This window comes from Durio zibethinus, chromosome 11, assembly GCF_047325235.1.
Source record: "Durio zibethinus cultivar Kanyao isolate XHJ-2024 chromosome 11, ASM4732523v1, whole genome shotgun sequence".
NCBI lineage: Eukaryota > Viridiplantae > Streptophyta > Magnoliopsida > Malvales > Malvaceae > Durio > Durio zibethinus.
In genome coordinates, this window is record NC_143172.1 from 3,968,187 (window position 1) to 4,107,539 (window position 139,353).

The window sequence follows — 139,353 nt, forward strand, 5'->3', positions numbered from 1 at the left end:
TAATATATTATATAATAAAATTTCATTTATTATATTAAATTAATAAGTTATTTAATAATTTTTAATAAATAATCAAAATTTCTTTTCTTTTGGCCAAAAAAAAAAAAAAGTCAAGTGTTTCCTTAAGAGTGAAAAATACATACCTATTTATAAGTGTTTCCTTCCCTGCATTGATTTTTCATGTAAGATCTAAAAAACTACAAACAAAAAGTTTCTTTTACAGCCTATTTATTGTCCATTTTGAGCGATTAAAAGTTATATTTACAATAATATTTTTAAAACATTATAAGAGATTTTTAATATATGTTATGTGTACTTTTCAATATATTAATATTAAATTATGATTAAAATATTGTTAAAAGATATTTAATCATAAAGTAGTCATCTAAAAAAAATAAAAATAAAATATAACCAAATATTTATTAAATTTTTTCATAAATATAAACAAATGAAACACACCTTTGTTTTTATTTAGTTCATTTATTAAATAAATATTAAAATATTATTTAAAATTATTTATTAAACTTAATAAATAAATATAAACGAATAGAAACCGAATATATTTACAAACAATTTATCAATCATTTACACCCTTAAACCTAAGCCATTTTGTCATTTCAGATATCTGTTGAAGGTCTTTGTCTGAAGCAAGCAGAGAATGATCAGGTCGAGGTTCGGGGACCTCCTGTTTCGAAAGCCTTTAGGTTTTGGTTGCCTTCAAATTTTGTTTTGCTAAATGTTTTTCAACTAACGAAACTTTGATGTTTTGTCCACTGATTCAGGTAGTTGGGCAGTACAACTTCAGTAGTATATATTTTGGCAGTTCCATAGGAGTTTTTTTGTTTCTCCCGTGTATTTGATTTCTACCAATATGAAATCTGTTATGTACTGCTGCTAGCTAAAGCTTGAGCCTTGAGGGTTTTTGACACAAGGAGTTAATTATGGAAACTCTCAAGTAATCTCTCTCTCTCTACATCATGGAACATCTCATTGCATAAACGCACAAATGAATCCTTACATATTTCCATGTCTTGATAAGGTGCTTTAAATTCATGGCCACAAATAATAATAATAAAGTGTGCTTTTTGTTTGGCTCTAGTATCTTATATTGGCAACTTACGGTTGTCATAAATCATAACTTAGCCTTTCAAGGTACAAGTGGAAATGCCTTTTATTTGGTAAATCCTTGTTGCATATCCTGATAACAATATATAATAAGCTTATCCATCAGTGGATCCAAACATTGTTGCGAAGGATCAGTCTTGATGCCATTAAGTATATTTAAAGGAACCAGTATCTGAACATTGTTAGTGATATTCTATATTAACCTATTACCATAAGTGCTGGTTTAACCTACAGTCAGAATTCTGTTATGACATTGTTTTGGAAACTTCTTATACTTCTGTTCATCCTATTTTTTATGACTTCGAAAAATGTAAGGTTAAATGGACAAGATTATTTATTTGATTGTTGATTTCTACTATCAGTAAATTCTACATTTTTTTCGATATGGCGATTTTATCTGATGATTGATATTCCATGTTATCGGTATGTTGGTTTTCAATTTTTCTCTCCATCACCGTTGAATTGAAGAGATAGAAAAGGGCATAGTAAATTCAACAAATAAAAAAAAAAAAAAAAGACATGGTAATCATGTGACATGCACATGTAATGCATGATAATTCATGGGTAGAGTTTTATTTTTGGCATTTTTATAATTTTTTTTTCTTTCAATCTAATTATTACTACTCTGAATAACAAGTGGATCGATAAGCTTTCTACTTTGATGAACTTTAGTTTTTTTTTTTTTTTTTCAATAAGATTGTTGCGAACGTAACAATTTAATTAAACTATAAAATATTTTTGAAAGAATTTTTATAATTAATTTAATATATATAATTGAACTTGTGATAAAATAGAGTAAATAAAATATTATTTTTAAATAATAATTTAATAATTCTTAACAAATTGATAATCAATAATCACCAATAACCTCTATGAAAAATAAGTTCCAATTGAGGCTGAAGCGAAGTGAGCCTTCAATTGAAAGAAAGCTACGTGCCCAATTGGGACTGTGGGGAATTGATACTTCAATTGAAGGTTACGTGGTAACTGAATACGAAAGTAAATGTTAATTTGGAGTGAGGTTATCTGCTGAGTAAGCAAGTAAACAGGTGTTATATTCTTATTGGAGAACTCTAAGCAAAGGTGTTTGTTATGTTATGCCCCTCGATAAATTTGATTGTTTTGCTTTTTACTCTCAATAGTAACACACTTCCCAAAGCATTCCCTTTTACCTATATGAAAAAAAATTCCATTTCTTCTTTGACATTCGTCCAAAAAATTATTATTTTATCTTTGATAAAAAATAAATCACACACTCAATTATATAAAATAATTATTATAATTAAAATATAAATAAATAATCTCAAATTTTAAATAAAATAAAAAAACTAATTTTTATACTTTCAACCAAAAAAGATTAGAAAAAAATAAAAAAAAAACTAAAAATAAAATTTTAAGGTTTCATAAAAAAATTAAAAAGAATCCATCTAAAAACTACAAAAGAGTATAATTTCCCGTGGTTAAAGAACACCAATTAAATTTTATGATAGAAAAAATAGCAAAATCACCACAATAAATATTTTTTATTTCAAAATCAAAAATGAAAAAATGAAAGTTGAAGAGGAATTTTTTGGTAGGTTTAAGGAATTTTAGGTTCTATTTGTTTAGTAGAAAATAATTTTTGAAAAATTATTTTATTATTTTTAGGTGTTTATTTGGTAAAAAATTGATTGATTTTATGAAAAACAACCTATTGGTCAATGAAAAATAAGCTAATTTTTCTGTAGATTATCTTACCCTTTTAAAAAGGGAAAAGATAATTTTAAAAAAAATGTTTATAAACAGAACTACTTATCAATATATTTGAGTATAATTTTACTCAAGTCGAACTTTGTATATGATTTTTTAAGTTTAAATTTAATTTGACTCAATTTAAAATATTATTATATTAATAAATAATAATTTTAATATTAACATTAAAATTTTTTTAAATTTCAATTTTGCATTAATTAAAAATAAATATTTTAATATTTCAATAATAAATAGTATTATATTATATTTTAATAATAAATAATAACATATATAATAATATTTTTAATATTTTAGTAATTAATGTTGAATAATATAATAATATTATTTTCTTAATATGAAAAGTTTAATAATTTTTTATTATTTTTAGTTTAAAATATATAATTTTATATTTTATTTATTAAGGTATTTATATTACTATTTTAATAATAAATATAAATAAAAAAGATTGTTGTTATGATTTAATAATAGATATTTTTAATATAAAATATAAATATTTTAATAATAAATATTACTATTTTAACAATAATAAAAATAGTATATTTAAGAAAATAATACTATTTTAAATATTTTAAAATATTAATATAAAGAATAATAAATATTTTCATTTTAAGTAATTTTTATATTAACATAATATTTTAATATTATATGTTATTATTAAAATATAATTATTCTTGAATATTAGTAATTTTAATAATAAATAATATAATATACTTTAATAATAAATAATTTTGAATAGTTTAATAGTTATATTAATATTTAAAAAAAAAAACAAACTTTTCAAAAAATAACCAAACAACAGAAAATATTTTTCATCAATTCATTCAAATAACATAAAATCTCTACTTTTTCAAAAAATGTAAATATTTTTCAAAAAAAAATATTTTCCGAAAGTCGATTTTCACAATACAAACAGAGGCTTAGATTAGCTCTAAAACACATAATTTTGGTATTTAAGAAAAAGAATTGGCTCATTTTAACATAAAACTGAAAGTCAAGTTCATTCGGATATTGAGTTATTGTTTATCATTGATAGCTTAAGGATTTAAATCTAAATTTTATAAAGAAAAATTGATCAATTATGCCCTAATATTCTTTTGTGTCTATTAATTTGAATTTAAAGGTATAATTTAATTTATAAAATTGCTTGAAAATATTAATTAAAGATTAATAAAATGATAAATTAAAACTATTAATTGAATAAGTGAAATAACCTCATGCAATTATAATAAAAATAGAATATAGTTATTTTCAAATAATTAAAAGAATATAACAAAAAATTTTATTAAATAAATATTAACTTCAAATAATTAACAAAAAATGAAAATAGATAAAAAAAATATTATTAATTAATTATTACATTTTTACTAAAAATTTTTAGATTCAAATCATAAAATCAACTAGATACATGCACTTTCTGTTAAAAAAATTAAGTGATTTATATTTTAAAAATAAAAAATTTTTACCCGGATAGCTGGACATTTTTACTAGTACTAACATAAAAGGCTGTTTAGTTCTTTTGCTGGAATCAAATTCTTTAACCCCGTACGTGTAAAAAATCTCTTTAACCCCTTTATTAATTGTCCTTTTCCCGGTACGTTAAAAAAATTGTCCATTTTTTTTTATGAGAGGGATACTTAGGACAACAGAACTAGGTTATTTAACAATTTAGTATAGTTTCAACTTTTAATCATATTGGCAATAAATAAGATCCTATGAAATTTTATAGTATCATCTCATTCAATGATTATCCTTATGAAATAGGGTTAAATTGGTTAACTATTGTTACCATTCATTTTCATAATAATGAAGTTATTCTTATATATGAATTTAGGAAAGTGTTACTCATTTATTGATATTCGGTATAAATTTTGCTTATATATGAATTTAAGAAAGTGTTACCCAATGCCTAACAATAATGGGTAACTGATATTTAAGAAAAACTATATAATTAATAAATTATTCTTAATTAAGTAAAACTTAAGTGTTAATTGCAAAAATTTTAAATAATATTTTATATATTCTTATACATAATTTTATAACCCACTCCGATAACATTAAATGACTTCAAAATAATTTGAGGGTTAACATAAAATTTTAATAAAAAATTTGAAATAATTATGTAAAGGATCCAATTGGATGTTTATAAAATTGTTTAAAGATATAAAAATATTATTTACAAAAAAATTTTACATTTAATATATTATTTTACTAAATTAAAAAATAAAACATTAATTATAATTTTTTAAATATGATTTGAATAAATGTTACTATCCATTAATTGACATTTCATCTTTTTAATAGTATGTTAAATGTTCAAAGAAATACACATGCATTTCATACTCTTAATTATCGGTAAAATTTTGACAAATTAACCATTATTCAATTGTTCATAAAACCATCGCTCTAATTTAAAATTTATAAACGGTCAAAAAATTATTTATGTGAGTATTTTCTTTAGATTCAATGAAATGAAATGAAGATTTACAACAGGATAAATGAGACGGAGAATACAGAGTCAGGGATGGGACAGCGATCTAATAACAAGTAGTGGGGGCAAAAAGGGTGACAAAAAACGAGCGTAGTGAGAGACAATACATCATTCAAAATTAGAGGAAACGAGCGAGCTAATTAACTTGAGTTGGGTTGAGGATGATGACTCAGTTGAGTTTGGTGGGATAGTGAAGAGGATAATTATAGTGTGAAGGTTTTAGTCGGGTTTTGCTAGGGAAAAATGATTTTCAGAAGCTTTTGGAGACAAATCGCAAATATATTTTTGGGTATTTTTGTCATTTAGACAAGTGAGGATTGGGGGTGGAATCAGTCTGCCACGTCATAAAAATCTTTTCCTTTAATTTTCTCTTCAAGTCCATTTATATCAGGCTCTAAAACAGATAAAAATGGATCGTATACCATACAAGAAAGGCCCAATCTGAAAAATTGTGGGCTGTAACCATACCTCAACCTTTAAAAATATCATATATACAACCAGTAAATGAAAACTTGGTTAAAATAATATGTTGATTGGCCTCCATTTGCTAATAGATAACTTAAGGTAGGAATAAAATTCATTTCGGTGAAATTAAAAAAATAAAAAATAAAAATAATTATTGTAATAATAAAATAAAATTAATAATAAATATATATATTTAAATAAACTTTTTAAAATAGAATTGTGAACCTCTCACATTATTAGGGTAAGGAGAAATTTAAGGGGCAAGTTGCTGCGATTAAAAAAAATTTTATATTTTTTATTGCAATGATCAATTTTGAAATGAAGTTCCCGTGTTGAGTTTAAGTCTTGGAGGGTTCAATTATGCGAATAAGTTATAAAATGTCGTGTGTTTTCTTGGAAAATGGATGAATAATACGTAACAATTTTTTATTAATATAAAAAAGATTTTCATAATTAGGTTAAAGTAATTTAAGTTATTAATAGAGCTATAAAGATACAATACTCTACTTTAATTTTTTGTCTTTAGCTATTCATGTTGGGATCAAGTCAATAATCAAATATAACGCATTTATATGTAGTCAAATAAGATAAACATCTGTGATTTGAACAAATGTTAGTATAAGATTTAAAAAAATAATAAAATTATAAAATTATATATGTAATAGACAGAAGTAAGATAAATAAAAAATAAATGGTTATGCTTTAAACAAATGTTAATCTATTGTTATCTTAAAAAATAAATTTGTTAGTTGCAGGCCTAAGACGGGGGGAAGGTAATAAAAAATTGCAGTATTAGAGAACTCACTCTATTTATCTGGGAGTCAAATATAAATATTTATGTCATAAATTAATAATATAAAAACTAGATTATAATTGTTCTATTCCAATGACTTTAAAACACATATCACATAATCTAATGATTTATTGCTTAGACAAATAATATGAGTATAAATAATATATTAATATTCATAAATTATTCGAGTTTGATTCGAATAAAATTTAAATTCGATTCGATTATTATTGAATCGAATTTAACTTCGAATAACTCGACTCATCAATCAAATCAAATTTAAATATTTTTATATTCGATTCAAATAGCTCGTAAGTCTAATCAAAATATTATATTTAAATATATTTTTATTATTTAATTAATAAAATATTTTAAACTTAAATTCGAACACAAATAATCAAATTTTTATCGAATATAATAATCGAACTTATTTTTATATATTAATTAAATTTAATTAAACGAATTTAAATAATTTAATTTTTATCTCAAATCATATTTAAGTTAAAAAAATAAAATTTAAACAAATTCAAATCGAATTTTAAATTTTAAATTTTAAATTAAATTTAAACTCAAATTTAATATTATATAAATTTAAATACGATTGATTATATCGATAATAACCTTGATAATCGAAATGAATTGTGAGGCGGTCATGATACATTATGGGACGCGTGCAACTATTTTTCTACTAATTAAATAAAAAACCAAGCATTCTAACCTCAAAACTTAAAATCCATCTTTATTTTTTTTCTTAAAAAACCAAATAATTTTTTTCATCCTCTTGTAAATATTTTGGTACGTGACGTGGAATGCACATGGTTATGCATATATTTTGTAAGCCATTTTAAGAACTTTATTATTATTATTATTATTATTATTTTTCAATCTAATTATAACTATTTTGAATAATAAATGGATAATATGATTGATGCAGGTAATAATTTAGTTAAACTATTAATCGTTTTTTAATGAATTTTATAATTAATTGAATTTGCGATAAAAGATAGTAAATAAAAAATTATTTATAAAATAATAATTTAATTAATCTTAACAAATCAATAATCAATAACTTATTATTAAAAGTAAGTTTCAATTGGATTGTAACAACGATACCACGTGGCCTCTCAGTGCGAAAACTTCCAATTATTTTATATTTGTACTTTTAGAATAATATATAGGGAATGTGGGCAGCCTCAAATGTCAAAAGCCCAAAAGATTCAGGAAGGAATCAGCTGCCTAACTTCATAGAGTAAAGCCTGTAGCCCATATGGCCCACATATGTGAGTTAAATTTATGAATTTATTTCTTTCCTTTTTCAAGTCCCCTCCAATACACAACTTTTGGGTTTGCAAACAACATCCTTATGAATTTGGAGTTTTGGTTTGATTTATGCAATTATTTTTAGATAATATTTAATAATTTTGAAATTTTATTTCAAAAGTTTTAATATTTTATTCAAAAAGTATCCAAAAAAAAAAAAAAAATCACATCCTTGCATCGATTCTCACCTCTACTTTTGCTAAACAGAAATGAACTTCAATGTGATGATGCAAATTGCACAAAAACAAACCATGAAAATGTATTTAGTTCAATAAAAGATCTTTGGGACCCCTTCGGCTAAGGCCTACAACAATCGACCACCTTCACGTGAGCACCTTCTGTTGTCTCTCATGTGTGCACTTATGCTCATCATCATTTCACCCCCTTCTCTTGCTTTCTAGTCTTCTTTTCATCTTTTAATTTCTTCTACAATTTCATCACACTTACAGCTTTATTTTTTGCGATGCTATCATATGCTAAAGCAAAAGCTAAAGTAAAAAATATCTCAAAGAAGTATTCACGTGAATAAAATAGAAACTATATGTAACCTACCAATTTTCTGGTTCCTCTCCATCAGTATTAATTCATAAACATAGATGTAGCCAGCCAGCCAGCCAAGGCCATCCTTTGTTTAGAAAAGAAATTATAAAAGAAAAAAGAGTTACATAAAATGCAATGTTTCACATGACAAAAGGGATAGGAAACTTTGATCTTTTGGTAAATCATGTGCCCTACAGTTGTAGCTTAATTTAGAAGCTTCATCATTCACTTTGTATCCAAAACCAGCATTGGCTTTGGATTTTTATGTTTTTTCATCTTCGATTTGATTGATATGTTTTCTCAACTTCCATTAGTGTTTAACTTATTGAAATCAAAAAGGTTGTAATGTCCGTAACTTTCTTGTGAGATACCATTGATGATAGCTTAATTATAAGCCACCAAAGTCTGACCCCATAGTTCCTATTATTTCATGGACATTGGAACTGTAATTCATGGCAAAGCTAAGCAATGATCAAACTAATTTAGTGGATTAAGGGTCCCTCTCAAAACCAAGTTAGAAAGGTGAGATGAGATTGTTTGTTGATAATAATCCTCATCTCCTCCATCGGAATTTACAAAAACTATTATCACCAACTTAATAAGAAAATCAATGTTTCTATATGAATTCAAAATTTATTTAAGTTAGTTTATATTTTTAATAAATAACATTCAATAAGTTTGAAATTTAAATTTTAACATATATAATCTTTTATTTTATTCCTAAATTATAACCTTACAAAAAGTATCGATTAGTTTTCATTATTTTTTTACTCTTTTCATTTCATTACCATCAAACTAATTCTTTCTTTATATTTGTTGACGAGATAAAGACTTTATTTTCTATAATTTTTAGATTATAGGGCTTTTCCTAATCTCTCTTGCAGATTATAAAATTAAATGTTGATTGAATCTAAACGATTACTAAATATGGCATGGCCTCATTGATCAATCATTAAAACAATCGAGGGTTTTCTCTTCCTTTCATATTATATGAAGATACATATTAACTCTAATTGATGAAATAATAATTAAATTTTCAATAGTAAAGCTACATGCATGTGATATGCTTTTATTTTTGGGTACAAATGTTAGACAATGTAGGATATATGTAGCTTAAAAATGAAATATTACATGCAACCAAAATTAAATGCTAGATCAATGACATTATTATATAAGTTATAACAATGCATGTTAGAAATAAATAAGAGCAATACATAGATTCTATATGTTATCCTTTACAAGATAAGGGAATTGGACATTGATGCAAGAAGCAGAGCACATGAAGGACATGGACCCTTGAAATAACTGTTCGTTGCTGGCCAAGTTGTCCACGAATCGAATTACTCAAGGGCAGTTGATTTTCTTTGTCTAAGAACAGAGCTGGCATGATCCTAGAATGTGCCTTGGATCAGTGGGTTGCACCCAGGCAAAAAATAAGAAACTCAATTTCAAACAAACCCTTTGTTTTTACTTGATTTTGCTTCTAAACCTGACTTTTTTCAAGTCTAGAATTACTAGAAATTACATTTTCAGTCAAATTTTCATCAAAGAACATCAATTTACATATAAGCAAACGGAGCAAACAGAAGAGGAACAGGCAAGTGGCATCCCACCAGCTGATGGTGAAGGTGAGGCCCCACATTCTGAAGAGCGGGGGGGGGGGGGGGGGGGGTGGGCAAGCAGTTAGGTCGGCAGTTGTTGTGAACGCTTGTGACTTTACAAAGACATCAGATTGTAACAATAAAAAAAAATAAATTCCAACGTATTTATAGACAGAGGAATCGACCGGTAGATGGGCTGAGTCTGGTGTGGTGCGACTGCCTATCTTGAACACGCAAGCTTTTTTACACTCAATGTGGACTCTTTATTGAAGGGGTGGTTTGGCTTTGGTTTCTGCTTTTGAGGGTAAGTTTATAGATACATATCTCACGCCCAACACATGACATGACCAGCTTTAAAGCCAAGTAAAGGACATGAAAATATAAATGTCGAAGCAACCCAACCATATATGTTTGGTTTAATTTCTCAGCTTCACCCTCTATCTCTTTCCACGTTCCACCTTACACCATTCATGTAGTTAATTCTCTACCTAAATCTTTTCCATTTTTTCTCTATTCTCTTCCCTTTTTTTGGAGTTTATAATTTTCCATTAAAGAAGTTTATTGCTTCGGCTTAGATTGACATGTTGAGTTTCTGAGTTGATGATCAAAATTCTGAAATTATAAAAAAGAGAATGATTAAAAGTAAAAGTAAATAATATTTTCTACATTTACATTATGTACTCAAATTACAAGTTAGATATAAGAAATCAAAAATAGAGTAAAAAAAATAAAAAAAAATGCATTATATAATACTTAGAAGACTTTGTTTATGATTAGAAGATGAGAGATCTATAAAATAAAATAATAATATAGTCGAGCTAATGTGATATTATATATGTTAGATTGATTTGATGTGTCAGATCAATTTAAAAATAAATTTTTTTTTAATTATTTGTTAATAATTTTTAATGAAATAAAATATCACTATAGTTTTTGGATTCAAAAATACTTTGAATTTAACCAATGAGTGGGTATTTTGAATAAAAAAAGAAGAAGAAGTTTGCTGTGAACAAATCAGAGAATTCGATTTATTGAGAATATGTGTATTTAATAACATTAACAACAGTTTCCTGCCACGGACCCATGGTTCTCTCCTTCCAACCAAACGGTATATAAATTTTGTACGTACTACTATTATTGTTATGACTTCAAAAAGGTTACAATTTTTGGTTGGCCCATTGAAGACAATATATCATGGCCCATTTCATAACACAATATTAAAGACTAATTTCATTCTTGGTGAAATTAATTAAAATGTTTAACTAATTGATTTTATTCCATAACGAACAAAAATCTGATTGAACATCATAATATTAATTGTCATTAAATAAAAGCATTAGGGATTTAGATAAACAATTTGCATATTAAGATTTATAGAATTTTTATTTTTTATTTTTACATAAAAATAGTGATTTTTATGCTTCGAACTTAAGATTTTTATGCAAATTTCATCCTAATTACTTAAATTATTATCAAGTAGATAAATTTGAAATTTAAACTTTAATCTATAACTCAAGTCAGGCACCTATAATCGATTTTCTTGTTTTCATATGGTGATATTTTTGGTACAACAAAATTTTGATTAAGTAATTTTATTTTTATGTTTAAAGTACTATTTCTCTAATAAAATTTAATATTTTAAGGTTAAAATATTTCTCCTTTCATTTTTTTTTTATTTTTAATGTATTTTAAAAGGAAAAATAGAAAAAAGGAATGATGTATACAAGAAAAGACATTAATTTAAATTTACGTAAATTGATAGTAAAATTTATAAGAGACTAAGGCAGAATTTTTTCGGTTAAAATGTCATTTTCTAGTGATTAGTATATAATTTAGAAAAATAATAAGTAATATCATTAATTAACTAATTAATTAGTCGGAGAGGCTGACCATCGGCAACATGCACTAGCAAAGCTGAAAACCCAATTAATTACCAAAATACCTGTCTTATTTTCCTGAATTGCCTATTATACCCCAGGACTCCAAAACTTTCTGACTACACCAATTATTGTGGCCAAATTTACAGTAATGACATAAATGCTAACAGACTTTGATGAAAATGTAATATCTAAAATTATTTTGTATGATCCCATTTATGTAATTTTAATGCAAAAAAAAAAAAAGAAAAGGACCATGTAAAATTATTTTTTTGAAATGCATATGTTTCACCTTTATTTGAACGTTTCTTCAAATAGACTTGGAAGAAAAGGATGTTGAAATATATTTTTATTACATATATGAATTTTAGGGAATGTTAGGGGACTAAGGGCCCTATATCTTTATCTTTGAAAAATAATTAAATTACTGGTTCAAAAAAAGGGATTATTGAGTAAAGAAAATAATATAATCCCCCAAATTGAAGCTCTTAGTGGGGCTTAAAATTATGGGTATAAATTATATATTAATACTCGTAAGTTATTCGGATTCGATTCGAAAAAAAAATTGAATTTAGTTCGATTATTATCGAGTCCAGCTGAATTCGAGTATTTTTATATTCGATTCGAATAACTCGAGAGCCTAATCGAACTTTTATATTTAAATATATTTTTATTATTTTAATTAATAAAATATTTCAAATTCGAGTTCGAATATAAATAATCAAACTTTTATTGAGTATACGAATTAAACTTATTTTTACATATTAATCGAACTTAATCGAGCGAACTCGAGTTGCTCGAATTCGATCACAAATCGAGTTTGAGCTTGAAACATAAAATTCGATTGAGTTCGAACCGAATATCGAGTTACGAGTTGTGAGTTGAACTTGAGCTCGAACTTTTCATTGTATCGACTCAACTCGACTTGATTACACCCTTACTTAAAACACACAAAAAAAAAATCCACGAAAATTATATAACCTAATATTCAATAATTCAAAATATTGAAATCAATTTTCGATTTTGAGCTCAAATCAACATTAAATTTCATGATTTCCCTCTTTGTGATTAGTTATAATCCCTTTCTTTATTATCGATTTTTTTAATATCTATTTTTATAATTAGTATTTTTAATCATTTAACTTAAAAAATTATCTTAGTTATTATCAATAAAATTTTTAAATTTCATGAACAAGTCAATAAGATGATATATATTTAAAATATATTAAAATAATTAATTAAAAAAATAAAGTATATGTATAAATATTTGAATTTCACTTATAAAATTAAAAGATTAAGAATATATAAAAACAAACTCTAAAAAATTTAAAAAATTAATAAAATTATACTCACATTAGCAATATCCATTAAAGAAAAGTACAAAACAAATATATTGTAATTTCTTGAATTTCCAATATAGAACTTCCTTTTCATCTATCAGTTTCCGTATTTTTTTGTATTTTAACCGTATTCCAACTTTTTTGGCTATAAGGCCTCAGTAATTAATATTTTTTATTTTTTCTTACAAGCACGTGAAATAATGAAAGTACTACTCGAATTTTATATCGTCGTTTAACATGTAATTTATAATTTTAAATTTGGTCCTGTTAAAAAAGTATTTTCTACCCGTTTGACCCCCGACGTTACGCTAGAATATTTGCCAAAAGAAAACTGGCAAGGGGCATTAATGTCACATGGTGACCTCTACTTACTGTTCCCTTGACCCAAAACAAATAAATAATTGTCCTCACCAAATACTAAGCCTCGATTAAATTAATTAATCACAAAGAAGCTTCTTCTTCAAAGTTTTGAATTTTTTATTTTCCATTTCTTTCTTTTTTTTTTTTAATTTAAAATATGTGCAGTCTCTTTCACCATAGACTGTTACAACTTACAATTAGAAAGCAGAGAGAGAAGAAAGATCTGCTCTCTTTCAACGCTTGCGTGTTTCTTGAGTTCTTGACTCGGTTCTGCTCGCATTGAACCAGCTTGCTGCTGTTTAGCTGAAACTCTGCGTGTAGACTGGTGCAATAGGCTTGGTTTTCCCATGCGGGTTTGCGTTTTGATTGAAATTAAGGCATTGGATCCAGCGATCGAATAAATGGCAGTTTTCCGGTGAGCGTCGCCGGAGCTCCGGTGAGAGTCCGGGAATTCCGGTGGATTTTGCTGCGGAGATGTTTAAGTCGGCGAGATGGAGGGGCGACAAGAACAGGATCAAAGCTGTCTTCAAGTTGCAGTTCCATGCTACTCAAGTACTCTCATTCTTTCAAATTCTTCTTTGTTTTACAAAAAATCATATTAATTCAATATTTTCTTGCAATTCTATTTATTTATCTTTGTTTGTTAGCTTCATTTCTCAGAAAATGCAGCTCAAACGGAAAAAAGAGTTTGATTCAATTGTTCTCTAACGCTGCTTGAGCTATTTTGTTTGGGTTATATTTTTTTTTCAAAAAAATTAATTATTAATAATTACTTTATTTTTGTAAGAAAATTTATCAAATACATATTAATTATTTTCTATGTGATTGAATAATTTAAAAAATGATTTATTTTCTTTGTAATTTAGGTGACGCAGTTAAATGTGCAAGCATTGATGATATCAATAATTCCTGGCGATGAAGGAAAATCGACAACAAAATTAGAAAAGGCGACGGTTCAGGACGGTAACTGTCGATGGGAAAATCCAGTCTACGAGACTGTTAAATTTTTTCGGGACCCAAAAACTGGGAAGATCAATGAAAGAATCTATCATTTTATTTTATCATCAGTACGATTTTTCCTTTTTGATGAATTTATATTATTGGTGTTTTTGTGATGTAAATTGTATGTAATATTTTATATGTCTGTTGTAGGGATTGGGAAAAGGAGGTTTGATTGGGGAAGCTTCAACTGATTTTGCTGCTTATGCTGAGGCAATTAAAACTTCCACCATTTCTCTTCCATTGAAGAATTCAAACTCTAAAGCAATTTTGCATGTTAGTTTACTCTCTCTGTTTCTCTCTCATATTTATATGTGTCACGGATTACTTCTGGTAGGCTTTTTCTAAAATCTTTCCTCATATTTTAATGTTGATTGATGTTTAAAAATTGAATTCAAGTTGTTGGTTTTGAACAGGTCTCAATACAGAGGTTGCAGGAAAATGATGATCAAAGGTAAAAGCTTGTCACTTTCTATTGAATTCTCAGAGCTATTGGAGTTTGTTTCTGGAATCTGGAGTGTTTGTTTGCGAGCTTGACTTTGATAATTTTTGCAGAGAGTTGGAAAAAATTGAAGTTGCAAATATTAAATCGCAAGATAGGAGCTTGAACGCCCGCTTGAGCAATGGTGATACGGTTGAAAGCACTAAGAATGATCCCATTGAAGTAAGTCTCCTATCCCATTTAGTGATGCCGTTGATTTTGGGTTTCTTTTTGCTGTTGTTATTTAGACCATTTTCTTCTCCTCAACTTTTTGTCTCTTGATATGCGCTTGGTATCAAAGCTATTTGAAAATGGGTTTGCTTGTTTTACTTATTTGTTTATTTATTATCTTTTCAACAGGATGTGCCTTGCAGCAAAACTACCCACAATGTTGAATTGCGTGGGAACCATAGGGGATCTAATGGATCTGATATTACCGTTTCAAGTTCTGATAGTAGCTCTGGACTTAATACTCCACTAGAACTTGGAATGAGGAATGGCAACATCAATCTGGATCCTCCTTATCTGTCATCTATGAATAACGCCTCAGTTACTCCTAAACCAACACCAATTGCCTCAACAACAATCTATGAGGAGTGGTCGGCAGGTTCTGATCAGGGAATGAGTACTGATGACTCTAACAGTTCTCACGACACGTTTCCACGAGAAAACTCCCAACTTGGTTCAGATAAAGAGATTGAAAAGCTCAAGAATGAGCTCCTTGCTTTGTCCAGGCAAGTGGATGTGTCAGATTTGGAGTTGCAGACTCTCAGAAAGCAAATTATAAAGGAGAGCAAAAGGGGACAGGATCTCTCACGGGAAGTTGTTATTTTGAAAGAAGAGAGAGATACGCTCAAATTAGAGTGTGAGAAACTGAAGGCCTTTCAGAAGCGAATGGATGATGCAAAAGTTAAAAGCAGGCTGCAGTTTGAGAGTGGGGACCCCTGGTTTCTTGTTGAAGAAATCAGACAAGAGCTAAATTACGAGAAGGACCTAAATTCCAATCTTCGGTTACAACTACAGAAGACACAGGAATCAAATGCTGAGTTAATCCTAGCTGTACAAGACCTTGAAGAAATGTTGGATGCAAAGAATACGAAGGTAACCAATCCTCCCAACAAATCAGGATCCCATGGCGATGCTGAAGAATTGAGTGGAGCCATCTCAAGAAGTGACACAGATGAGGATGAAGAGCAGAGGGCATTGGAACAGCTTGTTAAAGAACACAGAGACACCAAGGAAACCTCTCTCCTGGAACGAAAAATCATGGACCTCTACAGTGAGATAGAGATCTATAAGAGAGATAAAGATGAGCTTGAGGTACATATGGAGCAGCTAGCACTTGATTATGAGATACTGAAGCAGGAAAATCACGACATGTCATACAAATTGGAGCAAAGCCAGCTGCAAGAACAACTGAAGATGCAGTATGAGTGCCCATCTTCTTTTGCTAACATAAATGAACTTGAGACCCAAATTGAGTTCTTGGAAAGCGAACTCGACAAGCAATCAAAAGAATTCTCTCACTCTTTAGCCACCATAAATGAACTAGAAACCCACGTCAAAAGCTTGGAGAAAGAGTTAGAGAAACAGGCACAACTATTTGAAATGGATCTAGAATCTATTACACGAGTCAAAATTGAACAGGAGCAAAGAGCTATCCGAGCTGAGGAAGCCTTGCGAATGACAAGATGGAAGAATGCAAATACAGCTGAAAGGCTACAGGAAGAATTTAAAAGGCTTTCCGTGCAGATGGCCTCTATGTTTGATGCAAATGAGAAGGTGGCTACAAAAGCTCTGACTGAAGCTAGTGAACTACGCTTGCTGAAAAATCAGCTGGAGGAACTGCTCAAAAAAGCTAAAGAAGAGTTCCAATCAGCTAGAGAGGATTACGAGGCAAAACTCTGTAACCTTTCCAATCTAGTAAATTTAAAATCAAATCAGATAGAACAGATGTTGAAGGAAATAGATGATATATCTAAGCAGCTTGAACATCAAAAGAAGCATGAGGAAGAAGTTAGTGGGGCTTTTTCCCAGGAGATCTGCAGCCTAAAAGCTGAGATTGACAAGCTGACTATGGAAAAGGAATGCCTCCGTGAACAAGCTGAAGAGGCAGAAAAATTCAGACTTGAGTTGGAACAGACAAAAGCATTTGCTAAAGAAACTGAAGTGCAGGTGCAAAGAGGAAATTTAGAAAGAAATGAGCTGGTGAGTGCAATTGCTTTGATGAAAAAGGAATCAGCTAAGTCACTGGAGGAATTGCAAAGAATGAGGCATTTGAGGGATGAAAAAGAAGCTGCAGTTGAATCCTTCCAATCAGAGTTGAACACCCTCAAAAGTCAGTGCAATAAATTGAAACATTCTTTGTTCGAGGATGAAGTAGAGAAAGAAAAACTCAGGAAGCAAGTAGTTCAATTAAAGGGTGACCTTAAGAAGAAGGAAGATGCACTTACTGGCATGGAAAAGAAGCTGAAAGAGAGCAACGGAAGAGCAGCAGTTTCTGACGGAACAAGAACACCATTAAGAAACAATAAATCTGCCACGGTTCCTCGCATTCCTAAAGAGGTTGCAAGCCTGAGGGAGAAAATAAAGTTGCTCGAGGTAAATTTACACACATCCAAGTTCTATATAAAATCAAGTTCCTCTTTGAAACTGTTTGTTGCAAATGGTCTACAATTTCTGCTTTTCCAGTAACAGCAATATGGAGATTCATTATCATGCAGCAATTTTCATCCACAAAGGGAAATTTGTATTCATAATGATTTTTTTTCTCATGGCAGGGACAAATAAAGTTAAAGGAAACTGCCTTAGAAATATCCACAAAAGTCTTTTTGGAAAAGGAAAAGGATCTTCAGAAGAAAATTGATGAGTTAGAAAGCAGAGTAGAAGAACTCAATGAGCACAGCACCAGTTTCTGCGCGTACCAACTTCAAAATGTGAGAGATATTATAACTTGATAAAAAAGAAAAAAAAAACAAAATTTAAGGGAAACTCTGTTGTATTAATGAACAATATTTTGTAGTGTCATTGCTGAAGTTATGCATTCTTCATGGCATCTAGAACTAATGATCTTGCTATATTATTAATTTATGACCGTATTCTTTGACCCTAACCATTGTTTGGTTATGGCTAGAATGGCTTAATGGAGTGTTACTTACAACTGTATTTCTTGCTTTGACTTATATTTTCTTTAAAATGGATAAAAAATGCAGATATTTAAAGAATCCAAGGAGGTTATATCAGATGGCGTGATATCCGATGGGAAAGCATGCATATCCAAAGAGAATGGAAATACGGTGCCCTCTGTGGAAAGGTAAGACTTGAAGAAATAGAACTTTAGTTTCTGAGTCAGTTTTTCAAACTTTGCTAATTTTCTTCTTGGTAATAGTTGGTTGAGGAGAATAAAAATACTAAGAAGATTGTTGAAGAAACCGAAGAAAAGGGTAGGTAACTAATAATTACTTCCATTGATTTCTTATCTACAGCACTGATGACAATATGTCAGCGAAAGAAGAGAAAGCCTCTATTGTCAATAAAGACGGTAACCAGGGAGAATTGATAGCTGAACTGGCATCATTGAAGGAAAGAAACAAATCTATGGAAAACGAATTGAAGGATATGCAAGAGCGATATTCCGAGATAAGCCTCAAATTCGCAGAGGTCGAAGGTGAACGTCAACAACTTGTGATGACTGTGCGTAACCTCAAGAATGCCAAGAAGAGCTGAAGGCATTGAAATTCTTCATATACAAAAATAGAATGTAAAGATGAAGTAACAGCTGGGTGTGCCCATACGGAAAATTTAGGTGTGACAGTTCCCTTTTAGAGTGAAAATAAATTAAGTTGTACAAAATTTTAGTACGGATATCACCTCACCAGGTAGTTTCCAAATGTAGGTAAGTTTTTTCTTTTATTATTCATGTTTGATTCTTGTCCTCCCCATAATTTTTCTTTTTTATTGTCGTGGTGACATTTTCCAGTAATATAATTATTTCATTTTTTGATAAAATTGTTGATAGAATTTAAGATTTGTTGTCTTAATTCAAGAACACGTTCACATCATTGGGTTTTTTTTGTATTTATCTTTCATTAGCCAGTACTTGTCTTTAAAATCTGGAAAGAGGTCTGCCAGACCCTGAATTGTTCTCAACCGAATTCTTTTTTGTCTTTGATATTGTGCCAACAGCTCAAATTGCGATGCCTGTCCTAGCAACCCGGTTTCAGTTTTTTGGATTTGTGGGAATTTTGAGTTTTTCGAGTAAGATCCTGGTGGTGGGTGATCATTTTTTTTATCATCTTCTGCAAATCACAAGTTTTCTGACAATGGGCAAATCTTTCAGATCTGAGTTTGGTTTCATTTCAGTTTGATTGGTTGTTGAATGTTGGGCCTCGGAGTATCCAAGCTGGGACAGGGAATTTTCGCAGATCAACATAACCAACACTTGGACAAAAAAGGTGGGCTCGTCCGGTCCAGGAAAGCAATGTCGGGGCAATTTCAGATTTCAGTTTCAGTTGTTGAAAAATAAAAAGTGGAAATATATAATGCATGTACTATGTACTGTATTTTGATAAGATAGGAGAACAATGATCTGATCTTTTTCATGCCATGGACAACAATAATAACTTGGACAAATTCTGACACTCACTCTATGTTATAAACATTGCTTTGGGAAAACTATGGAGGTTTTGTCTTTGTATACAACTCTTTAATTTTGTGTTTTTCTGTAGTTTTGGCATTCCCTGTATATAACTGAAGAATTGGGAACTGAAGTCAATTCAGGCAGTCAGAAATGGATTTTAGATTGGGTAGAGAAGAGAGCTGCTGACAATTCCTTACTAATGGTTTTTGAACCTGATACTTTTCAAACACTTGTTCACAATCTATGATGAATTAGTCCATAAACAGTGACCAAAGCCATGAGAAGACAATGATCTACATGTGGCTCAACTTCCAAGGTTAATACATCCTCTCCTAATAGAACCCCTGAAGATGACAGTTTCCTCTTTGCCTACACAAAAATCAAATTCAGAGCAAGCAAAACTTTGAGTAATAATAGAATTTAAAAAAAGAATTTCAGGCCCAAAAAGACTCACCTCAGCAGCCACTTTTCCATTGTCATCTGTTATTTTAAAAGCTGATTTACCAGCTTCCAAGCCTTTTATTCTATAGTAGCTGCTTGCTTGGCCAATATTATCAAAACAAATCATGATTACTTGACAGGATAAATCTCCTTTAAGAATATTTCTCAAGTTTTTTCTTACTTGAAACTGCAGCTTCTCATCAGTATTCAGATTTATATCATTACATCTATCGCCCACCCATCTTCTGAAAAACCATTGTTTCTGCAAAATGAATTGTAACTATTTAGAACATATATGGGCTCCAATATTTCATCATAAGTTTCGAACAAACTTTCAAATACCTTTCTTAATATGGTGAAGAGAACTTTGCCTTGAAGATCCATGAGGTAAACTTCATTGCTGCATTTTTTATCATAATTATCAATTCGATAAACAATCTCACCATTTTCATTATAAACAGTGCATCCATTTCCTTGCATCACAAGGGATTTCATCCATACGGTGAATGTTTCTCTCCTTGAAGTGACATAAGAAGAAGAAGAAGAAGAAGAAGAGGAAGGAGGAGCAGTAGCAGCTGCAATATGATGAACCTTGATCATTTTGAGAAATAAAATAATTTTCTTTTCCATGCCAAAAAAGCACTATCTAGCTCTTTTTAAAAGATCGAAGGAACTCTAGTCAACGTGTTTAATAATACCATAGGAAAAAGTGCAAGAATGTGAAGCCCGAAGAATGAGAAAAAGGGCACTCAAATAATTGAATCGGCAGGTTCTATTAGTCCTTTAAACTTACCACGTTCATGTATAGGAAGAGATTCCCTTTCCCCTTTTTAACCGTTTTTGACTGCCTCTATAACTATTAGATAAGCACTACGATAAAACAAGAATAATAAGAAGAAACAAATCCTAGAATACAGTTTAATATTGGGTAAATTTCATCCAGGTCCTTAGATTTTAACCTTAATTCAGCTCAAGTCCAAAATTATGAATTCATCTTGCCGTTAACCCACCGTTATTATGACCGTTAAAGACACCCATTTGACCAAAAACATCAAACGATTCTACCCTTCAGCAGCAATTAGCGTTGGGTTTCTATTTTTTAGAGAAATTCATTATGGAAAAAAAAAAAAAAAGGGAAATGTGAGAAATAAGTTGAAAATGAGAATATATATCTCTCTGTATGTTCTAAATATTGCATATAATGAATAAAGTAAATCTACAATTTATACAATACAAAACAACTTTCTTACCAACATATTGCTTGATTTGATTTGGAGATCATAATAATTAAGGCATTTTTTATGGTTGGAGCTTGATCTATATAGATATCAACAAATTGTACATATATATATAACTTGTTTTCTAAATTGTAGAAGACTAGTAATAAAATAAAAAAATTAATTGAAGAAAAAACCCGAAAAAACAAAATATTAAAGATGTTGTTCACACTAGTCAAAAAGCTTAATAAATCTAATATATATTATATAACAATATACATAAATAAGTTTGCCACATAAGCACTGCCACAATTCTACCTAAGTTCAAGGCTGGAGAGCCTGATTACTACACTACATCCTACATCTACACATAATATAATATAGAGGCAACTGTATTTTTTTTTACATAAAAGATCACAATTTAAAAAAAAAAAAAAATTACAGATGTTAAAATTTAAATTTTATTAAATTTTATTTCTTAAGAAAAACTGCATAATTCACATTTTTTCCTCACATTTTCACTTTATTGATCAATAAAATAGTCTAAATTCCTCTATCATAGACATCAGATGAGCATATAAATGTATACGGCTAGCTTTATCTGATCAGTGAATGAAAAATGAATTAGTTGTTTTTTGAATTTCTTTGCCTTAATTTTAATCCCTCCCAAGGCAACGACCAAAGCCAAGACATTTCTCATCGTATGAGGGGAAAATGTGAATTATTTTAACCAAAAAAAAAAAAAAGAAAAAAAATTAGAAACCAAATTCAGATGACAGTGTTTTGATATGAATACAATGAAGTATGTCATCAGCTTGTTCAGAGTGATTGTGCTTGATCATGTCTTAATAATTATTGATATATTTCTTGTATTGCACATTTTTTTTAATCTGTTGCATCAACCATGCATTATTTCCCCTTGATTCTTGGATATATTCTTGAAGATCATCAGTGATCCATTATATCTTGTTCTTTTTATATATTTATATACCTTATTATAATCTGAAATGTGAAATTTTAATAATTCTTCTTGATATTTTGTGTCAAAAACTTGTTATAATCTGAAGGTCCATGTTCTAATTTATCATTCTTTTCTATACCTTCTCTTCCTATCTAATTATTTTCTTCTGTCAATTACAATGACATAACTAGCATTGGTTTTCCATCACAAGGAAATACCAATCCTGAAAAAAAAAAAAAAAATATATATATATATATATATATATATATAGAGAGAGAGAGAGAGAGAGATAAACTGAAATAAAAAAAATGAAATTATATGTAATAACTACACTTCTATAGATATGGAAGAAGCCTTGTATATATGCTAGCTTCACTTGCTTAGCTGCTTTCTCATGCTGGGAATTATCTACAATCTCCTATTTATCAATCCATAGACGGTAACGAGAGCAACGATTAGGGAATGATCAATATAGGGCTCTACCTCCAGAGTTAATACATCAACTCCCAACACCGTACCAGATGATAATTGCTTTTGCTTCACCTGCAATATTAACCCTTGAGAAGAAATATTAAAACTAATATAATAATTACTTATAACACAGTAATTTATATAGTTCTTGGTGTTTACCTCTGCTACAGTATCTCCATCTAAGTCTACTATCTTAAATCCCTTTTTCTTGTGACCTAAGCTAACTATCCCGTACTTGTTCAAGCCCACAGTAACTTGACAAGCCGAATCTCTCCGCAGAATGCTGCAGTATTTTTTAACTTGAAAGCATGGCTTTTCCTTCTTTGTGCCAGTAAAGCTCCCTTTATATCCATTCCAACATCCAAAAATTTGTAGTTTCTGCAAAAACAGCCAAAGGAGGAAAAACCCAATTTCAGTTAAGAGTCTTCTCTCTAAAAATTTAACTATGATCTAGTACCCTTTTTAGTATTGTAAGCAGAATTTTGCCGCGCAGGCCCATCAGATGAACTTCACTGCTACCTTTGCTGTCATATTTTTCGACACGGTACAAAATGTCCCCTTTTGAATCAAAGACAGTGCAACCATTGGTGTGGCATACAAGAGATTTCATCCATATATTGAATGTTTCTCTTCCTGCAGAACTCATATTGCAGGAGTCAGAAACTGGTGCTTCAGCGGCAGGATGAACCTTAGCCATCGAAATTTGAAGCGAAAGTCAGAAAGTTGAGGTAATTTGAAAATGAGAAAGGCCGGCCAGAGGCTATTTATATGCTCCTAGGAACCGAGCTATTACTTAAATTATTACAAAAAAACAATGCAACGTAACGGTCATGGAGTTCCATAAAATAATTGGAAAAGAAAATATTAAGCTTCTCAGTCAACTTTAATATTGATCTTTTATGTAGTTAAGGCTCCAAAAGAGTACGTTTCTAAAACCATGTCAACATGTGGAAGGCCAGAAAGAGAATATATTTCTGCAGAGCTGATTAAATGCACGTTTTTCTGAACAAAATAGAGTAGTTTAATCACTCAGGAAAGATCAACTCTTTTGAGCCTATCTCTATATAAAAATTCTACTTGTAGTTCTAAAATTTTTCAGTATATTATTGATTAATATATTGGATTAGAGTTTGTTGATGTCATGAAGAAAAGGGACAGGAAAATATTTTTGTTTCAAGTTTCTATCTTTGGTCATATCCTTATCCGTTCAATGATGTTGCTTTATGCTTTTCTAATATTTCTGATGAGATGCAAGCAACCAAACTCTAAGATTATCTTTATATATAAACAAATAATAATAATAATAAACAATCAACTAATCTTCTACAAATGTTTTACCAAACAAATTACTGATTCATATTCCACTATAACATGGCAAGGTACTGTCATGTTGTTTTGAAATTCCTTGTGGGATTTCAGGAAAAAACAGAAGTTTATAAATAAATAATTATAGGTTGAGTTTGGAGATTAATTTTTTTTTTTAGTATTAGTAATTGGTTGATTGTTTAAGTTAAAGTTGTAGAATTTGAGTTTAGTCACCATTGACCATTGTGCAAGTTAAAGATGGATTTTATAAAACTCAAAAGCAATACTTTTATAATTTTTGAAGATCTATCATAATTAGTGAGCTTATCAAGTAACTCAGATTAACGAATTAAGTCAACCGACATAATTAAATAAAATATCATCACATTATTAAATTCAAGGGAAAATATATAAATAAAAGAATAAAATAAATTGTATTCTCTACTCTCTAATACAATAACGCTATCAACTAAAGACGTTCCATTATTTTATGTATAAAAATCTTTAAAACTTTATCCTAAATTATAGTAATTTAAAATTACACATTCCATTAAAAAATCCAGCTTCCTTTTCCATTTTTTTTTTCAACTTACGAGTAATTGTTTCTATAGGCTTTTATTTTTTCGTCTCAAAATAGCTAACTTCAATATTATACGAGTTTCACCTAGAGGTGTAAATAATATATTAGTATTCGTAAGTCACTCGAGTTCGATTCGAAAAATTTTTTTATTCGGTTCGATTATTATCGAGTCGAGTTTGAGCTCGAGTAGCTCGACTTATCAATCGAATCGAATTCAAGTATTCTTATATTCGACTCGAGTAACTCGCGAGCTTAATCAAATTTTTATATTTAAATATATTTATATTATTTTATTAATAAAATATTTCGAATTCGAGTTCGAACTCAAGCATAAATAATCGAACTTTTGTCGAATATACGAATCAAACTTATTTTTATATATTAATCGAACTTAATCGAGCGAGCTTGAGTAGCTCAAATTCGATCACGAATCGAACTCAAGCTTAAAAAATAAAATTCGATCGAGTTTGAGTCGAATATCGAGTCGCGAATTGTGAATCGAGTTCAAGCTAGAGCTTCTCACTGTATTGACTCGACTCGATTACACCTCTAGTCCTACCTCATTGCCTGAAATGTCTAATGCATGAAGCAGCTAAACCACAACAAATGGGCCTACTTAACCAGAAAGTTTCTTCAATTGGGCTTTAGCCCATTAATCATTAAGATGGCTACATCAGCAGTTCGGTACCTTTCTTACCTATCAACTAAACTTAGCCCAAAGTCTAATAATTGGCTCAATTTTATAGGATTTGATTAATTTAACGAATTTGCCTTTTGTATACCGTCCGCTGGAATTTAAACACATTAAAGATATTATTATATTTATCCATTGGGCATTAATTTAAATGGCATGCATGCTATTGAGATTCTGAAATTTGTGGATTGAAGAGGATTTAAACACGTAATTGATATTTTCGAATAATTTCATTGACGAAATTTTTTAAAATAATCTTTTAACATTAATTCATTTTATGTGTGGGATTGGAGTTTTAGATTTAAGGTTTTCATAAACCCTAAAATGTAAAAATAAATCAAAGGTTAGATCAATTCTTATTAGGTACAAGATATCCCCGAATAATTTCTCAAAAATAGCCTTTAAAACATATTTTGCCTGTGAATTTCAATATATTCTGCTTCTTCTTCTTTTTTTTTTTAATTCTTTTGTGCTGATGAGAAGCTTTGTCATGTCATGTATTCCAACAAGAATGTCACCTAAGGGAAATGGTTGATAGTGACAATCACATTGTTCTCTTTATTTAATGCTTCTCTAAATAAATTGGGTTTCTTTATTGGCAGACCAAAAGTAAACTTCATTTGGTGTCAAAGTAGATGGAAAAAAAGCATAACAATTTTATAAAAAAAATAATAAAAACATCACACTGATTTATTTCTTAATATTTCCCAACTAGAAATTGATGTAGATGAATTTTATTGGCATATAGTTTTATTAGATTTTTTTATACAAAAAAAATCATAATACGAAGATATGAAAAAGATATTATAAATAATAAATAATATTTTTTAATTTTTAAATTTATTGAATATTACTTGATTGCACGAATCAATTGAATTAAATTTCATATTAAAATCTTATTTAACTTTTATATTAACATAAAGTGACAGATTACAATTGAGTCAAAGCATTTTTCCCCCTTCTTTTTTTTAGTATTCATTAGCTTGAAAAAATGAAATCTTTAAAAAGTTGATGATCAATTTAATGCTTCTTTTCTGAAACAATCAAACAAATGTTAGTGGAATTTCTAGCAATCCAATGGATTCCAGGCAATATAGCATCATTTAAAATTTGTTTCCCGAAATTTTGAACCGCATATTTATATGATCAATTTCTATAAGCTGATGCCAAACATTTTGTCTGGAACTGAACTTTTGCAGCCTGGCTGACTAGGAAATTTAAACTAAGTTGGTTTATGATGATGAAATTCAATTTTATATTATGATTTGAATGTTTTCTATTGACAAGTTGTGAGCTTTCGAATAATCATTTTAAATGTAATTGCGATGTATGATTAATGCTAACATATTCAAGTTTTCTAGTTGCTACCGCAAGCTTAGTGGCCAAATAAGACTGCTCTAAGCGTCATCTCTGCACTTAGAGAAAGAAAATGGGGAAGCATGGGTTTTAGATTTATTAATGGTGAACAATATTGTCATTGCATTCACCATACCGGCAAATGGGATTTTGCTATGCATTTCCCTGAAATGTAGGGACAAAATCTTGAGCTACTAAAATTTATTCTTTCACATACAAACATACAAGGACAAGATTTGATCTCTTTGAGTGTGGTCTATTCTGATGAGAAACTATTTCCAAATTGTTCATGGAATGAAACGCAAATCCTTGTTAGGCTGTGATTATCAAACTTCAGGCAAGGAAGAAAGGGCTTGACTCTCCAGAGTCCAAACTATCTTAACGCATGCGTGATACAAAATGTTACCTTCAGCCTCAGGTGAGACATTCAAATGTGACAGTCATTGATTTCCTACGGTTTTACAATTACTTCCATTTGTGAAGATGTTTGGACCGGAACCGTGTCGATCAAATCGCCTACAGTTGAGTGACAATAAATGCAAATATTAATGTAAATTGACTTGCAATTCACCACCATGGAAACAATCCAATGCTGCGGGGTTTTTTCCAATTTTCTGGCAGTTGACCTGAAAAGCTCTTTCCTCCTTTAATGAAATTGGTTTTAACTTTGAATTGCAGTGATTAAGTCCAAACAGTAAAATACTATTAGTATATGACAATACTTGTATGAATTTTTCAAAACGAAACCGAGCAGAAAAACAATGTGGATTCATGCAAATCCAAAGCTAATATAAATAATTGAGTACGTATAATTATATGCAGACACTGCAAACCTTAATTTCTATAGACATACAGAAAAAGGAACTAAATTTTGTCATTTCTTTTCAACTTTCTTTTCTTCTTTAGCTGGTCCAACAGTAACAATGTCTACTTTCCCTATTTTCTTCAGTTTTTTGGCTATTACAACCGTGTCCATCTCTCCAATGATAGTCAGCTTTTGCTCCTTTAAGTCCGCCGCAATTGAATCAACGCCTGTTCATCAAATTAATTCCCGATTACACTGACCAACTAGTAGAAATTAGGTACCTGTAGTACTAGTATCATATTGCAAGCCATGTTTCAGGAATAAAATTAGAACAAAAATAGTCTGCTGATTACCATAAATGTCGGCAACAGCCTCTATGGCTTTTTTCTTTGTCTTCTCATCATTCATGGTCATGATTTTCAACACTACCTTCTGCAATGCGGGATTAAAAATTAGTATTATATGTCCTAGAAAAAAAAAATAATTACATTTCTGATGAGGATAAGGAAGGAAATGAAAGTACCTGAGTCATGTAGGATATTGATCAGGAATTCAGGATACAAGAAATGGATGCAACAGAAATAAGTTACAAGAGCTAGACCAGAACTCAGTTGAATAAGCCTTAAGAGGGGGAGGGTCCAGGGAAGTTGCATATTTTTATGTACAGCTACGACAATGGCTTAGATCAGCAAGAGCTATATATTATCAAAGTTGTTGCCCACTATGAATAATGAGCGCCTATTTTCTTTTGTTTTTTATGGATCCCATTCATTCAGTGATGAATGAATTAAAAACTTGCCACTTTTTCACGCACTGGCTTACGTTCAAAATCTGAGTTTACAAGCAACATCATTTTTTTTTTATTTTATAATTACTGCAGTGATATTCATTTTCTACTCTATTTTGTTGCTGCTGAACTATTGTATGCTAATATCAAACTAATTATTGGAAATAATTCTCGTTAATTTATTGGCTCCTGCAGGTACCCTAAATCATTTTCTTATAGCACTTCAATCATCATTTTCTGGACAAATTCTCTTTGCTAGCTGTAACCTTATTTGCGGTCCAACCGACAACAATTGGAGTCATGATTGGAAGATTAGGTTACCCCATGAAACACTCAACTCCTAACAAAAAAAATCAGAGAATTAACAAGATTGCACTAATAAAACAAGTATTCTGCTGTCTTTTGCCGACTCTTTGGAGTCAGGGGCCAAATAATACACTAATTTAATACATTGAGCTCCAGAAGTTTTCAGACTGAATCGAGAAATAGTAGAAGAAGAATGAAGTGTTTTTGCATTAATCTGAGTGGAAATGTTTATTCGTAGCAATTTTATTGAGATTTATCAGACTGTATTATATCTCTGCTGTGGACCCTGCAGACATTTCCTTTCCTCCCTTCTTACATTATAAAAGCTGGGCCACCCTGTGTCTTTCAATTGTTGACACATGACAGCATTAATCTTTCATCCACCTTAGCCTCGTCTATCCTTCAAGACCAACCTTTTGGCAACCAAATGCACTATGTCTTGAAGAGGCCTAGCTTCTTCATTTGCAACGATTAATACTAGTAAATAGTGTTTGAGGTATTTACGGTGATTTTAGATTCGACAAAAATGACATCGTACAAAAATTATAAAAAAATACAATAGTATAATTTAAAATTTTAATAAAAATTATATTTAAATTTTAAAAAATATTTACAATAATTTTCACATCTCCCCGTTTACTTTCTGCCGTCTGGTATTGTCTACTGGAAGCCAATTATTATGATTGTAGCGGTCAATCTGTTACTCAGACCGTCCCTAGAAAATACCAATGCTTTTTACGGAGAGATGGGTTCTGGTCTCAGACTCTAAGTTATCTCCTGACGCAACTCTTTTGGCCATTAGCTAACCACGTATATCTCACCATTCTTTACTGCTCAAGAAATTTACTTGGAGCTTGTTCACTTGCCTTTCTCTTTGCCTTCATCAACAAGAAAATAGTGTAGTACTAAAAACAATAATTGGTGAGAGAAGCAGGCGTTATCAACCGGAGAATTGAAGCTGCATTTTTTTAAAAAATTTTCAACAGTTTGGTGAAACAAGAATAAATGGAAGGATTCTGATGTAAAAGCTGCAATTCAGTGAAGAATTCATGTTGCACGGATCTGGGCTGGCTAGACATTTCTTGGAGATACCTCTTTGGCGACCTCCATTGAAAAGAAAACCTGTAACAACTGCAACTCTTCTCGTCTTAACTGTTTTTCTGGTGGCCGCCTTTACATCTTCCTTATGGATTGACACTGTAAGTACTGAAATTCCCACAATTACTTGAATCTTGCACTAACATCTTTCTATTGGCCGGATTGGCTGAAAACCAATTTTCAGAATCTTTATGGTAGATAGTGCAATTTTTAATTCATGTTTAGTTTAGTTGAGCCCTTTTTTTTTTTTTTTTGCAGTCTAGGTTTTTTATTGAGAATTTAACAAACAAGACCATAATAACATCAGAAAAGCCGAAAATTCCCATAAAGAAAATTGAAATCCCACTCATCTGCACCAGCGAAAACCAGACACAAACCTGTCCAACAAATTACCCCAAGACATTCCAAACAGAAGACCTTGACCCTTCATCCAACCCTGTTTGCCCTGATTTTTTTAGATGGATCCACGAAGATTTACTTCCCTGGAAAAGCTCAGGAATCACCAGGGACATGGTGGAAAGAGCTAATAGAACAGCAACATTTCGCCTGATAATCATTGGGGGCAAAGCCTACGTCGAAAACTACAGAAAAGCCATTCAGACAAGAGATGTTTTCACCATCTGGGGCATTCTGCAACTCCTCAGGAAGTACCCTGGAAGGCTACCAGACCTGGAAATCATGTTTGACACTGAAGATAGGCCGGTAATCAAATCAAGCGACTACCATGGACCGAATGCAACGGGCCCACCACCATTATTTCGGTACTGTGGAGATAAAGAAACGCTGGATATGGTTTTTCCTGATTGGTCCTTCTGGGGATGGTAATGCCTTCTTTTACAAATCGTCTCTGTCGTTTTTGCTGTTCATTTTACCCTGTTTTCTGTTTGAAATTTTTGTTGCTACATCCATGGTGAAATACAGAATTCACACTCGTCAGCTTTAGATGTAGCCAAACGGTATAAAAGGCTGGCCTTACAGTTTTGGCAGCATTTTGATTAATGGGTCCCCTGTTTCAATGACAAGTGACCTACCATTTTTAGGCATCTGATAAGACACTATTCGGAATGTTTTCGAAATTAACTAGCACTTAGCTGAGCCTGATTGATACTGCCTTTTCTTTTAAATTTAACACTATTATACCTAACTCAGCATATTGTACATGACACATCAATTACACACTCAATACATCATAACACCACACTTAATAAAATTTTCATCTCAGTTTAAATTAAACAAAAAAGTTCTCGGCTATATTTTATGCAATTGATTTGGCTTTGTTTAAGTAACACCTTAATTTGTTAATTAAAAAATTAACAAAATGGATACCTTTTGTATTACCATCAAGGAATTTGTCTATACTATTTTTTTTCCAGATTTTATAGGATTTTTTTATATTTTAGATTGTCAAAATTAAATCTTGATCACTTGAATTAAAAATTAAATATTTTACCAACATATACTTTGATAGATTTTGTAGAATTGAAAGGCAATAAAAGCTCCCAATTTTCATAAATCTCATCTGCCTATCAGAATTCGTAATCTAAAAACTGGAATTTTCATGTTTACAGTTCGGTGTCCATTTGGAAGACAAAATTTTGTTTCAGTAACCAAAGGGTCCATGTTTTTTGTTTTTAGGGCTGAGATAAACATAAAACCATGGGTCAGCATATTGAAAGATATTAAACAAGGAAATAATCAGACCAAATGGATAGACAGGGAACCATACGCCTACTGGAAAGGAAACCCGTTTGTGGCTGACAACAGGCAGGACCTTCTTAAGTGCAATGTCTCTGATCAACAAGACTGGAATGCCCGCCTTTTTATCCAGGTAGAAAATGCTACTCTAATTGTTTGGCTCAACTTTATTAACCAGAGTGATGAGAAAGTTCATGTAATTTTCAGCATAAACCCTTTATCTTTTATTCAAGCAATTGTAAATTAAGAGGCCTAATTTGCAGGATTGGATCCTTGAAGGCCAGCAAGGTTTTAAACAATCGAATATAGCAGATCAATGCACATATAGGTATAATTCTGGAGCCAGAACAATATTGTTGTAAACTTTTAGTTATCAATTTGTAGGTTTGGGTGTTTAGCAAATTCATGATTTTTGTAGGTACAAGATCTACGTTGAAGGGTATGCATGGTCTGTTAGTGAGAAATACATTCTGGCCTGTGATTCTGTTACATTGATTGTACAGCCTCAGTTCTATGATTTCTTCATGAGAAGCATGCAGCCTGTGGAGCACTACTGGCCTGTAAGGAACGATGACAAGTGCAAATCCCTTAAGTTTGCCGTGGATTGGGGCAACAATCACAAAAAGAAGGTACCCATCTATATGTTAAATTATAGTCTTTATTTTTTTTAGATTATTTGCATTAATTCAACCTGAAAATGTAACTTCACAACAGAAAACCCAAAACCTAGACGTAGGTAAAATCTGACTATCAGAATAAAAAAGTTCAACTTTGAATTCTAAGTACTGAAGTAGGAGCTTAAAGAAGCTATAACATCAGTTGAAAGAACGATTTTGATCTTAAAGTTTGAAATGGTAGATTAATTTCAAACATTGGTATACATTCATATGGATTTGGCAGGCACAGGAAATTGGAAAAGCAGCCAGTAGCTTCATGCAAGAGCAGCTGAAAATGGACTACATTTATGATTATATGTACCATTTGTTAAATGAGTATGGTAAATTGTTGAAATTTGAGCCAAGAATACCTGAAGGAGCAGTGGAGTTGTGCTCAGAGGTTATGGCCTGTCATGCAGAAGGACTTGAAGGGCGAAAGAAGAAGTTCATGATGGAATCCTTGGTGAAAGGTCCTTCTATCACAAATCCATGCACCATCCCTCCTCCTTATGAACCTAAAGCTCTCGCAGCATTTGTTAGGAGAAAAATCAACTCAATAATGCAAGTGAAGAAATGGGAGAAAGGTTATTGGGAAAGTCTCAACAAGCAGTAGTGGATGCTTTTTTCTTTTTTTTTTAGTTTCTTCATGCTATATCTAGACGACTCTATTTAGGTTAATGCCCAATTCTAAGACAAACATGGGCCAAATTGGAGAGTACATACACATTTCAAAACTAATAAATGTATCCTTTCTTGTTTCCAATTTAATTCATGAGAAATGGATAAGGGAACAGCAAATCTCTTTATCTATATATAAGAGAGTATTTACTTCTGGATTTTTTTATTGGAGGTAACATTGGGTGAATTTGTAGGGTCAATTGAAGCTGAGACTGAGCCGAAACCCATCAATTAAAAAGGGGCCTTTTCTAGGGCAGGAAAGCGGTCCTCTTGAATAGTTGATAAATGAAAGGTCTTGGGCAAAAGGCAAAGGCTAGATAGGAGCTATTGGCCCATCAAAATTAAGAAAGTGAGGACCACAAGTCCACAACCGGGAAACTACAAGGCTCCACTCCCAACTTCCCAACTGTTACTCTTATCTTTTAGTACAAACTTTTGAATTTTCATGCCAACTTCAATAGTTTTCAGCATCACATCCAGGAGCCATTATCACAATTTTCTTACTCTGAATTTAATTTTGTTTAATTCCCACCTATGGCCTTAACTATTGAATATTCAAAACTTTTGAGCACCTTTGCTTCTACAATCAGTGAATTTCAGCAAAAAGAAAAGTAGGATTTTGAATTGGAAACTTCATGGTTCCAATACCTCTCTGTCACCAAATCCACCGAATCAAGACCTCATTGGTCATTGTCAGATTAATCAGTTTCTGTACGTATCTGGTAATTGGTATTTACTTGAAGTTTTGATGCAATCCGGTAAAAGCCCAAATTGCCCTATAAGACTGGCTTGGATACATTCAAAAGCAATTCAAGCACAAGGATTCTTTTGTTCACCAAATTAGAGCCGAACAGTTGATAGTTCATCAATGCATTTGGATTAGGATGTGGTTAGTTCATCACCACCAATTCAACAAAGCCTAATAGAATTTGGGACCACTGCCAGGAATAGGATGTTGATAGTTCATCACTGCATTGTTCCAAAAGCGTAAACACGCCATCAAAGGGATTTCTCAGGGTCAAGAATGGAAGACAACGAATTGATCTGTTATCTGTCAGAATCGACAAAATAATAAAAATAAAACTCCCCAAGTGAATGCAATGATCCCCCCATCCCCAGGCCTCAGGGGCCCGGGCTATTGCTTCGTTGCTGTCACCGAAAAGCAAAAGCCCGGAATTTCTACAGGGTACAGACAGATGAATGTCGTTGTTTTACAATGAACATGAAACAAAGACCCTTCTTCCAATGGGGCTCCAATTATCAAATCAAACCAAGCTAGTAATTGAGAATTTCTTTTGTAAATGACGAAAAAATGGGAAAATTTTTTCTTTGTGGTCCATGTTCCATAATCTAAGCTTTTGCCTGGTTTTCTCCCCTCTTATATGTTTCAAATTTCAATTAGCGCTACGTTTTCCTATGGTGAATCAATTTATAATTGGTCTTTGGCCATGTCTTTGTATGGGAATGTAAAGCAGATTCAAAATTAGAAAATCAGACAAGCTCCGGTTGTTGAAAAATATGATAAAATTGAGCCAAATCAAATTGATATAATCATAAATTTAAATATTTGATTTAAATTTAATTAAATTTTAATTTTTAAATTTTAATTTAATTTAAAATAAAAATCTATTTATTTAAATTTATTCAATTAAATTTATTTAATAAAAATAAATTTAATCCTCATATTTGATTTTATATTCAAATTAAAATTTAAACTCAAATTACTATATGTAAAAATAAAATAATAAATTTTAATTAAAATAATATATATTAAAATTTAACTATTTAAGATAAATATTAAAATATTTAATTTTAAATTATTTGAATTTAAATTTAATTTAATAATAATTAAATTAAATTCAAATTTTATTTAAAATAAATCTGAATAATTTATAAACATTTACACCTTTAGTCGAGAATCTTTTAACTCCCACGTTAAGGGTAGAAGAACTGACAAAAGCTGCCACTCTCAAATTCAAACACAACAAAATTTATGACTACGTTTCGTGTCTGTTAGGACCAGTTTGCGTATCCCATTTTTGTGTTCTTATAGAAATTTGGTCCAAATTATTTGGACAGAATCTTTTGAAGCTGAGAATTCAACTAGAAAAAGTCTTTACTAAAATTTTGAATTTTACTTAAAAAAATGAATTAACCCAATCAAGTAAATTTTTTTTTTTTTTAATTTTGAGGATACAGAAATGAACTAGACCTTCAATTAAAATCAAGACAAGATTACATAAACTAGTCGGGAGAGTAGATAGGCATATCCTCCAGGCTCCAATAATAATTAACAATAGAATCCAGCCTAGCTAGAGAATAACCCAATGTAATTAGCCTCCCTAGTCCCTCTCAACATTTACCATGCCCAACAAAATGTCGGATGCCATAGCCATAACCAAAATCTTGCTTTCCTAGAGATTTTGTTCAATTTTGCTTACTTTTGCTTGGGTTTTTAGTTTCATTACCATATAGTAATAAGCGGGAACATGCTAGTTTCGAATAAACCAGGTATACCTTTTGACAATGCAACATTAACATTTCTTTTATCACAGGAACATCGTGAATGTGATAAAAGATTGTTTGGGTTCGAAATTTTAGACTTACATGTCTTGACAATGGTTGTCATATCACCATATGAAGTAATAAAAGGTCATTAACTCATTTTTATAGGATTGACAAATGCATAAGGTTATCAGTCCACGATCATTAGAAAAAAGTAACATTAGGTTTGTGGCAGTGTTAGATGTTAATTTCTTTGCTAACACTCAATTGTGTCGGTGGGACAAAGTGCCACTAATCACAGTCCTAGTCATGAACAAGTCTTGATACCTAGATTTTGTATTTCGTAGCGTAACATGGATTCAAGAACCAATTATAACACAAACTTGAGCTAGAGATTATGAAAAAAAATAATTAAATCCAAAATTTTAATTTGCTTTTTTTTTTTTATAAAAGATATCGAGATATAAAAATTAAAATATTAAAAATATTAAAATTTTAATTTTAAATTTGTTGAATACTATTTTTTTTAAAATAATTATATAAACCAACTAAATTAAATTTTGAATTCTTTTTTTTTTGTTATTTATAATTTCAACAAATTCAAAAACTGTATAAACGTTAACTTAGCCAAAAGGCCATACCCAAAAGATTATTTTAAGATTCAAATTGATGGAAACAATTTTACAAGTAGCTACCAAAATTTACTAAGAAGAAAGAACCCCACCAAATCACGAGGGGGTCTTGCTTTTAAAGCGTTTAACCAAACTTTGAAAGTTCTTGCTCTCGAATCCACTTAGATGGTGAAGTGGATTAGACAGACTGCTTATCTAATCCCAGAGTGTCAAGCCAGTGGAAAACAGATTAGGCTTAATAATCTAAATTTTTTGCTGCTTTTTGAGTTTCTCAATTATGCACCACTTTATTATTGTCGGAAGCATCAATGGAAATAGAAATGCTTTGATCCGTAAATTTAAGTTCTTTATTCTTAAAAGAGTCTCAAACAGAATCTGAGATTATATTTATAATTATTTTGTTTATAAGACTTATTTTTCGAACTTTTCGAATGTGTTGATTTTTTAAATTTAAATAAGATTCAGAGATATTAATTTTAACGTAATGAATTATTTTTTGAAAATTTTAATTAGTAAAATCATTTATATTTATAGCAATATTTACTGTTATAATTCACTAACTATACCAAAAGTATAATTTTAGGAAAATGGCGAAAAAAAAAAAGTAGCAAGTATTTAACAACTTGACCTATAGAAGTCCACGATTACGTGTTAGCATGAAAAGTCCATTAACTTGAGCTTGAATCATTCACATAATACCAAAAAAAAAAAAAAAGTGCAATTCTGATGAGGTGCCGGCCTGCTAGGGGAAACTAATTAAAGGCAGAAACCTAACAAAGAGTACTTAAAAAATAATAATAATAAAGCGTTCATTTTTCTCTTTCTTTTCTATCCTTGTTTTTACGTTATAAATTCATGCCGAAAGTTTGGTAAATGGAAAAACATTGAGGGCCCTTGCCGTATAAGCACATGCAAGGTTGAGAGATTTTGATTGGCAAGCGAGAAAGCCTGGGAGGAACAGGGCGGGACCCCAATTCCATTCAATAAAGCAAAACATAAAAAACCTCTATCAGTTTCTACAATCCAGGCTCCACAGAATTTGTCTTATGCTTCACATTTGGCTGATTTTTTTATAATGAGATAATTATCTGAATTTATTATTTTTTTACTATTTAAAAAAAATATTCTCTTATATTAATATGTTATATTTAAATTTTTATTTTTAAAATATATATTCTTTAAAACAAATTCTGATTGATAAAAAAAAATTTACTTTTTTTTTACTTTGATAAAAAAAAAATCTGGGTTAAAGGGCAGCACATGACTGTGAAATCTGAAATTGAAAATCATGAGGCTCCCCCATTTCCCCCACCTTTCCCTTTAAAACTACTCAACCTTTTAGAGTCTTTAGCTTGGAAGCATTGTTGTGAGGACCCTTCAAGCTTAAACAACCTCCATGTCTTGTTTCACCCTTTTGGATTCATACAAAAGGGATTAAGCATGCCATGCCAAACCAGAAAAAGGCAACTTCGGTCTCCATAATAATTTAAAAAAAAAAATTCCTAAACTTAATAATTTTAAATGGTCCACATACATCAAAACGTGTCACTTTAATCATGTGCATTTATCATTTTTATGTTTGCTCAATCCATGAGACCATTCCATTCCATATATATACATTTATTTAGTTCTGGTCATATTTTAATCATTTATTCATACAAATCCTTGTTGGATTTTGGTCATTGCTTTTCATTCTTACTTTTAAAGATAAATTAAGATGGGAGTGGTTGTGTGTCCGTGTCTTTGAATTTGTTCCACAGCCTACATCGCTTGCCTGTTGAATCTCATGGCTGACAACTGTAAAAATCCGTGATATGTTTTGGCTTTTGAAGCTTTATCAAAAGAGAAGCTTTTAAGTTCAACTAAACCAAAAAAAAAAAATAAAATCAGAAGGATGGCTACTTAGATACGAAGTTTTTGTCAAAATTTAGGTAAATAAAACCCTTGATTGCCTTTCTTTTATTGTACAATAATTTCATTATCTATAAAAATTAAAAAAATATTTTTTACAAAAATCAAATCTTTGATTAATAAATAAAAAAATCTCATATTTTCTAATATATTTATTAACAATTGATATATAACCAAACTTAACTTTTTTTTCCTAATTACAAGTAACTAGATACTAGAGATAAAAGATTTTTCAACACTGATGCTTTTGTCCAAAACTCAAGGGCATTTTAGTCTTTGGGGTAAGAAGGCAGACCGCGTTATTTTGAGTCTCAACTAGTCAACCTTGATTTGTAATCACAGCTGTCTTTGCTTCCTAGACGTTTAAGATATCGTGATATTAATTCTTGACGATAAATAAAAGTAGTATCATACCGTGAGATGATAGTTAGGAGTGAGGTGATTTTGTTGTTGGGCTAGGAACGCCACGCGCACATGCACATGATCGCTGGCGCAATTTCCGGAGGGGCCCTTGGGCCTTTGCTTTTGCTTAATCATTATCCATTGTCACAGATGGCCGGGGGATTTAATAAAAGCACGAAGCCTAACGTGGGAGATTTTGTATTTTGTATTTGTATTTATTTATAAAAACACTTTTTCCACAAAGATTTTGGTAACATATTGTATAATGCAAATAAATTAATAATAGATTCCCAATTTGAAATTTGCTTGATAAAAAGAGAAGAGTTTGTCCTAGAATTTAACATTTTAATATTTCAATGTAATTATTTGATTAATTTGTCAGTTCAAGAGGATTACCTTAAACGATAAAAAATTAATCAAAATTTCTTAATTTAAGTTTTAATTTGTGTAAACTCAAATGTAGATAAATAATTTAAGAGGAAGATGGATTGGATTAATTTTAAATTATTTCAAAATTAAATTTTAATAAATGTAAGTGACAAATAAATATAAAATATATAATTTAAGCACAATATACATAAATAAAAAATAAAATAAAAAGTTTAAACACCGTAATTTATAAAAGTTTAATTCTTCTTCAAAGCACTTTCATTCTTTATTTTTGGCTTCTTTTGTTAAAAAAAATAAAATTCAATCCATTAAATTTTTTAATTTTATAATATCTTAATAAAATATTTTCCACTCTCACAAACAAACTTTATAAATCTAACCCAACCTTATAAACTTTCTAATATATCTAATATTTTATAATATATATTCGATAATCATACTTTATCTGATAATTATATACCTTATAAAATTGTATATTTTGTCATGTACATTTTTCCAATTCCAATTGGGGACGACAAATATTACCAAGGTACATCATGAGATTATACAAACATAAAATCAAACGGCTCAAAATACTCCACGTAATTTGTCAAAACTGGCACGTCTATTCAAGAAGTGTCAACGGTGATTTGGGTTGTTGCCCACGGTTTTAAACTGCTGCAGCATACACATTAGAAGACCCTTACCGAGATTTAAGATCATTATCTCACGATATTTATACACTCAAATCAATTTTGCCCCTCTCAATGCAATCATTAGCAGTAATTCACTGGCAGTAACGAAATTAGTAAAACCTAATTATAAAAAAGTCCCCAAAGAATAAATTAATTTACAAAACTGCCATTTCACTTGTAATTAAACAAGGATAGAAAAACAACGTTCTCTGTTATCTCCATTTCCCTATTTTCACTACTAAACCAAAAAGAAAAAAAACAATCTTTGTCTTTTTTACTCTAGGCTTCATAATTTTTTTACTTCTTTGTTTTCTCTACTCTTTTTTTTTTTTTTTGGGTTTTTGCAAGTGATTTGCTTTATTGGGTAATTGCAAAAACTTGGATTTAAACCCAGTAGTTTTGTATTACTAGCAACTTTATCTCTTCATATTATTTTTGTTTTTGCTTTCTTTCATTTTTGTACTTTCAGTTGACAATTACAAAGGAACCCCATTTCAGCAGATTAGTGTACCAAAGCTTTGCACTTTGCCTTAGTTTCAGTCTCTAGATAAACCCCATATCTGCGCCTTAGTTGGCTTCTTTCTTTCTTTCTTTCTTTTTTTTTTTTACTCTCTATCTTCTTCATTTTTGGGTTGATGAATTCTATTTGCGGGTGATAAAAGAGAGTAGAAAATTACAGGGGAAAAAAATGAGATCATACATTTATTTCTTGCTTCGGTTTCTTGCCTATGGAGTATCTTTTGTGAATTGTGTTTCTTTCCCTACTAATGAAGGTAATGAGCCTTTTTTTGTCTTTACCTTTTTGGTCTTTTTTGCAGATCTTGATTGGTTTCTGGGAAAATGTGGGTAGGGACAAGGGCTTTAAACTAGCAATCGTGTTACATGGTGTTTTAGTTCAGTTGTTTTAGATTTATGCTCTTGATTTAGCGGATACTTATAATTCTAGTTTCAATAGTATCAATGTTTCTTACTGAGTTGGGAACTTTGGTTTTGTGCAGTTTGGGCTCTTACAACATTTAAGGAAGCTATATATGAAGACCCGCATCTGGTTTTGTCAAACTGGAATGCTTTAGATGCTGATCCATGTGAGTGGTCTGGGATTATTTGTAATGTGGAGAGACAACATGTTATAAAGATGTAAGCATGATCCAACAACTTTTCCGAGTTCTCTAATCAGTTTTCATTCCATTAAATGGTAGATATCTGCAAAATTGATGCATTTACAGAGTAGTCATGTCTCTCCATGTGTTGCAGAAACATATCTGGTTCATCTTTGAAGGGATTTCTTGCACCGGAAATGGGCCAAATTACCTACTTGCAAGAACTGTATGTTCTCGTATTCTTAATTGTTCAAAATGATGGTCTTGGTTCAACTTTTATCCTCTTAGCATGCAACAGTTGACGCATGGTTTCATGTGTTTTGTAGAACTTTACGGGAGAACAATTTAATAGGGATAATACCTAAAGAACTGGGCATGTTGAAATTCCTCAAAGTTTTGGATTTGGGGATGAATCAACTGATGGGTCCTATTCCTTCAGAGCTAGGGAATTTAACCAGTGTGATGAAGATGTAACCCAAACTCTTTGTTTCCTGAATTGAGGAAGTGATTTTTTTTTTTTGTTATTTATGCCTTTTTTCTTATTTTGCTTTCTTTTGTTATCACAGAAACCTTCAGTCAAATGGGTTGACCGGGAGCTTGCCTGCTGAGTTTGGCAATTTAAAATATCTTCAGGAACTTCGCCTTGATAGAAATAAACTTCAAGGAACTGTTCCTGCTGATAGCAATTCAGCTTTTACAGCTCAGATACATGGAATGTAAGTAGAATATTGTGACAATGGAATTAAATTCTATTAAGCTCTGGAGAACAAATCTATTTGACGAACTTCTCATTAGGAAATATGCCCTGTATATCTTCTTAATGAATACCTCTAGTTTCTATACATACAATGCTGGTAGAAAACAGTAATATATTTGTAAGTTTTAAGCTTCATCTGATAGCAAATTTAGTTTGAATGCTGTCTTGGATACGATGATTATGATGGAAAGGGGATAGTCAACAAACAAGCTGGTAGCAGTTGCTACCCCGTAATGCATGAGAGTTGACTATACTTACGTGCAGAGGATGAATAACCTTTTTTTAACCCATAAAGCTGGTATTTTATTTGGGAGTAAAATATCTTGGTATGAGATCATAGAAGTTGAAAATATTGCAGGCTTCTTCTCTAGAAATTTAGCCCTGAGGTTAAATCATGTTAGTATTTTAAAGTTGATCTCTAATAATTCTTTTCACTTCAGGTATGCCTCACGTTCAAACTTAACTGGACTTTGTCGCTTGTCTCAGTTAAAGGTGGTAGATTTCTCCTACAATTTTTTGGTTGGAAGCATACCTAAGTGTTTGGAATATCTTCCGAGGTAAACTTTATTTCCCTGTGTTATAGATCCATGCTGTCTTCTTTCTATCCCAGTTGGCTCATGTTTTCTCATATTGTCAATGCAGCACAAGCTTTCAAGGGAACTGCCTTCAGGTCAAAGATGTTAAACAGCGTCCCACCACACAATGCAGTACGTATTACATAATCTTCCCTTTGGCTGGTGTGGATGAATATTTGAAGAAAAATATATGTCAGCTAAGTCCAAGTGATTTTTGGGATGACATCTTGAAGTGCACATGCTTCATTTGGTCCTAATCTAATTGTTGGACCAAAATTTAAGCACCTGCCTTCCATAATTGAATTTAATATAATCGTTAAGTTGCATGTGTAACTTGAAATTTCATGAACGTATTTTCTTATTACACTTACCAATGCTAGCTGATGGTCTTATGAGCATTAAAATAATTCAATATTTATCATTACACTTTCATCAAAAAAGTATTATATATATTCATGATTACACAGTTGACAGTGATAATATTCCTTTCTTAGGTGCAATGCCATCCAGAAGACACCAACCACACAGCCCTAAGCATTGGCCTGCTGCAGACATTGTTAAGCATCAGAAAACACCAAAACCTGCTTGGCTTTTAGTTCTTGAAATAGTGACAGGCATCCTGTTGGGATCTCTCTTTCTTGTTGCCTTCCTCACTGCTTTACAAAGATGCAACAAGAAGTCTGCAATCATAATACCTTGGAAGAAATCAGGGAGCGAGAAGGAACATGTGGCAGTATACATTGGTTAGTTTGCTACATATTGCATTAACTAATGCTCCTCAAATTAACTTTATTGGTGTATTCTTTGAAGTAACATCAATCAACATTGTGATTTTGTTCAGATTCTGAGTTGTTGAAGGACGTGACTAAATACAGCAGATCAGAGCTTGAAGTAGCTTGTGAAGACTTCAGCAACATTATTGGTTCCTCTCCAGACAGTTTGGTCTACAAAGGCACCATGAAGGGTGGGCCTGAAATTGCTGTGATATCCCTCTGCATTAAAGAGGAGCAGTGGACAGGCTATCTTGAGCTCTATTTCCAGAGAGAGGTACTTGTTATTAGATTAACAGTTTGACGAAAAGATTAATTTGTTGAAAGATGTGAAGCAGCTTTAAAATGTAAGAATTAACAACTTGGAATAATCTGGTTCTAAGTTTTCTGTTAAATTGCTATTCAGGTGGCAGATTTGGCAAGATTGAATCATGAGAATATGGGGAAATTACTAGGTTACTGTAGAGAGAGCACTCCATTTACAAGGATGCTTGTTTTTCAATATGCATCAAATGGAACGCTATATGAGCATTTGCATTGTAAGCATACTCACTCTCTCTTGCTTGCTCTTGTATACATTGATAACCCTTTTTTGTTAGCTTTTACCTGAGTAATCAATTAATGCAGATGGAGAAGGATCCCAATTATCTTGGACGAGGCGTATGAGAATTATTCTTGGCATTGCTCGAGGACTCAATTATCTTCATACAGATCTTGAGCCACCATTCACTATATCAGAGTTAAACTCTAGTGCTGTGTATCTTACAGAGGATTTTTCCCCCAAGGTATCTCCTCACTTCTTGCCCTTGCATGTATGAGCATCTAATATTTTCTTCATGATCAGGGGATACTTGAGTTATGGTCATTTCTACCTTATATAAAACAAAAGTATACTGCAGCGTGATAAAATTCTATTGTTGTGCCCAAAATAATGGGGGTTATGAATAATGGGGTCAGTCCTGGTATCTTGAGGGTTGAATCATAAACTTGAGAAATTTTGCCTGGGTGGCTGCAATTTTGAAATTTAGCTGAGAACCTTCTGATTTAGACATTATCTGGTGATGCAGTTGGTTGATTTTGAAAGTTGGAAGACCATTCTTGCTAGATCAGAAAAGAACTCTGGCTCTATCGGCAACAATGGTGCCATATGTCTACTTCCTAATTCTGTGGAGAAACGTCATCTGGATATCCAGGGAAATATTCATGCCTTTGGCATACTTCTGCTGGAGATTATTAGTGGGAGGCCTCCATTCTGCAAGTACAGAGGGAGCTTGGTAGATTGGGTAAGCAACCTTTCTGAATGCCTATTTTTCAAGGAAATGTTGTGTTGTACTCTTGTAAACAAACATGCTTAGCTTGATATCCAGAACACTTAAGTTGCTCCATGCATTACAGGCCAAGGACTATCTTGAATTACCAGAAGTAATGTCTTACATTGTGGACCCAGAGCTAAAACATTTCAGCTATGATGACCTCAAAGTTATCTGTGAAGTTATAAGCCTTTGCATCAATCCAGACTTTTCTAAACGGCCATCCATGCAGGAAGTAAGCCTCATGTTGGAGAGCAGAATTGACACATCGGTATCCGTTGAGCTCAAGTCATCTTCTTTGGCATGGGCTGAACTTGCTCTTTCCTCGTGAATGAGTTGAAGCTAACACACTGTACATCAAATACATACAGTTTTACCCTTTTTCTTCTATTCAATCTTTTTGGTCTTTGTAAATGCTGCATTTGGCTTCATCTATACTGAAAATCCACTTGCATTTTATACCATTGGATGTTCAAAAAATTTTCTGAAATCATAGAATAGCTGACTAGCTCTTTTTCCTTGGGTCATGTACAACCAGTTTCACTATGTATGTAAATTATGTTTATGTTGTCTCAACGTCCACAATGAAATTATTGGTCGTCTGCTTTATACATTATTGGGAGCTTGCTTCTTGTAATCTTAGAAAATTATTACAGCTAATACCCTAATAGAACTGTCGTGGCCTATTCTGTTCAGTTGTCAGTCTTTCTCCTTTTCAGCTTAAAGTATTAGAACAAAATATTTTGAGACATTCATTTTTCTGTCAAATGGAATTAAAAGGAATCTGTTTAGCTGTTATTAATGATTTAATCAAATTTAAGATATCATTTAATTGAAGTTTTTACCAGGCAAAGTGTGCTCTATGTTGAGCTGGACAGGACAAAAGGGTTGAAAATGTGCTGCCGCACTTGATGTTCTCTTTGTTGCAGATAAACCTCGTTTGGTCAAGAAAGATGAAAATGATGACGCGGAAGTTCTCTCATCTCATGATCAAGATTTATCAATACAGCTTTAGGGATTAGACATTTCCTAAATTCCCTACCACGCAAAGCCAATGATCGATGCAAATAAAACCCTGCGGTAAGTAAAAGCAATGCGATGGTTTTAGCAAGAAATTTCAGGCTACAAATGGCTCAATTTATCCTAGATCAACCTGCTCGGGAATGAAGGTCTTTTTCCATCAGGCACATGGCTGCAAAACTCAACCTACTAGTGCTTTGATACATTTCCAATCTAGAAATTTACGCAAATGAAAGAACTTTAAATGCAGTTGCCAATACATGAAATATAGAAACATTGATAATTTCAAATGTAGTTAGAATAAAATCTCTCTCCAAAATTGAGCTTATTTCAAGGCAAAAAATACATAGCACACTAGTTGAAAAATCATTACATCTGAGTGAAACAAAGCATATGCGCAAAGGAACTGGTGGATATCAAAAAACTCGCTTTTGTTATCTAATTCTCGAGTTAAGATATAAATTAAAAAAAAAAATCCTATGAAGTTTGCTCTTAGATCGGGAGTAATGATTGTCATTTGGATTCCTCTTTCCACTAAATACCGCTAATGCTTTTCTTATGGGAGGCTGAAAAGGTCCTCTCTTATCAGTATGGTGAGTAAAGGTGTCCCCAGCCATGAAGAGTTCATCATCCCCCTATATGAAATAGAACACATCCCTCAGCTTCAAATTAAAAGAATGAATTTAGTTTAGAGAGTAACAGTAACAAGAAAAGAAACCTGGAAAAACACATGCAACAAATACATAGGTGCAGAAACAAATTGAAAATCACCAAAGATTTATTAAAGCAAAAAATGAGTGGCCATACAAACCTGTTTATTTACTTTCTTTTTTGTTTTGGGATAAAGGAACTTTTGGGAAAGTTGATCTTCACACAAAATGAGGTTTTTGGTTATGGCATCCCTTCCTCCTTAGGGTAAAGGCAGTGAAAACTGCATACAGCATTGAAGTCATACATTAATATTCACTCTAAAGCATATCATATTCAGCGACACAGTCTGGATTTCAAGTTAGGGGGGCCAAACTAAAATAATTTTATGCAACATAGAAAATTTGTTTTAATGTATATTTTGTATATTGTATGTTATTATCTTATGAAAAATTATAAAAAGTCATACTTGAAATATATATAGCTAACATACATAAAAGAAAAAAAAATTAAGTATTGAAATGAAAAAGAAAACAACTACTAAAAAGGGAAGAAAGTAAAAATCCTGTATCAAGTTGCTCGTGTAAATGAACTTACCTTTGTACCATGCAAAGTAATTCTTCGACGATGGGATGCCAAAACAATTCCATTCTCACCAACAGCAACAGCTACCCTACGTAAAGTTCCTCCATTTCCGCACTTGGGACAGAAAATTCTTCCAATTTCAGCAGTCACAGTATAGCAGGCATGACATTTCAATATCCATCTACATAGAGATAAATCAAAGACAAGCGTATGAATCACTTAATTTTGATACGTCATTAATCACCAAGGTTTTAAGAGAAAAAGGCTTTAATAAATTCAAATGATGGTTGAAATTTGAAGAGGTAACTGACAATCAAGATTGCTGATATATGTCTTAATTATATACCTTTGCAGTTGCCGAATCTGCATTCCTCCAGTTGCTAGTAATCGTAAACCCATCAGCAGAAGAACATTTTGCATGGCAAAGTCACCAGTAACACAAGCTACACTGGACTCTGATAAGGATCTCAACATCCAGCTTTGCTCACAGCTAAGATCATCTGCATATGATGAATCAACAGTTTCATTGGTCTGACTTGATATCTCCAACTGGTCTAATTCTTCATTGACCAGATCCACATTATCTCCTGCAACAGCAAGGTTCACATTGTCATCTGTCACAGCTTCCTCCACTGTGGTCTCTATTTGTTTTGCATCTTGAAGAGTCCTCAGTGAATCTTCTTCCAGCCTCATTTGTTTTAGGATTGAAGAAAGATCTTCATCACCTTTATTTTCTTCTGCTCGCTCAGCCTCCTCAGAAATCCCATTTCCAGAATGAGCTTCCTCAGTTTTGTTGCAACAGCTCATCAGGACCACCTGTGTCCTCAAGATTGTTCTTATCCATACTTTTCTCCATATCTTCCTGACAATCTTTCTCCACTAATGTCTCATAGTATTCCCGCCTAGCTTTCCTGCTAAGATATCTCCTATGAGTACTTCGACTTACAGCCAGTTGCCAATCATCACTGTTTTCATCAAACTATCCCTGAGATGCATCAATCCTATCAGCCACCATCTTTTCCCCTTCTATTTTTGCCTCTTTCTTCTGGGGTAAATATCACCTAGGCCTCCTAAAACCTGGTTCAACATCCTCTTGATTCTCAGAATTTGTTTCACCCTTCATTTCCACCAAGCCATCTTCCAAACAGTTATCTGAAGGGACAATGTTCATATTTAAGTCTTTCAAGGGAAGAATTCTCGAGTTAGAATTGGATCCATCACCAGCTTCTTTTTCCAAAGCTTCCCACTCTTCCAAATTAGCAACATTAGAACCCCATCCAGGCAAGTCCCTTTCCGGCGGCCTCTTTACATTAACAACATGAACAGGGGGAGGAACATCCCTAAGATGATTAGTTCCATGAATTTGAGACTCCAATGTATGTGTCAGGGCATTCAGTTTGAGATCAACATCCGAAAGAGTCTGCAAGTCACCAGTTGCCCTCGCAAATTTGATAGTTAAAAGTTCAAATAAAACATTCAATTAACAATGATGTAAGAATCCATGTTACATTTTAATCATTTGTTTGTTTTTAACCAATTACGATTTTCCTTTTGCCTTGTAACAACTTTTTAAGAAGCAAAAAAACAAACAGTAATGAAAATTAAAAGCAAAGGGAGCCTTAAATATATAAAAAAAAGTCAATTTTTCTAAGCAAAATATTATACATTTAAAAAGAACGGAAATTGAAATATATTTGTAAATTTTATTTTTGAAATACTTTCGTAAAAATTCAAATCCTAATTGAGACTGAATGAGATATTTTCATTGCAATTAGAATAATCTTATAATAAATCTTGCATTTTTTAATCTCTCATCGTTCTTACAGGTAATACTAAGCCAACCTAGAAAACTGATTGGTTGAGACAAGGAAAAAGGATTAAAAAGACAAATTTTGCTATAAGTAATTGATTAAGAGTGCTGTTAAATACACTCTTATTTTTTCTCTTCACATCTCAAATATTTTTTATTTTTATTTTTTTTGTAAATAAATTTAATTAATTATCTTTCTCATAATTTTATAAAATTTTATAATTTTTCAAAAATAAATTTTCAAAAAACCATAAACCTTTCCAGAAATTTAATTTTTCAAAAAGATTTATCTAAAAAATTATATGACATTTCAAAAATTTATTTTTGATTATAGATTTTTTGAAAATCTATTTTTGAAAATTTATGTGAAAAATAAAAGATGATTAAGTAATTTCACTTAAAAAAATTAAAAAAAAAAAAAAAGAGATGTAAAGAGAAAATATTAAAATGCATTTTGCAGCACTCTGAATTAAAATTCCACTAAGCATAAAGAGAGAAGATACATGAGATGAGCAAAAAGAAAGAACGAAGGATCCAATTTCTTCAAACAAAAAACAATTACGCAATATCACCTCAAGGGGTAGAGAAAAATATTGAAAAATGAGATATAAAAATGGTGATCCCTACTCTTAATTCAACCTTTCAACAACATCTCTTTATAATTATAATGAAAACCAAACCTAGTTCTTCTCAACCTGAAGAATCTGTTTCAACTACCTCAGCCGACCCACTTTCCTGACATGACTGCCAACATTTTTTCTCAGTTTAGAGAATTGGTAGCAGTGTATAGTTCAATATTACTTCAGTTCTGAACTACTAATAAATTGATGATTATGGCAACTGAAAAATATTCAAGGCCCCCAAAGCATGGTTTTAAGAAGTGAAAAGATTAGTTCACTGATCCAAGGTTATATATATAAGCTAGCCAGCCGTTTACAGGGCTCGCCCTTTGATAATTTCAAAGCTCATTTCACTCGGATCAGTTGCTTGCAATTCAACTCGAACACCATCCAGCTCTCTTCTGAATCTATTCTTGGAGCTGGCATACAACATTTTGCTCTTCACCCTCGATGTGTCAGGAGACCTTTAACCAAAATATAAAGTTATTAAAAACATGTATGATTACGGTTGGATATTATGTAAAATAAGTACATGTTTGTGTTTAAAAAAAACGATATTGGTACCATGAAATGAAGAAAATTTTGCTCTTCTGGCAGTTTTCATCAGTAGTGAAATCAAAATCATAGACGGTATAACGGCACTCGTTAGAAGGCAAACTGGCACTCAAGTCTTCATAGCTGCCGCTGGGTTCACCTAGCTTATCAACCACGACTTGTTGAATCTTTTCTTCTATTTTGAAAACAATGAACCTGAAGCTTCGCTTTGCTTTTAGCTCCAAGAACCTCATTTTACATTCATCGTTCACAGCCATTCCGGATGCCGAATTCGCTTGCCCCATCAAGGACAGAACATTCAATAACAGTACTAGGAAAAATGTAATTATATGACTAGCTGATAATTGATCTTTCATGAAATATTTTGTCGGTACCAAAAGTAAAAAAGATCAGAGAAATGAAATATAAGCCAATATTGTTAGGCTTCTTTTGCCCTCTATCCCTTGGAGGACCTGAAGTGTAAACCCACAATATTTTTTCAGATATATCCACTTCTAACATATATAAAATACTGTTGACATGTTTATCAATTTTATCGTTTAAGCGGTATCAAAAATATCGAGGGTGTCCAGAAGAAAATTTTCTTTTAAATTTGGATCTGCCCCTGGGGGATGGACAGTTTTATAACAGCCAGGTAAGAATCAAGAGACAAGATTAATAACATCTTCCAAACCATTTGGTAGCTTGAATTGTTCAATCATCAATGCTTTATTTAATCCAATGAACCCAATTAGATATGTCATGTCTATCAAAGAAACAGACACTTAGCTACAAAAATTATGACTATAAGCCTGTTTGAATTCATGATGTCTAATTAAAAAGTGGTTAAAGCAACTAATTATCATAATTTATTTAAGGAATCTGATTCAAAAAGAAAAGGGAAAGAAAAGATACCATTTAATGGGACAGAGAGGGAGGCCTTTGTGAGATGTGAAGCAGTGAAAGGGAAAGGAGGGTGCAAGAGGGTGAATGATGGTTGCGGAGAGTAAAAAGAGAAAAGAGATCCTTGTTTTTAGGGGTTATGAGAGGTGAAAATTTGGTTTTAAAGAACGAGATAATTTGGAGGAGAAAATTGATGATTTTGGGATTTTAGTGTATGCTTGGATCTGGTTATGTCCACAATTTACTTCCCATGCTTCTGTTACTTGTGATATATCCAAACTGTTTTAGTACCACAGAAGTTTTCTATTCATGTAAAAGATTGAACCAAATGTTTAGGTGCTTTCTTTTACCTTAAAATGATTTTAAAATGTTTTTATAAATACTTTAAGGATGATCGTATGAATCAATCAAATTAAATTTTAAATAAATATTTTTAAAGTAAAATACGAGAGGAAAAATAAATATCCTACAATAGTGTTGATTATCAAATCATATTTTAAGAGGCAATTCAATTCAATGATAGTATATAATTGGTGAGCATCTTCTTCTAGGCAATTATTGGCGGATTGAGTTTGAAGCAACCGGATACAATATTTGAAGACAAAATTGAGTTGACAAGCATAATCATTGAAAGTTTTTGGAATGATCCATAAGATCAAGTCTTCCCATTATGCAAAAGAGGTTTGGATATATAGTTTGCTTTGTACCCAAGGCTTCTTACGAATCAGGAAGATCACCATACATTTCTGCGATCACATGATGAAAAACCTTTGAATCTCTCTTCCAGTTGTCAATCCCTTTATCGGCTTTGACAAATAATAGTAACCCTTTCAATCCTCCACCTTTGTCAGCAAAGGATTGAGAGAGTAAAATGCAAGTTTCCATAGCAAAACAAGTGAAGGATCGATTCTCCACTCCGAATCTGCCATCAAATGGGATGAAAACCATATTGATCATATAGCTTCACTTGCACAATAACCCCCACCCCAGCATCAGCATGTGCCCACTCATTCATGCAGCCATGAAAGAATCGGACTCAAAGCTCATATGGCATGAAAAAGATGCACACAATTGAATGTGTAAAAGAATATTTTATAACTTGGGGTTTCATGTTTTATAAAAAGGTTGAAATAATCAAATCTCCAATATGAAAAAACCATAATAAGTGGTGTGTTATATTTCTAAAAGGAAAAACAATATGAAAAAACCAAAATTATCTAATATTTATACTCTAAAACGTCATAATTAATGTCTTTTTATGCGTTAAAATATGATTTTTTTTTTGTTTCAAAATTTGGATTTTTATCACTTTTGTCATTTGAAAAAAATTGACAAAACTCAAAAATAATTTTATTTTTAATCTTAGCAAGTATTGGTGCTACTAAAAACCATTAAATGATATTGTTTATTCTTTGAATTTATATTTGATATATTATCAGTTTATAAATTTTATATATTATAGCGAATTAGATGATAATACTTCATTGATGATCAAACAAAAAATTTTACTAATTCTTAAAATAAATACACAAAAACTTAAATTTATTTTAAAAAATTTTCATTAATGAATTAGCATCATTTAATTTATAATACATTAACTATAAACTTTTATTTTTTATATACTATTTATGTAATTTTTTAATTTTACAAACAATATTAAAATATTAACACATATTTTTTAATATATTCTAAAAATATAAATTAACTTTTTAAATATACTTCTAAAATTTAAAATTTTATTTGAAATAATTTCTTAAGTTAATAATCAATCAACAAAGAAAATTTTTTTCACTCTGGGTGGGCCTCGGCCCATTTAACCACATAAATTAAAGCATCATCTGGTAAGGCCAGCACCAATAATTTTAATAGTTTATACTCACCAACACTGAACCAAATCCCAAATTCAAAAATTCAATTTCCCACTAAAACGAAACGTCCATCAGTAACCGACCCTTAACCCCACCTCCATCTGCCGCCAACTAACGGAAACCGTTAACTCCTCTATAAAAACCCCACTCAACCCAATTCCCCCCACCCCCAAAAAAGGTACAGTCTTCTCTCAGTCCTCCTATATTCTAAATTATATTTTCCTCTGCAAACTTCCATCACTTTAACGAGAAAATGAGAGAAATCCTCCACATCCAAGGTGGCCAATGTGGCAATCAAATAGGAGCCAAGTTCTGGGAAGTCGTCTGCGCCGAACACGGCATCGACTCAACGGGTCTATACCACGGCGACTCGGAGATCCAGCTGGAGCGCATCAACGTCTACTATAACGAAGCCAGTTGTGGCCGATTTGTTCCCCGCGCCGTCTTAATGGATCTAGAACCCGGTACTATGGATAGTGTAAGATCCGGTCCGTACGGACAAATTTTCCGTCCCGATAACTTCGTTTTCGGACAATCCGGAGCCGGAAACAACTGGGCTAAGGGACATTACACCGAAGGAGCCGAGCTTATCGATTCCGTTCTCGACGTCGTCAGAAAAGAAGCCGAGAACTGTGATTGCTTGCAAGGTTTTTTTTTTTGTTAATTTACTGGTTACTTAACTTTGGTTAGTCTTAAATTGGGGCTGTTTGGTTACAGGGTTTCAGGTATGCCATTCCTTGGGAGGAGGAACGGGTTCCGGAATGGGAACGTTGTTGATATCTAAGATAAGGGAGGAGTACCCGGACCGAATGATGCTTACATTTTCAGTGTTCCCATCTCCCAAGGTTTCAGATACTGTTGTTGAGCCTTATAATGCAACACTTTCTGTTCATCAGCTTGTGGAAAATGCGGATGAGTGTATGGTTCTTGATAATGAAGCTTTATATGATATATGCTTCCGTACCCTTAAGCTCACCACTCCGAGTTGTAAGTCAATTTTGGTTTTCTTACAAATGAAGTTTCTGTTGATTTGTTGTTCTGTTAAATTTTGACCTTTTGAGTTTGTTTGGTTGGTGAGAAATGAGATAATTACTAAAATTTGTTTTATTTTAAGGTATTTAATCTAGTATTATTTTGGCGTGACATAATTATATAGACTGTTTATTACTATTGGTAGAGGATATTTGCGTTACTGTTGTGAGTGCGTTTGTTATTTGGTTTTAGTTGATAATTATGTCTTGTTTGATGAATCCAGTTTTGTCCATCTAGAATTACTATCGCATCTGCAATAGTTTTCTTGTCAAAACTAGGACAGTCGAAATTGTGGTCTTGGGGGTGACAATGTTTGTCGCTCCGTACGGAACTTGTTGCGTCAGTTATGTGTGAAATTGCTATTTCAATATAAGATCCTTAACCTTCTCGTTTAGGTTCTGCTTTGGGAGGGTTGAAAACTGTGAAGTATGAACCCTTTTTTCGGTTTACCATGATGAGTTGAGGTAGCATGAGCCATATGAATCTTAGATTCTTTTCTCGTCGCTGTGAGTAATGGCACACCATATCCTTCTATTGTGTATGAAATTTATGGTTTCCATTGGCGCAAATCCAATCTTGGAATAGATACAGTCGGTATTCACATGGTTCTCACTTTCTTGAGCATTTTGCTCAAGGCAGAGACTAGACTAAGATTTTGGTTTTGGCATTTCAGAATGTCTAGGTAATTTTTAATTATATAATAAGAATATGGTACTTACAAGTAAAATATATTGTAGGGTTGGCACATGGTTCACTAACCAGTGACGATCACTATGATTAGTTTATGATAAGTTTTTCATCCATACTAAGATTTTAGTGAGCTGCTGGATAATAAGTACTGTTTTCATTGATGCAAGAGTTATCCATTTACCTGAACAGAGTGGTGATTTCACATGGATCTCACTTTCATAGGCTTTCGCCAGATAATTTAGACAGATTATGGTGGATAGATTGTGGTATGCTTTGCTACAATCATGCACTTAACCAAATGGGGCTTTCTATTTGACATGTGTGTATAAAGCAGAGAACTTAGCTTTTGGATTTCTAAAATAACCAAAAAAAAATTTTTGGGGTTTTCAATTTGATGCAACTAATTTGTCGGTACTCAATGCCTGTGTATAGAAACTAACTTGCAATACTTGATGTTCAGTTGGAGATCTTAACCATCTAATTTCTGCCACTATGAGTGGTGTTACATGCTGCCTTCGCTTCCCTGGTCAGCTTAACTCTGACCTCCGCAAGCTTGCTGTAAACCTTATCCCATTCCCCCGGCTACATTTCTTCATGGTGGGATTTGCACCTCTGACATCTCGTGGTTCCCAGCAGTACAGAGCCCTCACTGTCCCTGAACTTACTCAGCAAATGTGGGATGCCAAGAACATGATGTGTGCTGCAGATCCTCGGCATGGTCGATACCTGACAGCATCGGCTGTGTTTCGTGGTAAGATGAGCACAAAAGAGGTTGATGAGCAGATGATCAATGTGCAGAACAAGAACTCGTCGTACTTTGTTGAATGGATTCCAAACAATGTGAAGTCCACTGTTTGTGACATCCCTCCTAATGGTTTGAAGATTGCATCCACATTTATTGGGAACTCTACTTCAATCCAAGAGATGTTCAGGAGGGTCAGTGAGCAATTCACTGCCATGTTCCGCAGGAAGGCTTTCTTGCATTGGTACACTGGAGAGGGGATGGATGAGATGGAGTTCACAGAAGCTGAGAGTAACATGAACGATTTGGTCTCCGAGTACCAGCAATACCAGGATGCATCTGCAGATGTTGAGGAGTACGAGGAAGAGGAGGAATACGGGGAAGAGGCTTAAAAGAGATGGAATATGTTAGCCCCCTTTTCCTGTAGCTTGTCGTATATTTGGATGTTTTTGTTGTGCTTTGGAGGATTTTTGTGCATGTGGAATCTGTTGATGCAATCTGGCATTTTCTCATTCCGGTGATTTGATCACTTTACTGTTAAATTTTTCTCAACTCTTTACAGTCTCGCAATTTACAGAGTACTTGGTTGTATTACACGCTGCTTTGTTTTCATCAGTAATTTCAACAGTATTGAAGGCAAAATTTGCAAAATTTAACTTGCAAAATTTGAAGGCAAATGTTTAGTGAACCCATATTTAAAATATTGTCAACCAACAATTTACAAGATGTGTTAATTGAGCAAAATAAACACTTATTACTGTGGACATCCAAATTATTTTAAAATAAGAGAGTTACACTAATCACCTTACTTCCGATAAGGGAAGGAAAAAGAAAACTACAGCCACTTAAATCCGTACCTAAGTAACCTGACCCTTGAAAAGAAGTTTGAAGGAGAAGGAAATTTAGCAAAGCCGAATTAAGCTCCAAATTTGGGAACTTTGGCAGCAGACATTTGAGACAAGAAATGCTCTGCGACAATCCTCCGCTGGATTTTGCCAGTCGCAGTTTTTGGCAGGGAATCAGTGATGAAAACCTTCTTGGGGACCTTGAAACTAGCAAGATTCTTCTTGCAATATTGTGAAATAGCTGGCTCTTCTAAGCTTACTCCTTCCCTTGGAATCACTGCACAATTTATCTGCATTCGAAAGAAACAGAGAAATGTTAGACAATAACGCAACAGCAATTCATAAATCACAACCGTTAATGTTTTTCTACAAAGGTGGGCTTTGGCACACGAGAGAGAGACGGTTTCTCACCTCTTCACCATATTTCTCGTCGGGGACACCAAAGGCGACTGCCTGTGCAACATCAGGATGACCTAGTAGCACGGCATCTACCTCAATTGGTGAAATTTTCTCACCTGAGAACGTTAACAAATCAAATATCACATTAAAATTCTGACATACAACCGATTATTTAACTCAAATGACTCTAAATATGAAAACTTCTTTTATGTAACTAATGCAACATAAGAAATTTTTGTCAGCACAAATCGATACCTCCACGATTGATGAGCTCCTTGATCCGACCCACGAGATGTAAGTATCCATCCGAATCGAAAAACCCGACATCGCCAGTGTGGAACCAACCAAAAAGAAAAGCTGATTTATTAGCCTCAGGATTATTCTTATAACCCTTTGTCACATTCAATCCCCTAATACAAACCTCCCCCTTAGCATTAAGCGGCTGAACCTCCCCTTGTTCATTCAAAATCGCCATTTCTTGACCAACAGGCTTCCCAACCGACCCGGCCTTATGCGGGCCACATTCCGGTAATGGGTTTGAAGCCATGAGATGAGATGCCTCAGTCATGGCGTAAGCCTCAAGCACTGGTGCGCCAAATGCCGCCTCTAGCCGAGCCAATATACTCGGGGCCAACGATGCGCTGCAGCTCCTAATAAACCTCAGCTTGGGGTATTCCGGCTCCGGCTTGCTCTCATGGCGGTCCAATATAATCTGGTGTATCGTGGGGACAGCAGTGTACCACGTGGCATTACATTTAGTCATGTCCGTCCAAAATGTCGACGCAGAGAATCTCCCAGCGGCTGGTAGAGTCACCGCGGCCCCGGAAATGAGTGAACTCAGTAAACCAGCTATCAAGCCATGCACGTGAAATAACGGGAGCACGATTACAGTCGAGTCAGACTCAGTGAGTTTATAAACCGATTTAATGTTCGAAACTGAGGCAGCTAGGTTGAGCTGAGTCAAAGGGACACCCTTGGGGCGGCTGGTGGTACCGGATGTATGGAGGAAAAGTGACACGTCAGAAGAGTCATTAACGAGTTCGTAGACCGAGTCAAGATTTGACGCGGGGCTGGAGGAGAGAGTGACTTTGGAATTTGCGTCACAGAGAGTAGCGGACACGTGGGGGATTTTGAGTTTGGAAGCCGCAGCTTGAGCTGGCTTGATGCCTTCGGCTGGGACTAATAAAAGCTTGGATTCAGAATCAGAAAGGTAGAACTCGAATTCCTCAGCGGTGTAAGCCGGGTTTAACGGCGCCGCGGTAGCTCGGCAGCGAATTACAGCCAAGAACATTATCACAAGCTGTCAAAAAAATAAATAAATAATAAATAAAGCATCACCACAAATGAAAAAAGAAATTAAAAAATATAAATGACATTTTATAAATTTTCACAAGAAAAAAAATCAACGTCAATGACATGGACATTTTTTGTTAACTTTTACAAGTTTGAAAAATCTATGGAGAAAAAACCTTGGCTTTGTGCGGTTACAAAGGAATGAAAGGGGAATAACATGGAAAAATAAAAAATAATTTGGCAATATGTTACGGAAAAAATGATGATTTTACTTTGATTTTGGATCTTTTCTCCTCTGTATTTTCTCATCAACAAAACAGAATCTGATTCTAATGTTTTATACAAGGTTTGAACTGATTGAAACGTAAAAGTATAAACAAACCTCGACGGTGTTTGGGAAAGTAAGAGCGACAACATCGCCGGGCTGGATGCCGGAGGCGGTGAGGAGAGAGGCGGCGTGATCGATGAGTTGTTGTAATTGAGCATGTGTCAAATCGAATTTGCCAGAAACTGATAAAGCTCTCCTGCTTGGGAACTCCGCCGCAGCCTTGTTTAGTAATCCTGTCAAAGTTGAACTTTCCATTTTTCTCAACAACCAAACAAAGAAAACGCAATTAATGAGGGGCTGTGTTTGAGAGAAGGGAAGGGAGAGGGTGAGAGAGTTATAAAGGGTTTGAGAGTGAGAGGGATGTTTCGGTCGAGGTTTCGTTAATGGGAGGTGGAAATTGCCAGGTGGCAACTGTTGACGGTCAGTTTGAGTGTGCTCCGCATTGAGAGGTCTTTTCCAACTTCCGACTAATTTTTTGTGCGTTACTTTGTTTTGTCATACGTGGCTTCATTACCGTGGTTGATTGGTCTACTTAATGAAGTGGGGCCACTATTTGGTAAGGACGTGGAATTTGGAAACAACGTGCAGAAAATCAAACTCTTCCCATGAAACAGGGAAAAAAATTTTCAATTTTAATTCTTGATGGCTTTAATATATGTGGCTGGTGGTCGTGGTTTTTGCATGACAAATTTTTGGGCACACTGGGGACAAAGAAAGAATGTGGCCTATACATTAGTTCATTCATGTTCATGCACTCTGTTTTGTCCTTTTTTTTATTTTAAATTATGATTATAATCAGTCCACTTGCATTAACTCTCAAATAAAATGTTAAAACATCAAGTTATTTAAACTTTTTTTATTATACTCTTTTATAATCACGCATTAATCCTAACAATAATCATAGTTAGGATTAAAATAAAATTAAAAAATGACTTGTAAATATCATGATTTAAATATAAATTTTATTAAATAAAATTAAAAAAAAACACGAACCTTATATATTATATGATTTGAGAACAACGACAAAAAAATAAAAATTATATGGTTATCCATTTGGTAAGGAATATGGAGGTATATGCTGTTCCTAAATAATGCAAAACTTCAAGGAAAGCGATGCATGGAACATGGTTAGGTTGTCCATAAGTTGAACCTAAGACGGCTCATTGGAAGCAAAGGAAGGCTCCCTAAAACTAACTATATTATATGTGTGAAACAAATAACTTTGTAATAAAGTAATATATTATTAGGTTACTAAACCAAACAAATGGTTAAGATAGTTGGATCCATGTGTAATCCCCACATCCAAGCAATGTCATTTGCTGGTTAATTTTCCTTTCGTATATTGTAACCCATGCATTAATTTTCTCCATTAAAAATGCATTATTCTTGGGATTCCATTTCCACCCGCAATGTTGTTTCATCAATATATGGCCTATGGGAGATGTAAAAGACAATACTTGATTCTACCGAATTTTTAATCATGACAAGGTAATTATAAATAATATAATAATATTAATTTTTATGTTGTGAATGTTATCCATTTCGACGACGGAATGCTTTAACCTAAAAGTGTCAAACGACTTAACTAGTAGGAAAGCATGCACAATGGAACTACTGCCTCTAATTCTATGAATATTTTATTAAATTAACTGTATAAGAAATGCACCTTTCGTTTTCTTTTTGGAACAATGGATGAACTTTCAATTGATAATTTTTTGAAAATTAGTTTTTTTTTTTTGTTAAATAATTATTTTGAAATTGCATATGAATTTGACTGGTATCCCTACACTTTTTTTTTTAAATTATAAATATAAATTATAATTATAAAAAAATATTATATTGTTTTATAATCAAACAAATAAATTAACCAATAAACTAAAATATAATAAGACAAATTCAATATAAAATTGAATGAAAATTTATTATTTTAAAATTTTTAAGATTTTATCTTATTATTAAGGTAAAATCTCATTGGTTACCTGCAAATTTTTGTTTTGGAAATGGAAAAGGAATTCGAAGGCAAAAGTCCATCAGGTCAAGCGAGCCACTGCCAATAGTGTTTTTTGGTCATAAGGTGTTCCTTGAATTGCTAATTCAATGAATGGACGAATTGGCCAGCCAACCATGTGATATAGAAACGGGAATTACCCACCTATATGTTGGCTAATTGGTTTTCTCTTGCCCAATGTCTCTACCAACTTGTTCCGTCTGATAAGAAAAAAGGTATCTATTCCTACAATTAAAGGAAACAAATTAAATGCTTTGTGAGGAAAAAGTAGTCCTAGAGGAAACAAATTTAGCTTCCCCTTTCATCGTTTTCAAATTCCTTTTGAAAGGGGAATTTTAGAGAAAAAATCACCGAATTTATTTCTTTTATTCTTATGCTATAGTTTATAAAATTAATTTTTTAAATAAAAATATTGTGAATTTAAAAAAGTTATATGCGTTAAAATTTAAATTTTAAAATTATTAGATATATAATCTATTTATATAAAAAAAAAATACTATGTAGTCTTTGTTCTACCATCATAGCTAGCTTAATTATTATAGTTACTTAAACTTGTAAGTATGAAATTTTATCCAAATTAACCCTTCTCTATATAACTCTATGAAGTAGTACATAATTAAAACCAATCGGTTAAAATAATAAAAGGATAAAAAGTAAGAAAATTTTTTAATATATTTTCAAGTACTTTGAGAAAATATTCTGATCACAACAAAACAAAATACATCAAGCTAGTTAACTCCAGATAGGAAGGTTTGTCTTTACATTTTATAGTCAAAGAGTCTGATTAACATCTTAGTCAGCTAAAATATTATTTTCTTTTTATTTTTTTTATAAAAAAAATTTGGAATCAAGAGATAACAAAAAGGTTTAAAGGTATTATCTAATTATAATTTAATCTCAAATTTAGTCATTTTTTAAGCATATACATGTTTTCGTTTTATATACGAAAAATGTGAATATCAAAGTTATACTTTTACCTATAGATCATGAAACATGGTGCATTTCTTATCAAAGAGAAATACATATAACCTCATGGTTTCACAGCAAAAAAATGTCATCTTTTCTTTGGTTTTTTTCTTTCTTTTTCTTTCTTCTCAGGTTTCCTTTTATTATTATTATTATTATTATTATTATTATTATTATTATTATCATGAAACCTAAATCGTCAAGTCTGGTTAGCAAATTACGAAACCTAGACCGTAACAAAAGGAAAACAAGTATGCAACACATCATCTAGTTAGCAAATAAAACCTCAAAGCCCAAAATTATTGTATGACTTTGAGGAGCTAGCTTATCCAATCCGACTAATTGAGTTTTTCAATGAAAGAAGGTGAAGGCTCAAAAAACAACTCAGGCAGGCCAGTCTAGGTTTTCAATGGCTCAAAGAGCCGATGCTTAAAACCGTGGTCCAGCCATTGGATTCCAGAAATCGAAAATGGGCAGGAACCCGGGTGGAAATGGTCAATGAAACGTGTCTATGCAGTTTGTGAGTGGGACAAGAGACCCAATGGAATCAGTTAGCTTGCAAATATGGATAGGTGTTTAATTGTCAACCCATACCCCGTCAGCCCTAAAATGATCAACACGAAACCGTTGATCTAACCATCTGGCCTTGGCCTGCAAGCAAACTATTTGGCCCATAAAAAAATAGTTATGACTTTGGTACAGAATTACAATTAAAATATGGGTTGGCATTTTATCAAATGGTAGGCCCAAACGACGTTCCTCGAAGAAAGGGAATTTGTCCACGTCATGTACCATTTCAAAAAATTGTTAGGGATATATATATGATTTGATCAACACAAATGCTATAAAAAAAAAAATGATTCAGTAATTTCATTAGCAATTCTACATTTGACATCGACTAATGTCCCAATGAAAGTCTTGTCTTGTTAAAAAAAAAATCCTAAGATTAACGGTGAGTGCTTGATTATAAAAAATAATCTATTACAAGACACAAGTTACCAAACAGCTTGCTTACACACAAAGTTTTGTCTTATTTGTTCCGTCAGATTGCATTTTATTCAATTCTTTTTCTTTCCGCCTCATCGACGCAAACGAATACTTACAGAAGATTGATATGAAGGGCTTTGGGTCAACAATTGGAATCTTAAGTCGAATCAAGATTCTATCATCTGACCTAAGGTTAATACTTAAAAAAAAAAAAATAGTACAACCTAGAGCCTTTGACAAACATTAAAAAAAAAATTTAATAAAAATTTTAAAATTTAATTCATTTTTTTTATGTAATAATGTTTAAAAAGTAATATTAAAAAGATCTTAAATTTAATTTTTAATATACAATTTTTTATTATTAAATTGTGACATTTTATATATATATATATATAGACACACAGAAGAGAAGAGAAGAGAAGAGAACTATAAATCAAGGTTAGCAACCTGATTTGCTTGAATTACTTAAAGTAAATTATTTATTTTATTCTTATGCTATAGTTTATAAAATTAATATTTTTTAATAAAAATATTGTAAACTTAAAAATAAAAAATTATATGCGTTCAAATTTGATTTTTAAAATTATTAGATATATAATCTATTTAACAAAAAGAAAAAAAAATACTATATATAGTCTTTGTTCTACCATCATAACTAGCTTATACTTAAACTTGGAAGAATAAAATTTTATCCAATTTAACCTTTATGTATATAACTCTACGAAGTAGTTTATAATTAAAAACAACCAGCTAAAATAATGAAAAGTTAAAGAGTTAAAAATTTCTTCGATATATTTTCAAGTACTTTGAGAAAATATTATGATAACGACAAAACAAAATACATCAAGCTAGTTAGTTCTAGATAAGGAGATTTGTCTTTGCATTTTATAGTTGGAGACTCTAAATAGCATTTTAGTCTATTAGAATTTTAATTTAATTTAATTTTTATAAAAGAAAATTAGAATCAAGGGATAACAATAAAGTTTAGAGGTATTATCTAATTAGAATTTAATTTCAAATTTATTCATTTTTTAAGCATATGCATGTTTTCATCTTATATACGAAAAATGTGGATATCAAAATTATACTTTTACCAATAGACCATGAAACATGGAGTATTTCATATAAAAAAGAAATATATATTTATATATATATATAACCTTATGGTTTCACAGCAAAAAATATCATGTTTTCTTTGGTTTTCTCTTTATTTTTATTTCTCCTTATGTTTCCTTTAAAAAAAAAAAATTATGAAACCTAAATCGTCAAGTCTGACAATTTGACGTTCCTTCACTACTTAGCTTATGTTTGGATTGAGGAAAGATGAAAGAAAAGAAAGGAATGCAAAGGAAACAAAAGAAAATGAGAAATTCTTTTCCTTATTTGTATATGATATAAATAAAAATAAAAGAAAAAAAAGTATGCTTAGTTCCCTTTGATTTCTCTCAACTTTTTTCATTTTTTAATTACACCAAATAGGGGAAAAGGAAGGGAAAGAAAAAAAATATATATATAAAATGACTATTATATCTTTATTAATTCATCTAAATTAAAAGTGCATAAATTTAAACTTCAAAATTAGATTGAAAATATGAAATATTATTTATCGATAATTTTATTATCTCTAATTTTTTTTCTTATTTTTATGAATTTTATAAAATTTAGTAATAACTATTTTTATGAATAAATAAAATTAAATTAAAAATATGAAATACATTAACACAATTATATAAATGCTATAGTAAAAATAAAGATGATCAAAAGTTATAATTGAAAAAAATAATATAATAAATTATTTCTATTTTTTTATTATTTAACCATTAGGATTTATTTATTTTATTTTTCTTTATTACTTTTAATTATTCAAATAAAAAATACATATATCTTTAAAAAAAATTATTTTATTTTTTACTAATATTTATCAAAACATAACGATCGAAAACAAAAGAAAACAAGTATGTAACACATTATCTAGTTAGCAAATTAAACCTCGAAGCCCAAAAGTATTGTATGACTATGAGGAGCTAGCTTATCCAATCCGACTAGTTAAGTTTTTCAATGAAAGGACGTGAAGGCTCAAAAAACAACTCAGGCAGGCCAGTCTAGGTTTTCAATGGCTCAAAGAGCCGATGCTTAAAACCGTGGTCCAGCTATTGGATTCAACTAATCGAAAATGGGCAGGAACGCCGGTGGAAATGGTCAATGAAACGTGTCTATGCTGTTTGTGAGTGGGACAAGAGACCCAATGGAATCAGCTAGCTTGCAAATATGGATAGGTGTTTAATTGTCAACCCATCTCCCTTCAGCCCTAAAATGATCAACACGAAACCGTTGATCTAACCATCTGGCCTTGGCCTGCAAGCAAACTATTTGGCCCATAAAAAAATGGTTATGACTTTGGTACAGAATTACAATTAAAATATGGATTGGCATTTTATCAAATGGTAGGCCCAAACGACGTTCCTCAAAGAAGGGAATTTGTCCACGTCATATACCATTCCAATAAATTGTTAGGGATATATGATTTGATCAATACAAATGCTACAAAAAAAAAAAAAGATTCAGTAATTTCATTAGCAATTGTTTCTATATTTGACATCGACTAATGTTCCAATGAAAGTTTTGTCTTATTAAAAAAAAAAGTTTAACGGTGAATGCTTCAATATAAAAAAATAAATTACAAGACACAAACAGCTTGCTTATATAACTAATTACACACAAGTTTTGTCTTATTTGTTCAGTCAGATTGGATTTCATTAAAGTCTGCTTCTTTGCACCTCATCGACGAAAACGAATACTAATAGAAAATTGATGCGATGATTTTCATAATGAACCTAGACACAAAGGGCTTTGGGTCAAGGAATCTTAAATCGAATCAAGATTCTATCATCTGACGTAAAGTTAAAACTAAAAAAAAAAAAAAATAGTACAACCTGGAGCCGTTGACATACATAAAAGAAAATTTAAAAAAATTTTAATAAAAAATTTAAATTTAATTCAGTTTTTTTTTTAAGTAATAACTTTTAAAAAAATAATATTTAAGACCTTAAATTTAAATTTTAACATATACATAATTTTTTATTATCAAATTGTGACATTTTACTTAAAAAAATACATATATATATATATATATATAGAGAGAGAGAGAGAGAGAGAAGAGAAGAGGATAACTATAAATCAAGGTTAGCAACTCGATTTGCTTGAATTACGTGAAGTATATTATCTTGAAAGTTTGGTGGCGTGGTGACAACCAAGTATTTTATAAAAAAAGAAGTCCAGAATTAACGGCATTTCCAGCATTACTTGTTTGAATTTTGAGTGTTTGGCGGTTCAAGCAGCTAAATAAATGGGTATTTCTTAGCCGAAGAAAACTCCGAGGAGGTATCCGAAATTAGTTTCAGTTTTTATCTTTCACGTAAACATTTTTCTTTTCTTCTTTTACTATAAGGTACGTATTCTAAGCATAATTCTGGCATAATCCTAGCAGTTATTTTTTCTTTTCATTTCAGGTTATATTTCATTTACTTGAGTACCGGTTTTGAAGATTTTATGGTAGTTCTGTTAGCCTTTGCATCAGTATCATGCCATATTACCTAATTTGATAATACCAAAACTAGAAAACATGAAATCCAAGATTATCAAGAAATCAAACGAGTTAAGGAAAATTTTTGAGACATTAGCGTCATTCTTTCATAGCTTTGGTTCCACCTTTTTCTATTTGTGGGAGAACATATTCCATGGATACACGGCCGACTAACCTTGTTTGGGGGGGACACAATGTCAGCCAACCCATTTAAAATTCTGTTAAAATCATATTGCTTGGTCCCTCCAGCCAAAAGTCCACGTAACCACCCACCAAATTTTTGTTCTCCTGTTTTTTGCCTCTCTTCTCCATCTATTTGGTCAAACAAATCATCAAATTTGATCCTCAATTATTGCCTCTTCACCCATAATTTTGATCCGATATCTTAATGCTCCACCACCCTTGACAAAACAGTATCCCCCTATTTCAAAAAAAAAAAATTTTGGTGGTATATAAAAGGGTTATTACTTGGGGCAAAAACCTTATACTGATAAAAACTGCAAAACCCTGTTTCTTTTACAGGAAAATTAAGAAGCAAGAACTCGAACATGGCGACGAAGTTGTTAGCATTGGCATGCATACGAAACGAGAGTTATGGGGGTTTGTCACCAAGGCCTCATTATCCTTCGATGCCGAAGTACCCGAAAGGGGTCTCGGCACAAGAAACAAGCTTGCAAGGATCAGAGGCCAAGGCAATGTTTTCAGTTATCGGAATGACATGTTCAGCCTGCGCTGGATCCGTCGAGAAGGCTGTCAAGAGGCTTCCAGGGATCAAGGAAGCCGTCGTTGATGTTTTGAACAATAGGGCGCAAGTTATGTTCTATCCTAGTTTTGTCACTGTAAGTTTGAGTTCGTACGTGTTTGTCTTTTTGTTATTGTTTTGTCTGTTTTTTCTTTTTTTTTTTTTTTCTTTCAGTTGTTCAATGGAAATTTGTTTAAGGTTCTCTGGAATTTTTATTTTGCTTAATTTGTTTAAGGTTCTTTGGAATTTTTTTGGCCATTTTCTTCTCAGAAATTTTAAAACTTTAGGGAATTTCATTGCTGCGATAACTCAAAGTTAGCTCTGAAATCTATTGTCTAAGAAGAAGAATCAGTAGATGAATTAGAACCAATTTAAATAGGTTCAAATGTTCAAAATTGTAACTTGGCAATAGACCCATATGCTTTATTAGAATGGAGAAATGACTACTTTCAAGGAAAAAATGAAACAAATAATGAGTTCTTTGATGTCAATTGTCCTTCTTCGCTAACAGACAGAAAACAAGATTTGGTTTTCTCTTCCTTTTCCTATTGGTTACCCAACATTGTGTTTATTGGCTTTCTTTCCTTTTTTCTTTTTGTTGCTTTGCTTGTGGATGATGAAGAAGAAATACGTCAAGTTCACATGATTATGAACTTGATTTTGACTTCCATAAATGGTTCACCTATAAAAATGGGGCCAGCATGGCTTAACCTGGAGCCTGAGACCCGACCTTATGGTTTAAGTAATCAAAAGCATGTGTCCTGTACTTTGGGCCTGAAATTTTAAGTCAGGCTCAGTTCTTTGTCTATCTTGTCATGGAAGGATTAGAGATCAAATCTTTGCTTGTGTATTTGTCAGGCTTAGTATTAGAAGAGATAATTGGAGTAAGATCTTTGAAAATATAAAGCACAAAAACCACAATGAATCTGGATATCTAAAATGTTTAAATTACAGTTCTATGACTATCATTCTATCCAAGCCATTCTTTTTTCTTATCATAGTCTATTGTGTGCAATCATAATTACAAATGAATCTGAAGATTGATGAGAAACAAGTGCTTTTGAATTATAAAAGGTTTCTTGTAGGTTAATTTGATCAAATTGAAAAGAAATAATTTTCATAACTGAAACTATTTTGTTGAAATTATTACAAGATTGCTGTCTCCAGTAAGTTATTTGAAACGAGAACAATTAGCTCTCTACATATTTGATTGTAACTAAAAGAAAAAAGAGCAGTTCTCAATGCAGGTACTACTATGTCAAGAATTGTGCTTTACCTTGTTTACTATTTGGTGATAAATTCAAAATGACTGATAGGCTATGACTGAGGTTTTGCTGCAACTTTGGCAATTTTCTACTTGGTCATGGTTACTGATGCAAAAGTTTTACTTGATGGCAGTGTGTGAATAAACTAAAGTCTAAAATGTATTCATTGTTCCTGCAATTTCATGAAGTTGCAGAATTTGGCTTAACACTCATTATGCACTTGCTGGACCTGATGCTGTTTTGTTTTTTTATATTTCCAATCTGTTGGTTTTTTTGCTTCTTTTTGTTCGCTAAGCTTTTGAAATTATAAAAATTTTACAGGAGGAGACCATTCGTGAGGCCATTGAAGATGTTGGATTTCAAGCTGCATTGATTAAAGATGAGACAAATGAGAAGTCTACCCAAGTATGTCGAATACGCATTAACGGAATGACTTGTACTTCTTGCTCCTCCACTGTTGAAAAAGCTTTGCAGGCAATTCACGGTGTGCAAAAGGCCCAAGTGGCTTTAGCAACTGAAGAAGCAGAATGCCATTATGATCCAAAAATTGTCACTCACAATCAGCTAATGGAAGCAATAGAAGATGCTGGATTTGAAGCCATACTTGTTAGCACAGGAGAAGACATGAGCAAGATTGATCTTCAAGTTGATGGCGTAAGGACTGGTAATTCAATGAGAATGCTTGAAAATTCCATTCAAGCACTTCCAGGGGTTCAAGCTGTTGACATATCATCTGAGCTCAAAAAAATTTCGGTTTCGTACAAACCAGATATGACAGGACCAAGAAACTTTATCAAAGTGATTGAGTCAACTGGGAGTAGCAGGCGTTTCAAGGCAACTATATTTCCTGACGGAGAAGGAGGTCGAAGGGAGACTCATAGAAAAGAGGAAATCAATCAGTACTTTAGATCCTTCCTGTGGAGCTTGATTTTCACTATTCCTGTATTTTTAACCTCCATGATTTTTATGTATATCCCTGGAATTAAGCATGGATTGGACACAAAAGTAGTCAATATGCTAACAGTTGGTGAGATTATGAGGTGGGTGCTATCAACTCCAGTGCAATTCATAATAGGGCGTCGATTCTATGCTGGTTCCTACAAAGCATTGCGCCATGGTTCTGCCAATATGGATGTTTTAATTGCCTTGGGAACAAATGCAGCTTACTTTTATTCTGTCTACACAGTGTTAAGAGCTGCTACCTCTCCAAATTTTGAGGGTACAGATTTTTTTGAGACAAGTGCAATGCTTATCTCATTTATTCTACTTGGGAAGTATCTGGAGGTTCTTGCCAAGGGAAAGACATCTGAGGCTATTGCCAAGCTTATGAACCTTGCACCTGAGGCAGCAATATTGTTGACTTTGGATGAGGAGGGAAATGTGACAAGGGAAGAAGAAATTGATAGTCGATTGATACAAAAGAATGATATTATCAAAATTATTCCTGGTGCAAAAGTAGCTTCAGATGGTTTTGTTTTGTGGGGGCAAAGCCACATAAATGAAAGCATGATAACAGGAGAAGCACGACCAGTGGCAAAGAGGAAGGGTGACACGGTTATTGGAGGCACAGTGAATGAGAATGGAGTACTACATATTAAGGCAACAAAGGTTGGTTCAGAAAGTGCACTGGCACAGATTGTTCGGCTTGTTGAGTCTGCTCAGATGGCTAAAGCTCCTGTACAGAAGTTTGCTGACCGCATTTCCAAATATTTTGTGCCTCTGGTGAGAGAATAGAATATTGTTTTCATGTCCTCTTAGGCTTGTTTCATAAAGTTGTTTAAGTTAGATTATCATTTGTTTCACATGTTCAAGACTTTGCTAGCATCTCAGTTACTGTTGTCTTTCACAGGTGATCATTCTTTCACTTTCAACGTGGCTTGCCTGGTTTTTAGCTGGAAAGTTCCATGGCTACCCGGAATCATGGATACCATCTTCGATGGATAGTTTTGAGCTTGCACTTCAGTTTGGAATCTCTGTCATGGTCATAGCTTGTCCGTGTGCTCTAGGCCTTGCAACCCCTACTGCTGTTATGGTTGGTACCGGAGTTGGTGCATCTCAAGGCGTATTAATTAAAGGAGGTCAAGCATTGGAAGGTGCACATAAGGTTAGCGCATGCTTTTCTTCTTGCACTTTGCTAGTTTTCGTGAATTCAGCTACTTTATTGTTGATTTTGAAAAATCTGTTACTGCTTCAAGACCTTTTTCTATATGGACATATTAACATGCTGCAAAGCTTTGCCTTTAAAAACGAAAGAAATAGTCTAAAGTACCATTCTAACCAAAACAGTTGTAGATTCAGATTGTTTCTTTTCTTCAGAATATTGGGAAAGAAAGAAGATTCGAACTCATTATTTGAAGAATACTTTGCTAAGTTTTGTCTAACGGTGACATATAGTATCTTTAAGTACTAAATAGTCTAGTTAAGGTACCCTCAGGTAGTGATGTTTTCTTCTTACTTAGATGTGAGCCACTTGGTATTCTTATTTTGCTTCTTATTGTTCCATCGATATAGGTAAATTGCATCGTATTTGACAAGACGGGAACTCTTACAGTTGGAAAGCCAGTGGTTGTTAACACAAGACTCTTAAAAAATATGGTGCTTCATGAATTCTATGAGCTTGTTGCTGCAACTGAGGTAACACTTTTCACCATTGAAATCTGACAGGTTGAGAGAAGTTCTTTTTATAAAATAATCATGAATGCTATCAGCCTTCAAACCTTCTTGAGTGGATCTTACAAACTTCAAATGGACTGACTCAAACATTCTCTTATTATGAATGCTGATAATGTGGTACTGAATTGGTCAGGTAAACAGTGAGCATCCACTAGCCAAGGCCATTGTTGAGTATGCCAAGAAGTTCAGAGAAGATGAAGAGAACCCTGCTTGGCCAGAAGCACGAGACTTTGCCTCTGTAACGGGTCATGGAGTGAAAGCCGTTGTCAGGAACAGGGAAGTAATTGTGGGAAACAAGAGCTTGATGTTGGACTCCAACATTGCTATTCCAGCTGATGCTCAAGATATGCTAACAGAAACTGAAAGGATGGCACAAACTGGCATTTTAGTATCAATAGATGGGGAAGTGACCGGAGTTCTAGCCATATCTGATCCAGTGAAACCGGGTGCTCAGGAAGTTATTTCTATTCTCAAGTCTATGAATGTTAGAAGCATCATGGTGACAGGTGACAATTGGGGAACTGCAAGTTCCATTGCCAGGCAAATTGGAATTGAAACTGTTGTTGCAGAAGCCAAACCTGAACATAAAGCTGAGAAAGTAAAAGACTTGCAGGTAAATATATGATCATTGGTGGTTCATAAAAAAGTTGCCGGCATCTTTACTAAAACACCTTTTTTTTTTTTTTCATTTTTCTTAATACAAGGCAGCAGGATATGTTGTGGCAATGGTAGGAGACGGCATTAATGACTCACCAGCACTTGTGGCAGCAGATGTTGGAATGGCAATTGGTGCTGGCACAGATATTGCTATAGAGGCAGCTGACATTGTTCTCATGAAGAGCAACTTAGAGGATGTGATCACTGCCATACACCTTTCAAGGAAAACCTTTTCCCGTATTCGTCTGAACTACATCTGGGCTTTGGGTTATAATATTCTTGGTATTCCAATAGCTGCTGGGGCTCTTTTTCCATCTACTGGATTTCGTTTACCTCCATGGATTGCTGGAGCTGCAATGGCTGCCTCTTCAGTTAGCGTCGTTTGCTGCTCCCTCTTGTTAAAGAATTACAAAAGACCCAAGAAGCTGGAAAACCTTGAGATAGGCGGAATAAAAATCGAGTGATGGATGATAAAGGTTCTAAATCCACTTTCTTATGTATATATTTAGGGTCGTGAAATTTGGCAAGCTATGATAAAGCTGTTTGGTAGTCAATCAGTGAATGCAATATATAAATAGAATGGTTTTAGGCTGGCTGGGAAATTTTGTACATAAAGTGGTGCTGTAATGATTTTTAGTATATTATTTGCTACAGTATAAATTAGACCTGAAGGAGAGCATAGAAATCATATGGCTGCAAATTCTTGGACTATGCAATATATAAATAGAGCATTGAAAAAACTTGATTATTATAACTACTCTTCACCTTATCTAACTCTGAGTCAGCTTATAGAGCAGATAGATACAAATTATTTATGGTCCAAATCGTGGCAAAACTCGTTGATAATAACCATGATGAAGCAGGAAAAACTGAGGACATGGAGAAACACCTAGGAGGTTTTGATAGTCTTGCTAGAGACATTCCGTGAATGGCCTACAACATGCCATCTGTCCTGGCAGGCAGCCGACGGAAGAAGTTAATCGGCGCTGGAGGCAACCTGTAGCGAAATCTTGGGTGTCTCATCACATAGAACCCTGCCAAAGCTGCTATCACTTGAAATGGTGTCACAAACAAAACTATGGCATCTATAAGGCAGAATGTAATGAAGATGGCAGTAGCACGTGGGTCTCGCCAGCTTAGGAGTGCTTGAAACCGCTCCCCCTGTGTTGCAACATCACCAATCACAGTCTGAATTCTACCAGCCATACTCCTCAACCGATCATACCTCATTCTAACCAGCTCTGAGCTCTTGCTTGTTGGAAACGTATCAAATTCCTCATCAAGCTCATCGGGGTGCACTGCCTCAGCTTGTGAAATCTTTGTGTTCATGTGAGGAGGATACCTTGGTCGATAGCGGAAGTTCCACACTCCTGTTAGAAACATGTAAAGGAAAATTGTGGGCAAGATCAATTCTGGGAGGCAAGCAAGCATTAAAAAGAGCACATGGACCAGAACTGTTGTGACAGGATTCTTCCACATGCAGATATCACCAAACCATTTCCCAACAGCAAACAACCCTGAGAAAACTGTCATTAGTCGAAAGAAATTTGCTTTACTTTTACGCATGCTCCAAAGGTGTGAGTCCACATCAGACATATACTCAACTACCTCCTTCCGAAGTGGAGGCTCTGCTCGACCTAAACGAGCTGCCACTATAATCACAGCTTGGTGGCGTAGCATGTCAAGCTGCATCACACTGAAGGGCCTAACATAGTGCATTTTGGGTAGTAGTGGTCGTGAATATTGGTAAAGCATGTTTACGAAAGATGTACATGTAAATCGTATTGCCAAATGCAATTCCCCCATCTTCTTAACTCCAGTAGGATGAAGAACCAACAAGGGATAAGAATGTGTGTAAATGCGACCTGCTTCCAATGTAGAAATGCGAATCCTAACCTTCCCGATCTTCAGGTCCTTGTTGCCATTTGAACCCTTCTCTCCAAGCTGGCTGTTGTCAAATACACCAACTGTGAGAACAGTAGCAGGATCAAAAACTTCCCAAGTGTACTGTTCATTATATTTTGGGGACAGACTGTCTACAAGGGTGCGGGTGCGGACCCATTTATGACCATACTTTGCTACACAGTAGGTATCTGATGTTCCCCTTCCATCTCGTGTTTCCATAGGATGGAGACCTACAGCATTTAAGATGCCAAGTTCCAAGATTCCAATTGGTGGCCTCCAGAGTTGCTTCGCTGTAGGGCGGAGATCACTGCTGTAGTGAGTAGACTCATCAAGCACATGATATCCTCCATCTAAACAAACACGAAGATTGATACGGCTAGAAAACTTCTCTTTCTTCAACTGATCTACATCCACAGCAACTGGCTTTTCAAGGTTGAACCAACGAGAATGAATCATTCGATCATCAGCACGCTTCTCTATGGTGTTCAATGGTATAATGACCCTCCCAATGATCTCATCTTTGCCAGGAGCCACACGATCCTCAACTGAAAGAACCAGATGATCTTCAAGGGGTTCAGCAGCAACAAACAGAAGATCCTCATTCCAGATGGCATTCAGAGTCCGAGCCTGACATGGCTTTGTTTTCAGAGCCTGGTGGCCTATTTGTGCCTTAACATACACATCGGGGAAACGGTTCTTCTCTGTTGGCACCAGGTCTTGCGCCTCGACAATATTAACTCGCACATACCACAATCGAGGTGAATGATAGACCTTTGAACGTAGCACTGTGAATGTAGCCGGTGTGCTATCAACAGGTGTAGCTGCATCAGAGTGCCATGCATCAGAAAAAGCCTCATCTGCTTGAGTTCCAATCCAGACAGAAAGCATCAGCTCACCCTTTATCTTCTCTCTTTTCTTATCCTCAAGCCGGTACCACTCTGGAGCCAGAGGACTATCCGGTGGGACACGTAATGGTACCTCACTGATATCAAACCTTATAATTCCAACAAAGTCATCTTTGACCAGATCCTTGTCCTTAATCACAACTTCTAGAACAGAAGCTTGCATTCGATCCCTTGAAAAGGCGAATACCTGGTTCCACTCTGGATTTTGCTTTTTCTCAAAGTGCTTTGTTATTCCTTTGTAGTTTCCAACCTTTACCTCCACAAATGGATCAATACTCCCTGTAACATCCATTGCAGGAAGTTCACGAGCTTTAACAACCCTTACGTAGAGAAAATGCATCCGCTCAACAAGATCATAAGTACTCGCAGTCTTGTCTCCATGGATAACACGCCCCCCAACAACTCTTCCCCCACCAAGAAAGGGACTGGTTTCTTTAAGTGCAAAATCTGCAGATTGTGCTGATTCTGCAGAGTACATGCGAACTAGCTTTGGAGGAGGTGGTTCGGGTTTCATCTCATCAGCAATGTACTTTGGTATGTGATGATGATGAACAGCTGGATCAGAAAAATGATGGTGATCATGTTTGTGTAGATTTGGGTTGGGAAGATGACGAAAGGTGTGTCTTGATTCAACTCTGTCTTTCATGACCGGGCCTTGAACTGTATGGGAATGCAAATGAGTCACATGGGGTTCGTTAGCAGGCAAAGAATCAACAGCAGGTGCTGGGATTGAGGACTTTATGGATGGATCGTCTGTAATATATACTTTTAAGCCGAGCTCTCCTCTGACACGTGAAAATATGGCACGCTTTTCCAAAGGGTATTGCAAGACAACAGCATCAGAGTAGGGAACAAATGAAGTCCCAGTTAGACAAACCTTCCCGAGAAACGATCTGGTGTTAGTACCTCTGATATAAGTGTAGACATAGGCATCAAGATTTAGATAATGGAGGATGGAAGGATCAGAGATGTTGAAGTTAAAGCTTTCATTCCAAACAGGGTTGAGATCCTTTTCCTTGATAGTGGTACGGAACTTCTGACCATCAAAGCAGAGCTCCACAAAGGCACTGGATGAACCTTGCGGATCTTTAGGCAAAAGATTGTGGGCACTGACCACATCAACCCCTAGCTTAAGGTTGCTCATCTTATGTGTTAGAAAGTGATCTTGTTTAAGGAAATTTGAAAACGCGCTGAAAAGAAAGACAGCTAAAGGTACCTGCAACAGGAATAAGAAATTATTAACTATTGACAATGAACATCCGTAACAGAAAGAAAAGCATTGCAGGGAAAAAAACAAAAATCCATTAAAAACTCATTGAATGTAGTCTTGAATGATACTTACGGATTACAATAGAAGGTCACTAATTATAAATGATTTAATCTTACCTTAGGCAATGGTCATATGTTTACAGGAACCTTCACTTTTCAGGGTAATGCAGGCACTGTTCACATAAGGAGAACATGCAGTAGCAAATGGAAATTGATCACAACAAGCAAAGGCACCCTTATAACAGTGCTTATCCTCGAACATGCAAGAAACCAATCAGATACAGTGAAACAGGGAGGGAGATTCATTCACAAATACAAGGAAACATGACACATCCAAATGAATTTTCAGCTTATAAAACGATTCTCCAATGAGTCGGTACTTCTAAAAAATGCACATCATCAAAGCTCCTCGTTGAAAAAGATCTAAATATGAATTATATATACAAAAAAAAGATGCTACCACTTTGCACATGACTCTGCACTCTTTAAGCTAAAGATCCTTATATCACGCTTAAAACACATGAGCTTTTGCTCATAATATACGCCATTAAATTGAAGTATAAGATCTCTACACTTTCTTCATCTCTCAACAACAAAAAGAAACAAAAAAGAAATTGTGAAGAAACAAAAGAACAAAAAGAAAATCTTCAACCGCTTTAATCTTTAAGTAAATGTAAATAAATATCTCAGCGCACAATGAAAACGAAACGATGTACTACTTAGAAGTTACTAATTAATATCCTTTGTTTTCTCGGCAACCAAACAGAGGTTAAAGGAAAGATAATTAAATGAAAATTTTATATAATATTAACAATAAAGATGCCGTTAAACGTGCACAACAGAGTAGAAAACTGAACAATGAAGTTGAGGAAAAAGAACAGAAAGCATCAGTTAAATTTTATTCAACGAAATTAATTTTTTATTTCTTTTCTCGTTAAATATAAACAAAAATATTGAATTTTCTTGATTAAAATCCACAATGTACTTCGAAAATAAGATCAAACGAAGCTAAAAATCGTAAAGCTAGTCTCAGCTGCTTTTGGGTTGGCCATTCAAACGCCATTACCAAAACAAAAGAAAAAACAATTGAAATTCACCTCCTCTGAGATGTGAGCTGAAACGTCTTCAAACTTGAAACATTTCTTAAAGAAATGGCAACCTCGCTCCTCTCCATGAATACACTTTGCATTTGAAATGCATTAAAGTTTCTGAGAAAAGTAGAAGAAAAAGAAAAGATAAGAGTTATTGCAGGTTAACGCTAAGCTCGATAATCGAGGCGACAGATAGAGAAAGAAGAAAACAACAATGCAGCCATTTGACAACAGGAAAAAAAAAAAAGTTTCAAGTAGTCAAAACAGGATGTCGTTTTCGTTTCGGATCGTTTTTGACTAGTCTTACGTTAGGATTTTAGATTGTCAATCGGTTGAGGGTGTGTAAGGTGTGCACCACCTCACTGTAATTATCACGAGGTGTGATCTACGGTGCGCCCATCTTTTATCATGTGGGGGTGATAAAAAGGAGATCTGTACCAGTTCTGTCTCCATGTCTACACCAGGGTAAAAAAAAAAAAACGCTCCAATTTACTAATAATCCAGTTATAGACTTTGTACCGCTTGGATTCTGCGGTGTAATTAATTTTTTAACTGCTGTAAGTGGCTGCTTAAATGAAACATTAATTTTCATTCATTTAATGCATACTCACCTGATTGTTATAGTCAGTGTTTGTTGTAGTCAGTGTCATTAAGTTTACCCATATTCAATAAAAAATTTAAAAATAAAAATAAATATTATATTATGATATAAAGTTGACGGTGGATATAATTTTAATTTTTTATTTAAAAATAAAAATAAATATTATATTATGATATAAAGTTGACGGTGGATATAATTTTAAATTTTTATTGAAAATAAAGATAAATAATATAATAATCATCATGTACTTGTATCTTATATACATTTTTATATATTTAGTAAAGAAAATTTTTTATTAAATAATAGAAATTACTATTTAAATTAATTAAAATTAATATATTTTGATTAAAAAACATATTAATATATATTTTTATAAAAACTCATCTAAGTTTAGAAAATAAAAATTAAAAAAAACTAAAAAATAAATTTTTATTTTTATTTTTTAAAGCTATAAGTATGGAGACTACTAATACCCATTAAATATTCATAAGAATAGAGATAAATTTAAAATATTATGGATATAGAGATAAATATAATATAAAAATTCAAAAACGAAAATAAGAATAAGAAATATTGTACTCTACTAATATTTTATTCATTGATATCTCTATTTCTAATTGCAAATATCATTTTATAAAATTTAAATAAATACATAACTAATGTAATAATTTAAAAAATTTATTTTACAAATATTATTCTAACATTTATCGTGCTCGTTATAATTTATAAGTCTTGAATTAAGTTTAATTTTTGAATTTTTTTTAAGACATTACATTACACAAAAATACCTTAACCTAAAAATGCTTTACAAATCTATTGATATTTGATATGCTATAGTTTTATAATTAAATCCTTTTGAGCTATTTAGCATGGAAATTAATATATATATATATATATCAAATTATTATAATTAATACCAACATGGATACCTCAAATATTAAAAAATTAAAAAATTTGAAAAGAAAAACTCAAAAAATTTTCTTACATACTCACTTTTGATTCTTGGTTGAAATTAATATGAAAATGTCTGATAATATTAATAATAATATAATTATACTTTAAGATATGAAAATTTGTTATTGACAATTGTAATAATATATTATTTTAATTAACTATTATATGTTTTATATTCTAAACCTATACATGGTGTCAAAGTCCTCCCGAAACCTCCAAAATCAAATTTTTTGTTGAAATTGTCATCCACTAGTAATTGCAAGTTATCAGATACAAGAAGGAAGTTGAAAACTGAAAAAGAACCGATGTGCCTCGCTCCCTTTCATTTCCTAGCCATTAATAAGCGAAATGGTCAACTGCTCTGATTCAACTGCGGCTTTCGACGATATTAATGCGGCCAAGTGGCGGTTTCAGTGCTGGAGCTCACCGGTCGATCAGTTACCCTCCTGCACGTTTATTACTTTCACAAAAATAAATAAAAGACTACAGATTTAATCTGTTGGCCCCGTGATTAACGAACCCCAAAGATCACCATTGTCCATTATATCGTTCATATCATCAAACGGCTACGAGATTTACACGTGACGGTCTCGATGGTCTTTGGCGATATATAATATGATGATTATGATGAACATGGATTTCTGGGTTTTATGATCATATGGACCAACGTGTGCAGCCTTGCTCTCATATCGGGGCATTATTCAGATTTTCGTGACTATCATGTAAAGTTTCTGGAAGAGAAAAGCAAAGACTACAAAACAGGTGCGTGAGACAAACGATTGCGTCCCCCTCGCTCTCTTCTCTCTTACCGTTATGCTATTGGTGAATTAGACAATTCTTTTTATATTGAACTCAGTAATATCATTACTCATGATTGAATTTTCTCTTCTAATACTATCAATTGATCTATGTGGGAAGAAATTAATCAGCTGTTACAATCAATTACAATGTAAAACATCACTGGAAAAGTCATCCAACACCCAAAAACTGAAATAATGCTAAGAAATGACTAAGCAACTCCAAAGATATAAATAATTTACAGCTATTTAATATTATAAAATAATTATTTCAGTGAGGACGTCAATCTGGTAAGGATTATTATTACGTAAATGTCAATCTTCTAATTTTGTTAATAGAATTAAAAACTTTATCTAGTATTCAATAATCTTTTATGTAAGATTGGCTTATATGATATGGTTTTAAATTATTTTTCCTTTTTGTTAAGGTATAGTTTAACCAACATCTATACAATCAATTTACTTGGACATTCTTTTATATCCATAACATTAAAGTAGTAGAGATTGGAGGAAGGTTAAAGTGTTCACATGGTAATCCAACATAGATGTATTTTTTATTTGTTTTTATTTTTTTTTATTAGATAATTTTTGTGAAAAAAAGTCAATAGAAAGAAATGAGAAAATAATCCGTTTTCAATTGGTTTCAATTCGGATCGATCCAACATAAAAAAAATTTTAAATCAAATTTAGATAATTTTTTTAAACGAAATTAGATTGAATACAGACTTAAAGTGTTTTGTCTCGTTTTGGATGTCCACGTAACACCTTTCTCCTTTTTTTTTTTTTTTTAAATCTTTTGTTTTTTTTTTTTGGTTAATTTTTTACTTTTAATTTTTATTTAGATAAATTATGTACTAAAAAAATCAATTGAGATAGTGATGACAAAATAATCTGTATCCAATAGGTTTCAATTCATCACGATTCAATTGATGCATTTTTTTTAATTTAAGATAATTAGGTTGAGATTTTTTTTTGTAAATAAAATTTGAATCAAAATAAGATTTTGAATGTTACGTTTCAGATTATGTTATATACAAAATATATATTTTATTATTTATTTAATTTTATGTTTATATATGTGTTTTATTAAAAAAAATCTAATATCTTAATTTAATAAACTTACATGCCACCTTATTTTACTTATTTTAAAATTTTTATTTATTAAATAAATTTTGTAAAAAAAAGTTAATGAATACAGAGATAATAAATAATTTATATCCAATGAATTTCATTTGTCACAATTTAATCGATATAATTTTTTCAAAAATAAAAATTGGGCTAAGTTTTGACTCTTGAACTACTTAAGTCAAATTGGAATCGAGTTTGGAGTGTTTTGCACTGACCTCATTAGGATATATTAAAAAAATATATTTAATTATTTATTTAATTATATTTATATATGTATTATATTAATAAAATAGTTTTACTAACTTATTTTAATAAAAATTATATTTATATATAATTAAATTATAATTTATATTAAAAAAAACTTATATCTAATATATATATATATATATTATATTACAGAATACATAGATACCTGATAAGGTATGCCACGTGGATACTTATGTGGATAACCTATATTTTTGACATGTAAGATAATAATTTAATTTAAATTTTTTATCAAATAATCCTATTCAATAATTATTTTATTTTTAAAAATATTTGAAAGTTTAAAAATTAGATTTATTTTTTATTTTAATTTAAATCAAATAAAATTTATCCTAAACTCACTTTTTCAAATAAATTTAGAATAAAATCAATAATTTTGTTATTTCTTTTTTAAAATGAACTATTAAACTATCTATATATCTATTTTTAAATTTTTTAAAAATATATAATTTAAAATTATCTCTAACAATCTAGATATATGATCTATTTTTAAATATATATAATTTAAATATATATTTAACAATCTAAATATATTTGTTTTAAATTTAAAATTTTAAAAATATAAATTTATTTTTATAAATTTCCTAATAAAATTTTAAAAATCAAATATCATTTATTTCATGAATTAATGGATGCCATCTCCGACCTCGATGAAATATTCTTGTACTAAATTTCTCATATTACTAATATAATCTATCAATTGCACATACCAATGGTATTAGTCCTAATTGTATCAAATAAAATGTCATATTCATCTCTTTCATTCATTATCAGTTACATATATATATTTATTTTGAAAAACTATTATTTTGGTTCTTAGCAATTATATTATATTATATAATACGTAGATACTTGATAAGATATGCTACGTGGATAATTTATATTTTTGACATGCAAGATAATAATTTAATTTAAAATTTTAAATAAATAATCCCATTCAATAATTATTTTATTTCTAAAAATATTTGAAAGTTTAAAAATTAGATTGTTTTAATATTTCATGAGTTTTATTTTAATTTAAATCAAATAAAATTTATCCCAAACCCATATTTTTCAAATACATTTAGAATAAAATCAATAATTTTGTTATTTATTTTTTAAAATGAACTATTAAACCATCTATATATCTCTTTTTAAATTTAAAAAAATATATAATTTAGATTTATCTCTAACAATCTAGATATGTTATCTATTTTTAAATATATATAATTTAAATATATCTATTTTAAATTTAAAAATTTTAAATATAAATTTATTTTTATAAATTTTTAAATAAATTTTAAAAAATTAAATATCATTTATTTCACTATTTAATGAATGCTATATTCCATATCGATGAAATATTCTTGTGCTAAATCTCTCCTATTACTCATTTAGTCCATCAACTGTGCATACCAATGGTATTAGTTGTAATTGTATCAAATAAAATATCATTATCTCTTTTGTTCATTACCTGTTACATATGTTCTTTTTTTTTATTTTATTTTGGGAAACTATTATTTTGGTTCTTAGCAGTTGATTAATAGTTGAAAGGAATATTAATTACAAAATACTCAATCCAAAGCTTTGAAAGATTTCGTCGGCAATTGATATTCTCTTTAAAAAATATCAGTGTGATAAAAGTTCTCTTACCTATTTCGTTTTACTTGATCAATAATTATAATTTTACCATTAATTTGTGAGATTTTTTCTCTATAATGGCCTTATTTTAGAACTTGCTTTCTGGAATAATAGGTCCTATATTAAGTTAGGGGAATTGGAACTTCAAAATTAAGCATCTTATTAAATAAAACAATAGTTTTGTCGGGTAAAAATCAATAAAAATTATAATGGCAAATATTTAAATATTATATTTTGTTTAATTAGATTATTGTGGGAAGTAAGAATTGAGATATATTCACTTTGATGTTAAAACTTAAAGTGCTTTTGATCTTTACAATGTAGTAGTAAAATAATCTTACGTGAAGTTTATTTGTCTGTTTTGTATTGCTAAATGTTGTATCCATGAGTGAATATTTAGTTGGGGTACTCCATTAAGGTACAAGTAAAAAAGTAAACTATGAAAATGATATAATACCAATTGCTTTTATTTATTGAAAATATTAATTTTTATAAGGTGGTAAGTATAATTACTTTGTTACTAAACTTTATCATCTTATATTAATAATTTAACATTAAGACGGAGATGACAAGTTTTTTTTTTTTTTTCTATAAGACTTTTGAAGACAATTATCTATAGTATTTATAACTTTTTTAATTTTTGAATCAAATTGTTCAACTAATTAAAAAATATTATTTTTTAAAATTTTGTAATATAAGAATTTTTTTCATTAAATATGAATATTTAAATATAAGTGATAAAATAAGTAAAGTGAATGAAATTATATATTTTTAATTATGAATGATAATTTATTTCATTATATTTTTAAGCATTATCCAATTTATATCCTAGGAAAATGTTTATTTTTCAAGACTTTCTATCATTTTATAAATTTAAATGCATTATTTTCAAGTTTAAAATTGATAATTACATAAATTTTGAAAATAGTTTTAGAAGAGACCGATCATCCATTTTCATTATAAAATTGCAAAAAATAAGGAATTTAATATTTTTGAATAATACCTTTATATTTTGTTCATATATTTATTTAAAATTTAATATTATTTTATAATTATAAATTTAAATCAAATAAATTAATTAATTTGTGCATTGCACGAGTCACAAGCTAATTTATCTTTATATTATAATCTATTAAAATTTAATATAAATTTTTATTTTTTTATATTTAAAATATAAATTAAAAGATAAAAAATAATCCTGCACCAAATCACTGGTTTAACTCTAATAAAATAAAAATTTGTTGATTGAACAATAACATAAACGTAAACAATGCAAGGAGCTTATATTAAGGATTGTCGGTGGGGGATTCTAAATACACCTCAAAATCTTTTATATACACTTCATAAATTTTATTTAAAAAATATTCACATATCAAATACCAAATTTAACCTTTAATAAATGATGAAAATACCCTTATACTCTTTATACTCTTGTACACTTCATACACTAAATCCTAAATTTTTAAAGCTAAAATTAAAATTTTGAAATTGAGTTTTTCGAAAATAAATTTTCAAAAAATTTCCCTTTTTTTTTTCTTCTTCTGCTTTCATCAATCATTCTCATACACTAAATCATAAATCTTTAAAGCTAAAATTAAAATTTTGAAATTAAATTTTTTAAAAATAAATTTTTAAAAAATTTTAAAGCTTCTCAAAAATAGATTTTTAAAAAGTTCAAATGCTTCATAGAAATAGTTTTTGAGAGATTTTTTACTTTTGGATTTTCAAAAAGCTTTAAGCTTTATCAAAAATGGATTTTTGAGAAACAATTTTAAGGTTTTTTGAAAATTTATTTTTGAAAAGTTCAATCTAACTTAAATCATATCGTAAATTCTAATTTATATTTATATGTATTTTAAATAAATAAATAAATAAATAAGTTAAAAATCTTATCTTTAATCAATATAAAATTTAAAAATACAAGTGATTTGAGGTAAGTTTGATAAAGTTGAGATTTTTTTTTGGATTAAAAATGAAGAGAGAATGAAAGAGTGAAAGATACAAAGGAAAAATAGAAAAAATAAGATGTGGGCTGTATTTAATAAAATTAAAAAATTTAAATTTAAATTTAGAGTGAATTTAATGACGGGATATATAGAAAAAAAAAAAGATACAAATGGAATTCCCCTCGTCGGTGTACTATCACCATTGAGTACAATGACAGTTTGACCTTTTCTTTTTATCAATTTGACCAGATATCGATTGCTCCTCTAATTCTCCTAATCCAGATTCAATAGGCAGGCGAAGAAAATACTTAGGAAGGGAAAAAAAAGGGAGAAGAGAACAGATACCACTATCAAGTATCAACAGCCAAAAGAGAAAGACAAGTACAAAGACAAAACGGGGAAAATGAAGCTCCAAGTATATGCTTATCCAATGTCCCAACCCTGTCGCGCTGTCAACCTCTTCTGCAAGTAATTTTCAACTTTTTTTTTTTGACCTTTTTGTTTCTGGCTTTCAAAATTCTGCTTCATTCCCTTTTTTTTTTCCCCTGTAAATTTAGGGTAAATGGTATAGACTATGAGGAGATCAACGTAGACATCCCAAAGCAACAGCATTTAACTCCTGAATTCGCCGGTACGTTTTCATTCTTAGTCCTAATTTAAATTGTACCCCAATTTGTGAGTATCATTTAATTAGTGACCTAATGCTATTGTTGCAGAAATAAATCCCATGAACCAGCTTCCGGCCATTGTTGATGGAAAATTTAAGTTGTTTGAGAGGTATTTAAAGAGTATTTCACTTACCCTTTTTCCGCTTATTTCAAAGTTTTGATATATATATATATTAACTAATTTATTAATTGCAGCCACGCCATTCTTATCTATCTTGCTTGTGCATTTCCTGGTGTTGCAGACCATTGGTAAGGGCAGTTGCTTTCTATGTTAAATGATGCGTTGGACAATATAGGAGAGCGTGGACGCTGATAGTACGTGTTGATATTGAATTTTTTACTTGCTTATTTGTTGGAGTTCCTTCCCCAGCTTCTATATACTATATTCTTTTACAGTGCTATATCACTATTTTCACGTGGATAGTTTAATAATTTAAGTGGTATGTGCATGGCTCCGTGTAATATGATGTTAATGTTTGAAGGATTTTATGACACAACCAACGTGAGGGGTGATATCTGTGTTCTATATGTTTCTATTTAACTGAAGCTTGTGCAGTTCTAGTCACAGGATTATCAATAAATTTTGGCACATTTCACTTTTAGTCTGAATATGCAATCTAATTATTAACTAATTTCCATGTTCATGTTTTAAGGTATCCGGCTGATGTTTTCAAGTAAGATATGGATTGGCATCACTCCAACTTACGTCATGGTGCAGGTGTATAATTAACCCCAAAAAGAGTCAAACTATTTAAGTTTTCTTGTTTGTTAATGGTGATTGATAATTGATGGTGTAGGCTAATGTCGCTCATATCTGCATTTTTGTTTTATGACATGTTACCCTTTGTGGATTAATGCTATTATAAATAACAGCTTTTTCTCTGCGTAGGTATTTCAAGCATTAGATCTCTACACTTATTTCCCTTAATCACAACATTGTACTATCATATATGATAAAATATCTTCTATTCTGGACTTTTGGCTTCTCTTCCATCACTATATGTGTGTGCTTGTGTGTAAACACAAATTCACTTTTGATTATCTATGTAGCTTTGCTACCTCCTATCTACATATGCTTCTGTATGTGGTTATGCATATCAATGGCCCTTTCTCAGGTGCGATATGGCTTTTGAAATCGATGCTTCTTTTTTTCAGCCATATATGTTCTGAATACTATAGTAGCACCTATTCTTGACCTTCCTTTGAATCCACAAGCAGCTGCTGAAGCTGAGAAACTTCTGTCCTCATCTCTGTCGAATATAGAGTCCATTTGGCTCAAGGGCAATGGGCGTTTTCTGCCGGGTGGGAACCAACCATCGATAGCAGATCTCAGCCTCATTTGTGAAATAATGCAACTTGAGGTATATTTGTTATGACTTGATGTTTTTGTCCACATTTCAATTCTTTATTGTTGTCATTACTTCTATTGTGGAACATAATAGTCTATGATACAGATTCAGCTGTGCCCCGGCACCCCCCCCCCCCCCCCCCCAAGATGACTTCTTTCCTTGAAGACAGGCAAGCGCCAATGTTCACTTTTTAGGTTATTAAAAATGAAGTCCTTTTTGATAGTTATCATCCGTTTCTTTTTGTGATCTTCACCTTCCCTTATTGACATACAAAATCACTCATGAAAGGAAAGAAAAATGTCAAGCCGGCATAGTTTCTCCCAGCCTGTTCTCCTGAGTCACAATTCTTTTTTGGGGAGTTGGGTTTTGGACATGGAGAAAAAATATACACAAATCTGCATGTTTTTGCAGTGGTATTCATGATTGTTTTGCTTAATTACTACCATAAAAATGGCAAAAAGGTCAAGTTTAATTTTGTGGAATTTCACTTTATACTTTTTCATGCCTTACATTTCAGCAGAACAGATTGTCATGTTAATCTGTTTCTTTTGAACAGAGCTCAAACCAGTGAGAGATTTGTCTTTCTGCTTAAACATTCCCATAGTTAACTTGCAGTGCTTCCTGTGATATACGCAAATTCATTATATGTTGTTTGGTGACTATTCTAAGTGGCAAACGTTTTTATTTCTATATCTTATCACTTCAAATTTAGCTTATGACTAATTTCAGAATCTTTATTCCCTTCTTGGCTTGGAGAGCTGTATGTGTCAAGAAAATGAAATTATTTGGAAAGACATTGAGATTCATAAAAATTTATTGGATGTAGCTTTTGGATGCGAAGGATCGTGATAGGTTATTGGGCCTTTGCAAGAAAGTTCGGCAGTGGATTGAGAATAAAAGAAATGCTACTCAACCTCACTTTGATGAAGTGCATAAGATCCTAATGAAAACCAAAGAATACGGGGAAAACCGGCGGTTAAAGGGAGCAAATGATGGAGGTGGATCCAGAACGAAAAAACAATTGCTTTCAAGAATGTGGCAAGTGAAAACTGCTTTACTAGTATTTATCACCAGATTTTGTGCTGTTTAATCTTTCTTTTTTTTCTTTATAAATACTACAATGATGGATCATTGTAAGAATGTCAATGAGTATTATATGGGTAGAATAGAGTATTTTTCATCTCCATCTCTATTCTTGTACTCATACTTAATAAATATTTTAAATTTATTTATATTTTCACTCTCACAAGTATCTAATGGATTACTCATAATCATAGCTTTTAAAAAAAATTAAAAACTATTTTTTTTACTTAATTTATTTTTATTTTATATATTTAGGTAATATTTTATAAATATATATATTAATATATATTTTTTAATAAAAATGTATTAATTTTAATTAATCTAAAATAATAATTTATATTATTTAATAAAATTTTTATATATTAAATGTATACATATATATAGAAATATATGTGTAGGGTATAGATATGGGGTGGGTATTGTATTACTCATTTTCGTACCTAATAAAAAATTAAAATTATATCCATTTTCATATTTAAAATATAATATTTATTTTTATTTTCATTTAGGTAAAAAATCAGATTTTTTATTAGATATAAAAAAAATGACATTTTTAGATGAGTATAATATTTATTTTCATCTTTATTTAGGTAAAAAAATGAAAATTTTTTATTAGATATAAGTAAGATAGACATCACTAAAGGATTGGGAGTCATGGAGGTAGATTTTTGTCAACTGTAGTGTTGGAACTGGTTCTCCCTCGCTTGTGGTAGACATTTAAACTTTTAATCGCCAAAAGCTGTTTTGTTTGAGTACGAATGCCTTACATAAATTTTCTTGCTTATACATATTTTTTATACCTAGGGGGCTTACGCGCGCAAACCCTGCATGTCGAACATTCCAAAAATTTTATATATATATATATATATATATATATATAACATTTTATTTTTGCAAACTTGCAAGTAAGGAGTTCCTTCTTTAGCAATGTCTTTGTGAAAATTATCAATACTATTGATCTAGTCTCAAATAGAATGTCAAAGTGGTTTTGCATCATATATTAGTTCCCCAACCACTAGCAGCTGACCGGAAGGCCACACGAAGCAGCAAAAATGCCTGCAGAACAACTGCGTTTTCAACCATTAAAGAAGCAACAAAAATCCCAATGATCGCCCATCATCAAGAAGTATCCGAATTCCAGCTATTTGACTATTGGAGGTATATGAACTGGCTGGCCCTGAAAGCTCAGCTGCATCAGCATTCAGGGGTGTCATGTTCATGTCATTGACCTTTCATGGAGCGAATGTTTTATAAAATGTTTATAAATTGGTCAATAATGAATGTAGTACCTAATAATCGTTTTGCAAAACAAACGTGCGCACAAGTTTCGAGCCAACCATAATCTATACGTGCAACCATGTCCAGAGGCAACTTTCTTTAGGTAAAGATGCAGCTCCCTCCCACTACAAAAACCAGGAACAAAGCAATGAACAGATAGTAATTCCACCAGATATGGCCATCTTTCTGTCCAAAAAAAAGTCTAAAGCATCCAAAAAATTAGAAACAAAACAACATCATTTTTCTGATACAGTTTTGTTCAAAATTCTCTACCGTATCCCTGCTGCAATCTTACTGTTAATTCTTATCCTCCTGTGGTCTTCTTCCACCACTATCATCTCTGGGAAATTTGTTCACGTATGCGTTTCATCACGGAAGCTCAACAATCTTTACTGTCTCTCGGCAGGTACCCAACCCAACTTCGAAATCCTAATGCCAGCTCTTAACAATAGTTCAATTAGTCCTAATATTAGTGCCAGTGTCAAAGAGGTTGTCAATACTGTCCGGCCAGACTCAGATCCACTAGTCAGCAACAGGGTCCAAAACAATGACAGTGATGGAGAAGTTGCCTTTGCTGTGAAGGTTGTTGAAGAGCAGCTACAGGTTCAAAGATCATGGATATCAAATAAGAATTATGTGGCATCGTGTGATGGAAGGGGGATTTATGTGTATGATCTGCCATCAAAGTTCAATAAGGACTTGGTAGGTCAATGTGCAGATATGATTCCTTGGACAAATTTTTGTAAGTACTTCAATAACGAGGCAATGGGTGAGCCTATTGCAAAGCTTGGAAAAGGATGGTACCACACTCATCAGTATGCCTTGGAGCTGATATTTCACACAAGGGCTTTGAAGCACCCTTGCAGGGTTTATAATGAAAATGAGGCCAAGCTATTCTATGTTCCATTTTATGGTGGCTTAGATATCCTGAGGTGGCATTTCAAAAATGTCTCTAATGATGTTAAAGATACCTTGGCACTGGAACTTGTTCAGTGGCTTGAAAACAAAAAGTCATGGCTTCAAAACTCTGGTAAGGATCATGTATTTGTGTTGGGTAAAATTTCATGGGATTTCAGGAGAAGAAGTGACGCATCATGGGGGACTAGATTGCTAGAGCTTGATCAAATGCAGAACTCAATGAAGCTGTTGATTGAACGCCAACCATGGCACATCAATGACATTGGAATTCCTCATCCTACCTACCTTCATCCCCATTCAGATGATGATATCATCACTTGGCAGATGAATATCATCCGATCAAATCGCAAGATCCTAGTCAGTTTTGCTGGCGCGGCAAGGCCTGATGCACCGGAAAACATAAGGTCAATACTGATTAATCAGTGCAACTCAGATGAGACGAAATGCAGATTTCTAAATTGTAGTTCAGGTGGATGTGATCAGCCTGAATCAGTTATTGAGCTCTTTATGGAGTCTGAATTCTGCTTACAACCTCCCGGAGATAGCCCGACAAGAAAATCCGTATTTAATTCACTTGTTTCGGGTTGCATTCCGGTACTCTTTGATCCATTCACAGCTTACTACCAATATCCATGGCATTTACCGGAGGATCACAGCAAATATTCAGTGTTCATAGGCCAAGAAGAGGTGAGACAGATGAAGGTAAATGTGGCAGAAAGTCTCATGAAGGTTTCTGAAAGGCGGAGACAGGATATGAGGAGGTACATTGTCTATGAACTATTGCCTGGTTTAGTATATGGAGACTCAAATTCCCAGCTTGAAAAGTTTCAAGACGCATTTTCCATAACAATGAACAACTTGCTTGAGCGTGTGAACAGAATAGAATGAATTCCAAAACTGGGTTTTATATTGTTTTCTTGTTGGTTTCTTTGTTTCAATTTTTGTTTATACATGATAGTGTCGGGAGTAATTGAATGACTTGCCTAGTGACATGAGAGATGAGAAATTGTTCAAGTCCTTTTCGTTTTTCTTTTTTAGTATCAACTAATTTCAAATTCTAACTTCGACTCAATCAAATACCCCATTCAATAGCTGACAATTGGTATTCCTCCAACCATCTGCTTCATCAAATGTTGACAGCTTTTCTTAATATACTGTTCTACCGAAGCCTTGATTAAGTCTGTTTCAGTTATCAGCCAATTCTTGAACAATAGGATGATGAACCACAGTCCACAAAACATTTGGTATCAACTAATTGGAACGTAAAAAAAAATGTCATTCTGAAGTTCATAAAAATTTAAAATTTTTTTAAATATTTGAGATTATCGAGAACTAAACTCCGATCATTAACATTAAATAAGATTGACAAAATTTGTGACCACATACATACACGAACTAATGTTCGAGTACTTTTGTGTGATAATACAACATGAATGCTGTTCAAGAAGATGATTGAAATTTCAATTCATATTTGAGAATTTATGTCTGTCAAGCAATGTCACTTTCCGTTATAGAATAAAATGTCCATACGAAAATCTAAATTGCTTAGCAAAATCCATGTGAACAATGGTTTCCTCTCCACACATATCTGTCCATCGAAAATCTTTTCTAGAAAACTACAAAAAGCAGCACAATCCAAATTGAAGTAGCTTCACAGGCACGCAGAAAACATCCAAATTTGGCAAATTGGCAAATCCGAAAACGTTTACATGCCCCCCCAAAAAAAAGGTCCATTACGTATCCTCTGATGCAAAAATTCCTGACCATTACATCAGCTCTCCGAGTTCAACGTTGACAGATGGCCCCAACTTATCAGATGTGTAACCAAGTAAGGACTCCAGTGTAAAAAGCTCTTCATAATCATAGAAACACAAGCCCCACAAGAAGATTCGACCAAGCTGTTACCTTATAAATTACGCTCCAAAGGTTCCTGTTTTATAATATGCTCGTTCGACGAAATCTAAGTACAGTTGCTGTTTCCGCTTCTCTTCTTGCGGCAAAGCGTTTATCACCGAGTTCCAAGCAAACCCTTATGATTTTTCCTCGGATTTTGCCAGTTTCTCTGGTTTCTCCGTTGATTGAAACAGGGTTTCCAAATTCTTGCGTGGTTAGTTTGAGATTTAGGACCAACAAGCTAAGCATCGCTATAATTGGGGGGGAGCGGGTGTTTTTCAGGTTTACAAAAATAAATGTGTATCCATTTGCCGAAAATGCTTTATTTCACCTTTCATTTTCACTCCTTTAACAATAATACTAACATCAACTTCAGTTCAGAGGTGCATTTCAACTAATAATAATAATAACAATAATAACAATAATAATAATAATAATAATAATAATAATTATTATTATTATATTCTTTCTTCGTACATAGAGAATAAAAAAATTACAATGGGTTCAAGTTATGAGTTGTTTGACCATTCTTAATTAAGATTGGCATCGAGACGGGTTTTGCTCGTTTCGAACTTGATCTGATTTAATGTTTTAATAAATTTGAGTTTGATTTTATTTAAAATTTTTTTTATTTTTTTATATCCGACCCCAATTTTGATCCGATAATATATAAATCGTATCCGATTCGACGCGAAATTAATAAAATATTATTTTTTAAATATAAAATATTATTTTTTAAATATAAATATTTAAAAATATCATTATATAAATATATATATAAATAAAAAAATAAAAAAATTAATTAAAAAATAATTTTTTATATAATATCGGATCGGATCATGTCAAATTTGCCTAAAATTTGAATCCGATCCGACCTCGATTATTTTTTAAAATTATCGAACTTGACCCAAAACTCGAATTTAAAAAAAAAAAATCGACCTCATAAGGTCGAATCGGGTCAGAACCCGTCAGAGACGGGTTGAATTGTCGTCTCTATTCTTACTTTTGATATTATGCGAAAGAAATTCATCTTTGAAATAATAGGGAAAACTTTTGTAATTTTTTTTATAATATACTCAAAATCAAAATATTAATTTTATTTTTATTCAATAGACAGCTTGATTTTTTATTTGATAAAAATAAAAATAAAAATAATATTATGAATATAAGATGAAGAGGTATATAATTTTAAATTTTTATAATATATAAGGATAGAGACGAATAATATAGTAATATTTTAAGACTCATGGATCTATATATATTTATGTATATTTAATAAATAAATTTTTTATTAAATAATATAATTAAAAACTATATTTTTATTGAAAAATATATATTAATATATTTATAAAAAATTACAATATAAAAATTTAAAAAAACTAAAAAATAAATTTTTATTTTTATTTTTTTAAAACTATAAATATGAGAATTATTCATACCTATTAAGTACCTATAACAATGAACATAAAAATAGATTTGAAATAATAATTCATATATGAAAAGTTTGAGGGTGGATTATCAAATTAATGGATTTGTGTTGATTATGCTCAAAACGGAAATATCTCAATGAAATTTACCTTTTTTTTTTATTTGCATTAGTTAACATTATTGTAAATCATTCCACTTTTTTCTTCTTTCAGTGGAAAAAAAATAAAATTTGTCTCTTTAGATAAAAATACTCTCACTTATATCTAAATTAATTTCGTAGTTGTCATGTTCATATTATTTATAATTTCATATTTATACATTGTCAATAAAATAATAAATTTATTAATTAATTATTCATACATATTTTACTGCTGACGTGGTATTATTTTTTTTAGATTGCTTGCATAACTAAATATATTATCCTGTATTAGATAGCGATAATAAAAATGATGTATGAGTTAAAAAAAATTAAAATAACAATATGGTTTGAATCATAATAAGAAACTTTTTAAAAGTTACTATAATTTGAAATCAAAATTTCTTTTTTGGTCACTCTGTGCTTAAATTGAAACTCCACTGACCTAAAAGTAGAAATAAAAATATAAAATTTGAGTTTTAATCAATCTCTTGTCCTTTTTTTTTCCAAGGTGGACCAATTCAATTGTAAGTCAATCATTTCATTTCCTTGCTGTCAAAGTTTACAGCGTAAAACCATCGAACAAAGCTTTGAGCTGGCTCGAGGATTATGACTTGTGATTTTGTGCGAATGTAATTTTGGATTAAGTTCTCGACAAAATTTATATCAAGTTTTATAATTTAATAAAAAATTTAAATCGATAAATTATTAAATTTTAATATGAAAATTAATAATATAAAAATAATATTTATAATTTACATTTAATCATTATTTATTTAATAATAAAAATTTTGTCAATATTTTTACTAAAAATATTTATATAAAAAATATATCAAAATTTATTAAATTTTATACCTTTGATTTATTTGATAAGATTTTTTAATTTATCAATTTTAATTTATTTATTTTTAATAAAAAATTTTACAAATTTTAGGTGTAGAACTTTATGTAAGCTTTTTTTTTTTTTTTTTTTACGAATGTTAATTTTACTTATACCCAATGAAAAATCTGATTTTTTACTAAAATAAAGATTGAAATAAGTATTACGTTGTGAGGAGGAGATGAGAATGGGTATAATTTTAAATTTTTATTAGATATGTGAATGTGGAGGAATAATATAGCATCCCTCCCATACTTTTACCTTACATATATATATTTTTATATATTTACTATATATTTTTTTATTAAATAATATAAATTATTATTTTAGATTAATTAAAAGTAATATATTTTTATTGAAAAAATATTGATATATATCAATAAAATTTATCTAAATATATAAGATAAAAATTTCTAATTTTTAATTTTTAATTTTTTGTTAAAAGTTATAGGTACATGAATAATCTATACCCATTAAATATTTATAGGGATAAAAATAAATATGAATTTAAAATACTAATTAAATATGAGTACGAGATAAATATAATATAAAAATCCGAAAATAAAGATATAAAATATTTTACTCTATTTATACCTTAACCATTGATATCCTTATAAATCTCATTTATTGTCAATTTTCAGATTTCATCAAAGACATTTACGTGTGAAAATTTATATATCTATGTTTAATCATTAATTATTAACTGTATGAGATTTTTTTTTTGTTTCTCTCAACAAACTTAAATTCATATAAACTAATTTTTATATGCTAATTACTATTAATTTTAAGATCCCAAGATCTTTGGCTAATTGATGTTACATGAAAGCTTGATTTCGGGAGCTTTACTAAAATTGAACTTTTTGCTATTTAAACTGGGCTAGACTTAATAATTTTGGAGCATGATAATTGCATATAAGTTGTGATAACACATTGACATCACACAATTGCATATTATCCTTAAAAGTATTAAAATTGTTAATATAAAATATTTTAATAATATTTTAAATAATAATAAGCTTGAACGAAATTTTATGATAGATCGAACCAAATAATGCATAAATTTTAAAAAAATATAATTCTAACAATAATAATACTAACATCAACTTCAGTTCAGTGGTGCATTTCAACTAATAATAATATAATTATACTTTTTCTCCGTACACAGAGCATAAAAATGATTACATAAATAAATGATATACCAGTGACTTAGTATTAAATTTTCCAGGGGTTCAGGTTATAAGTTGCCTCGTCAATCTTACTTTTGATATTATGCGAAAAAAAAATTCATCTTTGAAATAATCAACAGGGAAAACTCTTGTAATTTTTTTTCAACTAAAAAAAAGAAAATTTATTTCTTCTTTACTATATTTTCAAAAATTCAAAAAAAGTTTTACTAGTATTTTTCTATTAAAAAAACATAAATTTTTTTATTTTATTTTACGAAGGAGACGACGTGTGGGCAACTGATTATGGGTAACCTACGGGGGTAGAAGAAATAGAATAAAACAAGAGGTCTTGTCGGTGGAAAATAAATAAAATAAAATAAAACGTTGTCTTCCTTCTAGGCTTTTTTTTATAAAAAAAAATATATTTTTCACTTTTATTTTAAAATTCAATAAATATTTATATCATATCCATATATTTTTTTTCTAATCCAAATCTCAAGCTCTCGTTCGCCCGGTACAGAGAGAGCGCTCTCATTCTCAACGCTAGAAATACTCCAACGATCCAGATTTTGCAAAGACAGCTTTCATTACTTGAAAAAAAAAAACAGAAGAAATCTTAACAAACAAATACACACGCGGACTGAGAAAAAAGAAACCCTTTTTTACTTTGTTTTTGAAAAGATCGAGAATTTCTTTGGCTAATTCGATCCCAGATATCTTAAAACGAACGATACTTTTTTTTTTTTTTATGAAGCTAAGCTTTCATTGACTAAAGGGGTAAAGTGAGTTGACTCAGCGGAGAAACTCGCTGCTGGTAAAGGTAACGCTAGTATTCTGTTTCTCCTTTTTCGTTTTTGTTGTCTGGTGGCTGAGGAAGTTACGCGAAAGGAAAGTGTTTCGAAATATGTTCAATTCAATGAAATGATTCTCTTGTTTAGTGTTATTTTAGTTGTAACGAAAAGGAAAATTAAGCTGAGTAAATAGGGCATGGTTTTCACTAGGATCAAAATTTTATTCTAGGTTTTAGATTTTTATTGGAAGAATAAAATTGAATGTGGTGACATATGAGATTCGAATTCTTTTCTTTAGATTCTTTTTCTTTTTTATGGATGGTTTCCAAAATGGAATATTTGAATCCAATTTCTCATTGTTGCAGGTTAATTGGGGGTTTGCTTTTAACAGCATTTTAAAAAAAAAAGATATTTGTTTAACATGGGTTCAGTGTAAATTATTTGGATGAAGCTTGTTTGTGAAGCAGAGTATTCTCATTGAAACCATGCGAAAAGTTTGGTAAATTTTGGGACCTCAATTGATTAGTTAGTGTTTGAAGAGATCCGTTGAGGTATTGTGATGGGGTGTGGGTGTTCCAAACTATCTGTGTGTTGTTGGAGTTCGGATCAGAATGGATCAATTCCTGAAGCTGATAATATTGGTAAGAATGAATAATGGGTTTTGGTTATTGATTATGCTAATATAGACTTTTTTTTAATCCTAAATTATGTTGTTTTGTAGAAAATGAGGACAAGGGTGAAGTTGATGATTTGCCTGCATTCCGTGAATACTCAATTGTAACACTAAAAATGGCTACATCTGGATTTGCTGTGGAGAATATAGTTTCAGAACATGGTGAGAAGGCTCCTAATGTAGTTTACAAGGGCAAGTTGGAAAATCAGAGGCGTATTGCTGTTAAACGATTTAATAGGTCTGCATGGCCTGATGCCCGGCAATTCTTGGTAAGCAAGTGCTCAACATGTAGTATGTTCTTTTCAAAGTTTCCTGTCAGTCATCCTGTAACTGCTCATCTCTGAACAACTCAAGAACAGAAGAAAAGGAGAAGTCTCTCTATTTGCATTAGACATTGAACTTATGAAGTTATGTTTGTTCAGGATTGTTGCCTTCTCAGAGGGATTTTTGTCTTTCAGTTTAAATGCTGATATGTTGTATGCATGTTTCGTATATTGAATGTCTCTTATTTGTAACCTCCATGAATACTTGTTCTAGCTAGAGTCTGTCTCTTCTGCTGTCATTAAATTTGTTGTGTAAAATTGCTGTCAACATAATAATATTTTAGGTTTGCAATATAAAACTTGTAGTTTCTAACTTTAGCTTGTATAACTCTAGGAAGAAGCAAGAGCTGTTGGTCAACTCCGGAACCACAGATTGGCAAATTTACTTGGTTGTTGCTGTGAAGATGATGAGAGGTTACTTGTTGCAGAATTTATGCCTAATGACACATTGGCAAAGCACCTATTCCATTGTAAGTTCATGTTTGAATCCCTTGCCTCAGCTTTAGCATTTGGTTTATGTTTAAGTTTTTCCCTCTTCGTCCAAACAGCTTTCTTGTATGGTTGAAATGAAGCTAAAACTTGTAAATATCAGTTGAAATAGGGTTCTTTCCTTTTTGAAGTCATTAAATTCTGTTTCCTCCTTTTAGCTATGGCTGGATAATTATAAAAAGAAATGTTATTTCTGACTTACCTTTTAATTGAACTTTTGAGTTTTCAGGGGAAGCAAAACCAATGAAATGGGCAATGAGACTAAGGGTTGCTTTGCATCTTGCACAAGCTCTAGACTACTGCACCAGTAAAGGACGTGCCCTGTATCATGATCTAAATGCTTATAGAATAGTTTTCGATGATGTAAGTATGTTATTTTAAATTGTTTTTTCTTTTACAGTTAGAAATTAGTATAATTTCAGTAGTTATGCATATTAATTTCAGGAGGGGAACCCTAGACTCTCATGCTTTGGTCTGATGAAGAACAGTAGAGATGGAAAAAGTTACAGCACAAACCTGGCATTTACTCCTCCTGAGTATTTGAGGACAGGTGCTTATCCTCTTTAACTGGCAATAAGCTTTTTTACATGCATGCTAATCTTTATTTTCTAGCAACATATTTTGACTTTTGATGGTTGTATTTATGGACTTTGCTGTTGAATACCCATGAAGTAAGCCCAATTAGGAGTCATTAATCAAGCTGTTAAAATAGGATTTCTACCTTTGACTTATTTCTTTATTATTGTTTGGATTTTTATTAGTTATCTACCTCACTTTATGCAATATGTTATACTTTAGTGCCCTACATATAGAGAATTACCATTTTCCTTTGTTCATGCAAGTAATTTTCTTTTAGGGCATTATAAATTATTTGTATGACAAGCAGATTTTATAGAAAGTATCTGTTCTTAAGGAGATACTGCATGATACCATTAGCAATAGAATTCTGCTTAGAAATACTATTTTTATGGGACTGCAAATATGCTATATGTTGTTTATAAATGTAGATGTGGTAACATCTGTTAATGCTGTTCACTCTCACCTCTGGGGTTTTGTGGCTCTATTAACTGTGTTGGGATGCAGTGTCATCCAGTCTTATAGTACTAATATCGGTCACTTTATTTTGGATTGTTTAGTATTCTAAATTATTCTAGTGTTTTGTTCCTTCTGCAGGAAGAGTAACACCAGAAAGTGTAATGTATAGTTTTGGCACCCTTCTGCTTGATCTTCTCAGTGGAAAACATATTCCTCCAAGTCATGTAAGTATACTAGAGACCATTCTGATGCAACAGGCTTCTTATTATATGTTTCCTTAGATTATCCTTGTACGGAGTTGTCATTAGTCCAACATGAAGATAGGTATCATGTCTTTTATTTTATATCTGTTTGAAACTTGATTTGTGATTTAGGACTGTTCTTATCAATTTTAGGATTCTAAGTTGATATTTTTAAGAGTTTACATTTAGAGATCCATGGTATGTGTGACAGACAGCTAAACTTTTAACAATGGTTCTGGTGAGAATTTTCTTAAAGTAATAAAACTTTTTTTTTTCTGGACCCTTGTTATGATTCAGGCCTCAACCTATAAATGGCACTTTTGACTTGGTTCCCATCTAGGTCCATATGTTTTTGATGGAATGAAACTTTGTAAGCAGTTATTTTTGTTGTTATTGTTTTGAGTTATGGGAATGCCACTTTGTGCCTGCCCAAATGAATGTTATAGTATTAATTTTGTTGCTTGATTTTCCTTTTCAGGATGGTGTAGTTATTCTAACTGCTATAGTCCTAAATTTTAGTTTTATCACTTTCTTCAGGCACTGGACCTTATACGTGACAGGAACATTCAGAAGCTGATAGATTCTTGTTTGGAAGGGCAATTTTTAAATGATGATGGGACTGAGTTAGTGCGTCTAGCATCAAGATGCTTGCAATATGAGCCACGCGATCGGCCAAATTCAAGGTCATTAATTGCTGCACTAATTCCACTTCAGAGGGACGCTGAGGTTGTTTGTCTTTTATTTCTCAAGTAAATTCGTTTTATTATTTCCAAATTTTACACTTCTAAAATCATTTGTCCATGTATGCCTTCCATCAAAAGTCATATTCTGTTCTCAAGCCTATACTCTCTTTAACATTAGGAATTACAATTTCTTTTGATTTGCTTGTTTGGTTCAGAGGGAGACAAATCCTCATTCTGTAATTTTTATGTCTTTATGTTTTTCTTAGTTCATTCCATATGAGCAAGATAGATGCAGCTGGTCATCCTAACTTATACTGTCATACTCAACTCCAAATAGATGTAGATGCCATTTTATGTGCAGAGTTATTAGGTCTTCTTTGTTCTAAAGTTGAAGAATATTTTTCCATTAATGTGAAGTTGCTGTTTTTCAATTAATTCCAAAGGTTCCTTCTCATGTACTAATGGATATACCTCATGGTGCTGATGCTGTACCTCTATCACCATTTGGGGAAGCCTGCTTAAGAATGGATTTGACTGCCATTCATGAGGTCTTAGAAACGCTTGGATATAAAGATGATGAGGGTGCTGCTACTGAGGTTTGTTTCTCTTCCGAAAAGTGAACATCTTTTCATATATTATTTGGCCTTCAAACTTGACAAATCAAGGCTTGGTCTAGGGTTTGTTACATTTCCTTGGGAGGTATAAGGTCCAAGGTTCAAATCCCCTTTTAACCCTTGGACTTATCCACATGTACCAAAAAAAAAAAAATGGCCTTCAATCTTGTTTCTATATCTTTTTTACAGATGCAATTTAAATTGTCAATAGATCTATTTTTGCTTAAAGTGTTTAACATGATTTGACTTTGAAATCTTTTGATCCTTCTCTTTTGTGGTTTTGGGGGTGGCTAACGCAAGAATTCATCAAGATCTGGTTACAGCTGTTATTTGTGCTGCTGGTTAGGTTGAGAGTTATTATTGTCAATGGCATAGAATTAGCTGTTCAAGTTAGGTTGCTTCATGCATATCTATAGACATATACATGCATAAATGTTTGCATACTCATACATACTAATATGATCAGTTTATTCATACATGATCTAACTTATTACTTGTCTTTGTTCTTGTTTTGTCCATTAAATGTAACAGAATTCTGATTTGCACTTAATATATGGTAATTCGTTAATATTGTGACTTTATCTAAAACTTTTCATTTAGAGTGACCACTAGTTTTGTGTTGCTTATTTCAGCAGTATGGTGAGTGCTTTTCTCACTGCTATTTTTATGGTTTGCAGCTTTCATTCCAGATGTGGACGAACCAGATGCAGGAAACACTGACGTCAAAGAAAAAGGGTGATGTTGCTTTTAGGCATAAAGATTTTAGAGCTGCCATTGAATGCTATACCCAGGTTAGAATTAGTTTACTATTGTTTTTGGAAAGTGGGACTTCTTTTAGGAGGCAGATTGAGATGGCCAGAATTGCTTTTGCACAGTACTTTTTATATCCTTGCACCCTTTTCTTTATGATTCTTATTACCATCCAAACTGCAAAAATGTGTCTAGGATTGTATTAGTGCCAATAGTGTCCCAAAAGTTATAGAGAGCGGTAGTTTTGTGTAAATTGTCAATTTTGGTACTCTTTTTGCCATGGTTGGTGGATCCAAAATGGTGTAAATGTTTTGCAAATTATGACATTCATAATCAAAATTTTGAGCTGACAGTACATTCATGTTGCAGTTCATTGATGTTGGAACCATGGTTTCCCCAACGGTCTATGCTAGGCGTAGCTTGTCTTACCTTATGATTGACATGCCCCAAGAAGCCCTCAATGATGCGTTGCAAGCACAAGCAGTATCTCCTGTCTGGCATATTGCATCCTACTTGCAAGCCGCTGCTCTATTTGCTCTAGGAAAGGATGACCAGGCACAAGCTGCTCTCAGGGAGGGTTCCGGGCTTGAAAATAAAAAGAATGCAACTTCTTGAAAATTATCGAAGCTAAAATAAGCTACTCTGCAACCAACCTGAAGATGGCCATCCATTGGCAAACATAAGCTTCGCAGTTCTCGAGCAAGAAAGAGAACATCATTTTAACCTCAAAAGAAACCACGGAATGCGATGAACACATACCGTCTATCCTCTCTGCGCATGACTGGTTTTGTTCATGGTCAGCCTGAAACATTCTTTTACAAGATATTGGTTGTGGGTTGGTTTTGGTCAGTTTGAGAGGGTTATTGGGACTACTGCATGTCTCTACCCTTGATTCACTCTTACTGACATTTCCCATTACAATGATCTTGGGGAAATAATTAGGGAGCAGATTATATATTTGTAGAAAAGGGTTTAGCTTTTTAAAATTGCATTTTTCAAAGGGTGCATAGAAGATGTTGTCGTGCTTGTAATTTATGTACATTACTACTTACTATGGCTGCACATCCGGAGATGAAATTGGCTGTTTTTTAATGTTGGTAATGATTTTTTTTTTCCTCTTAAAGATTGGATTATTTTCTGGTTGAGCCTATTTATTTGTATCACATGTTTGAGAAATTTTTTGTCATTGCTCTTCCCCCCACCAAATCTATATTTTAATTATGAAATCCACACTTAGGTAAAAATGCTATGCATGTATGCAAGCTTTATTTATTTATTTTTTCTAGATTCATGATACGAATGGAATATTTCTTTTCATGTCCATTTATAAATTAAATTGAATGAAAATCTGAAGCCTCATGAATCATGAATTGATTGAAAGACATGAAATTAATTGAGTTTTCTCTTAAATTTTAATAATCAAGTCACAAGTCACACCACTTTGGTTGATGTTTGCAAAAGAATTTGACCATTTTTATTAAATTGTTTTTAGTGCAGGAGACTTAGAAGCTCCCCCACCACCAATAAAAAGAAATTTATTGAGAAAAAAAGGGGGCGAAAACATACAAAATTTGCACTCGAATAAACAAGCCAAAATAAACATTGTAATAAATCAACATTCAAAGATGCAATTTACACTCCAAATTTACATATAATTAATCACAAATTCTCAATCATAATTCACATTTCCAAAAGGACACCAAATTCCCAACACAAATGAAACATGGCCTCCTTATCAAGCATCAAATAACAATCACAAACTAGTTCCAAACGCCAGTTTCTTTTGGCCATGGCCAAAAGTTCGAAAATTTTCCCTCAATTTTCCATTGCCTCCTCCTCATACTCTTCGCCATCCTGATCTGCCACAGCGTCCTGATACTGCTGATACTCAGATACCAAATCATTCATGTTGCTCTCCGCCTCTGTAAACTCCATTTCATCCATTCCTTCCCCTGTATACCAATGTAAAAACGCCTTCCTCCTAAACATGACAGTGAATTGTTCTGAAACACGCCTAAACATCTCTTGAATGGATGTGGAATTCCCCATGAATGTTGATGATATTGTTAGCCCAGTTGGTGGAATGTCACAAACACTTGATTTAACGTTGTTAGGAATCCACTCAACAAAATATGAGGAGTTCTTGTTTTGCACATTGATCATTTGTTCATCAACTTCCTTGGTGCTCATTTTGCCTCGGAACATAGCTGAGGCTGTCAAATACCTACCATGACGAGGATCAGCTGCGCACATCATGTTTTTGGCATCCCACATTTGTTGAGTGAGCTCGGGGATTGTTAAGGCACGGTACTGTTGCGAGCCACGGGACGTCAAGGGCGCAAAACCAACCATGAAAAAATGCAGGCGTGGGAATGGGATTAAATTTACTGCTAGTTTTCGGAGATCAGAATTGAGTTGGCCAGGGAAGCGAAGGCAGCATGTGACTCCACTCATGGTTGTTGAAATCAAATGGTTCAAGTCACCAACTGTTCATGAAAAATGTCATATATAGAGGTTTGGTTGCTTTGCAATTTGATATAAAATGAAGGTATGTCTGAAGATAAAAAGTATATTGGGGACAAAGAAAAGGTACTAGTATATCTGACTGAAATAGTGAAAGTTGTACTTTTTTTTTTTCAACTTACAGCTTGGATTTGTGAGCTTGAGAGTTCTAAAGCAGATGTCATAGAGAGCTTCATTGTCAAGGGCCATGCATTCATCAGCATTTTCCACTAGCTGGTGCACTGAGAGGGTCGCATTGTAGGGCTCAACCACGGTATCGGAGACTTTAGGTGAGGGAAACACTGAGAAAGTCAGCATCATCCGATCAGGGTATTCTTCCCTGATCTTGGATATCAGCAGTGTCCCCATTCCTGACCCAGTTCCACCTCCCAAAGAATGGCAAATCTGAAAGCCTGATCACAATTACATGTAAGATTCCATTAGAAAACACAAAACAAGACAAAACGAAAAAGGAAAAGTAATGAGTCATAAAGTGTTAAATGTTGAGGATGGTGATTATGGCGCTAGCTTTTTTGTGATAGAACAGAAAGTTAAATCATCAATTTGAAAGAACTTTTGCTTCAAACAACATTGGTTTTTATCCATTCTGCTACCTAACAGAACCATAAACCAATTTGAACATCTGTAGCATCAAATATCTTATCAATGGAATGTGTCTTTATTGCTTGAAATGAAGAATTGACAGAATGAAGTACCGTACCTTGTAAGCAATCACAATTCTCAGCCTCTTTACGGACAACGTCAAGAACTGAATCAATCAATTCAGCTCCTTCGGTATAATGACCCTTGGCCCAGTTGTTCCCAGCTCCATTTTGGCCAAAAACAAAGTTATCAGGTCTAAACAGTTGTCCATAAGGACCAGTACGCAAGCTATCCATTGTCCCTGGCTCAAGGTCCACTAGTACAGCTCTAGGTACATAGCGGCCACCGCTGGCTTCATTGAAGTAAACATTAACCCTCTCAAGCTGAAAACGAGAAGTACCGACATAGTTTCCTGTGGCATCAATGCCATGTTCATCACATACAACCTCCCAAAATTTGCCACCAATCTGATTACCACATTGACCAGCTTGAATGTGGAGAATTTCTCTCATTTTTTTGGGATGGTATTTTATTGAAATTTTAGACTAAGAGGAAATTAATCAACGTTTGATAAGAAAGCTCAGGAACTGAAAAGAGGAAGAGAGAGAGCACGGAATAATGAACTTGAGGGGTGTGTGCTTATGTAGGCAAGAGCAGATATAGGAAGATGAATGAAGATTGTAACACTGATTTTTTTTTTCCTTCTAAATTGAATAGTGAAAGTTATAATTATTGTCGAATAAAGAATAATAAAATAATAAATAGTTTCATTTGTCTTTGTTTGGAAGAGGCCTAGTCAAATTTCAATGAGAGTATTGTGAGCTGGATATTGAAGGAGACAACGAAATGCATGTTGGTTGCTCTGGCATTATTCAATCAAAAAATGACCAACCCATCCTCCAACTCCAATGTGATTCCCCATCTGTGCCATTGGCATTTCTAAAAAATAAATACCCATTTCTCTACTTGATTCCCTTGATGATAACACCTTCATTTGCTCTGCTTTTCCTATGGATGTTTGACTGAGCAGAAATATGTCATTTCTTTTAAAGATCTCATTATATGTAATTAGGAGGATGCTCATTAAAAGGATATTTTTGGATTTCTTTTGACTTCTCTTGATTTCAAGTTTATATCTCTGAACCATTACTATTTGTCATTATTTGATAATTAAACCACTGTCAATGAAACTTGTTGTATTCATGCATGGACAAATTTATGATTAAAAAAACTTATAAAACAATAGTGAGGGGGAAGCACCGGCAAGTTGATAAGGTGGTTATGGCCAAGAAATCATTAAAAGATTGCATGTATGATTCAAGGATCAAATTAGGTGTGTTAAGAATAAGATGTCAAAAGTGATAAGAAGAGGTGGCAAGGTTTCAATTATTGGAGCGATGAGAGAGAGTTAGTCTGTCTCTCCTCCAATAAAACTAATCTGTCGGGCCCCTTCTTCCAGCCCCGTACAGCACAGGGAAATAGTTACCTACTTGCTAGAATCCAATGATCAACCAACCTCCTTCAATCCATCAGACATTTATATTCAAGGTCAAGGATAATGCAACTAATGGTTTTTTTCCTCCGGTAAATAATGGAACTAACGGCTAAAGGCAAGTTCCATCAAAACAAAGGTAAAATGGTTAAAGCGATCTTCAAAATCATTTGTCCCTACCTGCGCGTGAACATTTTACCCACGCTTTAACTCATCGATTCCATTACCATGTCTATGAGAAAAAAAAGAAGATGAGAAGTCGTTTCTGAAGACGGAAAATATGTCAAGTTGTTCCCTCCACAGCAACCACTCTAGCTTTCTCTCCAGTTAGGATTACCATTATTCCACTTAGTATCCTCTCTTATTTTTCCTTTCCCTTACATTCATTTACAATAATGTTATGTGATCACATTCACAGGCAACTTACAGTTCAGATGGTGGTATGGCGGTCCATCAGGCCATGGCTACTACATTCCCTCTAGACTAGTTGTCCAGAATTGGGACAAGAAGGTAATGATGATCAGAATCCAGGATAGAACAAGAAATTTGTTGCCGAAGCCAATGAGATGGCGATGCAAAATTTCTACCAACAGAAAAAAAGGAATTGACAGTTCATCATCATTGCAAGCAACAATTTACCTTTGAAACGACCACCTATCTGGGATGTGACAGAGAACGTTTGACATTTCCATCGCTCAGATCTCACTAACGCCCAATGGCCACACATCCATTGTTCACACGAACGTACGTAATTGTCACTGTAATAACGTAGTGTTAAAAACCGAGTGGATCATCATATACATTGTGATGAACCCTAAGTTGGAACACAGTTTCTTATATTCAATGACAGTTAAATTAGCATCCTCGTAACAAGGATTTTACATCATTTATTCCTGTAAAATCACGCAAAAGCATTCAACACGCAAGTAAGGATTACATCCAAAGTCACTATGCAAATTACAAACAAAAGACGTTGCTTAAGTACCATAAGAATCTGGTTCGTCCCACAGAGAAGCTCCGACGTAAATGCCTAAGCTTCAAACAAAACAAATTCATCTCAGTAAAGCAGCTCTTCAAAAACAGGGTCAACAGATTGTCCCCACTTCCCATGATACAAATCCAAAAGCTTCTCAGCTGGTGTTACACCTGCCATAAAATTATTATTCATCATGACCACCAGTCTTCCAAACGATAGGAATTAAAAGACTTCAAACTAAAGAAATCTTTCAACTATCGCAGCATCCCTCGTTTTTTACCTCAAGAGAAAGGGGTGATTATGCAAAATAAAGTATGTTTCAACGGAGTTGACACCTCAGATTTGGCAAACAGAAATACTAGAAAAAAATGTAAATAATACACAAACTCTCAACTGTTTACCTGTTCCAACCACCTCTGCCACCTCATTCAAGAAACCTGATTCCTTAAAGCCTCTTCTTTCCAAGCCATCCTACATGATAATTGATACGAGTTAAAAAGAAATAATATCTACCATAGCAGCAGCAGAAATAATAATGCCTAGTTTAGAATTTCAAACAAAAAAAGAGTAAAAAGTATCCTATGTTACCTTTGCCAACGTTAAAACATCTTCTGCTACACGCTGCAGTAACCCATCCCGAAATGGTGTCTTTAGACCAGTCTTTGGGACCTACTAAACAAATATTCAAACTTAGACTTGCAATCTTAGCACTGCAGAAAGACAAAGAAAAAGCTAAATGCATTTATCACAATATTGTAAACTAAACACAAGTTTGAATTTTTATATATATATATATATATTTGTTTGCCAGAGATGATTCTTAAGTTGCACTCCAAAAATTGGAAAGAAAGTTGTAAGACAAACTCAAGCATAACTAACTTGGATTATCACCTACTCGGTGCCTCTTCGTTTTCATTCATTTCTTTTTTTTCCTTTTTCGCAAGCAGGGAATGACTGGGGCTTTAAGCATAAACGGCAGAAAGAATGTTGCTATAACTGACAACAAATGCAAGCCTAGAACATCTAACACAAAGTACTCATAACAAAGAAAGGAGCATTCTTAGCCTCCTAAAGAGGATGTAATTTATTTGCTAGGGGAGTGTTTCAATTACCTTATTTCCCAACATTTCCCTTTCTTCAGGAGTCCAATCAGCTGTCATGTCTAGAATATTCTGGAGTGAAAGAGGATGTAATTTATTTGCTAGGGGAGTGTTTCAATTACCTTATTTCTCAACATTTCTCTTTCTTCAGGAGTCCAATCAGCTGTCATGTCTAGAATATTCTGGAGTGAGACCTCATCATATAATAGACCTACCTGAAAACAGATATAAACTTAAAATGAGCAACTTTTGCAGTAATTAGACAGTTAATATTGTAATTTCAACGAGCACGAAAGCAAGAATAATAGACCTACCTGAAAACATATATAAACTTAAAATGAGCAACTTTTGCAGTAATTAGACATTTAATAATGTAATTTCAACAAGCAAGAATGCAAAAATTTTGGATAGGAAATATGGATGATGAGAAAGATGAAAATGTACAGGGCAATATTAATATAAGCACAAAACAAGCAATGCTGAATCAAAATTACATAACAGGAAACTTACCCTTTAAGGGTGAGCTAGATGGCTGTAATAGCTATGTTGAAAAAGAGATGCTTGCAAAATCATTACACAGTTTACTAAAATGCCTAGCACCAAAAAATAAAGGACTATTACACATGTCAACTCAACAGCTATATTAATGTGGGACCAATCGAAGCTGAAAACACCAGATAATGTCATTCAAGTTCAGCCACCTAGCCTTAAGTGTGTTTTCAACTTTTATAATGTTGTCGAAACACTGATTTTCATTCCACAGGTACTACTAAATCATTCACAATATATGGGTTGTTCAAAAGCACATAAAAAGGGCCAATTACCCAAAATGCTGGCAAAGCACATAACCTCCTCCAAGGCCCTCCATCAGCACCCCTCATCTCCAAGTACCTCTTCAGTCGAACCTGAACAGAAAGAATTACGTGTGGCTTAAATAAGGTAAAATCATAAGGAAATATAAGGTTTAAGCAAATCAGTTTAGAATTAAGCAAAACACCTCCGGAAATATTGTTGTCAAATGATTTTCCCAGTCATTAAGGGTTGGCAGTTCACCGGGAATACAAGGAAGTTTTCCGGCCAAAAAATCCTGAAACATGAGCAATGTTATTCTGACAGAACAAACAAATTTGTGCTCAAAATGTTTATCAAGATTTTATGGAAAAGAATGTTGGAGCAACATAGAGGCCTGACTGCATGAGCAAAAAAGAATGACTACAGAAGAAACTTCAAATTACAAGACTATCAAGGATAGATGGAAACCCTGAATGTCATCCCGGTGCAGTCAATGTACTTCTTTTTCCGATATACAAAATACATTGGAACATCAAGAGCATAGTCCACATACTGCTCAAACCTGCAGCAATTAAATAAAATACCATCATGTAATTAACTAGATTAAAAATGGGATGAATTGAGACACAAGGATATGATAGATGGAAATGTTCACAATAATAGGAAAGGATTCTAAGCAAATTAATTTGAAGTCAAGAGACAGAGCACTCGAATGTACCGTGCAACATAAACAAAGCTTACCCAAAAGAGTCATCAAAAACAAATGGAAGCATGCCTGTACGATCCTTATCAGTATCAGTCCAGATTTGACTGTTCAAATTCATTTTTCAAAGAAAAATCAACAAATAGGTGAACACAGAAGAATATGGAAAAATGACTTTAAAGTAAAAGTTTCGCAAACCTTCTCATGCTGAGGTAACCATTTGGCTTTCCTTCAGTAAAGGGTGAATTTGCAAATAGGGCTGTTGCTATCTGTTTCATTTGCGTTAGAAAACAGTAAAGCAGAGAATTTTTGGGAAGATAAAGCATTATGTTCTCACAGGTTGCAAAGCAAGACCAGCACGAAATTTCCTGATCATATCAGCTTCTGAACTGAAGTCCAGATTAACCTATTATAATTATAGAGGAGGAAAAAAGTTAAAGGATCTGCTTCAGGAAGGATAATTGAAAATGTAAGACTCATCTTACCTGAACTGTGCATGTCCTAAACATCATATCAAGTCCAAGTGAACCAACTTTAGGCATGTAATTTCTCATTATCTCATATCTTCCCTGAGCAAAACTAATATGTCAGACTACAACCAAATGATAGGACGTTAAAACTGCAATAGCAGAGATCAAGCATCAAAAAGGTGAAAAAAATGAGGGGGGAAAAACATAAATCGCTTGCTTAATACATCCATCGGACAATTTGTGTTTTCTAATTTTTATTCATTTGAAAACCAGAAAGAGTAATTGCAGTTATACCTTGGGCATAACAGGTATGTCTTTTAGTCCCCATTTGGGCTGGAAGCCAATCCCTAAGAATCCAATTCCCATTTCTTCTGCAACAGCTTTAACCTAGTAAAATGTAACATTGGCATGGTATATTCTTAAGTGAAACTGGAAAGGTAAAGTGTGCGTGAACAATTAAGAAAAAAACACATGATTAGAAAATACTTTAGAAGTAATTACTTTTTGACAAGCCAATATGTCTATATTGCAAAAATATTAGGAGACATAGAGAGGACAAATTAGAAGTTTGTGAGACAATGTAATTTAGATGATTTAGAAGTTAATCATATAAAGTACATTTTCTCCAAAGGGCAAAAGTCTTGAGCTTATAAATAGTTTTCAATTCTTGATAGATGCTATCTCAGTAGTTCTGCTTGCACTTAAGAATATAGAACTTAGTTAAAAGGTTGCACAAATATGACTTTCTTTTTTTTTCTTTAACTGACCTGATAGAGGTGTGAATTGACCTCGGCACATGTTTGATGCAAAGTTTCGACAGGTGCACCACTGAGCTCAAACTGCCCTCCAGGTTCCAGTGATATGCTTTGCTTTCCCTAGCCCACAAAAATTCCATAGAAAATCAAAATGAAAACAAAAATGATGGTAGCATGGAACACAGAAACATTTTAGAAAAAAAGGTCTAGTAATCTCTTGGAAATAGGATTGCTAAGCATTGCCACTAATATAATAGCATAAGGAAGCATCAAAGTAAAGAAAATCAGTTTACCTGTTTAAGCCCTATAATATTGTCACCTTCCATTACTTTATCCCAATCAAACCTTTCTGAAATACCATTAAGCAATTCTGCTATTTGTTCATATTTCATAGGTCGCAAGGTTTTGAACTCAAAACCAAACTTTTCATGCTCAGTACCTATCCTGAGAAAACCAAATAGTTGCATTAACAAACAAGTATAGGTATAGCATCAGACATGGTTAGATAGTATAAATAGTATAAATACTAGCTAACCATATGAATACTAAAATACATATCAAGGGCCAGATATGGTTAGCTAGTAGCTATTGATACAGGGAAGTGATAAAGAAACAAAGGGTTCTCAAAAAATCAAGACTGGTAATATACAAGTTGAAAAACATAAAAAGCACTGATGTAAGATAACTTTATCTTCAAGTAGAATAAAAAGGCATAAACAAAATACTCTAGTCTGAACAAAACAAGGAAGGGGAATTTTTACCTCCATTTTTCCTTAGGCTTACATCCAGATGCAAGGTATCCAACAAGATCCTCTTTCGTCAATGGCTCCGTAACAATCACAGCATCCTCTGTGGGAGGGCTTGCTGCAACAATCACACTATTCCTTCTCTTGCTTCGAAATCCCACCGTTTCTAAAGGGAAAATCTGTGCTATCTTGGCTTTGTTGCATGATAAGGCAGAAAAATTGACAGTGTTTTCCTTCATTAAAGAAACCTCAACATTGTTTACCGTGCCAAAAGCCACATTCTGCCCCGTTCTACACCTTGTTATATCACTATGGATGCAGTATGACGGGCATGCCTTAGAAACAAGCGCCATCAATCTGCCCCCATTAAAACACACAATTGAAGCAGCTCAGTTACAAGTTATAGAACCACAATTAGATATTATCGGTACCCACAAGATAGTTAAGCATTAATATATTGCTTCTCGGAAAAATGCAAAGCCTAATTTCAAAACTAACCAGCCTAGCATCCACGTAATCTTCTAAAAAGCAACATCCCATCCCTATTCCATTAGTAAAACCTAAAATGGAATTTCTCCATTAAAATTCGTATATCATAGTACTAACCACTAAAAATTTTTCAGTTCAATAATCTATAATAACAAATTCTGCATCTAGAAAACAAATCCAAATCAATTTCATGCAAACTGAAACAACAAATATTAAAGGAAACAGATTACTTAAAACCTTTCGTCTAATTAACTGGTAATGAACTCAAAATACAAATCTGAGCCAAACAAAAGAAACAATTATGACGAGTTAATATAATTACCTTGGCCGGTTTTGACCGATTCAAATCAAACTCTAGGGGTTTGGGGAGCTGATTTTATATGATTTTGCAGTGAAATGGAAAAGAGAGGTGCAGATAGACGGGTGACAGTGACTGCTCCAATAATACACTTCGAAGTGGCATCTAATGAAAGAAGCAAGGAAGTGTTTTTCTCTATTTTTAGGTTGCTAAGGATGGTGACTTCGAGGCTAGCGGATTAAATCCGACGGCACGTTGTTGCCCTTTATGATCAACTTGTATTCGCTCGTGACACGTCAGCTTTTCTGTCCCAGTTACCTTCCCTTTTTCACATTGTTTCCATTTTTGCACAACTATGATCGTTTTTTACTTATTAAGGTCTTTTTTTCTTGACATTCAAAAAAAAATATATATATATATATTGTAATTAACTAATTCCAAAATCAATTCGAGACAATTATTCCAAAATTATTATCGTCTTATTTTTTTTATCAAATTACCTTAATTTTGACTATTCTTTTTAATAAAGTTAAAAAAACTTTTGAAAATAATGTTTTCAAAATTTGAGTTCCAAAAATTTTAAAATTTAATTTAATATAACTTTTAAAAATAAAAATAAACATTAAATTGGTTTGACAGAAAAAATCAACTAAAGATAATTATTTTGGGATGAAAATTTTTTTTTATTTTATCCGATTTTGTAGTGAAATGGAAAAGGAGAGTTGCAGATCGACAGCTGACAACTCCAATAATACACTTTGAAGTGGAACCGAATAAAAAAAGCAAGAAAGTGTTTTTTTTCTTTTTTTTTTTTTGGTGCCTTCCAGGGAAGGGAATTAAATACTACGGCACGTTATTGCCCTTAATGATCCATTTGCATTCGCTCTTGACGTGTCAGCTTTTCTTTCCCGGATGCTTTTCCTTTTTCACATTTTTTTAATTTTTGCACAATTATGATATTTTTAACTCAGAGAAATTGATTCTGATCATATTAATAATAATAATTATTATTATTATAATTATGATTAAAAAATAATTATAATTATAATTAAAAAATTAATAAAAAATTAATATTAAATAAATTTTATTAAAATTAATATTTAAATTTAATTAATAATACTACGAGTTTAATCCAATACAGTGAGAGTTCAACTTGGCTTTATTAAGATTTTTTTTTCCTGACATTCCAAAAAATATATATATATATATTGTAATTTGTTAATTTCAAAATTATTTTGATAATTATTTCAAAAATTATTATTTTTTATTTTTTTATCAAATTACCTGAATTTTGACTATTATTTTTAATAAAATTAAAAAAATTTTAAAAATAAAGTTTTCAAATTTTGAGTTCCAAATTTTTTTAAAAAATTAAAATTAAAATTAAATTGGTTTGACAATAAATCAACTAAAAATTAATTATTTTGGGACGAAAATTTTTTTAAATCTTATCAAATTAAATTAACGAATGAGAATTGCACCTTATTTCAAACCCAAATTAATAATTTTACTCATAAAAAGACATGAAATCTTGAAATATTGAATGGTGCAATGTGCCTTTAAAACTAGGTGTGAATCATAAAATAAAGTTACATAAATAATTAAGATTGTGTTTGAAAAGATAATTTTAAATTTTAAAAATTTTTAAATGAAGTTATCATATATCATATCATATATAATATTATATTATAAGATACATAATTATTAAATAAGATTTGTTTATGATAACATTTATGTAGACAACTTCGACACATAGAAAAAATTTAAACATTTTTTACATAAAATATTTTTTAATTTTAGATTATTTATCAAAAAAATATAAATTTAAAAATGTATTTAATTATCCAAAATTTTCAAAATTTAAATGGAAGACTAATTCATATATATAATAAAAATTTATCATATTATCTATAATTAACTCTTTATTATTGTTTACTACAAGTGTTGTTCTAGTTTTAACTATATATTTTTATAAGAAGTCTTGATTTTAAATTTTTAAGTGTTGATTTCACATTATCAATATTTATTTCGGTCAACTTAAATTTTAAAAAATAAAATAAATAAAATTATCCATTTATTTTAAAAATTAAATTATAATATAAATTTTAAATTTTAAAAGTTAATCTTATTTAATTCAAATTTCATTAGTTATTTAAATAAATCTATTTTTTAAATTTTAAAATCTCAAAATTGGATATTTTACCTTCATAATTTTTTTATATTTAATTATTTATTTTTTAAAATTTTTAAAATTTTAAAAATAAATCACTTATTATATTTTTTAAATTCAAAATATATCTATAAATTTAAAAATTATATAGACACTTAATTGTCATGCCACCTATAAGTGGTATGTGTTCCACCATTACTATGTTTTCAATTTATAACTTTTTTTGAAAGGTATATTGTTACTTTTATAATTGTATTCTTATAAAAAAAACTAATATTTATTTTAATTCATTTTTTAACACTTATATATTAATTTTTTTCTTTCGTATTTTGATTATAAGTTTTGAAATAAAAAAAATACGATAAGAAGGCTATTGACCATGGCCTCATTTGGTATTTGATTGGACCCAGTGTGGTGCGTTTAGTCATGTTTGGATAACATTTCTATTGTGTTTGGGTCTTCAGAGAGCATCAACACATCAATTGAGAATTTGAGTTTTTTTGATGAATCATCGATGTCTCAATTGAATTCCTTTATTTTCATTATTAATTTTTTTATTTATATCATGCTTTTAAATGAGGTTTTTTTTTTAAAAAAAAAGTTAAAATTTGTTTCTTTTCTTCTTTTCATTTTTGTTCTTCTTCTTTATCATTATCCCAAATTTTTATCCTACAATTTGATATCAATTAGTTTTAATAATTTTTAACTATTTATTAATTTAAAAATATCAAATATATATTATAAATTTTATTATGTACAAATTTTAATCAAATATTTTTAATGATAATTTTTTTTTTATTACTACACTTCATCTCATTGTTATTATTGCATTTATATCCAAAAACATACTCTATCATAGATTTTGATCTCATTACTATTATACAAAATCTTACCACTATCACTAATTTTAATTTAGTGTCCATCCAAATAAACCAAGCAAGGATTCTTTATTATCACATTCAATGTATATCATTAGCTTAAGTGGCCGAGAAAGATTAGAAATATTCAATGCCATAATTAATTTTGGGATAAGGTTATTCATCATTTCCATTCAATTCATTCTTGAAAAATAAAATCTTATTATTTTTATCTCAAATATTTATATTTTTTGACATGCTATATAGTTATTAAATAAATTTAAATCCTAACATACGAGTAGCCCTAATAGTTGGGATTTAAAGTTACTATATTCATGCATTTGGAAACTCCGCTTGTGTGTTGTCACATTGTCGGTTCCAAGCTCAAATAAAGAAAAAGAATTGCAATAAGTTTATAGCTAATGTAAAATATAGTCAAACTATGATGAAACACCAAAATAAAAATTTTTGTTGGGTCGTCACCTCTTAACGATGCGCTACATCGGAGTTTGAATGTAATGTTAAATGGGTAAAAGTTGATAGATTATTGCCCGAAAGTGACACCTTGCATTGCCAGCCAAGTGCAGTGTCAAATAAGTAAGGGTTTTCATATTTTGATAGACAAACACGAGTAAAGAAGTTAGTCCATAGGGGTAAATTATTCTTAGCTACTTGAACTATAGGATCATTAACTGGTAAACTTGTAAAGATATGACATGAATTGCTAGAAGAGGTATTAATATTATATACCTCCAAAAAATTAAGTGGGTAAGGAAAAATGCTAGAGAGATAAAAACATAGGATTCTAAGCTTTGGTACACAGGTAAGGAAAGAAGTAGAAATGGAGTGGGGACAATTGTATCTAAGAATTTGAGGATGATATGGTTAAGGTTAAAAAAAAGAGAGATAGAATTTTACTTATTAAATTTATATTAGAAGAAGAAATTATTAATGTCATTAGTGTTTACGCATCGCGAACAGGTTTGGATAAAGAAAGTAGGCAAAAAATTTAGAAAGATTTAGAAGAGATAGTACGAAACAAACCATACCGAGAAAAATTATTTATTGAAGGAGATATGAATGATCATGTAGGCAATGATGGTAATGACTTTGAGAGGGTACATGAAATATATAGCTTGGAGAAAGAAACGATATTAGAGATACTATCTTAGAGTTTGCTATTGTATTTGACCTATCCAAATTAAATAAGTGTTTTAGAAAAAAAGAATCACACATAATGACATTTAAAAAGTGGGTCAAATGCTAATAAAATTATTTTTTTTTACAAAGAAAGAGGATAGAAGTAGCTGTAAAGATTGTAAGGTTATACCAAATGAGTGTGTGACAACACAACATATATTGTTAGTACTCGATTTATTATACCTCAGGGAGTCAAAGAAGATATGTAAGAGTCATGAACCATATGAAACTTGATAGGGGACAAAATGATAGCACTTAGGGATAGACTAGTAAAAGAAATTGATTGGAAGTTTGATAAGAATGTAGAAGTAATGTGAAAAAATATTATGTCAGAAATTCAAAGGGTTGCTAAAGAGACACTTGGTGAATCTAGGGGTATTGCACCATTAGGAAAGGAATTTTGGTGGTAGAACGAAGATATGAAAATGACAATTAAAGCTAAATGATAGTGTTATAAAAATTTATGAAACAATAAGGATGAGAAGAGTTACATGAAGTATGAGATAACAAAAAATGAAGTTAAAAAGGTTATTCAAGATTAAAAAAGTAAGATCCATGATAAGTTATTTAGAAAACTAGAGACAAGATATGGAGAAAAAGAACTGTTCAAAATTGCTAATATGAAGGATAAGAAAAGTAGGGATCTTAATGGCATTATATGCATCAAAGGTGATGATAGAAAAGTTTTAGAGAATGATGAAGAGATCAAGAAGATACATAGATATTATTTTGATAATCTCTTTAATAGTAGTTTAAAACATGATATAGGTGGACTGAACATATCTTCTAAGTATGTAAATCATGTATTTAAAAGTAATATTAAAAACTATGAGGTTAAAGAAGCTTTGAGAAGGATGAGAGTAGAAAAAGCTATAAGACCAGATGGAATGCCAATTAAAGTTTGAAATATTTTGGTGAAATAGGAATAAGATGGTTGACGGATATTTTCAACAAAATTTGACGAACTCAAAAGATGCTAGAAGAATGAAGGAAGATCACTTTAATGTCTTTATACAAGAATAAAGGTAATATATAAGATTGTTCAAACTATCGAGAACTAATACTTATGAGTCATGCTATGAAGCTTTGGAAAAGAGTAATTGAATGTAGGGTGCAACATAAGGTCATTATTTTTGAAAATCAATTTGGATTTATGTCAGGATGTTCCATAACAATAGCGATCTACCTTTTGAGGCTTTTAATGAAAGATTTTCAGGTGAAAAAATCTACGTATGGTAATTATTGACTTGAAAAAAGCATACTATAAAATTTATCGAAAGATGTTTTATTGGGCCTTAATGAAAAAAAGAATCCCTTGAAAGTACATTAACACAGTTAAAATTATATATGAAGAAGCTGTAACAAATATGAGGATGGTTGGAGGCATGACAGATAACTTCTCTATTATCTCAAGATTACATCAAGGCTTCACACTAAGTTCATTTCTTTTTGCATTAGTTATGGACGAGCTCACTGCACGTATTCAAGATAAGTTGCCATGATGTATGTTATTTGTTGACAATATAATTTTAGTTGCCGAAACGATTGATGATCTTAATGAGAATTAAAATTATGAAAAAGTACATTGGAGTTTGTAGGTTATAAATTGAACAAATCTAAAACTGAATATATGGAATGTAAGTTTAGTTATTATAGAGAAACAGATACTAATGTGATTAAATTGGATAATGAGGTTGTGCCAAAAAATAGCTAGTTTTGATATTTGGGATCAATTATTCAGAATGATACTGATATAGAAATGAAAGTCTAGTATAAGATTCAAGTAGGATAAGTGAGGTGGCGAAATGCGTTGGGTGTGTTGTGTGATCGCAACATGCCTTTAAAATTTAAAACGAAGTTGTATAAAATAACTGTAAAGCCTGTATTGCTAGATGGAACGAGTATTGGGCAGTTAAGAAATAATATGAGAAAAAAATGAACATAGCGGAAATGAGGATGCTTAAATGGATGTGTGATAAGATTAAAAAAGACAAACTCATAAATGAAGAGATTCAAGAAAATTTAGAGATAGTCTGAATTGAGGAAAAGATGATAAAGAGTTATTTAATATGGTTTGGATATATGAAACTTAGGCCAAGCTGTGCACCTGTTAGGAGAATTGAGTCTCTAGATTTAAAAGAGATCAAAACTTTTAAAGGTAGACCATAAAAGATATGAATGCAAGTAACAAAAAATGATATGATGGTTAAAGAATTAGATGAAAATGTTGTTGTTGATAGAAATGAGTGATTTAAGAAGATTCAAATTATAACTTAACATAATTCCCTTATTTGGTTTTTTATACAGCCGACCCTAGAGTATAAGATATAAGGTGTAGTGTATTGTTGTTGTTTTATATATTCATGCACTTGGTCCGGATTGTTTGTTAGAGATGTTTTGTTTTTGGTTTCAGGAAAAAAAAAAGCAAAGAAATTGCATATAGACTTTTTTATAGCATTCTGAATTCTCATGGAGAAATAGGCCAATTTGCAAGCTAAATGTTAGATTGAAATATAAGGAACTAGAAAGCACCAAACAAGTATTAGAAATTCTAAAAAGTAAACATGTATATGATACAAACCATACATCCATGTTAATCTTGTCCAATGCGGACCACATTTTTTTATTTTCTTTCTCTTTTTGCTCCTATGCTCTATACACATAAATGGAACAATTAGCATCAAGAATCATAGGAAACACATTGAAAACTGTACAATTTTTAGGAGTTACCAGAAAATACTATCATCCATTGCAGTTGAGGCGGACGGGCCATCTTCTTCCTCATCCTTCTCCATCTCCATCTCAGGCTTTGGCTTCCCAGATCCAAATTCAGCTGGTTCTATATCGGCAAGATTCTTTAGATCAACAATTGAAAGCTCATCTAGACGCCTTACCACCAAGTCTGCAGCCCCAAGCTCGTACACACGATGCCTGTTGGCAACTGCCACACACTTCATCTGTGCATCACGGGCAGCCTCAACAGTCTGATTAGAATTTCCAAATACAATGCAGCGCTCAGCTGCAAATTCTAAAAGCTGTGCAGCATATACAAACATCTCTGGATCAGGTTTTCCCCGGCAAACATCCTCTGCTGCCACAATGGCGCTGAAGCACCCTTCAATACCAATTGTTCTTATTGCAGTCTCCAGAGTTTTTCTTGGTCGAGTAGAGACCAAAGCCATTGGTATTTTGTATTTCATCAAAACATCCACAAACTCACTAGAACCAGCACAAAATCTATACACCCCACCTTGTAAAGCTTGGTAAATGTCTTCCTTCCTTGCAGCCATTCTTTTCACTAATGCCGGCTCTCTAGACCAGCACAGAATTTCAGAAATTGCTTGCTCATTCTTCATTCCTTCTATTCTTCTGAGTGTAAAGGCTGGGGGAGGGGATTTGCCTTCTTCTTCAGCGAGAGCCAACCAGGCTTGCTTCTCAAGCTCAGGGTTATCGTTAATTATAACTCCTTCCCATTCAAATATAGCAGCTAACCAACCACAACCCATCCTTTCTTGACGAAGCAAGGGATTATGCAAGGAGGGTTTATCAACTCTATTTTCTGGTGGCCACAAGTCAGGTTTTTGATCTATACCAGCGTCAATTTCATCCTTCCATTTCCTTGGAGATTTTCGTTCCTCTCTATACGCATGCACCTCCTTTGTCAGCTCTATTGCCCGAGCCTCTATCGAAGAAATAACTAACCCACAGCCTTTCAATCTTGGTAAAGGAAGTGAAAGAACAACCCCTTTACCAGTAAATTCTGTTACTGGGAGTCGATAATTTCTTGATTCTTGTTTGCAGGGAATATCCCTAACAGAAATTCTACCATGCAACGAACGATGCCCAAGAAGAGAAATTGTTGCAATTGACTCCAGCACTGCCATATTCCACCAAAATTGTAACTCGACGATTTTCCCTTTAAATGATTGTTCCTTGTAAGTTCTTAGCAGAAGTGAACACAACCCAACCAAAATAACAGCAAAAACTATACAACTGGTGATTCTTGATAAAGAACCAGAAAAGAGCTCAACTTCCCTCGAATTTGCACGCCAATCAACACATCAACATCCCAAAAAGGATCAAAGATTCAAGTCAAACGACCAAGCTATTGGGAAAAAGCTGCAGAAAGGAAGTTCTCAAATGATTCTCTTTGACCATAAAAGGGTAAAGAATAAAACAGCTTCTCCCACATCAAGCAACTAACTACCTTCAGCATCCCTTTCAAGTCAAACTAAGCATAACCTATAATCCCAAACTACCCAAATTCTCAACTTAAACAGAAAAACAGGTATGAAAAGCAATACATATAAAAACCCATAAATAAAAAGTGTTTTTTCTGGCCAGTAAAATAAAAGTTCAAGAAAATGCTAAAAAAAGATTACATAAATAGAAAATATGCATTTATTTTTGTAACCAACTACATATAAAAGGAAAAAAGAATGATGAAGAAGAACCTGAGAACGAAGGAAGCGTGCACCAAAACGAGAGAAAGAAAAAAAAAAGAAAGAGAGAAAACTAGATTTTTTAAAAGAATCCGTTAATCTCCCTTTGTATTTGTTTCTTGAAGAAGCTGAAGTTGGTTTTTTTTTTTCTTTTAATATTTTATTTCCTTTTTTGGCGTGCGTGGTTTACACTATATCAATAGTAATCTTTATTATAAAGAGAAAGTAACCGGCTGGCGGTACAATTTTCGGTAACAAAACCCAATTTATTTGAAACTTCTTTCCGTAAAAATTTTCTTTTACCCTTCGAATTTTGGCATGGAATAACCGGTGTTATGGCCTTACCGGTTTATGAAATCATTTTCGGGGATTGTTTTTATTAAGAAATTTTAAATTTTGATAATTTATGTATTTATTTTATTTTAAATATAAAATTATTATATTATAATTCATGTAAATATATTAAAGATAAAATATTTTTTTATTTTTATTTAATTTATATAATTTTTATTAAAATTTTAAATTATATATATTTTTCACAACATATTATTATTATTTATTTAAATCTGTTGGCTCTCGTATATCAAGAATGCTCAAAATTTAATTTTGTTATTTTCTTTTTTTTTATATTTTTGGTTAAAGAATTTTTTTCTATGTTTCACTAAGTACATATTTTTGGGAGTTAAAAATTAGTATTTGTTTTTTTGCAAAAAAAAAAAAGTATTTATTTTGCTTAAATAGTGGATAGTAAATTTAATTTAAAGAAAGAGAATTTCATTTTAAAATTCTTCTTTCCAAATGAAAATGTTTGCATACTTAAATTTACAATTCTATTATTGCAATCGATTTTTATATTATTTATAAAGAAAGTTACATCGGAGAAGAGAATGAAACTGTGGATCTTTTTCCACTTCAAAGAAATGTTATTTATGGGGGACAATGTATAATAAGAAAAGCATAAATCATTCTTAAAACATGTGTAGTTTAGGGAAGAGAAGACAAGGTCACAATCTTTTCCTCACATTGTTTGCAGAGGAAAACATGTGGGATTTCTTCATTATTTGGAATTCTAACACACCTGGTGTGCTGCCAAACTTCACAAATATCACATGAGATCAAGCGTTCACCATCATCCTCTTTGGCTCCACAAGGGCAATCCACAACCCGACTACTGTTTAGTCCACATTCATATATCATTAACTCATTCATGATTCCTGTCTGATCTTCGTTGCTGCCAAGAAAAACAAGTTTCTGACCCATTTCCAGCGATCCCAGGACCACATCTGATCCATTGACACTCACATTCACTATGGTTTCCACAACAAAACTCCTCAGTCTCCAATACACTTCTCTGAAATTCTTCTCAACCTCTTGCTTGAGGTCATTGAATGTAGCATCTTCTTCTAAACTGACACATTCATAGGGGTGCATTGGCTTCTTTAACCCTTGATCAATCTCTTCATTATTTCTCAATAAAACTGTACAGAAGAGCTTGAATTTCCCATTCAAGCCTGATTTGACTTCCATAGAAAGTTCTTCTGTATATTCTTTGACAAGAAATTTGGTGTCAAGAATTATCCTGGCTGCCATTGTTATTGCTGAAAAAATCCCGGTGGTCAGTGTTGGCTTCCGATCTTTCAGGATATGCTTGTACAAATATGAAATGTCCTTCATTAGTTGAGCCTTTGTAATCTTACATTTAGGCTTTACTTTGGAATTGTTTAGAATGAGGGCTTCCGGGTTAGGAAATACAGTGGAAATATCTTCCAGGCAATATTCTAGTACTTTTGTCACTGGATTTAAGCAACGACGAACTAAGTAGTTCCCCACTATGTGGTTTCCGAGTGACTTGAGAACAAAATCTAGCAATCCCGTGTCACCAATATAAGCTCGTGCAGCATCCCTTACTTCTTGCCTTGAAACCCACTTGAACTCAGCCCTTTTCAGAGCTTCAACAATCACCCGAGTGGCTGCTTCAACTCGCTTGGGAGACCATCTGCAGTTAGTCTCCACCAGGATCGCAGGGTTACATGAATCAATCGAATTTTCTTTTGGAAGTCGTGACATCAGCTCTAACATGAAATGAAACAGGTCACCAAGGGTCACCATGGAATGGTCAGATAATGCTTGATACCTGAAGAATATGACTGAAATGTTATTATAGAAAATACTGAGATGATTATCTAGTAAGCACAAAGGCATCCCTCGGATTGCGTCTATGGCTTTTTGATAAATTGGTTCATTCACACCATAGCACCCGCGTCCGAACTTGTATCCCCAGCGGCCAAACCATGGCTGGCCATATGCTACTCCGTAAAGCAACCTCAATTCCATACCTCGTTTCTTTGAGGTGTCATTCAGACTCACTTTCCTAAGAAATTATGCAAGGAAAATGTTGTGTGTAAACTATTCATGAACTCTGCTACATTGGTATTTGAATTAACAATAGTAATTCAAGTATTCAAGATTTATCCATACAAATGATGTTTCTTGTATAAAAAGGAAAGATAAAAGAAACAGGTTAACCTTGCTTGCAAACCGGTGCACAAACGATCCCATAATTCCATGATCTGGTAGCCAGCCAAGTCCGAACCCATCTCCATGCCATTGACGCATAGTAAATGCCCAAATCCATTAGAATGAAAGACACCGTGCATTTTATGGCCTTGTAATTCCACTAAATTGAACTTACCCTTTTCTGGATTTGGGTCATCAAAGTTGCTTTCATCACGGTTGAAACATGCTGCTACTGTGTCTTTAGATGGGAGCAAGAAATGGTACTTCTTATTGCAGATCAGATGGTGCCCCCAGCCTGTACCATGATGAAAAATTACTAAGCTCTACAGATACAGGAAAAATAATGTGCAACTTTTTCTTGATTACAAGTTAAAATTAACTCATCTTGTTTTCTGAGACAAAGTTACATGTTATGTCTCTACAAAATCATGATAGGATGCAAGAACTCCCTTGTACTTTATCCTAACTGACAATGACCGTAAATTAATCTGATAGTATATAATTTGGTTGTTTGTGTCACCCAACAACAATTGATGTGCATATACAATAGTATAGGTTAGTATGATTTAACTTCCTTTGTTTGTGCTCATATCCGTGGGTTGAGTTATTTGAGTATTATATGTCAGATAACAATTACTAGAATACTAAGCAATGTGAAAGAAATCATCTATTAAATGTCAATATCAAACTAATTAATGAAGAAAGAAACGTGAATCAAGGGGAGAATTTAGACTTCACCAACATATTGGCAATGCTTGCAATGAAGGTTGATAGATGCCTCAATCGGTTCTTCAACAACAAACAAAAGTACATGCAAGGGAGGATGGCGATGGACTTCAAGCTGAAACGACCAGATCAATAATCCATTGCAGAGATTATTTTCTAGATGGCCATATTCAAGAAGTGCTTTAACGTTCTCCCTAAATGATCCATCAAACTCAACAGGACAACCATTCTCACCAAAACTCTTGAACTTGAAAACCCTCTCTCCCCCTCTCCTTCTCTTCCTACAAGCAGCACCAGCACCCAAATATGATGACATCTTGAAGAAAACATATGGAGTTTCACAGAATAATTTCAAGCTTGTGAAGAAACCTGAACATCCTTAGATATACTGCTGGGTCACACATATAGTGCCTGGAAATAAATTTGGAGAGCATTCCAAAGAGATCGTTCAATATACAGTCATCAAATTTAATATAAGGGATCGATCAATGACTCACTATCTGCATGAATTGTTTCAAAAATTATAACTTCCCCATGCAAATCTATCGCCAAAGGCAATTTGCAAGTTAATTAATGGTGCCACGCTTGAATCATGTAACTATTTGGATATACAATATTGCTTTTTGTTCCGGAAAATTCTATCGTCCGCTGGAAAATGTTGAATTGTTGATTTTATCTTATAAGGATTCCACATAAACGCAAATTTTCTCCACTAACTACCCTTTTGACATATTTTTTCAATTCAAATATTTTTCTCACAATCGATCTTGCTTGCTTAACTTGTTTTATGTAATTATTAGATGAATATGATGAGAAATTAAAATTACATTGTTAGTTTGCATGGTGGATTCTAAGGTTTCATTTATTTCGTAGAAATTAATTTTAAAAAAATATTTTTTGTATTTTTATGATTATCTGATAAAAAATTATATGATCAAAATGATTTTATGATAAACAAAAAATAATCTCTTTTTTATTTGATAGAAAATTGTATAATTAACAGAAAGTCTATATTTTTTTGAAAAATATCAACATTTTTCAAAAGCATATTTTTGAAAAATTGATTTCTTAGAAACAAATGGAATTGAAAGGATATTTAAATTCCTTTATTGCATGCTAATCAAATAAAAAAATTTCACTTTATATACACTAGCAATACGCCCACACGTTGCTACGAGTTCAAAATTTTTTATTTATAATTAATAGTATTTATAATAAATTTAATAAATTAATAAGAATAATTCCATTTGTAATTTTTAATAAAAGCAATTAATAGTAAAAATTTACAACTAATTTTTAAATAATGTATGCATTTTATTCTTATAACTTATATAACAAATCAAATTTATATCCATTCTTTCAAAATTATCTTTACAAATATGATTAAAAATATTAAAATAAATAATTAAAAAAATTAATACTAAAAAAAAAAAAAAGGCAAGGAAAGAAAGAGAAATAAGGATGGTATGCGGAGATCTCTATTTATGAATGATGTTAGCTTTATACTCATCTCGACTCTAATCCAACATCAGGTTATCATTTTTTATATTTGACCTAACCTAACATATATATAGAGATGTATAACTCGCATCATATTCAACTTAATAAAAAATTAAATTTAATAGTACAATAATAATGAAAATATTAATTTTAATATAAATTATATTTTAATTATATAAATATCATATTTTATTAAAATAAAGTAATAAATAATAATTACTAATATAATATATATAACTAAATAAATAATAAAAAATATATTTTTTTATATATACTCAATGATGAAGCTGGATGAAATTTCTTAAACCGTCTTCAATTCAACTTTGTTTCTAATTTTTAAAAAATAATTCCTATTGAATCGACATGTTAAAACTTACTAAATACAGATTATTTTATCATCATAACATTTATTGATCTCATTTTTTATTAAATTTATCTATTTTAAAAAAAGGTAAAACAAAAGAAAAAAAAGGCAGTGGCTAAACAAGAAAAAAAAAGAATCTAAATGTAGGTGATACGATGACTTTTAATTATCCATTTATCTTTCTAAACATGGATGAGAAATACTAAAATAGATAACTAAAATAAACTAAAGCTAAAAAAAAAACCTAAATGAGATAGTAAATGAGATAGCACATGGACACTATCATTTAACCATGGTAACCCATTAAGTTTGGGTTAAGTTTATATTCGTTTTAACTCAAATTCATTTTTTAATAATTTAATCTGATTTTAATTTGACATTAAGTTATTATATTTATATATTTTATTATTTATTTAATTTTATATTTATTATATTAATAAATATATTGTTTTATAATTTAATTTAAAATATTGATATTTTAAACTTAATTTGAAAGTTCATATAATATCCTGAAAATAAATTTTTTCCTTTTTTTTGTTTATTTCTCTTATTTCTTCTTTATTTTTTTTTTATTTTACCCAATTTTAAGTAATAAAGTTATTATTTAATTTTTTTAATTTAAAATATTAACATTTTAAATTAAATTAAGATGATCATATAGTACTTGATGAATTCTATTTTCTTTTTTTTTTTGTCTTTTTTTAATGTTTTTTATTAAATTAATTTTATGAAAAATAAGCCACCAAAGTGTACAAGTGGTATCATTTTGGTTTTTTTTTATTTTTTAATTAAATAAATTTTATGATAAAATGTATCAATTGATAAAAATATCAGAACAATTCGTATTTGATAAGTTTTGATCATCTTAATATGATAAAAGATAAAATTTTTTAAATAAAGATTGTATTGAGATAGGTTGAATTAAAAAAAGAAAAAAAAGATTAGAATGAAAGTATGATACTATGTTTTGACTCATTTTGAGCTATATATAAAAGTATATATTTTATTATTAATTTTATTATATATTATATTAATAAAATTATTATTTAATATCTTAATTTATAAAATTAATATTTTAAACTTAATGAGAATGTTTATATAATGATTTCTATGAGTTCTTTTTCTTATTTTTTTGTGTTTTTTTATTTTTATTTTTTAATTAAATAAAATTTATGAGAAAAATGATATCACTTCATATGTTTATCATGTCATTATATTTTATTTTAAAATATTTTTTATTTTTAATTAACAAATTTTACAATAAAAAAATTCATAAATAAAGATAATAGAATAAAAAAATTTGATCATTGTCACCGTATTTATTATGGGTGAGAAAAAATTAAAAAAATTAAAAATCGATTTAAAATTATAGTGTTTGATTCGATTTTATTTATTAAATTTAAATTAAGTTTAGATATTAAATGAATATATTAAATTTAAATTAAATTTTAAATCAAAAAATTAAAATTTTAAAAAAATTAAATTAAATTATATATTTTTAATATATATTTTAAAATTTAATAAATAATAATAAATTTATATTAAAATTTATTTAAATCTATTAAAAATTTATATTAAAATAATATATAAAAATTTAAAATTTTAAAATTAATAAATCGAATTCGATAAAATTTAATCTAATTTAATTTTTCAAATTAAATTTTAAATTTTCATATAAAAATTAAATCGAATCGTTATCGCTCGTAAAATATAACAAAGAAACAAAGCCCGATATTCTATAAACCAAAAGCCATTTCCCATATAAACCTCAGAAAGAGCATACGGAGAGAGGCGTGGCGGGCTTACAATTGGAGAAACCCAATTTTCAATTTCTAGTGTTTTCCATCTCTTTCATCTCCAAAATTTCCCACTAATAATCATTTGAAAACCGCTTGAAAAAAAATTCCGAAAAAATTCCGCAAAATTCACCAGTCTTGGTCCGAAATGGGAAACCGAAGGTTTGCTCAGGTATCCACGAGCGACGACGAGGACGAAGTCCCGATACCTCCCCGACGTTTGCGGTCCGAAGATAAGAGGCAAGAAAGTAAGAGGAAGAAAATGAAACTACAAGAAGCAGACGATGAAGAGGATGAAGAAAGGGAAATGAAGAGAAAGAGGAAGAGGAAGAAAAAGCGGGACGAAGATGAGGAAGAAGATGAAGAGGAAGAGGAAGGGGGAGTTCAGGAGGATGCAAAGCCGATAGGGGAGGTAGTTAGAGTTTCTGGGAAAGGGAGAGGAAGGAGGAGTCATTATGAGGCTTTTGAGTTTGATGGCAATCGATATGATCTTGTACGTTCATATTCGAATTTTGGATTGGATTTTTAGGGTTTTTTTTTTCTTTGGGAACCTCTTTTTAAGTGTATGAATTCTGAATTTAAGTTTACTTTCCTAGGGCTTGTGGTTTTTGTGCTGCATTGTTTGATAGGTTTTGTGGGATTTTAGGGTTTTGGGCTTTTTACTTCTGTTTATATGAATATATGGTCTGATATGCATGTTGCCGTATAATAGTCTGATCGGTTAGGTGATTTTTATGTTTTTAATTAATTTATCAAGTCCTTTTGCCTCTTTGCATGGCTGAAGGTGCCTGCCCTAGGTTCGTTTTTGAATTTTGAGGAGTTCAATGGAAAGGCTTTTTGGTTTTATTCAAATCTGAATGGTAATTTGGGGGTTTTTTTTGTTATTTTCAGTTAGAATTGGGGAAAACCAAGGGGTTTCTTTTTTTGGCTTTGTGAGTTTTGTTATTTGTGCTTGTCTTCCCAAGTTTGTGAAGAGTGATAACACTTTCTGTGGCTTCTTAGGGATTATGTCAAAGAAAGCTGAAGTGAAATACTGTTTGCTTCTGTTTTTGTTTTCATGTTTTGCAATTTCCTTTTTAAATAAGTAAAATTGATTTTCGGATTATGTTTATTTTGTTTGTTTTTTTTGGTGCATTTGGATGGTGCTCATAGCACTAGGGAGATTTAAGAGTGTGGTCTTAGTGTATGCTGATAGAACTAATCTTTTGTGAATGTTTAAAATGCATTTACATGTGGAGGCATGGAGCTGCTTTGAGAAAAGTTGTTACTGAAGATTTAAGTGGCCCATTTTTGTGGCTTTCTGTTTTATTTTGTTTGCTGCAATTAGTTTGGAGACTTGGGTTTAGTTATTTCTTTGCATACATGGTCTATTTGCTGATTTTTACCTTTGCATTTTTGTGTCATTATTTATGTTTACTAATGTGTCTACAGGAGGATCCAGTTCTTTTAGTTCCTGAAGATACAGAACAGAAGCCTTATGTGGCTATCATTAAGGTAACTGCATTGCCTGTTATTACAGTTTGAGTTTCTTTATTTACAAAGGACTTTTTAGTCACTTTCTATTGCAAATAATTAAGTTGTTATCTATTGATAGGACATTAGTCAGACTAAAGCTGGAAGCATTATGGTTACTGGGCAGTGGTTTTATCGCCCTGAAGAGGCTGAGAGAAAGGGTGGCGGAAGCTGGCAATCACGTGATACAAGGGAGCTCTTTTATAGCTTCCACCGGGATGAGGTTCCAGCAGAATCTGTGATGCACAAGTGTGTGGTTCACTTTGTTCCCATACACAAGCAACTTCCAAACCGTAAACAGCATCCTGGTTTTATTGTGCAGAAAGTTTATGATACCGTGGAGCGAAAGCTTTGGAAGCTAACTGATAAAGATTATGAGGATAATAAACAGCATGAGATTGATCTTCTTGTTCAAAAAACTTTATCACGTTTGGGAGAGCTCCCTGACATTGAGATTGATGATGCTGCTGCAGTTGTTGATCAGGAAGAGCAGTTGAAGGCGAAAAGAACACTCAGGAAAAAGAACATTTCACCTCTTGATGTTACGAGGGAAGATGAAGGAACTACAAAGTCTGATCAACATCTGAGAGCTGAAACTCCGGGAAGTTGTGCAAGTAATACCACTGAATATTACACAATTTTGTCTAAATCTAAGGTGCTAACTGGAGAAACTCATCGTGATAAGTGGATGGAGAGGCTTCTCCAAGGAGTTCAATACATGTGTAGTTCTCCTGATAGCATGCATATCGATGACAAAGTAAAAGGTGGTTCTGATAGCCTGGAATGTGAAAGAGACACTAAGACTTCGGGAACTGCAAATGGATCCCTAGAGAAGAGTTCAAATGTGTGCAGTGATTCTTTTGCCTATGTTTAGTTTCTATTGTAGGAAAATCTTTCCTTTTTTCCCCAGTGATTATTAATAGCAATAGGCGTTATTGAATGGTAATCAATGATTAAAGAGATGCTATGATTTGCACAATATTTATTATCTTTCTTGATTTGCAGAGCAGCAAGTTTTTTCCGTGGCCTGATGCTGCTATTCCTGCTGTAACTGCTCTTGAGAAGGCATCACATGATACTCTTGCTTCTGATTTCCAGAAATATAACCAGAAGTTAAGGCAGCTTGTGTTCAATCTGAAGGTAGAGGGCTTTCAGCCTATAAACCTCTGTAGATATCTTCCATCGTTTGCATTTAAGATAATGTTGATACTTGTTTCTTTTTGGCAGAACAATCCATTGCTAGCTCGACGTCTACTAAATGGAGAATTAGAACCTTCAACAATACTTAACATGTCACCTATTGAGTTGAAGGTAGTCTGTTAGGTTTTGAGTTCTCTTCTTTCATGTTTGTTTAAGAGAGTGATAGCTACCTCATGTGGTTGGAAAGGTGTTCACTCTTGAACATGGTTATCTGCTGGCCTTTTGTTAGCCTACTAACTGATTTCAATATCTCAAGGACTTGCCCATCTGTTTTGGGAAATTTTAACCTCACATTAATTTGGGACTATGTTTTTTTAATCCAAGTCTACTTGGATTCTGAGGGTGAGGGCAGCCCACTGTGAAACAAGGTTTCTGTTTTTTGGTATATGTTCTTACTCCTTTCTTTTACATCTAGAAGAATGAAACAATGCTATGAAATGTACCTTTTACGAGTTAGGAAATAGAATTTGACATAATCTTTCTATATAGATGAGGTGGCTTTAGAAGTCTTATTTTTTTTTTTTACATATGCGATCTTCTTACTTATCGTATTTGTGGCTTACTTTGTAGTTTATCTGTAGTTGAAATTTTGACTTTTTTCTGAACTATGACATGTAATTATTAATTCCCTACTTTATTGCATTTGTGTCTTTAGGATTTTGTTTTATTCTGAGTAGAAAAATTTTGTGCTTAATGGTTTCATCTTTAGGACGGTTTAACTGCAGAAGAGACAGCAACAAAAGAGCCTGATGAGTCAGAGCGCATGCAGGTCATTTCTCTACCTAATTTTTCTTTGAGCATAAAATCTGATCTCTTTTTTTATGTGGTTGACATTTGCTTACTGGTTGTTCTACTGCTCTGAAAGCAGATGACTGATGCTCGGTGCTCAAGATGCATGGAATCTAAAGTTGGTCTAAGGGACATTATCCAAGCAGGACATGGAGATCGTTACAAGGTTCGTTACCAGGTTATCTCATATTTTCTTCTCCTATTCAATCACTGTTACTATGTTAATTAGAAGAGGCTGGGATCACTATGATGGTAGTAAGTTGATTGAACTAGTACTTCTTTGTTTGTCTTTCTGTCTAGCTAGACTCGTACATGCACCAATTGTTGAACTTGTTTTATGAGAGTCATCCATGTGAAACTGCAGAGATGGGTATGGGATCTCTATGCATAATGTTGTCAACATCTCTCTGGATTATGCATGCTTATTTGTCTGTATGCTTTTTGAGTTTTGGAATTTTGTACAAGATTTCAGACCAATGACAAAAAGTTCAATAACCATATTGAACAATAGGACAATTGTTTTGGATAGATATTACTTTTTATTAGATCACAGTGTTGGCACAGGTGTAATATATCCGAGTTACAAGATGGTATCATAATTTTTTCATTGTTGTCTGAATTGGATATAGACATGCATTGATCCTGCATCTGTGAATGTCTGGTTGAGTTGCTATTTAAAAATTTGATAAGATAGGACATATTATATAAAGTGTATAATCAGCATCAAAAGGGTAATTGTATATTAGGGGTGGGGAAAGAGAGTAAGAGACACTGAAGCTTATGAAAAAAAGTTAAAGATGCCAATTATGATTAAACTCTAAGGATGAGTGTTATGACTGGAATTTCTAGTGTATGATTTAACTTCAAGGATGAGTATTATGACTGGAATTCCTAGTAATTATTGGGTTTGTTGGACTGGCATCATGTCATACAGACCATGTTGTCTAGATATACCGAGGTAAGTGCATGTGTCACAAACCTAAGGAGGAGTTTTGAATTTCACATCAGATATAAAAGGAGGGTCATTGGGATATAAAAAGGTTCACACTACCTTCCCTTTGTGAGGTACTTTTTGTAGGACAAAAATGTGAGGCCAAGGGGGCTAGAGTGGGCAATATCTTACAAGGGTGTGAACCATGGCAGTTAGGTTGATTTAGGACGCCGGATGAGTGGATGTTTGGGTTTCGGAGCCGTGCAGGTTGGAGCTTAAGTCTTAACCCGTGATAAGTGGTATCAGAGTCAGCTCTAAATCATTTGATTTATGCCAAACTCCTCAAGAGAGGTAGGCAAGGTGACCAGCTTCTATGAGGAGGGTGTCACAAGGTTGGGTAGGAGAGAATGTCATAGACTTAAGAAAGAGTTTTGAATCCTACATCGGATGTAAAAAGAGGATTATTGGGGTATAAAAGAGTTCACACTACCTTTTTTTTGTGAGGCGTCTTTTGTAGGATAAAATTGAGAGATCAAGGGGGTCAGAGTGAATAATACCTCACAAAGGTGTGAACCGTAGCAATTAGGTTGATTTGGGACACCGGATGAGTGGATGTCTGAGTCCCGGAGCTATGCGAGTCGGAGCTTAAATCTTGACCCATGACACATGCAGCTTAGTACTACCATTTGCACTGTAAAGCCTATTGGTTTAAGAACCTAAATTCCAGGTTATTTCAGGCATTATAATTTTTTTTTCTTGAATAGACATCTGATATAAATTTTATCTTAAACCATTAACATTGTTTAAACTTCCTTTTGTGTTTCAGTTGGAATGTATTGGTTGTGGGAATTCCTGGTATGCTTCTAGAGATGAGGCATCTTCACTTACAATAGAGCCCTCAAGTTCCGCAAAAGGTGCTGGTACAAAAAGATCTGCCATGACTAAGCCCGAAATTCCTGAGAAGAAGTTGGTTAGTCCTCGTGAGTCAGAGTCTTCAAAAAATGAGGAGTAGGATAGTTGCTGCGGTTAGGATTCAAAATTGACCTTTGTACAGTTGAATGTGACGTAGTCTTAGTTAACCAAGAGTACCATTAGTTAGTCATTGCGTTATAGGCATATACACATCTATATGAAGGTGAAGGAAGTATTGAGATTTGAGCAAGAATTCTGGATTTACTCTCAAACTTGATACGCGTTTGAAAGGGTGATAGAAGAGACTCGCACAATGTTGTTAATTTTGTTTTGGTATTGATTGTATTGGTAGATACATTTTAATTATACTAAAACATGGTGTGGGATTTGATATTGGGTAATTTCGGTGGATTAGACTGTTTTGGATGATACAATATAAATATAAAACATGTTTTATAATTTTTAATTTGTCTTTTGTTGTTTAATTATTTTTAATTTAATAAAAAAAAAAAAAATTAATTGATAAAATAATTCTTAAATTATGGGCTTTTTATTTTTTATTGTAATTTATTTTTTCAAATTAAAAGTCATAACTATTTCAATTTTTTTCAATAAAACAATTGTGTTCCTTCTTTAAACTATAACAATTGTGAAGTTAAAGTTAATTTTTTTTCATTTTTTAAATATTTTTATTTTAATATTTAAATGAAAAAGAAAAATATTCTTTTAAATATCTTATAAATAGATTAAATATTTAAAAATATGATGATAAATCAATGATATTATTTTTTATATTTTTAAATTTATTTATTATTTTTAAAGATATTACATATTTAATTTGTAGCTTATTAATAATGTTTTTATGTACAAATTTATATGTATCTATATATATTTGAATAAAATCAAGAATTTTGAAATATGTCAAAATAACTGATATCCATAAATATGTATTTATATTTAAATTAAAATATCATTTGATATGATATTAACAATTTTACTCACGTAACGATGTGGGTGCCGGAACCTCACGCATGCAGAGCGGCCTTAATTTGAATTAACCGGTGTTACTTTTACCACCAACTGAATTAGAGGAACGGTGGCAACTTCGCGGTTTTTCCCGAAACTATTGTTAGTAGTAACATTGTTGGGTCATGATTTTGCATTGAACATATGCCCATTTTCACCAATTTCTTCTTCTGGTTTCTGTTATGGGTGGATGACAGTGGATGCTGTAATTTATTTGTTCAACTTTTTTAAGAAACATGACAAGCGCCTTCTGAAGTTGGGCTAAACATTATGGAGTGGGGTTGTGTAGGTTGGCGTCTACGCAATCAACCTTTGAATGGATAAATTTATGTGGCGGCTATGCTCTGTTCTGGTGGTTGCCCAATTGCCATTGTTAATGCTACTTCACCTATTAAAAGTCATAACTTCTTAGCCTTGCAGGCAGCTATGCAACCTTAAAGGCATAAATTACTCGGAGTACCAATTACTCAAAACTCTTTACTAGATTTAATACTACCGGAATATGATGTTTTGTTTTGTTATCCATCCTACTTAAAGAGGAAAAAGAAAATAGGTGAAAAGTGGCAAAAACCAAAGAATTGGAGTAAAGAAATGAGAGACACGAACAGGCAGCAGATTCCCGTGGGTTAGATGTGATTCACCGCCCCACATTTTGCTTCCTCCCGCCCAAACCAATCACATGCATTATGCATATATACCAAAATTTTACCATTTTCTCCCTTGACTATTCACCAAAATTCTGAAAAGTGCAAAAATTGGTTAGAACAAAGTATCAGAAAACGTCAAAAATTCTTGCCCTACGTGACATGAGACTGCCACTTGCATTTCATTTCTTTCCCTCCAACTACTCTTGAAGATGAATCAATTGTCTTTGTGTTTCAACAACAAAGTTAACCATCCAATTGGGTAATTACGTTACATCTAAAATGTTTTAACATTTCATCCTGAAATTGCCAATAAATCATAATTTGATGATGTTTACCACACCACAAGAGAAAATTTTCATTTTACTTTAAGAGACTTGAATGTCTAATTCTAACACATTAACTTGATTTTGTACATTTTTTTGGACACATTGAAAGATACGAAGGTTCTAATCCTTCATTCTTTCTCCCATATGAGCTTAATTTATTGTTGACTGACTCTCAACAAAAAGTGGTTCTAAAATTTTTTGGACCTTGAGACCATTTTACTATTTAGGAAGTTACCAAGTGGTTTGGAAATGGAACGTTATTATTTATTTTCTAAACATAGTTGGGGCATTTTTGTCAACTAATTGATCCACATTATCTATGATTAGGGGTGTCACTGTAATTTCAGTAGTTCAGATCCGCAATTTACAACATTAATTGTTGGAAACAGTTGAAACTAATTATAGGAACCCATACTTGATAACGTGCAGTTCCCAAAGCCATAAGATAATGGTACTGTGCCAGTGATACCGACAACGACCTCTTTTTAATCAAGGAACCAACCCTTTTGATTATTGAATAAGTGAAAAACCAAAAGTACCCATAATATTGATATGAAACCAGTATCATTTGTTGGTATTATTGTCTTTTTAGAAAGGGTGCGTTCATTAAAATTTACCCTAATCCTTTGCTGAAGAAGTATAATAATGTAGAAAAAATAAAAGAAAACAGAACACATATAACTCATGAGTGACAATATGGCCAGCAAGAATATGATGAGTTCAAACGAGATTGCTTCTTTGCAAGACATGATCAGAGCTCATTGTCCCTCCCAAGAGTTCGTGAGAGAGAACCAATACTCAATACTTCACTCTCACTCCCTTTCTCCTTCAAAAAAAAAAAAAAATCTGTAACATAGGCCAGACAAGGCTTAAGGCATGCTTTCTCTTTCAAACAACTCATACTTTTTGTGTCTATTATGCTTTTGTTGTCACTGGTCCAGTTCTTGTACTTTTTTTTTCTTTTACATTGTACGTTTGAGTTTTATTGGGTTCTCTTAGAATTCTAAGTACTCTTTGACAGTCATGTCTGACTCTTCTCTTCTTTAAAGAAGGGTTTTTGGTGTTTTCTTCTTTGCCTTCTTGTAGATTCGTTAACAGACTTTGAGCTCAAGAGTTTGAAGGGTATGATTGCATCTACTCACAGTTTGTTGGGTTTTTCTTTGAATTCACTTCTGTAAGATCTATAGTGGGATATGGCCATTTTTTCTAGCAATTTGTTTTGGCCACTTTTGGTTGGCTTGAAATGCAAGTGAAAATAAAGTTGCTGCTTTTTTAATAATTGTATATAGCCTTTATCCCTGTCACTTTACTCATTTTTCCGGTGTGTTTATAGAGATCACAAGATTCCTTGTTGGTTTAAGGATTTTAGTTTTATGAGATCACTGCCAGTTTTTTTGCCTTTAAAGTTTAAAGTCGTTGATGGGGTTCATGCTTTTCCAATGAACATTATTTCTAAAGTTAAGATCACCATACTTGTGTTTCATGGTGAGAAAATTTGGAGTTAATTTGTTTGATAATTCTTTTTTCCCCTCCTCTCTCTTTCATAAGCACATCAGTTTTGCTTATACATGAATTATGAGCAGAGATTTGGCTTTGTTGTTCACAATGTATTTGTTTGATTGTTAAGGTCTTATTTGGAGCCTCATTAGTGATTTTTGTCTGTTCTTCATTTTTTTTTCCTTTTGTAAAAGGACTAGATTTGTTTTTCCTTCTAAAGTATTTTAGAAACAGTTTTTGGTGGATTATAGGATATAGTCAGATGGGCATGAGACCATAATATGGAGCAACTTGGTTGTAATGAATCATAACTTCAAATTTTCAATGAAATCTGCAACTAGAATAGTGTACGCAGTCAAGCATATCTTATCCTACTTTGGGAATATTTAATTCGAGAAATTGATTTTGTGGATTAGTGAAGATGCTAATCTCTGTTTAGCTGGTATGTCAAATCGTGTTTTTATGATTTGCATTTCTTGCAGGACTGTAAATGTATCAATGGGACTAGAGATGGAGTCAGACTTGGAGAAGAACTGCACATTAGATCTGAGTCCTAAGACTGTTCTTCCATCTCCTCGACAACTTTCAAACAACGAAAATAGATATCCAAAGCCATGTCGTAAAGATTTATTGAGGGCAAAGGAGGCCTTTACTGAAATCAGCTTTCGTCGCTACCGCAGTGCTTCTTGTAAGAACATTCCATGTAGATCTGTTGGGCCAGAAGGTAATGCTGAGCTGAAGCGAGGTTCCATATATCAAAGCTCCGAAGAGGTAAGTAAAATGAAAAAATCAGGCAATGTCGAGTGGAGGCAAAAACTTGAATTATCACGTAGTAGTGACACCTCTTTTTCCTTCAGAATTGTTGATTCTCTTTGTAACTCAGAAGAGGAAAGCCCACCAGAAAGAAATCCAGTCATGTCTGTTGGCTCAAACGTGAAATCAGAATCAATTAGCAAACCTTACTTAGAATCATGCTCATCAGGTGGCTTCATTGAAATCTGTCTAAGTTCAGGTAATAAAAATTCAGGTAAGGGAGAAAAACAAACAGCTGAAACCGTAGAGGCAGATAATAAGAGGGACATAAGTTTTGGATGTGAACCAGTTGTCAATCCTTTAGACAATGGTAATGATCTTGTTGAAAAAGACACAGTTTGCTATCTGCATAAGTCAGTCTGTGCTAAGGTCGAAGTGCCACATTCACCCTCTTCATCAGAAAGTGACTGGTTCTCCCGAACCAGCTCAAGGGCCAGATTTAGTCCTATTAGAAAGATGTTTGATCCGTTTATGAGATCAAAGTCTCTGCGAAGTCCTTTGGGTTATGTAACAGAAGCTGACAGTGTCAAAACTATTGTGATGGAAAATATGAGAAGAAATAAGACATTTAGGAAATCTTTGTTACCTGACTTCTCAAATTCACCTCAGAATTCTGAACTGGATTCCCAGTTTATCAAGAAAGATAGCATTCACTCGCCAGTAGCAAGCTCACCAGTTCACCTACATGGTTATCTCAAGTTGGGAGACAAACACGGGGTGCCATTTTTTGAGTTCTCTGTGAATCAACCAGAAGATGTTTTTCTGGCCAAAACATGGAAGGCAGATAATGCTTTCAATTGGGTATATACCTTTCACTCTATTGGCAACAGAAAGAAGAGCAATGCCATCATATGGGGATTGAGTGACAGTAACAAAGATTCATCAATTGTTGCACAGATGCAAGTGTCCTGTTGTTTGTGTTCAGAAATTAAAGATGGTGGGGTTCTTGACAACTTCATGGTTACGGACTTTGTTTTGTATGATATTACACATGCAAGACAACGTGTTTCTATCCAAGGATCCCCTCATATTCATAGAACCCCTAACTGTTCTAGTCCAGGCTTGGCCGTGGGATGTTATGCATCAGATGATAGCTCTAGTGCGGTGAAGCTTAAAGATCACTTCAATCTTGCTTCTGACAGTGATGGGGTTGAATCCCCAAATGGATCAACTCCACGGCTACCTGATGATTTGCATCCGAATCTTGAAATTGCAGCCATAGTCATTCAAGTACCATTTAAGAAGAGAGAGAGCTTAAAATACAGAAGAGGGGATAAAATAGGTGATAAGAGGCATTTAAACCTACTCAATGTCTCTATGATTGAGGAAAGTAAAAGCAACATACAAGATAACAGGAGCCAAGAAAAGGTGAAGGTGGTTATTCCATCTGGAAACCATGGCTTGCCTAGTGCTGAGACACAGGGTCCTTCATCACTACTGGATAGGTGGAGGATGGGTGGAGGTTGTGATTGTGGAGGCTGGGACATGGCCTGTCCCCTTGTAGTTTTTGGCAATCCCAGTATAAATTGTTCTGACGATCAACCACTGGTGGACAGTGAGCGGCCTTTTGAGCTTTTTCTTCAGGTAAGGTTTTAGTTTTATGCCAAAGCAAATTTCTCACAAATATAGTTTGCATGATGAAAGTTCTACTATCAGATTTTGGGTAAGGATCACATTAATATCTTTTAGAAGAAAAGGTTTAGGATGCTGGTGCCAGATGAGAGGATTTAACATTGAAGATTTTGTAGGGATTAGAGCTCTAGATGTGTTGATTTAAAATGCTCTATGTGCAGCTTGTGGCCTGGATAGGGGTCTATTTCTATACCTGCTCAGTGTTAAATGAACTATAAAATATGCATGTATATTTTTGTCTAAGGGTCTTTTAACGGGGTTCTAGGAAGCTGATGGAAATAATATTACATCCCCTTTCTTTCTACTATATTTTTAAAAGATGAATTATTTTTCTATCGAGATGGTTTGATTTGTAGCTCAGATGCTCATATGATTAAGATATGGAATTTACCGGGTAATGTATCATTGAAAACCATTTTGCTTCTTAATACTATTTCTAATTATTGTTCGTTTTGTAGGTTTAATTAAGCTCTCCCATTACTAACTTAATTTTAATTATTATGTAGGGTGCCAAAGAGAATACACCAGCATTGACCATGACAGCTATTGAAGGAGGGTATGCAGTTGATTTCCATGCAAAGTTATCTGCATTACAAGCTTTTTCCATTTGTATTGCTATATTGCATGGTACAGAAAACTCCGCTGCTGCTGGGGAGGCACAAACCAAGCATTTGTCCCAATGCAATTCACTAAAAGCACTTCTTGGGGAGGAAGTGAAATTCTTAATTGAAGCAGTCACAGAGGAGGAGAAGAAAGTCAGCAAGAAGGTGGAAGCAATCCCACCATCCTATGTGATTAACCCTCCATTCTCTCCAATTGCTCGAGTTTAGACCTGAAACAACTGGCTTATTGAATTAAAATAGCCTTTCCATATGTGCTTAGGAGTGGCTGTTGCCAAAAGCAAGTGAAAAAGGGATGGAGCTTTAGCACTAAAAATGGAGAGGGGTCACACATTCTGCCATTTCACATGAGGGTTACTGTACAGGGGATGTCTATATTCAATGGGATAGACATAGATGCACATCTTACACGGTAAATCCGAAACGCATGTCTTGAATACTGTCAAACTGATTTACAGATTGATATGCGAGTTCCTGCCACAAAGAGGGTTACTACACTCGCACAAGAATTCCTTCACTATACTATTGATTCATTCTTCACTTCTATAATTAGAATTAAAATAGAAACACCATACTGTTCATATTGTAACTTGATAGCAAGGGAAAAGTAGTCATGTAGCTGTTGAGACGTTTTGGAGATAAAAATCTTGTTTCCTTCTACTTGTATTTTATCGAGGCTATGGAGCTATGAGGGTAGTAAATCATAGAAAATTTTACCTGAAAGTTCCCTTTTAGTCTTTTACCATGTTCGGAGCTAAAGTAGTTCAGAAGGTAAAAAACATTGTTCACAAAAAGTTGTCCTAATAATAATAGACTGCTCTATCCATTTTTGTCCCCGTATTCCATCAACTTGCTCACCAGTTTCTCTTTATCTTCTTCTATCCTATCAACACTTTTATCTTTAACTGTCTCCTACTTCAATAATTCAGTAATTACTGCAAATCTGAGATATCCACGCGTGTCTTTTCAGATTGTTTGTTGACTTGTCTGACAGATAACTGTTGCATTCATAGAACAATAAAAATTATGCGCTGAGCACTGACCTGTACTTCTCAGAAGTAAGACCCAACTCTGCCAATTCTGACTGCAAACTTCATCATATTGAAATTACCGCAGTAATTTTCAAGTACCAAACCAAATGAATGCCCATATCACGTTACTGATGTCACAGTTCATTATTATGTTGTAAATGCAGTGAGCTGATGCATTCACCGAAGCTACATGGATTCACTGTTTCATATGGAATTGACTTTTTGTCCTTGTCTCAAGATCATTGAAAGTGTTTGATTGGAGTTTATTCAAGACCGACGAGTACTACTGCTCAGCAAGATTACACACTGAATAACAATTAATACATGGAATACATTTGGATTGCAGTGGAGGAAAAACGAAGGAAATAAAATGCATAGAAAGTAGTATCTCCTGGAAAATTAGAGGATACTTACACATACAACTCAATTATTTTTTTTGGATATATTTATTACAATATCATATGTTCAAGAAATAAATTTAAAAAAAATCCTGAACTAAAATTTTTTAAAATTTTAATTTCAATCAATACTACTAAGTTTGACTTAAGAAATTGCAAAATGAGCATTTAAATTTTAATTTAAATCCCGAAGGAGTATTAAGTTACCATGATGAAAATGAAAGAAATCGGCTAATTCTGAAAGAGCTGTCAAATCGGTAAAATGCCTACTAAACCCATCGCACCTTTCTATGGTTATAATTTCATACATATCTTCAAATATAAATATATATATATATGATGATTTGCAATAGTGCAACATCATGAGTGGCACAAAACCCTTGTTAAATTTATGCAAGCAATTGTTTTTTTTTTTTTTTTAATTATAGATGAAAATGAAACTTTAAAAAGTAATAAATTTTATTCATCGATGTTAAATTTTATTATAAATGAATTATTCAAAAATATATTTATAGTTTGTGATTTTTTGGACTAAATATGTTTAAATAAAAGGTATAGTTTGTGATTTTTTGGATTAAATATATTTATTAC

At 32.1% G+C, this 139,353-nt stretch overlaps 15 protein-coding genes and 6 pseudogenes across 40 annotated transcripts; 10 read left to right on the forward strand and 11 right to left on the reverse strand.

Moving 5' to 3' along the window:
- Positions 1-13,841: 13,841 nt before the first annotated feature.
- On the forward strand, positions 13,842-19,778 carry LOC111290782 (uncharacterized). Of its 5 annotated transcripts, none has more exons than XR_002690308.2 (11): positions 13,842-14,210; positions 14,525-14,725; positions 14,811-14,933; positions 15,074-15,111; positions 15,213-15,321; positions 15,499-17,739; positions 17,919-18,074; positions 18,351-18,451; positions 18,624-19,033; positions 19,324-19,409; positions 19,501-19,778. XR_002690308.2 is itself a non-coding variant. In XM_022882251.2 (9 exons), the coding sequence occupies exons 1-9, from the start codon at positions 14,133-14,135 to the stop codon at positions 18,862-18,864; spliced, it is 3,288 nt and encodes a 1,095-aa protein (XP_022737986.2). In that variant the 5' UTR covers positions 13,842-14,132; the 3' UTR covers positions 18,865-19,146. The 5 variants fall into 5 exon arrangements, 1 of the variants encoding a protein (XP_022737986.2); XR_016346215.1 differs by having other exon boundaries at positions 19,324-19,395; positions 19,478-19,778; XR_016346216.1 differs by having other exon boundaries at positions 19,324-19,395.
- Positions 19,779-19,879: 101 nt separating this feature from the next.
- LOC111290783 (protein LURP-one-related 4 pseudogene) lies at positions 19,880-20,818 on the reverse strand (annotated as a pseudogene). Its single transcript, XR_016346646.1, has 3 exons — positions 20,561-20,818; positions 20,232-20,480; positions 19,880-20,146 (listed from the first exon to the last, which is right to left on the reverse strand). The product of XR_016346646.1 is annotated as a protein LURP-one-related 4 pseudogene (transcript).
- A 1,968-nt stretch (positions 20,819-22,786) lies between these two features.
- Positions 22,787-23,735, reverse strand: LOC111291499 (protein LURP-one-related 4-like). Its single transcript, XM_022883333.2, has 3 exons — positions 23,325-23,735; positions 23,027-23,245; positions 22,787-22,939 (listed from the first exon to the last, which is right to left on the reverse strand). The coding sequence occupies exons 1-3, from the start codon at positions 23,562-23,564 to the stop codon at positions 22,805-22,807; spliced, it is 594 nt and encodes a 197-aa protein (XP_022739068.2). The 5' UTR covers positions 23,565-23,735; the 3' UTR covers positions 22,787-22,804.
- A 3,747-nt stretch (positions 23,736-27,482) lies between these two features.
- On the reverse strand, positions 27,483-28,268 carry LOC149515995 (heavy metal-associated isoprenylated plant protein 39-like). The gene is made up of 3 exons (XM_089768768.1): positions 28,131-28,268; positions 27,961-28,039; positions 27,483-27,834 (listed from the first exon to the last, which is right to left on the reverse strand). Exons 1-3 carry the CDS (start codon positions 28,137-28,139, stop codon positions 27,677-27,679), a joined length of 246 nt encoding a protein of 81 aa, XP_089624894.1. The 5' UTR covers positions 28,140-28,268; the 3' UTR covers positions 27,483-27,676.
- Positions 28,269-29,358: 1,090 nt separating this feature from the next.
- Positions 29,359-32,947, forward strand: LOC111291047 (uncharacterized). The gene is made up of 6 exons (XM_022882594.2): positions 29,359-29,899; positions 30,057-30,619; positions 31,434-31,626; positions 31,757-31,821; positions 31,912-32,122; positions 32,394-32,947. The coding sequence occupies exons 1-6, from the start codon at positions 29,750-29,752 to the stop codon at positions 32,760-32,762; spliced, it is 1,551 nt and encodes a 516-aa protein (XP_022738329.2). The 5' UTR covers positions 29,359-29,749; the 3' UTR covers positions 32,763-32,947.
- A 6,853-nt stretch (positions 32,948-39,800) lies between these two features.
- On the forward strand, positions 39,801-44,555 carry LOC111290837 (putative LRR receptor-like serine/threonine-protein kinase At1g63430). The gene is made up of 13 exons (XM_022882330.2): positions 39,801-40,114; positions 40,340-40,478; positions 40,596-40,667; positions 40,768-40,911; positions 41,008-41,157; positions 41,639-41,755; positions 41,841-41,905; positions 42,268-42,516; positions 42,615-42,820; positions 42,950-43,082; positions 43,171-43,328; positions 43,611-43,826; positions 43,939-44,555. Exons 1-13 carry the CDS (start codon positions 40,030-40,032, stop codon positions 44,182-44,184), a joined length of 1,980 nt encoding a protein of 659 aa, XP_022738065.2. The 5' UTR covers positions 39,801-40,029; the 3' UTR covers positions 44,185-44,555.
- A 242-nt stretch (positions 44,556-44,797) lies between these two features.
- Positions 44,798-47,553, reverse strand: LOC111290080 (RNA-binding NOB1-like protein; annotated as a pseudogene).
- An 882-nt stretch (positions 47,554-48,435) lies between these two features.
- Positions 48,436-49,649, reverse strand: LOC111290651 (actin-depolymerizing factor 1-like). The gene is made up of 2 exons (XM_022882055.2): positions 49,101-49,649; positions 48,436-49,000 (listed from the first exon to the last, which is right to left on the reverse strand). Exons 1-2 carry the CDS (start codon positions 49,445-49,447, stop codon positions 48,850-48,852), a joined length of 498 nt encoding a protein of 165 aa, XP_022737790.2. The 5' UTR covers positions 49,448-49,649; the 3' UTR covers positions 48,436-48,849.
- Positions 49,650-52,000: 2,351 nt separating this feature from the next.
- On the forward strand, positions 52,001-54,898 carry LOC111290536 (tubulin beta-1 chain-like). Its single transcript, XM_022881884.2, has 3 exons — positions 52,001-52,488; positions 52,559-52,828; positions 54,024-54,898. The coding sequence occupies exons 1-3, from the start codon at positions 52,095-52,097 to the stop codon at positions 54,695-54,697; spliced, it is 1,338 nt and encodes a 445-aa protein (XP_022737619.1). The 5' UTR covers positions 52,001-52,094; the 3' UTR covers positions 54,698-54,898.
- Positions 54,899-55,039: 141 nt separating this feature from the next.
- Positions 55,040-57,475, reverse strand: LOC111290535 (putative CoA ligase CCL9). The gene is made up of 4 exons (XM_022881883.2): positions 57,225-57,475; positions 55,805-56,849; positions 55,562-55,665; positions 55,040-55,440 (listed from the first exon to the last, which is right to left on the reverse strand). Exons 1-4 carry the CDS (start codon positions 57,423-57,425, stop codon positions 55,222-55,224), a joined length of 1,569 nt encoding a protein of 522 aa, XP_022737618.2. The 5' UTR covers positions 57,426-57,475; the 3' UTR covers positions 55,040-55,221.
- A 7,723-nt stretch (positions 57,476-65,198) lies between these two features.
- Positions 65,199-70,805, forward strand: LOC111290362 (putative copper-transporting ATPase HMA5). Of its 2 annotated transcripts, XM_022881643.2 has the most exons (6): positions 65,199-65,553; positions 67,043-68,443; positions 68,571-68,825; positions 69,233-69,355; positions 69,528-70,007; positions 70,099-70,805. In XM_022881643.2, exons 1-6 carry the CDS (start codon positions 65,263-65,265, stop codon positions 70,513-70,515), a joined length of 2,967 nt encoding a protein of 988 aa, XP_022737378.1. In that variant the 5' UTR covers positions 65,199-65,262; the 3' UTR covers positions 70,516-70,805. The 2 variants fall into 2 exon arrangements, with proteins under 2 accessions (XP_022737378.1, XP_089623896.1); XM_089767770.1 differs by lacking the exon at positions 69,233-69,355.
- LOC111290361 (multiple C2 domain and transmembrane region protein 7 pseudogene) lies at positions 70,704-75,286 on the reverse strand (annotated as a pseudogene). Its single transcript, XR_016346217.1, has one exon. The product of XR_016346217.1 is annotated as a multiple C2 domain and transmembrane region protein 7 pseudogene (transcript).
- Positions 75,287-82,706: 7,420 nt separating this feature from the next.
- LOC111291325 (glutathione S-transferase T1-like) lies at positions 82,707-85,780 on the forward strand (annotated as a pseudogene). Its single transcript, XR_016346218.1, has 7 exons — positions 82,707-82,999; positions 83,089-83,162; positions 83,248-83,308; positions 83,395-83,448; positions 83,853-83,917; positions 84,355-84,560; positions 85,375-85,780. The product of XR_016346218.1 is annotated as a glutathione S-transferase T1-like (transcript).
- Positions 85,781-87,083: 1,303 nt separating this feature from the next.
- Positions 87,084-90,180, forward strand: LOC111290727 (xyloglucan-specific galacturonosyltransferase 1 pseudogene; annotated as a pseudogene).
- Positions 90,181-93,815: 3,635 nt separating this feature from the next.
- On the forward strand, positions 93,816-100,080 carry LOC111291429 (serine/threonine-protein kinase BSK7-like). Its single transcript, XM_022883178.2, has 11 exons — positions 93,816-94,150; positions 94,487-94,762; positions 94,843-95,063; positions 95,452-95,587; positions 95,836-95,969; positions 96,051-96,156; positions 96,780-96,865; positions 97,421-97,609; positions 98,010-98,162; positions 98,858-98,971; positions 99,300-100,080. Exons 2-11 carry the CDS (start codon positions 94,681-94,683, stop codon positions 99,543-99,545), a joined length of 1,467 nt encoding a protein of 488 aa, XP_022738913.2. The 5' UTR covers positions 93,816-94,150; positions 94,487-94,680; the 3' UTR covers positions 99,546-100,080.
- A 432-nt stretch (positions 100,081-100,512) lies between these two features.
- LOC111291430 (tubulin beta-7 chain) lies at positions 100,513-103,357 on the reverse strand. Its single transcript, XM_022883180.2, has 3 exons — positions 102,154-103,357; positions 101,576-101,845; positions 100,513-101,416 (listed from the first exon to the last, which is right to left on the reverse strand). The coding sequence occupies exons 1-3, from the start codon at positions 102,545-102,547 to the stop codon at positions 100,746-100,748; spliced, it is 1,335 nt and encodes a 444-aa protein (XP_022738915.2). The 5' UTR covers positions 102,548-103,357; the 3' UTR covers positions 100,513-100,745.
- On the reverse strand, positions 100,513-109,907 carry LOC111291428 (glutamate--cysteine ligase, chloroplastic-like). 10 transcript variants are annotated; one of them, XR_016346219.1, is made up of 20 exons: positions 109,796-109,907; positions 109,085-109,426; positions 108,617-108,767; positions 108,336-108,443; positions 107,863-107,955; positions 107,584-107,667; positions 107,436-107,504; positions 107,297-107,367; positions 107,137-107,205; positions 106,864-106,957; positions 106,601-106,690; positions 106,428-106,508; positions 105,726-105,818; positions 105,092-105,172; positions 104,905-104,974; positions 104,513-104,673; positions 104,167-104,285; positions 102,154-102,447; positions 101,576-101,845; positions 100,513-101,416 (listed from the first exon to the last, which is right to left on the reverse strand). XR_016346219.1 is itself a non-coding variant. In XM_089767771.1 (17 exons), the coding sequence occupies exons 3-17, from the start codon at positions 109,420-109,422 to the stop codon at positions 104,585-104,587; spliced, it is 1,581 nt and encodes a 526-aa protein (XP_089623897.1). In that variant the 5' UTR covers positions 109,423-109,426; positions 109,568-109,629; positions 109,881-109,907; the 3' UTR covers positions 104,336-104,584. The 10 variants fall into 10 exon arrangements, 3 of the variants coding, with proteins under 3 accessions (XP_089623897.1, XP_022738907.2, XP_022738910.2); XR_002690368.2 differs by lacking the exons at positions 100,513-101,416; positions 101,576-101,845; positions 102,154-102,447 and adding an exon at positions 103,315-104,010 and having other exon boundaries at positions 109,881-109,907; XR_002690369.2 differs by lacking the exons at positions 100,513-101,416; positions 101,576-101,845; positions 102,154-102,447; positions 104,167-104,285 and adding an exon at positions 104,336-104,420 and having other exon boundaries at positions 109,881-109,907.
- Positions 109,908-116,597: 6,690 nt separating this feature from the next.
- LOC111290931 (5-amino-6-(5-phospho-D-ribitylamino)uracil phosphatase, chloroplastic pseudogene) lies at positions 116,598-118,674 on the reverse strand (annotated as a pseudogene). The gene is made up of 2 exons (XR_016346223.1): positions 118,538-118,674; positions 116,598-118,202 (listed from the first exon to the last, which is right to left on the reverse strand). The product of XR_016346223.1 is annotated as a 5-amino-6-(5-phospho-D-ribitylamino)uracil phosphatase, chloroplastic pseudogene (transcript).
- A 733-nt stretch (positions 118,675-119,407) lies between these two features.
- MS1 (RING/FYVE/PHD zinc finger superfamily protein) lies at positions 119,408-122,247 on the reverse strand. Its single transcript, XM_022882700.2, has 3 exons — positions 121,781-122,247; positions 121,052-121,337; positions 119,408-120,896 (listed from the first exon to the last, which is right to left on the reverse strand). Exons 1-3 carry the CDS (start codon positions 122,082-122,084, stop codon positions 119,510-119,512), a joined length of 1,977 nt encoding a protein of 658 aa, XP_022738435.1. The 5' UTR covers positions 122,085-122,247; the 3' UTR covers positions 119,408-119,509.
- Positions 122,248-125,425: 3,178 nt separating this feature from the next.
- LOC111289940 (ASI1-immunoprecipitated protein 3-like) lies at positions 125,426-131,231 on the forward strand. 5 transcript variants are annotated; one of them, XR_002690246.2, is made up of 8 exons: positions 125,426-125,921; positions 126,860-126,922; positions 127,023-127,784; positions 127,946-128,080; positions 128,168-128,251; positions 128,850-128,909; positions 129,009-130,587; positions 130,687-131,231. XR_002690246.2 is itself a non-coding variant. In XM_022881304.2 (8 exons), exons 1-8 carry the CDS (start codon positions 125,577-125,579, stop codon positions 130,870-130,872), a joined length of 1,734 nt encoding a protein of 577 aa, XP_022737039.2. In that variant the 5' UTR covers positions 125,426-125,576; the 3' UTR covers positions 130,873-131,231. The 5 variants fall into 5 exon arrangements, 2 of the variants coding, with proteins under 2 accessions (XP_022737039.2, XP_022737040.2); XR_002690247.2 differs by having other exon boundaries at positions 128,866-128,909; positions 129,009-129,095; XR_016346224.1 differs by having other exon boundaries at positions 128,866-128,909; positions 129,009-129,107; positions 130,687-130,723.
- Positions 131,232-133,418: 2,187 nt separating this feature from the next.
- On the forward strand, positions 133,419-138,180 carry LOC111290382 (uncharacterized). Of its 4 annotated transcripts, none has more exons than XM_089767774.1 (4): positions 133,440-133,645; positions 134,751-135,039; positions 135,126-136,665; positions 137,220-138,180. In XM_089767774.1, the coding sequence occupies exons 3-4, from the start codon at positions 135,184-135,186 to the stop codon at positions 137,541-137,543; spliced, it is 1,806 nt and encodes a 601-aa protein (XP_089623900.1). In that variant the 5' UTR covers positions 133,440-133,645; positions 134,751-135,039; positions 135,126-135,183; the 3' UTR covers positions 137,544-138,180. The 4 variants fall into 4 exon arrangements, with proteins under 4 accessions (XP_022737404.2, XP_089623900.1, XP_089623899.1 ...); XM_089767773.1 differs by having other exon boundaries at positions 133,440-133,893; positions 137,220-138,179; XM_022881669.2 differs by having other exon boundaries at positions 133,419-133,893; positions 134,751-136,665; positions 137,220-138,169.
- The last annotated feature ends 1,173 nt before the right edge of the window (positions 138,181-139,353 follow it).

Excerpts from the sequence above, each read along its gene's own strand:
- LOC111290782 (XM_022882251.2), top strand. The coding sequence starts at position 14,133 with ATGTTTAAGTCGGCGAGATGGAGGGGCGACAAGAACAGGATCAAAGCT. Across the intron at positions 14,211-14,524 it reads TGCAGTTCCATGCTACTCAA|GTGACGCAGTTAAATGTGCA; the intron begins GTACTCTCATTC and ends TTTGTAATTTAG. Across the intron at positions 14,934-15,073 it reads ACTCTAAAGCAATTTTGCAT|GTCTCAATACAGAGGTTGCA; the intron begins GTTAGTTTACTC and ends GGTTTTGAACAG.
- LOC111291499 (XM_022883333.2), bottom strand. The coding sequence starts at position 23,564 with ATGGCTAAGGTTCATCCTGCCGCTGAAGCACCAGTTTCTGACTCCTGC. Across the intron at positions 23,246-23,324 it reads TGCTTACAATACTAAAAAGG|AAACTACAAATTTTTGGATG; the intron begins GTACTAGATCAT and ends CTGTTTTTGCAG. Across the intron at positions 22,940-23,026 it reads ATGGAGATACTGTAGCAGAG|GTGAAGCAAAAGCAATTATC; the intron begins GTAAACACCAAG and ends TTAATATTGCAG.
- LOC149515995 (XM_089768768.1), bottom strand. Across the intron at positions 27,835-27,960 it reads GGCTGTTGCCGACATTTATG|GCGTTGATTCAATTGCGGCG; the intron begins GTAATCAGCAGA and ends TTTGATGAACAG.
- LOC111291047 (XM_022882594.2), top strand. The coding sequence starts at position 29,750 with ATGTTGCACGGATCTGGGCTGGCTAGACATTTCTTGGAGATACCTCTT. Across the intron at positions 30,620-31,433 it reads GATTGGTCCTTCTGGGGATG|GGCTGAGATAAACATAAAAC; the intron begins GTAATGCCTTCT and ends TTTTGTTTTTAG. Across the intron at positions 31,822-31,911 it reads GCAGATCAATGCACATATAG|GTACAAGATCTACGTTGAAG; the intron begins GTATAATTCTGG and ends TGATTTTTGTAG.
- LOC111290837 (XM_022882330.2), top strand. The coding sequence starts at position 40,030 with ATGAGATCATACATTTATTTCTTGCTTCGGTTTCTTGCCTATGGAGTA. Across the intron at positions 41,906-42,267 it reads GCGTCCCACCACACAATGCA|GTGCAATGCCATCCAGAAGA; the intron begins GTACGTATTACA and ends TTCCTTTCTTAG. Across the intron at positions 42,517-42,614 it reads ACATGTGGCAGTATACATTG|ATTCTGAGTTGTTGAAGGAC; the intron begins GTTAGTTTGCTA and ends GATTTTGTTCAG.
- LOC111290651 (XM_022882055.2), bottom strand. The coding sequence starts at position 49,447 with ATGAAAGATCAATTATCAGCTAGTCATATAATTACATTTTTCCTAGTA. Across the intron at positions 49,001-49,100 it reads AAAATTTTCTTCATTTCATG|GTCTCCTGACACATCGAGGG; the intron begins GTACCAATATCG and ends TTTTGGTTAAAG.
- LOC111290536 (XM_022881884.2), top strand. The coding sequence starts at position 52,095 with ATGAGAGAAATCCTCCACATCCAAGGTGGCCAATGTGGCAATCAAATA. Across the intron at positions 52,489-52,558 it reads GAACTGTGATTGCTTGCAAG|GGTTTCAGGTATGCCATTCC; the intron begins GTTTTTTTTTTT and ends GTTTGGTTACAG. Across the intron at positions 52,829-54,023 it reads TAAGCTCACCACTCCGAGTT|TTGGAGATCTTAACCATCTA; the intron begins GTAAGTCAATTT and ends CTTGATGTTCAG.
- LOC111290535 (XM_022881883.2), bottom strand. The coding sequence starts at position 57,425 with ATGGAAAGTTCAACTTTGACAGGATTACTAAACAAGGCTGCGGCGGAG. Across the intron at positions 56,850-57,224 it reads CTTTCCCAAACACCGTCGAG|CTTGTGATAATGTTCTTGGC; the intron begins GTTTGTTTATAC and ends TTTTTTTGACAG. Across the intron at positions 55,441-55,561 it reads ACGAGAAATATGGTGAAGAG|ATAAATTGTGCAGTGATTCC; the intron begins GTGAGAAACCGT and ends TTTCGAATGCAG.
- LOC111290362 (XM_022881643.2), top strand. The coding sequence starts at position 65,263 with ATGGCGACGAAGTTGTTAGCATTGGCATGCATACGAAACGAGAGTTAT. Across the intron at positions 69,356-69,527 it reads AGCTTGTTGCTGCAACTGAG|GTAAACAGTGAGCATCCACT; the intron begins GTAACACTTTTC and ends TGAATTGGTCAG. Across the intron at positions 70,008-70,098 it reads AGAAAGTAAAAGACTTGCAG|GCAGCAGGATATGTTGTGGC; the intron begins GTAAATATATGA and ends TCTTAATACAAG.
- LOC111291429 (XM_022883178.2), top strand. The coding sequence starts at position 94,681 with ATGGGGTGTGGGTGTTCCAAACTATCTGTGTGTTGTTGGAGTTCGGAT. Across the intron at positions 96,866-97,420 it reads AACATATTCCTCCAAGTCAT|GCACTGGACCTTATACGTGA; the intron begins GTAAGTATACTA and ends CACTTTCTTCAG. Across the intron at positions 98,163-98,857 it reads ATGAGGGTGCTGCTACTGAG|CTTTCATTCCAGATGTGGAC; the intron begins GTTTGTTTCTCT and ends TATGGTTTGCAG.
- LOC111291430 (XM_022883180.2), bottom strand. The coding sequence starts at position 102,547 with ATGAGAGAAATTCTCCACATTCAAGCTGGTCAATGTGGTAATCAGATT. Across the intron at positions 101,846-102,153 it reads GAATTGTGATTGCTTACAAG|GCTTTCAGATTTGCCATTCT; the intron begins GTACGGTACTTC and ends AATTGTGATCAG. Across the intron at positions 101,417-101,575 it reads CAAGCTCACAAATCCAAGCT|TTGGTGACTTGAACCATTTG; the intron begins GTAAGTTGAAAA and ends TTTCATGAACAG.
- LOC111291428 (XM_022883172.2), bottom strand. The coding sequence starts at position 109,422 with ATGGCGCTTGTTTCTAAGGCATGCCCGTCATACTGCATCCATAGTGAT. Across the intron at positions 107,956-108,335 it reads TCAATTCACACCTCTATCAG|GTTAAAGCTGTTGCAGAAGA; the intron begins GTCAGTTAAAGA and ends ACATTTTACTAG. Across the intron at positions 104,674-104,904 it reads GGCAGAGGTGGTTGGAACAG|GTGTAACACCAGCTGAGAAG; the intron begins GTAAACAGTTGA and ends ATTTTATGGCAG.
- MS1 (XM_022882700.2), bottom strand. The coding sequence starts at position 122,084 with ATGTCATCATATTTGGGTGCTGGTGCTGCTTGTAGGAAGAGAAGGAGA. Across the intron at positions 121,338-121,780 it reads CAAGCATTGCCAATATGTTG|GCTGGGGGCACCATCTGATC; the intron begins GTGAAGTCTAAA and ends ATCATGGTACAG. Across the intron at positions 120,897-121,051 it reads TGCACCGGTTTGCAAGCAAG|GAAAGTGAGTCTGAATGACA; the intron begins GTTAACCTGTTT and ends ATAATTTCTTAG.
- LOC111289940 (XM_022881304.2), top strand. The coding sequence starts at position 125,577 with ATGGGAAACCGAAGGTTTGCTCAGGTATCCACGAGCGACGACGAGGAC. Across the intron at positions 126,923-127,022 it reads CTTATGTGGCTATCATTAAG|GACATTAGTCAGACTAAAGC; the intron begins GTAACTGCATTG and ends ATCTATTGATAG. Across the intron at positions 129,108-130,686 it reads GTTACAAGGTTCGTTACCAG|TTGGAATGTATTGGTTGTGG; the intron begins GTTATCTCATAT and ends TTTGTGTTTCAG.
- LOC111290382 (XM_022881669.2), top strand. The coding sequence starts at position 134,767 with ATGGGACTAGAGATGGAGTCAGACTTGGAGAAGAACTGCACATTAGAT. Across the intron at positions 136,666-137,219 it reads CTTTTGAGCTTTTTCTTCAG|GGTGCCAAAGAGAATACACC; the intron begins GTAAGGTTTTAG and ends ATTATTATGTAG.